Genomic DNA, 144179 nt, shown 5'->3' with positions numbered 1-144179 from the left:
GATGTGAGTAAAGTGTATGTGTGAGTTTGCATCATATTGTAAGTAAACTTCCTTTTTTCAGACTTAATCTTTGGGCTGATGTTGTGTTTTTTTTGTATGTGTGTGCCTTGGTTTGCAAGCAGCCTGGGTAGAAGAGCAATAACCTTTTGCTCTAATCCAACACCAGCAGCAGTGGTACTCTTGTACCACTGGCACTGAAGAGCTCAGGATTGGGTTCTAAGATCCTTTATGGGGTTTGCAGCTTGAATCTGGGATCTTCTAAATAAAAGGTTCAGGCTCCACCACTAACAACTAGGGAGAGTGTATGTTTGTTTGTATGTTGTACTTTTCTATTTTGTTACCCCACCAGAGTCTAAAAGTTATGGGCAGTTTTTAAAGAATTACAAACCAATTCAGCATTCCCTTTTCCTGTGTACCTTTGCTAGCATATTTGCACTCAGGGCAAATTACTTAACAAACCATAGAATGGTCCTGGCAAAGATAAATTTCACCTCCAAGATCTAGGAGCTGGCTGGAATCCAGACCCTTTGACATAATTTTCTGCTGCTGCTGCTCCCCCGCCACTTCTCATTTGATCATTTATTTTCTGTATGAGAAAAGAGACTGTGCAGTGGTGTAATCCGAGTAGGAACTAAACGGAGCAAAGAAACAAGAGATTGGACTCCTACTTTGTCAAAACAAATGTGCAAAATAAACATGACTGGGATCTGCGGCTGTTCAGTCATCAGTTGTGGAAGGGGTGTGAAGAGAAAAAGCTTCTGGCTAACTGTGATATTTGAAGAATATTTGTAAGAGAATATGGGCACAATCCTAACACATTTTATAGCACCACCATAAGGGCAGTGCAACTCTGAGGTAAAGGAACAAGCATTCCCTTACTTTGAGGAGGCCTCTGTGAGTGCCACCCAACTGCAGGATGCAGTATACGTCCCATTGGCACTGCTGTGCCAGTGCTGGAAAGTTTGTTAGGATTTGGGCCTATGTGTCATATTCCCATAGCATACATTTGATCTACTGTGGTAGCAGTGGGTGAGCAAAAGAGATGAAGGCCCAATCCTATCCAATTTTCCCGTGCTAGTGCTGCTGTGCCAATGGGGCATGCACTGCATCCTGTGGTGGTGAGGCAGTCACAGAGGCTTCCGCAAGGTATGGGAACATTTGTTCCCTTACCTTGGGGCTGCATTGAGGTTGCACCAATGCTGGAAAGTTGGATAGGATTGGGCCCTAAGCCAGTCCAAGCCCCTCCCCCTGGATCTCACTGAATGCTGAATAAGATCAACACACATTGTGGCTGGACCATCACATTGAAGGCTACTTTGAACCCAGAATTCGTGTGCTTTCGGTACTGATTTATGCCTATACATGCTATGGTGGAAAGGCCAATTGGGAGGTTTGGGAGGGGGAGGGGAAGGGGAAAATATTTTTCCTTAGCACTCCATACGGAGGTCCACAACTGACTCCATAAGCCCCTTGACCACCAGTTAGTCTCCTCAGACCTGTGCCAGCTCCTTAACTGGTGCAAGTCCAAGGAGACAAAGGGGGCATGTTGGCTCACTCCATAGGGGATAACATAGAGCACAAGTTTCCCATGCTGGGTACCACCCCCTCCAACAAACCCCAGCCCTCCCCTTACTGCCTCATAACACCCACCCCACCATCTTACCAGCGTTGGAGGGCTTTCTTCTCCCTGTTGCCATTCATGGGGCCTCTGTGGCAGTCTAAAAGCACGTGGCTACACAAGTTTCTGGAACACAGTCTGCAATGCCAAAAAGCAGACGCAACACCCCATAAGATTGGGCTGCTAGATTGCAATTCTGTGTACACTTACCTGGGAGTAAACTCCATTGAACTCAATGGGATTTACATCTGAGTAGACATGCATAGGATTGGGTTGTAAGGTTGGATAATTTGACTTAGATAATAACTGTGACCTGGATCCATGGAAGTATATGCAGAATTCTTCTCATAAAACAGGGGTTTTCCAAGTTTTCCTTCCCACTGCACCCCTTGTACCTGCTTGCACCTGAGAAGCCACTTCAGAGAATCAGGGCACATTCTGGAATGACAGGGGATGTGGCATAGAGGAGTTCAGTTGGCAGAGGGCCTCTCACACTGGGTGCAATTCCTGATTCACAAATGGAATTGTATCAGAGTTCCATTCTTTTGACAAGCTCTGTTTCTGCTGCAATGTCCTGAATTGAGCAGGAAGCACCAGGTGCTGTTTAGAATCTTATACTAGTTTTGTTGTTATTAACACCTGAGTTGGTTCTGAAGTTGGTTGGTTCTAGTTCTGGTTCTGGGTTGGTTCTGTTTCCCATGGTGTACACATTTGACTTTTGTTCCACCATCACATCTAGTCAAAAAGATTTTCCAGGATTTTAAAGGAACACAAGAACCATCAAAATGTATATATCACTGGTTCCCAACCTGTGGTCTGAGGACCACAGATGGTCCATGAGACCATGAGAAATAGTCCGCGAGATCTCAGAAAAAAAGATCACGTTTGATCATTTCAAGCAGCTTGCCAAAAAAAGCACTCCCACACAGACCACCAGAAAGGGTGGAGAACAGACTTGTCTATAGCCATCAATGAAGTGTCAGCTGCAGCTATGGGCAGTCCATTCTCACTTGGTAGATACTTCCCCGTGGACCACCAGAGAGAGCAGAGAACAGACCATCTACAGCCACAACTGGCAACAAAACCAGCAACCCAGAAATCTTCTCTATAAATAATAAATCTCTAATAAATATTATCTAATTATTACAAATTTGTGTTTTTTGTGTGCAGGGGGTAGTGTGGTCCACAATAATTCTAATTTTTGCCTCAGTAGTCCGCAAGCCCATAAAGGTTGGGAACTACTGCTTATATATAGAAATGAAAGTATGAGTGTATATACTACTACACATTGCAATCACTCTTCCAAATTTTCAGTGACTTGGAAAAAAAATACTACTCTATCAAGCCTAACAACTTGGGATTCAGAAAATTCCAATTCTGAGACTAGAATGAACTGTGCAAATTTGCACCCATTTTCCATTTGCATGTTCTGTACCAATTACAAATTTCTTTTCTTTTACAGAATGTAAGAACTGAAGAGGTAGATGGTAAAGAAATGATTAAAAGCTTGGGACAGTAAGCAGGGCAATAGTGGAAGGGGTGGAGACACAGAAGAGGCTACTAATTGTCCACAGTGAAGTGCTATCGCTTAATCACTGGAACTTCACTGAAGTTTCTCTTTGATCTCTCCTTCCTTCTAAATAGCCCTGTCTGCAACAGATCCTGTTAGGTTTCAGGAAGCAGAAGAAATAGTAAAGAAGTTGGCTATCACTGTTGAAGAATTTAATTGAAGCTGAAGAAGAAATTTGAAAAATAATTACATTGCTGGTGTTCAAATTTGGCAAACTATTATGGAACGCAATGGTCATTTCCCCATCTAAATGTTAAGATATGGGGGAGACAACATGGGGAGCAAAAGGAAGGAATGGGGACAGGTTAGGGTCATAAGGGATGAATCTAAGCAAAAACTTGCTCTATACTGCCTTGGCCCTTCTAGCCCACTACATTGGCCCCCGCTTTACAATGGTAATCTGTTCCCCTGAACACATATTGTGAATCCCATAATGCATTGTTTTTTGGTAATTCATTCCAAGAACTTGGAAGCTAATAATTCTGCCACAGAACTAGGTTATTTTTCTCTCTAAAAGGTGCCTACTGCAGTCTTTATGGTCTATGGTTATGGTCTTTATGGTCTATACAGTTTACACAATGTTGCAATGCTAAAACACAAATTACGAGGCTGTTTCCTTCCCTCCATTGACCCAGCCACAATGTTAAAAATGCTGCTGTTGGGTAAGATCCTACCAAAAGTTTGCATTTGCATTGCTGATTGGCTCATCTATCACTCACATGGTCCTTTTGGCCACAATTGTGAGTCAATTTTAAAGTGACTAACTTATCATATAGTGAACCTTGCTCTACTGCTGAGAGTCCATTGAAAAGTGCTTTGATCGTAAAGCAAACCCATTGCGAAGTGGGGGGTCCACTGCATTTATCTTTGACGACTGGTACCAACTCTCATCTTACCCAGCCCTAACTGAGAGATACCAAGGATTGAATCTGAGACTTTCTGCATGCACATTTTGTGCTTTACTGTTGAGCCCTGGCTGCTTCCCCTGTTATACTGAGATTTTCAGCCCAAATCTACCTGCCACCACTAGCACCAATGCAGCCACTCCAAAAAGGTGAGCACTGCAACTTATGGTGGTGGTGGGGCAATCAGATAGTGTGTAGGAGATAAGTGGAAACATTTTGTACTTACTTCCTGGTAGGCTGCCTGGTTGCCAGTGGATCTCCTAGGATAAACACCACATATTTTGGTGGTGCATGTCCAATGAAAGAAAAAGTGTGAGAAGGTTTTAAAAAGAGGGAATAAGATCAGCATGCACCATTGCATCTGGATCCACCCCCTCCTGCCTCCTTCCCACCTCTAATTCCTCCCCACCTCCCAGAAATACCTGTGCTCCTCCTAATCTCTCCCCCTTCGTACCCATGACCCACTTCTATCTTTGAGTTACTGGTGCTGGGGGCTCCAGAGGGGTTTGCTGCTGCATAGCTATTTCAAGCAGCAGCCTGGTTGTGCGCTATAAAGTGTCACACTTTGTGTCACCTTAAGTCAGGCTTGTGTTCCAGCAGCTCAGCCTAATGGTTGGATTTGGGCTGTTTGTTTCAGCTGGGGTTGAATATTAAGGGGCTAAATGGTCAGCTTTACCTATTCATGCAAAATGGAGTATTACTAAAGGTGCAATTCACATGCAGGCCATTGAGCTCAGTCCTCCACCTGTGCAACCGATCAAGGAAAATGCTTTAGTGATTTCCAGAATGCTTTCTATTTATCTTCCTCATGTTTCTTCCTCTCTTCTCAGACAGCACCCCCATTAAGGAATTAATTGCTTCCTACTGACTTCAAAAGAAGAATTACAGCAGCACTCCATTAGCTGCAGATATTTCAGTTCATCTGGAAATTACACTAATAACTATTTCATTATCTGTTTGTTTACTGTGCTAATATTTCAAACCCAAGTGCACCAAAGCCTGTGATGTGACTGAATTGCAAGGAATTGCAGGTGCTTTCCTAAAAGCTTATGCTTTGCAGAGCCTGGCTCAGCCTCTCCTGTGGCTGACACCCTGATCCTCAATTTTGTCTTTTCAAAGAGTGCCTTCCTTAATACTTCTTCATTTTAAAAAGCAATCCTTATTACATGGTGTAATTGCAAACAGAAGCCACACTGAATGGGGAAACAGAAGATAACATCAGGTCATTCAGCGAACAGAAGTTCACTAGGAGCAGCAGGATAAATCATAGTTCATTGACAAGTTTGTATGGCCTTGCCCTTGTCTCCCATTGGTGCCTTTTAGCAGCCACATGCTCAGAGCTTGATGTGGTATATCCAAAGCCCTATTCTCACATTACAATAAATGTGCGTGCATTCTTCATACAGCGTATGCATGACTGTTGATCTCTATGCACACAAAGTTATTCACGCTCAGCGTGCTCAGTTACACCTGAAATGCTTCATTAACCTATTCTCTCACTAGCCAGCAATGTGGAAAGGAAGTTGTCAGAGTTGTTATGCAGAAGTCTGTGACATTGCATTGTGCTCAAGGCAAGAGAAATGTGGGTAATCTTTTTTAAGTATTTAAGGCTGCAATCCTAACCACACTTTCCTGAGAGTTAGCCTCATTGAACAAAATAGGACTTCTGAGCAGACCTGGTTAGGATTGTGCCCTAAATATCTAAATTCTGGCTGAGCACCAAGGTTATCTTTGGAAGCCCTCCTCTAGGTGCTCTTGCCACCTGAGGTTGGGTGGCGGGTGACTGAGGAGAACTTCTTGGCTCTGGTGCCTGTTTTGTGGAATATTTTTCTTCAGGAAGGTCTGCCTGACATCCATGCTGTTGTCTTTCTGACACCTTTTTATTCTGCCAGGCCTTTTAAATTGCTTTAGCTACTGTTTATTATGGTGCTTTTTGGTTACATACTTTCATTTTTATTGTTATTATATTCTGTTGTTGTAGAGTTCTAGAAACTTATAGAAATGAAATAAACATGCCTGCCTGCAAGTCAGTGAGCAGAAGACTTCAGCGTGTGCTGGATTTGAGTTGGGAGGAGACCTAAGGAGGCTGAACTCTGCTGCCACCTGAGAAGTGTTTTTGATGAGAAACTTTAAACCAGTCACATTCCTGCCTCTAATTTGCAATATTAACTGTGGATCATATTGCCAAACTGGCACAAGCCACTCTTTCTCCGCTATAGCTCCCTAAACTTCAAATGGGAATGGGTTTTTGGTATTGGCGTTTGCAGGACAATTTTTTAAATGTTTAAAAACTCAAAGAAGAATGGTGCTTTTCACCCACAAAAAGAATCTGAGTTACAGCAGGAACTCCGTCTTTGCTGCTGCTTTATGGTTTTGAGGGGAGAGTGACCCACTGGGTCTGCTATCACCCTTGGGTCCCACTCCTCTGACTCTCTTGTCCCTGGCCTGTCTTACACTGGACCACAATGACACTACTTTGGCTTCTGCTCCCTGGCCACCTGCTTCTGCCTACCCACCAATACCCACCTGTATCTACTTGCCCACATCCACCTGCACTCATCCGTGCCCACTTGCTTGTCCATGCCTGCCTGCCTTGACTTGCCCTTCTGTGCCCACCCAGGTCTATCTGTCTGGACTTGCACACCCTTGTGCCTGTCCACTGCCTCTGCCCACCCATCTAAGCCTGTCCACATCCATCCATGCCCATCTGAATCTTCCTTCACTCATGCCTGCCTGCACCTCATGTCTACCTCCCTACCTATACTTTCAACTTTAATTATTCAATGTATTATTTCTCTACACTTTTGGTCATGGCACACATTTTGGTAATTCAGACTGAATCTAAAACAAGCATGCCTGTTTTCCGCTATCACATTGGAAGGATAAGTAATCTGATCACAATGACACTCGCCCTGTTCTCAGTTGCAAGGCAAACAATGATGTTACACAGAATAGCAGTACCAGCCTTCTAATGCAAAATGTTATCTACTGTGAATGCTGAGCTTTTCCAAGCACTTGGAAATCCCCAGGTGCTCAACTCTCACAAGACTGGGGGTTTCCAGAGACTTATCAAATGATGTGAAATGCAGACATGTGTACCTGCATCCCAACTAAGGGAAGCCATACATTCTATGAAGGGTAACAGGCTTGCTACCTGCCCCAGTTAATACAAGTCTGCAGGAGTTTATGGGAAAGCAGTTTAGATCCATGGACACTTTCCCCATTTAAAATACTTGCAGTCATGGTGTACAGTGGCATACATGGGGGGCAACAGGGGCAAAAGCCCTGGGCACTGCCTCTCCAGGGGTGGCACCACCAGCAAGAGAGGGTGTTGGAGATAAACAAGGAAAGACAAACTGACTGAAGCCAGGTTAAGGGCAGTGATGGAGAGGGCCTTCTTTGTGGCAGCACTGCAACTTTGAAACTCCCTCCCAACAGATTTATTAACTGCCTCCCTCCCGTCACATACACTCCACACATGCTTCTCTGCAGGCTAAGATTATATTTCTCCAAGTAGGAAAAGCATGATGTATGATGCAGCCCTGAGAAAGGGTAATGGAACAAAATGATGAAACAGGACCAGCAGGTTATTTAATTGAATTCTATTTATATCTGGGGCTGTTCTGAGCAAAAGCACCCCCTGAGTGGAGTGCAAATCATTGCAGACCTCCCATTATACTTGATGGGGCAAATGCCCCGGGCGTGAGTCTTTAGGACCCTGCAGAGGCCTCTCTGAAGCTCCGGACGGGGTCAGAAACTGTGCTTCTGGTTTTCTGGAAGCACTGTTTAAAGCAGGGGTGCTCACACTTTTTTGGCTCGAGAGCTACTTTGAAACCCAGCAAGGCCCGGAGATCTACCAGGGGGGAAGGAAGCATCTGACAGACACCCCCTTTGATGTATGGAGCCCCTGCTGGACCAGGTCAGAGAAGGCCCACCAAGTCCAGCTTCCTGTGCTCCACAGTGGCCCACCAGATGCTTCAGGAAGCACACGGGAGGCCTCTCCTCTCTCCCCACCCCACATACTGGGGCAGCCACAGGTCCCCCCAAGAGGCACATGCCTAGCCTTGCTGCACTATGGGGGGGAGGAGCTCCCCACTCTCCGCCCCCCAAACTCTTTGTGGCTGTGCCCCGAGACCAGCAGGGAGAGGGAGGCATCGCAGGTCCTCCTCGGAAGGGGTGGGGGGCTTCCCCGTTCCCATGGAGAGGGGCTGCACGTGCAGGCGGCAGGGGGGTCGTCTCACCTGTCAGCCCCGACCGAGGGACTGGAAGGGAAGGGGAGGGTCACTCGGGGCCTCCCGTGGCTACCGCCATCAGAGTGACTCCATCTTGAACTCCTGCCCCCTGAAGAGCAGCTAAAGTGTCAGTTTCAGTTTAGTGTCAGCTAAATAGTCACTAGACGAAACTGACATATTAACAGTTTGGAGAGACAGGGCTCCGCGATCTACTCATTTTGTCTCGCGATCTACCTATTGAGCAACCCTGGTTTAAAGCTTTGGGGAAGCCTCAGGAAGCTTCTCCAACACAGTCTATGGCCATGCAAGGCTCCATGAGCCTCAGGTGAGAGGAGGGGCAGAACTGCACTGGGGGGGGTGACATCCAGTGGGGAGGCACCATCATGGACCTTTCCCCTGGGGCACAGGGCTGGGTAGGTCCGCCATTGGTGCAAATTTCCTCCCCCCCCCTCAGATTTGTACATGTGTTAGTGTGTGTTCCATCAACCACACTACCTTCTCCTCCCCCACTAAGCAGCCTGGGTGGGCAAGGAGAAGGGGGAGGAGAAAAGTTCTTTTTCTTCCACCAATGCTGGTGGAAAAGGTGGACTGCTGTTTTCCTGACATTTTTCTGGCTTGCTCTCAGCAAGCGGTAAAGGACTGTAAAGCTGATTGAAGTGACTTGGTGGATAGTGGGCTGGAGGGGGGGGGATGTGACAGACAGACGCAGGGTATGGGGCAACTCATCAGTTTACTGATCCCTCCTCAGTCAGCAAAGTGAGCATTTCATTTGGCATAATCACTAGACTGTTTATGGCCGCAATCCTAACCAATTTTCCAGCACTGACATAAGGGCAATGCAACTCCAAGGTAAGGGAACAAACATTGCCCTACCTTGAGGAGGCCTTCATGATTGACCCCAACTGCAGAATGTAGCACGTGCCCCACTGGCACAGCTATGCCAGTGCTGGTTGGTTAGGATTGTGCCCTATATCTCTCTTTTCACCCACTGTGGACCTCAAGGCAGAGTACATGGAATTCTGAGGCAGTCACCCATCTTAAGACCAACCAACGCTAAACTTGCTTACCTCCAGCAAGATAGCTGCCTCATGAATCCTAAGACCATGCCCTGAAAACAGCTGGTTACAGAGAAACTCACCATAGCCCTGCATTCAGTGTTTTCCTTACCCACAAATTCAAGAATCCTATTTACGTATTGTATTCAATAGGACTTACTCCCAGGAAAGGGTGCATAATATTACATTTCTAGAAATTATAGTGTTAACTGTCAATTTCTTCTTAATTTCACTTTTTGCCTAGGAGGCGAAAAGTGTTTTCTCCTAATCAGTTAAGAAAATCATAAGGTGAGTACTGCTAACAAAATCATCTGTCATTTGAAAATATTTATGCATTGTCAGTTCCGGTCTTAATCTTTCTGAATGGAATTGACACATGCTTATGTCTGCAGGTAATCTAAATGGTCAAATTTTCTGAATGAAAGCATGAATGGTGAGTTTAACAAGATCTAAATTGCTGTGTGCACTATCATGAATGAAAATGCTGAATTTGGAACCTGGTATTTGATGCATTTGTAATATTAATTTGATAATGCAGCTCTAGGTTTAAAGTGGCTTTAAATTAAGGTAAAAATCTGCCATTTGGAATTACATCAAGAAATTAGGATTCAAAGGCAATAAGCTCATAAATTGTTGAAAAGGAGAGAGTATAAGGACTAATTTTTAAGATATTCATGTTACAGTATTTACAGTGCAATCCTCGGCACACTTAAAAGGTAAAGGTTCTCCCTGGCATTAAGCCTAGTCGTTTCTGACTCTACCTGGGAGTAAATCCCCTTAAATAGAGTGGTCCCTACTTCTGAGTAAACCAGCATAGGATTGCACTGTTAATTTGTTACTTTGCTGCCTAGTATATATAAATAGTCAATCACTCCTCAGTCAACTAGCATAATTTTAAAAAATGCAACATGAAAATGTTCATGTGAACTTCAGCAACACCAACCATCTTTATTGGCCCAGACATAATCCATTAATACTTTGCTTCACCTTATCAAAATACCTGCTAGCTAGAGCTTGTAACTCAAACTGTTCACTGGAGTAATTGACTTTTAGCAAGGAAACAATGTGAATTCAGTTGAAAAGGACCAGCGTTTCTTAGAAAATGGACTGGCTCCTTTGTCATCCCTTTTGCCACCTTCCCCATCAACAATACACCATTTTTAAATCTCTTTGTTCTATGCGAGGTTGTTTCCCCAGCAAAAGCAATCTTCTGCTCTCCCCATGCATCCGGGGTACCATTTTCATGCATCTGGGGTGCCACACTGTAATCCCCCCAGAATACTGCGAGATGACTGTGTCAGGATGGGGCTTTCAGGTATCTTGCCCAGAGATAATGTCATGGGAATAGGTTGGCAGCACAGCAAACCTGAGTCCAGTTGATTGGAGCATTAGTGACTGGGTGGGAGCTGCAAAATGGAAGGACTCATGAACAAGGGGGTGGGCAAAGCAGAGAAGGAAGGAATGAGAGCAGCGGAGATTAAGAGAAGTGAGAGAAATGGGCAATGGAAGAATGAGGAAAGGGTGTATTGGGCAAGAGAAGCAGAAGGATGGGGCAGGGCTATGAGTGAGAAGCAACAGAAACAAGAAGATGAAAGGGAGAAGGAGATAAAGGGAAGGTGCCAAAGGTAAAGGAGGAGACTTCATAGAGAGGAGGAAAAAGAGAGGAGACATGGGCATAACCCAGGAGCCTAGGGTCACCTCAACACCCCATCTCTGTACCAGCCCCTCTCCAGCCTGCAGTACCTAGGCTAGAGACAGGCTGTAGGAGGAGTATTGACCAACTCTAGATTCTCGGCCCCAGAGTGAGGCAAGGCCAGGAAGATGAACACCTTGAAACCAGACCACCAACTCTGACAGCTCATCTCAGCCCTAGCCTACCCCACTGCATCTGTGTAAAAGGCAATCCTGCAATAAACCATTCTAGCAGCATCTTCTTGTCTCCCTGTCTTCTGTATGTTGTTCCTGTCCCTTATGACAGGAAAACATACAGTCTCATGTATGATGATGACCCAGTTCCAGTCCCACAGTTCCCTCCCCTCCTCCCCCTGTGGAATGATGTGGGGGGTGAAGAGGCACTCACAATGCCTACACAACAGGAAGGGGCAATCTTCTCCATGGGCATTGTATGATCACCTGATATAGTGACAATGTATCTCCATGCAGAAAACATGCATAGCTCCCCCTTTTACCCAGGGAGCATGAAAAAATGACATAACTCATCTCTGTTTCCTGGTTCAGCACTCCCACATAATGTGTAACCCCTCCAGAATATTATTGATAGTCTTAGGGCGCAATCCTAACCCCTTATGTCCAGCACTGGCATAGCGGTGCCAATGGGACGTGTGCTGCATCCTGCAGTTGGGTGTCACTCACGGAGGCATCCTCAAAGTAAGGAAAGGTTTGTTCCCTTACCTCAGAGCTGCATTGCCCTTATGTCAGTGCTGGAAAACACTGGCATAAGGGGTTAGGATTGCGCCCTAAGATTCTCAGTGGATTTGAAGCATTCACAGGAGATAAGCAAAAGGGAAACTGCTTTTCATTTTGAAAGCAATAGTAGTTCAAAAGAATTGAACTTTGACTGGATTGTTTCTTAAGCAAGCTCCAGGAAAATGTGATGTTACCTATTGTAATGTTACAATGATCATATGTAGAGTTGAAATACAGGTCTCATGCCATATCAATAGCAGGGTGCCATATGAAGATACATTTAGGGTGTAGCTTTTTCAATACTGATTTCACATATCCATCTGCTGAAATAGATTATGGCATTCCAATTCTATGCAATCATAAGTCGTGCCCCGTATTGACCTTTCAGTGTAGGTCAAATATCTGTTACTCAATATCTGCCTGTACTTTAAACAGGCAGAAAGGCTAGGCTTTGTATTTGAAAGGTGCACCTGGGGTCATTACAATTTGATGTCACTGTTACTGCTCTAAAACTTTGCCACGAGAGAATTTACTGTCACAAAGGGTTGATTCACATCAAGCAAATTAAAAAAGATCTTCTAGTATCACTGCACAATTAGTTTCACAAACACAATTATTGTCGGTGGATTTCATGGTTGTAACATATCAAACTTGGGATAATCCAATGATAATCCAATCCTTCAGAGGCAGTCACAACTGCAAAAGCAAAGCCACGACTGGCTCTGCAGGCAAGGAGGGGGGGCACTTTATACCAGTGGCCAGGTTCCTGAACAAACTCAGCAATCGACCCCCCCCCCCTCAAGGTATGCCAGTGCATCCAATCTAGAAGCACTCCAGAATGTTCTGGGTTACATCGGCAACTCTCCAGGCTGGGCAATAGAAATTTCAGCATGCCAAAAATTTCAAGATTTTGGTGGGGTAACGTGTCTTCATGCTGGTGACATATAGAGCACCTGGAACAAAGCACCTCAGAGGATTGTAACATCACTACTCCCAATGCAGATGAGCTGGAAGGGTCCTTGGGTTCTTCAGGTGAAAGTGATATGACACACCACAGAAGGTTACTCCCCCCTCTCTCAGACTAAGGACACAGGTACTGAGATGAAGTTAGCCAAACAAGGACATTTATGGCATAGGAATTCCTGACAGAGGCTTTGAGCACTGCACACTTACAGCCCAAACCTGAGCTACCTGGCATGTGGGGCTGCAGTGGCCCTGAAAATGGCTGCAGCTGCATCCAGCGTACCCCAGGCAGCAGCTGCCACCTCCTTGGGAGAAGGGGACTTTTGTCCCCATCCCCCAGGTAAAGTGAGTAGCCCTGCAATGGGGCTACTCGATTCTATGATGACCCAAAGGTTGGCGTAGAATGAAGAGCTTCCATGTCGGGCAGACAGTCCAACACAGAGACTTAGGATCCAGTGAAGTAAAGCTCCACCAGTCCCGCCTCCCTCCTGCCCCGCTCCCTCTCCCTCTCAGAGGCAAACACACAAGCCAGATACTAGCCCTCATTTTCCAGCCCACCCTGAATCTTCCTTTCCTTAGGCATATGCCAGCTACATAGTTGGTGTGGGTCTGAGGAGATCCATACGCAGTCAGAAAGCTTACTGAGAGGTAAGTAAGCACATTTTTTACTCCTCATGGGCCTTCTGGTCACCTTCCCCACCATAGCATGTAGCATGTGCTTCGTTGGCACAGCTGCATGGCAGGGATAGAATTGGGCTGTAAGTGTCATAGTTCTGTGAGACATAGAAGGAAATATGTTAAAGTAGTGGTTCTCAAACTGGTGGGTCATGACCCACCAGCTGGACAATCATTGCCTCTTTCCCTTTAAGGGACAGGGCAGGGGAAAGGCAGTGATGTGACCTCAGGATCTCTACCAATCCTCAGGATCGGAAGTGGGAAGCACTGCAGAGGGCTCTGTGGGACTCCCTGCATGCCCCGAACCGCAGCAGCAGGTAAATTATGTTTTAAACCCCCCTCCCCCAGTGGCGCAATCCTGAGGATCACATTGCTGCCGTTCTCTCTACCCCTCAAGTAGCCTTTATCTTCTGGCTTAAACTCAAAGTGAGTTTGAGAACTGATATGTTAAAGACATATTTTTTTCTTTCTGAAACTTTGTGTACTGTTTGTTAGCATTTGGTAAAATTGATGTAATTACTACAATGGCTTCAACTACTGCTGCTAATAATTTATGTGGCACTTGTATGTAAGTGCTTGATTTTACTCAAGTCAAATTAATCTTTATTGTACAGCAACACAATGCCTTACACTATATTGTAAACAACCAAACAAAGAAACCATATGATGCATCAATTAACATTAATCTATCGTGTCCACTATGTGCATCACCTTTACAATCTATCAGTGCCCTACTCGGGACTGGTGAATAATTCTTGGCTACCCCCACTGCAAACAAGACTACTTTATGAGTCACACACTTCTTAGTATCTCTAAAGCAAACAGATAAGATGAAATGTTCCAGGCCAGCCTGCCATTTTGGCCAGGTATGTACTCCAAAGTGCTGCTCTCAGGGATCTATATAAGGGGCAATAAAGTACATAATGGATGATGTAGTCGACTTCTCCCAAATCACAAGGGCACAACCATGCCTCATTAGAACTAGTACAGCACCTAAATTTATCTGCCCAGCCCCATTGTCTAGAGGCAGAGAGCACAAAATGCACTTCAAAAGTTAAAGGCGTTAAATCTTAGAGATAGTTTGGTCAATTACGTAGCTATAAAATAGAAGAAAAAAACAACTGAGATTTTGGAGGCTTGGCTACTCAGTATATCTTCTTGCCACTCCAAGTGTGGCAAGATTGCAATATGGCCTTAGTTTTCAATTTTATATTGTAATGGTAAACTACATTAATATTTTAGTAAAGGTTCTGGTAAATATGAACAGAAATGTCTGACACTGCTTCCACCCTCCCCACAACCCACTGCACCTGACAATGTCCAACTCACTTTGAATGCTGGTTCTGTATGTTCTTCATCTTTTCCCATTTCTTATGTTTAGGTTCTGATGGTGACAGTCATACTGAGACACAGAAGAATACATTTGTATTAAATATATCATAAAAATTGAATTTAGATGGATCAGAAAGGTGGGAATGCCTGCAAAGTCAAACACAGAAATATTTTTGCCTTACTTATGGAAGAAAAAAAAAATACTTATGGCAAAGAAAACAACTGTATGATTTTTGTTACATTTGGTCAAATTGCTATAATTATTTATTTTCCACACTTTTATACTGCCCTTCCTCTAAGGAGCTCAGGGTGGTCTATATGGTTCCTTCCCCTTTTTTGCCCCCACAACAACCTTGTGAGGTAGGTTAGGCTAAGCAGCAGTTCTCAAATTGTGATTCCAGGACCCACCAGTGGGTCCTGACCTAATTTCTGGTAGCTTGCAAAACTGACAGGGCAGGTTAGGCTATGTGTATCAAGGGTTAAATAAGCTGCCACTTGGGAGAGGGAAGCACTGCTGCCCAATCACCATTATAACCACACCCCTTAGCATTTCTAAATCAAGCAGCAGCCTCTAGGCCTCTAAAATGTTTGAGAACCACTGGGTTAAAGGATAGTTAGTGGCCCAGTGTCACCCAGGAAGCTTCATGACTGAGCAGGGATTTGCACCTGGATAACACCAGAACCGCCATACTGCCCTGGCTAATTACTACTATGGCTTCAATTACTGCTGCTAACTGGGCAAAGATCTCTGCTAACTGGGCCCAGAGGCACTTTTTCAAGTGTATTCCTCTTATATTTATCAAGGATTGAGTAACTGTCCCTCTTCACTCCAACAAAGTGTCTTTCCTAGCTGCTATTTTGCTGGTGGTGTTCTGCATTTTTTCCCCATTATGATCCCTTTTAGAACAGGGAGCTGTTTAATTATTTGATTTTGTCTGTAACATCTGCTTTGTGAACTTTTGTTGAAAAGTGCAATATAAATATTCTTAATAATAATAATTTATATAGCACTTGCACATAGAAGCTTGATTCAGTCTCAAAGCTTCATCATTCACAAATTCAAAGCAGTAAGATGATAGACTGTACAGATGATGTACACAACCAAATTGATAGATTTATGATAGTGATGCATGGATCTGTTTGATTGTTTACAATGGAATATAAGGCATTGCTGTATATTGCTGTACAATTTAGAGAGATCTGCTTGTTATAATTAAACTGACAACCCAATCATAACTAGGATTAGGCTGCCCTTTATGATAGTGGGACACAGACCCACTGTTATAAATAGCCATAAGGTGGCAATTTTGAGACCATTGCCGCAAGTGGCAGCGGTACTGGAGGTCCACTGTCACTGCCAGCTACCTCTGGCGGTGCAGATAAACTGGTGGCAGGGGTAGGGAGCTACTGGGGGTTGGTGAGGCAGGACAGGGCAGGAAGGGGGAAGAACTGGGGAGTTTCTGGGCCGGGATAAGGGATGGTAGGAAGTATAACCAGGAGGGAGGCAGCAGATTCATGTGCACTGGGTCCTAACCACATTCCCTATCTCCTTCTCTCTCCCTTATTCTCCTTGGACTTGCACCAGCACAACAGTTGGCGCAAATTCAAAGTGACCCATTGGAGCAGTAGAAGCTTACTCTGGGGTGAGGGGACAAAAGTTCTCTTACCTTGAGGAAACTTCCACAACTACCCCTCACCACAGGATACGGCACATGTTCTTTTGGCATGGCTGCATCAGTGGCAGGGGATTTAGTTGGGACTGAGACCTAAATTAGCATAATTATAGCAGGATGGAATTTGGTTATTTTCCATCCCTTGTCATATTTTTTCAACAAAGAGTTGCATGATCCTAGGAATGGAGAGATGTTGGCAATGAATATGTATGTTGAAAACAATATGGAGCCAAGAATGATGTCGCACCCAATAAATATGTTACTATTCCCAGATTCTTGCATATTGGCATTTTGCCATAACCAAACAAATCATAAATCAATCAGTCAACCTTCTTTTTGACATATTTTGTAACTCTTGGGGATGTTCAAATATATGTCAAAATTGCCTCCAAGGCAGCAAGTCACCACTAAGACTTTGAATGCCTGCGCTCCTTGTAAACTTGCTGATACAGTCTTCTCTCCTTTTTGGTGCCTTCCTCGTTTTTCAATTCATTTACTCACTGAACAGCACATATAATGTGTAAAGGGAAGGCAGAATGGACTCACAAGCAGGGTTTGGTACATTCAAATCCTTGGATGGCAACTGGCTTAATAAAATATGTCCAACTCAGTACTTGATTCAGTTTAATGGATATCGAACAGTCTCAATTTAATGGATATCTAATAGAAAATCAGAACCAAATAGTAAATAATGGTGGAAGTATCACATTTTCAACACAGAACTGCCCCAAGCATGTAGAAAGTGGCTTATACTCTCTACATTTTCTCCTGAATCACTTTCTTCTCACTTGAAATCTGGTACTGAAAGTATGTCAGGGAGAAAAATGCTGAGAAGAGTTGCGGGGACGTAAGGGGAGATTCTGCATGCCTCACCTGCATGTTCATTTTGATTTCTGATCAGGCCTGAGGTCTCACCTATTTCTGTAGAACTGGAGCAGTTCTGTGTTCAAAAGAAAATTACCTTCCGTGCACTGCTTTCCTAACTGTGTGTGGATTGTCCCCCTATCTTTTCCCTCATGAGTAAAGAAGCAGCTGGAGATGTGGTTTTGAGTGGAAAAAATGAGTGGTAAGGACAAGCAGCCTCTCAGGCCCCTGTTCCTGATTTGCAACCTCCTGTGGTGGCTTTTCATTAAAAAAGGCCAACTTCAAACCAAGCCTGAGGAGAGGAAGGTAGAGTAGGCAAAATTCCTGGGACCCAAGCTTCCAGGGCACCCGGGCCATGACAAAATGAATTAAACAGTACAAAACAAATGTATTACAACATTGGGAACCTCAATCTCAGTCATTCCAGGGCTGCATTTCCACTTACAGCTTTAATCCGCTTTTCTATTCCCCAAATGCATTCCAGAGACGGTGGTTTGTTACGGTTGCTCTAATAGCGCTCAGATTCCTTAACTACAGCCCCCCCCCCCAGAATGGATTGGGGGAATAGAAGTGCATTAAAATTGGATTAAAGCTGCAGTGGAAATGCAACCCAGGTCTTCTCCAGAAGCACCAATACAATCCAAACATGGGAAAGTGACATGTACACCTTCAGACCACAACTACTAGGCCCCTGCGTTCTCTTAGTTCAGTTCACAGAATTCCTAAGCCCCAATAGTAAGTCGTCCCCCCCCCTTCTTGTAGATTAATGTGTGTCTCTGGAACACATAGTATTGGGTCAAGTCTGCATGTGTGTCGGCATTGATGGAAGGTACAATTAACAGTAGGGGGTACAAATATAAGTATACATTTATATACTGTAAGTAGTATAAATATAGTAGTGCACATCAAATATTTCAATCTTCTCACAAAAGAATTACAGGTATATCAGTATTATTCAGCTTTGTATATTGATGATTTATCTAATCTTGCAAAATTATTCATGACCTTATCATGACTGTGAGGATGACACCATAGGCAAGTTCCTTAGAGTAGAAATAACTCTCATTTACTGCCATTGTTAAAAGAATATACATAGTAGCTTGTTAAAAGTACAGGTGTGATGTCATGACTGAAAGTGACATCATCATGCAGGGAATATATAATATGTGATGCACACTACTTCTGTGATCAAAATGCAGAACACCATCTGGGCCAGCTGCTACTCTACTACTTCAGTATTATTATTATTATTATTATTAACAGTATTTATATACCGCTTTTCAACTAAAAGTTCACAAAGCGGTTTACAGAGAAAAATCAAATAACTAAATGGCTCCCTGTCCCAAAAGGGCTCACAATCTAAAAAGATGCAAAAGAATACCAGCAGACAGCCACTAGAACAGACACTGCTGGGGTGAGGTGGGCCAGTTACTCTCCCCCTGCTAAAAAAAAGAGGAGCACCCACTTGAAAAAGTGCCTCTTACCCAGTTAGCAGGGGGTCAATTAGCAGTAGGTTGTTGGATGGAAATGCCCACAGTTAATGGTAAAAGTCTTACAGCAGCAACATGCAATATGAGGCAGAAGGTGAGGCAGCAAACCCTGCTGGGGTTCCTCAAAAAGCACCGCTGCCACTGCTGAGTGAGTGCGCAAATACAACTCACAGGCTCCGAGCGGCTGGAGCATTGAGCATGTGGGTTATAAGTGTGTTTTGGTCCAATTTTCCTTTTCCTGCCAACTATGCCAATTTGTCCCATCCCGTTAGCTCTCTGACTATGCTGAGTCAGAAGCAAGCTAACCATTTTGGTTTATGGCTAGTTGCAGGCAGCTGAGGGACAATGAGTCACTCTGCACCTGTGCCTGCCACACCCTGGGTTAAACTGAGCCAACTCTGATTGGGTATTCAGAATACTTAAGCCTTGGTCTGCTGATACACAAACGCAGTAGTAGGTGTGCAAACCGAGATACTGCTGCCCGTGACTGTGTTGAACTGAGTTTATGCTGTGAGTGACCTTGGACAGATAACTGACTGTGTTGTTTGGAAACTGATTTGGATAAGGTAAACTGGACTACTGTGATCTTTCGTGTATGACTTGGACCGTGTTATGACTATTCTTCTTGCTATAATACAACTGCTGAAAGTTAAAAGGACTCTGCTGTGTATGCCGTTTTTCTTTGCATTCTGCCTTGAAACTGGGACACACCCAAAGGTCCCCTTGCAAACCTTAACATTATTCCAACTCCCTTCTAATGCCCACTTTTTGGTTAATTAACACCCTCCTTTTCCAAGAACAGTTGTGGTGTGCAAAGAAATGAACAGAACTCCTTATCAGTTGAGCAATTAACAAGAATTTATTGCTACAAACACAGACACTCCTGCAAGTCCTCTTGTCCAGAGGCTTTCCCTCCCCTAAACTCCACTTAACTCAGTGGGTAAAAGTCCAAAGCCTCCAGTCCAAGTCCACAGTCTAATCTCCAAAGCACAGTCCAGTCTTCCCAGTTCAGTCTTTTGTAGCAGAGTCCCTCCTCTCAAGCAGTGTCCTCTCCAGCAGAGTGTCTCCTCCAGCAGGGTCCTGGCAGTCCTCTCTTCTGTGTCCTCCAGCAGGGTCCTGGCAGTCCCCTTCTCCCATAGGTCTGGGTCAGGTAGCTCTGTCTGGTCAGGTTCCCTCTGGGTCAGGGTACCTTTGTCGCTTTGTGAAGCTGCCTTTTATCCTTGGATGTCTCATAATCCAAAATGCAGCTCACCTGTGAGCTACCTTGTTAGACCCTTGTTAAGTCCAAATTAGGCTCAGCTGAGCCATCTCTTTAGTCCATGTCCATTCAAACTCCCATCAAAGTCAAATGAAGCTCAGGTGTCTATTGGCCTTGATTGATTACAGCTGTGGAGCCAGCCCTGCCCTTCCCAGAGCTATCAAACAGCTGTCAAAACATGGAATCGCTGTCAACACCACATCATCCACCTGATGATCTTCTGATCTTCCATTACAAAGTGTTCGCAGTATTTCAGCTGTGGTGGCAGCACTTTTCAAAGAAGTCCAGTGGGATGGTTCTACCTCACCTTGTATCCCCGCATGCCACTGTCTTTCAGCCCAGTCCTACTTAACTTTCCAGCATCATTGCAGCCATGGCAGCTGAGTATGTGCAGCATCCTGTGATGTGGGAGACAAGTCACAGAGGCCTCCTTAAGGCAAGGGAATGTTTGTTTCCTTACCTCGGGACTGCATTGCAGCTGCATTGGTGCTGGAAAATTGGTTCAGATTGGACTATGGTTAGGCTTATTTGTGGGAATATTGGGTACACAGTGGCAATTATGACAATAGGTGTTGTTTATCTAATCTGGGATGCTCAAGACTTTCTGTGGATATCTATCAGGATTTATATCCTAAATTTTTAGCACTTGTTTTCTTAGTGAATCCAAGGTGTGTGAGAAACATACCTCTTCATATTATCTCAGGTTGCTCTCAGGGAAATGTGCATGTGGTCAATCCTGCATTCAACCTATCATTTCATGCCAGTTAGTAAGGACCACAATGCTACAATACTGTTTAACAGGACATTTATTCTAATAAATGTGAGTTTGGTCCTCTAACTATCCAGGAGATGACAATACGTCTACCCATCCCTGTTTTTGGTTCTGTGTCAGCTAGCTAAACAAGCTGGCAATGAAGGCCCAGTTCACATCATAGTTGATGTGGCAACCCCAGAAAAACAATACTCTTTATTGTAGCACTGACATATGCAAGTGCCAGACTCATGGTTCATTTAAGTTATGTGACTTGTTCCCATGACAGTGCCGAATCACCCGGGGCTAAACACACAAGCTGGCCAAAGTTTAAGACCTTTGCAAAATGGCATAGCAGCTACCATGTTGTAGTAATGTTCCAAAACACTGTGTGGACAACCCTGAGACCAATTGAGTTGGGCAATGGTGGAGCAGATTTATCTGTTTAGTTAATTAGGTGTAGCCATGAATACTCATATTCTCCAATCCCTGCCCCCCCACTTGACAATGCAATACTTCCTATGTTATATTTATGAGCAAAACTGACTCCTTTCCAAAAATGGAAAGCAATTCTGTGTCTTCAACAGCTGTGTGGCATTCATAGGTGATGTTTCCGCTATTATTTTAGCTCCATATGCCAAAAAAACTAGTAGTTAAAGGTGAAGGATGTCTGTCAAAAAAATAAATCCACATGCAGAATTTCCATGAGTTTCCGACTGGAATGTATAGGAAAAGAACAATGGCTGGAAGGTTCATGTCCTCAGCACAGTATCCAGCTGAAAGCAAGTTTGAAAGGAGGAGAGGGTATTTTCTTTAACCCTGAAAAGTTATGGAAAGGGGAAAGTTACTTTGGCTCTGTTCTCCCTCCCCCTCATTCTAGCTGCTTTGAGGTATTTTCTCTTCATTCTAGTTTTGTTTTTAGCTTTTAAATTGCACAGGAGAGAGGACCAAAGTGGCTTATGTGAAGGTGCTGATCTTATTGTTGGTCAGGGTTAAATAGAACAAGTAGGAGAGGCCAAATTTACATGAAAAAGTTGTCTTCAGATCAGGCTTTTACACTTGGAAATTAGATGTTTTCAGGTCTATTTTCTATCTATTGTCATGGAGTTGAGGTAGAATGTTGAGGAGGGTAGGTGGTTGGCTATTCAAACCCTCTGGAAAGGATTTAAGAACATAAAAACAGCCCCACTGGATCAGGCCATAGGCCCATCTAGTCCAGCTTCCTGTATCTCACAGCGGCCCACCAAATGCCCCAGGGAGCACACCAGATAACAAGAGACCTCATCCTGGTGCCCTCCCTTGCATCTGGCATTCTGACATAGCCCATTTCTAAAATCAGGAGGTTGCACATACACATCATGGCTTGTAACCCGTAATGGATTTTTCCTCCAGAAACATGTCCAATCCCCTTTTAAATGTACCATTCTGACATGGGGAAGAATATTTAGTAAGTGGAAGTATCTCTACTATTTTCAATTTAATGCACATATACACATACATGGTACTGAAGTCTTAATGGTTTGGATTTTTGTCAGAGTCAAATTACTTCATATGAGCCCTGCAACATTTTAGAACACGTTCATTTTTAGTAATTATAGATCACCTGTCCTTCAAGCAGCTCAGGGTGGCTGCATGATTCCTCCCACTCATTTTATCTCACCGCAACCTTGAGATGGTAGATTGAGCAGGGACTTGAACCCAAATCTTCCTGGCCCAAATCCACCATTCTAACCACTAAACAGATTGCCCCATTTAGGGCCTTTTCTGCTATTTCTAAGCACACTTTATATCAAGAAATCAACAGCCATTTCTCATTACTGTGGTTACTGTGAGTCCCAGTGACTTCTCACAAGACATTTTTCTTGTCAGGGCCTGAATCAAAAGAACCACAAAACTAGTTCCAGGAGATGAAGGAAGTTTTTGATTTTATTTTTCTGAAGAGCAGCATGGCAAAATGTGCTACACAGCAAACTGTTTTTGAAACTGAGGCAAGCTTCAAAAGCAATTTGTTATATGATATGAGAAGACAGTTGTTGAAAGGGGAGAAAAACCAATAATTCCATTGGGCCATCACAAGGCAACTGGAGGGGTGGTAGCAGAGTGAATTCTAGCAGAAGGTCCATGTGTTCAAGTTCCAGGTAGGGCTGGGAAAGATCATGGAGAGTACTGCCTGCCTGTTAGTATAGTACTAGGATGCTTCATATGCTAAAGTTCCTGGAATGAGTATGGGCCTCTGCACCACAGGAACACGTGTTCCAGCAGTTCAATGTGCTTTATGGAGGTCTCAAAGTGCAACCTGCCATTCTGTGCATCTGGGCCACTGCCACAAGTAGCCATCAGCTATGCGCGCGTGGCCTCAGGAGAAGGTGCAGGTATGTCAGCATAGGGGATGGCTGATAGGTGGTGAGTTGAACAGGAAGGGGAGTGAGAGAAATAGGATGGAGACTGGGGTGGGATTTGGGTGAGGGCAGGAAGTGGATGGTTATTGGTGGCAGCTCTGCTGATATCCTATCCCCCTTTCCCAATCTCAATCCACCTACCTGGGTCTATTCAGATTACCCAGCAAAGTTGCTGCTGCAGAGGCTTGTCCTGGGGCAAGGGAATAAATGTTCCCTTACTTTGAGGAGATCTCTGGGACCCAAAACCCCCCTGTGGGTTGCAGATCATGCTCCTTTGGCATGGCTGCATGGGGGGGGGGGAGCTTTGGTTGAATCAGGCTGTAAGCTGCTCTTTGGTTTCTGGATCATCCGGAAGGAGGTTCACTTTGTGAACCTTAGGATATTCTTTTCTAGTGGGAAAAAGAAACACAAGTGTCATGGAGAAACCTGTGGATGCTGTTGTATGTGAAGACCACACTAATCTCTGTGTTGTCAGATGTGCATTGACTTGGAACCCACTGCCAACAGTTTCCCAGTTACTACACACAGCAAAAGCGATACTTATGTGATCTTCATATAGCACACATTTCACATACACAGCAGTGGCACACACAGAGTTTGTGTGTGTGTTACCCAAATGTATACCTCTGTAAGAAAAAATACCATGTGAAGGTGGTTCATGAAGATCTGCTACAAAGATTTTAAAGTGAAAGCTAATAATCATTCAAAGAATTGCTTGTAATTTTCAGTAGTTTCCAAGTGAGCCAAGAGCCAACCTGTAACCTTGAGGCAGAAAGAGACTACCCCAGAGATAATGGCAGGGTGCCTGGTTGCTTTTTGTGCATTAACAGAACTGACTTCTTAATTTCAGCAATGGCTTGATACATCTTGCTTTTAAAACCCTCAAATGCCACGTTTGATCCTTGGGACCAGGTTACTACAACAAAAATAGTAATTTTCCAATTAATGCATCATAAGTATGAATGACTTTTTAAATTGAAGAAAAATTAGCCCCTCCCCATTTAATAAAATTCAAATTGCCAAACAGTGCACAGAGACATCAATTATGTTTTGAATAATTTGCATCTCTTTTTACAATAGAATTTTTAAAAATCATGCTTTGGCATGGTAAGATCTGCTCAGGAAGAATTCTTTCTAAGCTGTACTAGTTATCTCACAGTCACTTTTAAATGTGTGACTATATTACACACCTAAGATAAAACACAGCTCCACACTGGTGTTAAATTGCCTATATAAATATTGAAGTCATTTGAAAGGAAATCTGATACACACAGTGACATCTTGTGACTGTCAGAAGAAATGCAAGCTCTCAAGACTACATCTCTGTGTATGATGGAATTAGGAAGGGGGCAGCGGCAAAAAACTGGGTTCATGTAATGTTTTGGTACTTTTTTAAAATAAAAGTTTGGTGTGTACATGGTCTTGGTAAAAAAAGAGGTGGAACCCCTGCTGCTTTTTTCCCCCCTAGAACTTAACACTGGTCAGTTTGAACAAAGGCCAGTTTGAATGAAACTATCTGCTGACTGAAGGCCAGTTTGAATGAAACTATCTGCTGACCCCTCCTACAAGATGATAAATTGCACCAACATGCATGTCCTACCCCTCTTCCTGGCACATGGTTCTGCTTCGAAGCTGTATTTGAATGGTGCAGTGAGAGGCAGCTCATCCCCATGAGATTATACATAGCAGAACTACACACCAGGCAGGGCAGGATGTGTGCACTCATGCCCCACATTGCCAGGCAGTATTATCTGAAGTGACCCTATGATTCTATAAACAAACTCTTCTCATTCATTCATTAGTTATTTATTTAAAATGCAGAAAGTCCCCAATTTACGTAAGTCTCCATCTTAAATAATTTTGAACTTGCACAAACCGTTCCATAAGCCATAACAAGAACACACCGCTGCCCATCTTCTCTTTGCATAGTTCTTTCCCTGCTGCTCCCAAACCCTTCCATGAGTGCACATGCACAGAAAGAGCTCCAACGTACCTAAAGATGGCCACAACGGAACCCATATGTAAGTCGGGGAGTGCCTGAACTTATATTCTGCCCTTTCTCCCATAACCTGATTTCAATATATTTGATTTCAACCTTTCAGCCCAAAAGGCTCCCCAAAGCTTCTTCCATTAAATAATGAAATGCAATTACATTGGGGCTGTTTCTACCCCTTCCAACACATGGCATCACTTTGGAGTTAGTGTATACTTCTGCGTCATCCCCCTAAGCCCAGTATCATGAGATTATTGTGGCTGCTCCCATCCAGTTCCATTTCATTGCATTCCTCTAACTACTCGCAATTGGGTGATCGTTGCCTGGTTAGGCACCCCTTTTACCCACCCCTTACACAGTTCCCTTTAGGGTGGAAAGCAGCAGTACTCCATGCACGCTGTGGAGTGATGGCAATTGGATGTTCTGGTGCTTGGTTGGTCTGTTACTCGGCTATATGCTCCTTATTCCCTTTCATCTAGGACTGCAGGGATTTGCACAGTTCAAGGCTCTAATAATACAAAGACTGATGTGCAAGAAAGAAATGGGAGAGGTAGGAAAAAAAGTAAGACAGACACAGGGAAAAAAAATGAGAAATGGAGCCCCTACAGAAGTAGAAATGAGAGACAAAATTAAAAAGGAGGTGGAGTTTTGGAACATAATCATCTCCAAACAGGCCAACTAGATCAGTGCATGCACAAAGGCTGCCACCCTTAACACACTTACCTGGGAGTATGTTATATTGAACCAAATGGGACTTAGTTCTGAGTAAACCTGTATTGGATTGTGCCATTAGCCTTTCTACATGCAAGTAATTCAGACTGTGTCTGAGGACTACATAACCACAGACTTGTCCTACGATTCCAGTGATTGCAGCAGTTGGAAAAATGTTGGTTGCCATCTGTATAACTGTCTTGTTAGCATGTTTTATTTGTGCATGTGTGTACCTACAGAAAGGTAGGAGAGCTCACATGGAGAAACATATCAGTTGAACATGCAGTCATTTGTGTTGCAGTGCTCCATGTATTCTTTGAAGGCAGTTCTTCCATTCATGAAAGGAGCTTTTGCCTTTGGTGCCTGCACCATAGAAGATTAATGTCCATGGGTTTGGACGTGAGGTGTGACAGATGAGCCAACAATCTTTGGACTGCAGGAGAAATGTGTAAGCAGCATTTTATATAGTATGAAGAACACAACTGAAAATCATTAAAATAATGTCTGTAAGAAAGAAGAAAAACAAACGAATAAATCTCCAGATGAAACAATTCTTATCCTCCAACCCTAAGCATTTTTCATTACTTGACTGTATACACATTATACTATATCCATGGAATCGTTCGCTGGCCTTTGTAAGGTTTTTCTTTTTAATATTTTTAAATCATGGGAGACTATGGAGTGCCTCAATCCCTTCCTTTCCATGTTGAGATTGAAATTGATGGTGTTCCAGCTTTTGATAATTACAGAGTTTAGAACTGTTTTCACCAAACTTCTTTTCTTGTCTAACGTATTCATTATGACAAACCAAAGGAAAGCCTGGAAGTTTCTATACACGTGCTCCAATTGTCTTATGTGTCTTATGTTGTGGTGCTTTCCTTGAGGTTTTTTTGGTTTGTTTTCCACTGCTTTGTTAAGAATCTGACTTAACATGTTGGCATATTTCTCTCCTTCATGGTTTAAATTTCATTTAAATAATTTTAAAGAGTACTTGTTTTGTGTCACTAAGAACTCCATGGACCTTGCGATGGCAACTGTCATCACCTTCACACTCTTAACTGAACAGGATTGCTTAGATCTCACGGCATCCTATTTTCAGAATTATTTTCCTGGGAATGGTGCCCTTCAAATATCTCTTTAAGAGTAAATGCTTGTCTAATGAGGGCATTTGGAATGACACACACTCTAGGCCCTGAAGGAAAAGCAAGTTTTCAGTGATTTTTATCCCATTAAATTTGTGGCACTGACTGAAATATCTTAATCGCGAGTGATCAAAAGTTCATTGACACAGTTGCCGGTTGCTGCCAAAGTGTTATTACTTCAATAGCAAAGTGACAATCCATCTGGACTGTGATTAGTTCCAGCTCTGAGCTGTCACTTTTAGGTTGTGCCTCTCAAGTTAGTTCTTACCAATGCTAAATAAAGGGCTATTATACTTTGGCAGGACAACTTCTCCACCCCGGCACCTAGCAGGCCACATTATGGAAATGATTTCATGGAATTATATCCACTAGATTACTCAGCAAAGTTAGGTCATTATAATTTTCCCAGTTCTAGTGAAAACTGAGAATCCTACATCTTTCACGCTGACTTAAAGACCGCCTTGTCATGACTCACAGTGATGGCAAACTGCTTCAGGCTTTTTGAAGTTACCAAAGTCTTATCAGTAGTGACAAGAGAAGTTGTGATCCAATGAGTCCTAAGGCTAAACGGCAAAATCCAGAATGGTTGCTCATAACATTTCACCGATGGTGTAAGTGTAAACATATGTCTGAGTTCAGTCCTCTGCAAAAGTGGTCACTGACTAAAGCATTCTATTGTTTCATTTATGGCAGTTATTTATGGGTTGTTTTACAAGGAGATATTTGATTCTTCTCTGAGCTGATTCACATATGCACATACATCACCTGATTATTCAACATTTGGTGACCTCAGCTGAATGTATGAACTACATCTCTTTAAAAGAATGGTGTTTGTCATTGGTTCACTCAAAAATTATTTCTGTGGTGTTTAATTTATGATGGCTCATTCACGCAAGTAAGTCACCTATGACTGAAACTCTGAGACAGGACAGGGCAAACTCCAACAGGTTTAAAAGGAGGTGGTAGTGTAACACCAATCAGATGAACACTGTGGTGCCTGGTTTTACGCTTGTCCTATCTTTTGTATAGTTTTTAAGGTATCGTTTTTTTAAACTGTGCTCTGCTCCTTTCCTTTTAAAAGAAACTGGAACTGCACACATCAGAAGGCATGCTGAAAAAAAAGCTTCCCTTCTGATTTCCTACAGATCAAACAGTTGTTAAATGTACAAAAGCAAGGTAGGTCATTTTTTAAGGTCAGCTAGCAACTTAATAGCATTGCAGGGTGCAAGAGGTTTCTTTAATGGTCAACGAAAGTGCTAGGCAAACACAATGTCAGGCTGCTGTATCCACCCCTTCTGCACACCTTCAGAACTGTGAAAGGAAGCAAATTGACTATAGCACCTTTAAAAAAGAACATGGGTCCCTTAGAGACTGGTGAAGTGACTGGCTAATTATACTGTACTGGAATACAAAATGAGAATTACCAACAAAAAAGGAGCTGTGATTTATTTTCATGATTGTACTTATGCCAACCTAGTTGCAATGAAAAATCTATACAGAGGAGGGTAAAATATTAAATCCTATAGAAACCGATCACAGAAATCACATGCAGCCTGATCTTATGCAGAGTTAAGGCCTATTTCAGTGGGTGCAGGAGTGAAAATCCTATCTCTGCACAAGACTGGCCTATTATACACATAACCATTTTGTTGTTGCCCAAAGGGAATTAAATTATTAAATAATCACAATGATGAAATTTAAGCTTGCATTACTTTATTTAATTGCTTTGCTCATATAATCTGAACCATAGTAAAGTGAAGCCAAGTACTGTTGTTGTGACTTTTCTAAATACAACATTCACACCACTGATGAACAGTTTTTTTTATTGCACTAGATTTGTTTTACAAAAGTATAAGTTGTGCCGGCTCTTTCTCCATCAACCAAGAGGCAGTATTTCAAAGTGCAGATGATAAAAAATACTTTATAGACTGTATCTTTAAAAATAACTTTAAACAAAAAGTTAAAAACGTTCTAAAACTATGTTTAAGAAAAATATCATCTAAAATAAGGGAAGATAAATCATTTTCACATACTTATGTCAGATTACAGAAACAGAGCATAATATCTTGTCATTACTCAACGTAGTTACTTGAAAGACAGTTAAATTCGGAATGATGGTGGTTTAGGCATGTTGGGTGACTTTTTGATTTGGTCATTTTGGTCCACAGATGGGGGCTGCACTCTCATTGCAAAGCAAAATTCAAATCATCTCCCAGAGAATGGATTCACAATTTTCATTGAAAGGTAGTTCTATAAAAATGAGAAAGAAGGAAGTCAAAAGGTATGCTGGACATTTCAACATGCAGAATAATTTTAAAGGACAAGCGTTTTACTAAAAGTTAGATCAAGATACATAAGATCTACAGGAAAAATATGGTCAATTTCATAGTTATGATGCTCCGTGAATCACTCACAATCAAGAAACAGCAATTCATGAACTGAAACAGCTTTCTATATGTACTGAAAATGCTTCTGCTTTAGGACAGATGACAACAGCCAATGTAATCTACATATAAAAATGTTTCCTGGGAGCAGCAAGAAATGTAGCAGAATGCATGTAGGTTTCTGCTGCACTTGCAGTTTCTTGAATTGTGGGATGAAACTCCATAATACAAATTTAATAAATAAAACAAAATAAGAACCAATGCACTGAAATGTTAAAATTGAATTTCTGAAGCTTTGATATTAATTCACTCCAAATGCAAATGATACAAATGTTTTTTGAATCTGTCATCTGAGAGCTAATGTCACGTAGCAGTTAAAATACTGAGCAATGACTCAAGGCATCCTTGGTTTGAATGTTGCCTCTGTCATGAACTCCATCAATGATCTTAAGACCAAGTTATCTCCTGGCCTCAGTTATGGCCTCCCTTGATTCAGCACTTACCCTACAGAGATGCAGTAAGGATTGCAATAAGATAATGTACATGGAGCATTTTGAATGATAGATAACACTATATAAATGTTAATATATAAGTAAACAAATAGGGTTTAATCCTTTTTAAACCAATGAATCAATTAATAAAATAAGTGCTTGATTCAGCTTTACTCCTATATGTGCCTTTGCACAGGCAGCCCTCTCATAAGTACCATCTCTGCATGTGAGAAGGCTATCAGTACAGTTCCCTTTAAGCTGTGTGACTGCATAGCTGTGCAGTTGAAATCAGAGCCCCTCATGGCTTCTGTCAGGGTACTCCAGAACTTGGCGATGACAATGATGTCATCACTGAGTGCTTCAGAGCTGCCCCCACGCAGTCACCATACAGCTTTGGGTGTTTCCTATAAAAATTTTACAGGGAACATTGGCTGTCAAGATCAGAGGGTGAAGAGAAGCACATATAATAGGACATGAGGGTGTGGTAGAGGATGGGTGGATTGTCCCCTAAGAATCATAGTTATCTTCACAGACGTGGTACTCTTAACAATGACAATAGTTTCTGCCAACTAAATTAATAGATAAATCATTTATCTGATTTAATTCTGTGAAATTCACATGAATTTTTACAGTCATGCTATCAGTACCAACTACTTTTAAACAGAAAACATGTCTGAATCAGATCCTGTTTCTTATTTTAAACAAGGGACTAATTCAAGTCTTCATTCATCAATAATCAATAAAGGGTGTCATCTTTATTTTAAAATAATATCTTATATTTGCTTCTTAAAAATTATGAAATATCTTTCTGTTGCTGCCCATTACCTTAATATCTGAACATCTGAATATCTAGAGAAACGATTTAAAACAGAGTGTTTAAAAGCTGCCAGGAGTTTTGTCTGTTGGTGCAAAGGCATTCTGAATACAAGCCTAGTAGATTTCAAATCAGCAATATGTTGTGCCACAAACAAGGAACAATATTATACATTTAAAACTGCATACCGGCAATGAATATAGAAGAATTGCAACAAACAAGAGTACAATCAGCAGGATGATGATCCCTATGAAGACCCACTTAAATCTGCGCCACACAATAAATTTCATTGTCTTGCATGGATTTGTGAACCAAAGGAAGGAAGTTTCTGGTCGACTATATTTTAAAGGGAAAAAAAAAATTAGTCATTAGCAAATCAACATTTTTTTTTACTATGGGCCAAGTTATCCATGTCCCTTTTGCAAGATGATGTTGTAAGTGATTGCATATACAACATCTCACAATGACAATCTAGATCGGGGTGTCAAACTCATTTCATACAGCGGGCCGAACAGCATTCACGAAGCCTGCTGAGGGCTGGAAGTGATGTCATTCGGTAGGAAGTGATGTCATTAAACAGATCATAACCAAAAATAAGCACTTTTTCTCAGTTAGGAACTCACTGGCTGCAAATGACAGAAGAGAAAATATGCAAATCTTGATCATCTCTTAAGTTGATGGGAGAATCCAATTTTCATGTGGGCTGTCCTTTCAGCAATAACACCTCAGCCCAGCTCAGCAGCTGAGAGTTAGAGGGCTGGATAGAAAGCATCAGTGGGCCGCATCGATCCCCTGGGCCTTATGTTTGACACCCCTGATCTAGATTCTAGAGGAAGTAAACTAGGTGCTAAGAGGAGGGGAGGAAGGAAGGAATTGGATCATCTAAGAATCTGAATGCCAAATTTTATGAACTTTTATTGCATTACATCATTTTATTACTGCCTGTATTTCAAATGGTACCTTGTTAGCAGATCGGTTGGTCTGCTAACCACCTATCAGTTTGAAGGGTTTTAGATGAAAACAGATGGCACCTGTATAAAAGTTAAAATCTGTAGGAACATGGAAATCTGGTGTTTAATGTGTCAGATTTATAAAATTGATGAAATCATAGGCCATATAGAACTTTGACTGTAAGCTCTACAGGTACTGTAGGGAATGTATCACTGCAGTGTTCTGAATACTATCCAGCATATTGCCGATGCAAAATAATGTTTAATAATAGTTGATTTGTATAAATGGACGAAGTTTAACTCAATTTCCAGATTACTGTTCCTTGAAAATACATTCATTTTTCTCCCTCCCTCCCTTTTTCAAAGAGCTCTTTTTGGAGATTGAACTGCTCATGGTTAACTAAGAACCATTAGCAACTAAGTACCACTGAGTTGCAATCACATGGATATTGGGCCATTGAAATTGGATTGCAGTTGTGTTTTCAAATGTCTCAGGTGTGGCATTCCCAAGATTAATAAACGATAACTTCAATTTGTTGGGATGGAGTGGGGTGCCACACCAAGATATTAAAATTGATTAGGAAAGAAGACAATGATCTTACTTCGGTGGGTCTAACTTGGGATTCATATTAGGTTCATCTCTTCCTTTTCCAGCTGGCCGTTCTTCAATGTCCTTTTCACCAAGGACCTCAAGAGTCATCTCAACTTTACCCTTCAAATAAATCAAATTACCATAAGCAGTACGTTTAAAAAAACTTTTTGATGAATATTGAAAGTACTTAGAGAACTGATCCTCAGAAATACAAATGTTATAATCATGTACTTTTGAGCACCAGTTCTCTTGATGCTCAGTCCAGTTTTACTTTTTCCCTGCTTTAGTAAATGAAGATATATTTGTAGAAAGGTACATATTTTACTACTTGCTCCAAATCTCTTTCTCACACACACACACACCCACAAACACCCACACACATCAGTCACTTTGTCACACTGTAATGTCACCAGGGCAAAAAAAACAAAAACAAAAACAGATCTCATTGTGGAACAATGCAGTCAAAGCATGGGTTTAGAGTGAATTTGGTTCTTTAATTAAGTTTTATGAACCAAGTCTGGAAACTTGTATATGCAAGAACCTTACCTGCCACAATGCACTAATTAAAATGTCTTAGCAAGCCATATAACATGGGAGTCCCATGCATGGAAGTGTAGTTAAATATGGATGCACTAGAATTACTGGGATTCACTGGGAGACTTGTCAAGGATCTCAGTGGGCACTACCTATAAACAATGAGCCTCATTGTGCACATATGTGGGCAGATAACGAATTATGCTATTAACATATCTGGAGCATTTGGTGGGCCACTGTGAGATACAGGAATGTGGACTAGATGGGCCTATGGCCTGATCCAGTGGGGCTGTTCTTATGTTCTTAGGGCACAGTGGCATAGCTGGAGGGGGGCAGAGCACTCAGCCTGGCAGGGAGGTGGGCGAGTGGCCCCTCCCTTCAGAGCCATTCCTGGCGGGGGGGGGGCAAAACGGAGCCACATGGCTCTGTTTTGCCCCCTTCACCAGGATTGGCTCAGAAGGGAGGGTCTGCTCGCCCACCTCCCTGCCAGGCTGAGTGCTCTGCCCCCCTCCAGCTATGCCACTGTCAGGGCACAATCCTAACCAGGTCTACACAGAAGTAAGTCCTATTTTGTTCAGTGGGGCTTACTCTCAGGAAAGTATGGTTAGGATTGCAGCCTCAGATAAATATAACTTCAGGAGATGCTCAAGGAACATTCAGGAGAAAAAGGAGTAGGATGGCGAGAGGGAGATGAGAAAAGGGGTGGAGGCCAAAAGAAATTCCTTCAACAAACGAAAAGTGTATAGGTATGAAAGGTCTCATACAGCCAAAAGACGAGAGCCATCTTTTTCTACATAGCATGGCCACCATCCCCTCATGGATTTCTGTTCAAAGAGTGAAGCAATCTTAGAAGTCCTGACAGAATTAGTTGGCTTGTATTCTGGAATCATGTCTAACTTGCACTTCTCTGGAGACTTGGCTGGCATGACTGTGTTGTGTAAATCAAGTTCAACAAAACCTAAAGAAAAAGGAAAGAGGGGAAAAAAATTACATTGTCTACTCTGTCCATCTCACAATGGCATCTTGGCCCAAATGTTTCCCATTGGCAGAAATCCTCTTATGTTTAAAGGCATACCCAGATAGTCATCCAAGGAAAACTTATCGTTGTCCCATATCTGTATAAGCAGCTTGGGTGGAACTCTGAATTCAGTATTGTCAAGACTCCAGAAATGTTCCTAAGAGGAGCAACGAAATCAGTAATAAATCATAAAACATTTTATGGGGGGACCACTTGCGTTGCCTGCTGCATCCCCTCCCCAACCTCCCTCGCACATGTTGCTCTACATGTGGAATTTTCCTATCATCAGCTTGACTTCCCCACTGGCAGTCCTATGACTAGAAAGTTGTGCATGCAGGACAGCTGCGTGCACTGTACAACACATGTAAGGGGACCGACCCCTTTACATCTGAATGTCATATGCATACTGGAAGGCAAATGTGCCTGTCACAACTCTGTTACATTTGAAGTAGACATAGGTTATTTATTACTAATATTTACATATTAAGTTGCAAAAGTTCCATAAAGTCCTATGTGACAGCCTAGGAGTTGCTGTGGCCAGTGTAGAGGCCTGCACTGGCCTCAGCACACTGGCAGAAGATCCAGTGCTAAGCAGCATGGCGGGGTGGGGGAGCACAGGGAAAGGTTATAATGGGATGGGCAGATTGGGTCCTGAAAGGGGGTCAGGATCCTTGGGCAACAGCATGCACCAGATCCTATCCCCGTCCCCAGGCCTGATCTGTTGAAACAGTGCAATGCAGACTTGCACCAGCTACAGAGTTTGCACAGGCCCAAGTTGCCACATTGCCCATGCTTACCCTGCAGCAAGGAGACAAATGTCCCCTTACCATGAGGAGTCCTGCAGCATGGGCAATCTGCACATAATATGCATGCTGAGCCCACTGCGTCAGCTGGGGGGAGGAGGATAGGATTGGGCAGTGAGAACAGCAGCATTATTTACTGGATAAACACAGTGTAGAAATTCATAAGCTTTTGAGTATCTCATAACTCTGTCAGCATTGTGGAAAGCTGACAAACTATCAGGTGTCTATAGAATAAGGAAAGTAATAAAATATAAGCTTATTTTAACATGCAGACAAAAAATCTATTAGCTGGCATGGTGGGATAGATTCTTGCAGATTCTTGTAATGACCTCAAAGAGGATTTTCTGTTTGAAAGTATAATGCTGTGAATGTTGCCTACGATATTCTATATCAGGGGTGCCCAAACCCTGGCCCTGGGGCCACTTGTGGCCCTCGAGGACTCCCCAATGTGGCCCTCAGGGAGCACCCAGTCTCTAATGAGCCTCTGGCCCTCCAGAGACTTGCTGGAGCCTGCACTGGCCTGACACAACTGCTCTCAGCGTGAGGGCAACTGTTTGACCTCTTGCGTGAGCTGTGGGATGATGGCTGCCTCCAATGCTTGCTGTTTCACGTCTGTGATGCAGTAGCGGCAGCAAAGGAAAAGCCAGCCTTGCTTTGTGCAAGATCTTTGATAGGCCTTGAGCTATTGCCAGACCTTCATTCATTCATATAAGTTTATCTTTAATATATTCATTTATGTAAACTTATGTAAATTTATTCAAATTTTAAATGTAAATTAATTATTTTCTTCCCGGGCCCCCAACACAGTGTCAGATGTGGCCCTCCTGCCAAAAACTTTGGACACCCCTGTTCTTTATCCCTTGGCCATCACTGATTTGCCTAAAAACCAAATTAGACATTACAAGTTTGCACATGCACAACCATCACCTGCTTGATGAAAACCAGCAGGAGGCAACAACATTTAGCTTTAAAAAGTAGCAAGGGGGAGGAGCCACTTAATCCTTTCTCATCTTACCATTTTCCACTCAAAATTAGTTCCAAACCAAGCTCAATATCTACCTTAGAAGCTCCTTGTCCCTTTATTCTGTGGGCAAAAAAGCAGCTGGACAGGGGGCATAAAATCTGAGCAGAGAAATTGCAGGAGGGAAAAGAGCTGAAAGGCACCTTCTCCCTCCCTCCCACCCCACATGGTTCTTCCAAGGCAGACTGCAGCCTTCACAGCTACGTTTTGTGAAAAAAGACTTTTGTCATGGGGAAAAACGACATATAACTTAGTTTCACATATTGTTTGGCTGTGATTGATCAATGTGAATACTTTTACCATTAACAGAGAAAAATCACCTTTTTGGAAACCGTACAGAGCTGTTCGGCTGGAAAATATTCAAAAGGAAAAATAAATCTCCAGTTGAAGTTCCCGTCCCCATCCAGGGACCTGTAGTGCACATCTGTTTTCTGCTTATTTTCTTCAAAGCCAGGCATCCATCTGAAACCCAGAAACAAGCACATTTGGCGGTGCACAGCTAATAGGGCTGATGACTCCTTATAAAGCAATGACACTTTACAAGCATTAGAACTGAAACACAGGCTTTGGCACGACTTGAGTTCATCTTACAGCTAATTTAAAATGGGATGTCATGCGGTTTGTCTCACTGCCAGTTAAATATAGTGCCAGAAACAGCTCTGATATCTTCAGGAAACTGCCCAAAGCCTAGATCACAAAAAATTAAAAAGAAATAATGTGCTAATAGGATGTCTGAATGAAGCCAGCCTGTGGTATTTTGTGGCCTGAAAAAGAAAATCCAATTGACACTTCTTCCAATGGGACACGGGACGATTCACCATACCATATTCCTCCGCAACTCCTATTTATGTCAATGGGACTTGCATTGAAAAACTTTTCTGATGAATTCATGTATGAGCCAGTTCTGTACATCTCCCTCTCTCCTCTCCTTTGTGAGGCCCGAAACCTCATGGGATAGCCACCTCTACCTTTCAATACACAAATCATCTGGCTAATGAAGCACATCCATTTGATTGATCATAAATACTCGTAAAAAGGTATTTCTGACTTCATTTCTTGGAGAAGTCTTTTAAGGCATTTGGTCATCAGTAAAGACTACAGTACAGATGCCCCAGAGATCCCAGATACCTTATCACACTTAACCCACACCTTGCATTGCAATTCATTGCAATGTACTATGAAACAACATAATCTCAAAGTGGCTTGTGAACAAACACTATTATGCAATTCATTCCTGTACTCTTGACAAACGTTTAAAGATAATTATCTAGTGAGTATGCTCATCATTAGCAACATCTGGGACAGGCCAACTTTACCCCTTCACGTAGATGTCACTCATTTCTTCCCCCGTGATGCTTTTTTCATCCAGTATGACATCCTTTGTATTCCAAACAACCACTCGCAATTCATACCTGTAATATGGATTATGGAGAGAATGAAGGAGCTAAATTTCTGCTCTCAGCTTTGCATTCAGAAGAATATGAACAAGGCATATACAGAGACTGAAAAAAAATGTGCAATATACAATACAGTGTCAGCAAATGCATTTCACCCCATTCTGTTCCTGCTGGGGATGGGGCAGCTTTAGTTACTCATTTCCTTGTATTATTATTTTGCTTTTCATTCTGTTATAAAAATTAAAAAAAAATCCACAGAAACACTAGATTGTAACAATTTGATGAGGATACCATCTGGATTCTCTGTAAAATATGAGTGAACAAAAGATAGCAATTCCAGAGAAATGGAAGTATGTAAGGACCCTATATGGGGGCAGTGGTGGTCTGTGCCTGTGGGCCCTGTCTGTGCCCGCTACAGCTCTGCTCACCCTCTGGAAACATTCCACAGGCCAGTGAAGCCCAGTGAAGGGTGCTCTGGAGGCCTCAGAAGGCCTTCTGAGGCCTCCAGAGCACCCTTAAACAGCACTTCCAGTTTTCATTGGAAAACCAGAAATATTGTTTAACTGTGATCCAGAGATCTGAGAAGGCTTTCAGAGAGCTTGGGAATGTAGTTTGAGGCTCTGTACAGCTGGATAAATCCCTTCTGGGGCAGCGTGTTGCAGGGAGGTGAGGTATGTTGCGGTCCTGAGCTCCAGGGCGGCACAAAGTTCCGATCAGCAATTGCATGGGGGTTCCAGAAAAAGCACACCATCCACATTCATTCTGGTCTACTTACTTCTTAGCCTTGCGAGGAGTGATGTTGAAAGGAGGACCAGGTGGGCCCATGCTCTTGGGGAAAACATCAACCCACATCTGAAGCTTTCCCTATATCAGTAAAACAATCATGTAAAACTTAAGGGAAAAAAACCCTATTATTTTATTAACATTATAAACATTCATTTTGATGCAAGGGCCTGGATTTAAACACCAAACTTGTTCTGCATGTCCAAGAGGGTTTGGTTTTCTAAAATAATACAAATTTGGCCCAATGGTAGCGTCTCTTAAACTGCATAGCTGCAAGGAGGAAGGCAGATCAGGGCAGGGAAGGGAGTGTTATCGGTGGCAGCACTGCACACCAATATCCTAACCCCTTCCCGGCCTCAATCCACTGACCTGTGACCCCGAGGAGTTGTGCCAGCCAATGGGCTAACAGGGGCTTACCCAGGGCAAGGAAACAAATGTTCCCTGACCCTGAGGAGGCCTCTAGAGAACATAAGAACATAAGAACAGCCCCACTGGATCAGGCCATAGGCCCATCTAGTCCAGCTTCCTGTATCTCACAGCGGCCCACCAAATGCCCCAGGGAGCACACCAGATAACAAGAGACCTCATCCTGGTGCTCTCCCCTACATCTGGCATTCTGACTTAACCCATTCCTAAAATCAGGAGGTTGCGCATACACATCATGGCTTGTACCCCATAATGGATTTTTCCTCCAGAAACTTGTCCAATCCCCTTTTAAAGGCGTCTAGGCTAGACGCCAGCACCACATCCTGTGGCAAGGAGTTCCACAGACCGACCACACGCTGAGTAAAGAAATATTTTCTTTTGTCTGTCCTAACCCGCCCAACACTCAATTTTAGTGGGTGTCCCCTGGTTCTGGTATTATGTGAGAGTGTAAAGAGCATCTCCCTATCCACTCTGTCCATTCCCTGCATAATTTTGTATGTCTCAATCATGTCCCCCCTCAGGCGTCTCTTTTCTAGGCTGAAGAGGCCCAAACGCCGTAGCCTTTCCTCATAAGGAAGGTGCCCCAGCCCCGTAATCATCTTAGTCGCTCTCTTTTGCACCTTTTCCATTTCCACTATGTCTTTTTTGAGATGCGGCGACCAGAACTGGACACAATACTCCAGGTGTGGCCTTACCATCGATTTGTACAACGGCATTATAATACTAGCCGTTTTGTTCTCAATACCCTTCCTAATGATCCCAAGCATAGAATTGGCCTTCTTCACTGCCGCCGCACATTGGGTCGACACTTTCATCAACCTGTCCACCACCACCCCAAGATCTCTCTCCTGATCTGTCACAGACAGCTCAGAACCCATCAGCCTATATCTAAAGTTTTGATTTTTTGCCCCAATGTGCATGACTTTACACTTACTGACATTGAAGCGCATCTGCCATTTTGCTGCCCATTCTGCCAGTCTGGAGAGATCGTTCTGGAGCTCCTCACAATCACTTCTGGTCTTCACCACTCGGAAAAGTTTGGTGTCGTCTGCAAACTTAGCCACTTCACTGCTCAACCCTGTCTCCAGGTTATGAAGAGGTTGAAAAGCACCGGTCCCAGGACAGATCCTTGGGGCACACCACTTTTCACCTCTCTCCATTGTGAAAATTGCCCATTGACACCCGCTCTCTGTTTCCTGGCCTCCAACCAGTTCTCAATCCACGAGAGGACCTGTCCTCTAATTCCCTGACTGTGGAGTTTTTTCAGTAGCCTTTGGTGAGGGACCGTGTCAAACGCCTTCTGAAAGTCCAGATATATAATGTCCACGGGTTCTCCCGCATCCACATGCCTGTTGACCTTTTCAAAGAATTCTATAAGGTTGGTGAGGCAAGACTTACCCTTACAGAAGCCATGCTGACTCTCCCTCAGCAAGGCCTGTTCGTCTATGTGTTTTGAGATCCTATCTTTGATGAGGCATTCCACCATCTTACCCGGTATGGATGTTAGGCTGACCGGCCTATAGTTTCCCGGGTCCCCCCTCTTTCCCTTTTTAAAAATAGGCGTGACATTTGCTATCCTCCAATCTTCTGGCACCGTGGCCGTTTTGAGGGACAAGTTGCATACCTTAGTCAAGAGATCTGCAACTTCATTCTTCAATTCCTTAATAACCCTTGGGTGGATGCCATCAGGGCCCAGTGACTTATTGATCTTTAATTTATCAATGAGGTCTGAAACATCTTCTCTTTTAACCTCTATCTGACTTAACTCCTCGGTCAGGAGGGGCCGTTCGGGCAGCGGTATCTGCCCGAGGTCTTCTGCCGTGAAGACAGATGCAAAGAACTCATTTAATTTCTCTGCCATCTCTAAGTCTCCTTTTATCTCCCCTTTCCCTCCCTCACCATTCAGAGGGCCAACCGCTTTTCTGGCGGGTTTTCTGCTTCTAACATATTTGAAGAAGCTTTTATTATTCCCCTTAATGTTGCCGGCCATGCGTTCCTCATAGTCTCTCTTGGCCTCCCATATCACCTTCTTACATTTCTTTTGCCACAGTTTATGTTCCTTTTTATTCTCCTCATTAGGGCAAGACTTCCATTTACGGAAGGAAGCTTCCTTGCCCTTCACAGCCTCTCTAACTTGGCTGGTTAGCCATGCGGGCACCCTCCTGGATTTAGTGGAACCCTTCTTTCTTTGCGGTATACACCTCTGCTGGGCCTCTATTACTGTTGTTTTAAGCAGCCTCCATGCACTCTGGAGAGATTGGACTCTTTTTACCCTCCCTTTCAACCTCCTTCTAACCAGCCTCCTCATTTGAGGGAAGTCCGCCCGTTGGAAGTCAAGGGTTTTTGTTAAGAGATTTGCCTGGTATTCTTCCCCCAACGTGCACATCAAAACGGATCGCAGCATGATCACTGTTCCCCAATGTCTCAGTAACATTTACATCTCTAACCAGGTCCTGCGTACTGCACAATATTAAATCCAGAGTCACCTGTCCTCTGGTGGGCTCCGTGACTAGCTGATCTAAGCCACAGTCATTTAGCACGTCAAGAAATCCGGTTTCCTTATCGTGACCAGAACACAAATTGACCCAGTCAATATGAGGATAATTGAAGTCCCCCATGATTACAACCCTGTCCCTCCTTGTCACCTCCCTGATCTGTTCCCTCATTTCAAGGTCCCAATCCGATTTCTGGTCTGGAGGACGATAGCACGCCCCCAGTATTGCATCGCTGCACAAGCCTGGTAATTTAACCCACAGAGATTCTACGGTGGAGTCGGACCCACCTTCAATCTCTACTTTGCTGGATTCTATCCCTTCCTTAACATAAAGGGCCACCCACCTCCAACAGGCCCCTGCCTGTCCCTCCTGTAGAGTTTATAGCCCGGGATTGCGGTATCCCACTGATTCTCCGCATTCCACCAGGTTTCCGTTATGCCCACTATATCAATATTTTCCCTTGTCACCAGACATTCCAGTTCTCCCACCTTTGCTCGTAGACTTCGGGCATTCGCATAAAAGTATTTATACATGGAATGCCCCAGGATGGGCTGCTTATTTGCTCCTTTGTCCCCGCATCCTCTCATTGTGCCAAACCGTCTATCACATCCCATCACCCTACCTTTCCCAATTTCTTCTCCTACCCTGCCTTTGTCTTGTTGTTCTCTAACCTCCCCATCCTCATCCCATAGGGATGAGGAGTCCTGAACCGGATGCCCCTCGGCTCCTGTCGGCCTTCCCCCAGGGATCAGTTTAAAAGCTTCTCTGCCACCTTTTTAATGTTATGCGCCAGCAGTCTGGTTCCATTCTGGTTCAAGTGGAGCCCATCCCTCTTGTACAGGCCCCGCTTGTCCCAAAAAGTTCCCCAGTGCCTAACGAATCTAAACCCCTCCTCCCTACACCACCGTCTCATCCATGCATTGAGACCCCTGATCTCCGCCTGCCTAGCTGGCCCTGCGCGTGGAACAGGTAGCACTTCAGAGAACGCTACCTTTGAGGTCCTGGCTTTCAGCTTCCTGCCTAAAAGCCTAAATTTGGCCTCCAGGACCTCCCAGCTACACTTGCCCACGTCGTTGGTGCCGACATGCACCACAGCCGAATCTCCCCTGCAGGATCCAGCGGGAGCCACATTGGCACAGCTGTGCATTGCTGTGCATGAGTTAAGTAGGATTTGGCTGTTAGGTTGCAATCATATACACACTTTACTGAGAGTAAGCCCCATGAAACACAATGTAATTTACTTCTGAGTATTCATGCATAGGATTGCATTTCAGAAGCACATTAGATGTGAGAATAAAAAAACCCCAAACAGGCGCACAATTTGGCCAAATTGTGACCACAGAGGACAAGGTATGATCTTATGGTGTTACAGACTCTACACAGCAGAGAATGATGAAGGGTAAGGAATTAGACTTACGTTTTCTCCAACATTCCTCACCACGTTCTAGAAATGTGTATCCCAAAAATAGAAGGCAAAAAAGTGTATAATACCTGTGAGATGTTTGGCTGGAAGGTGCTGTACAGTGTTCTGGTCTCAACGTGCTCAGGCACTAAGCCCTGAGTTCTGAGAATATGAAGGGCAAGTCTTTCTTCACCAGTCCCCAGGTGCTCATGCAATTTTTTGTTGGCCTCTAAAGTAAAGCAAGAGAATGTAAGTAGAAATTCAAAGCAAGAACTGAAATGAGTAAATGTCCATATTTGTACATTTGTGTCAAACTCAATTTAACTCAATTTCAATCTCTGACTCAGATTTAGGAGGCTGTGAGTTTATGGGGTTTCCACTTTTAGATATGGAAAAGCCAAGTTCTACTCATACATTGGTCGCTTTCACTCTCCTATGGACTAGGAAAACTCAGATTGTGCATGGCAATCTGGTTGGCTATAACATAATCTCTGTTTACAGTTTTAAATGTCATGGAAAATTCTTTATTTCTAAATGCTCAAGTTAAACCCAATGGCCACATTAGGACAATCCTCCAAACCAGAATTGGGAGCAAGCAGAAGCAAGCCTCTGGCCTATCCCCTTCCCCATGGATATAAGGAGAGAAGATTAGAAGCTTCTGCTTAGTGGCAAATACTAGTTTGCCATTGATTCCAAATAAAGCAAACTGGGGTTTGTTGCTCATTTTTGATTCTCTGGTTTGAAGGGTTACCTGAATGTGACCAGTGAGCAACGCGACAAAATAATCACTGAAATTTAATAAGCCACCAGGAGTGAACTCACCAAATTCTTCCAAAGTGTAGTCTCTTTTTCCATAATTAATCCTCCTTCCATTTTCAGAGAGGATGGGAGGTGGGTAGCCTTTAACCCTGGCTATATTTTGCAATAGTTGGGTTGGTTTCAGCTGGTCTCTCCAGGTATTGACACCTGAACTTTTGGGCAAAACAGCATATTTCAGAATATATATATATATGTAGGCTTTCTTGAACACATGTACATATATATCATTTATTAACTGCTAGTATATTATCAGATTCCTACGTATGGCTTGGGAAGGGAAAGATAAATTATTTTTCCTTACCCTTCTGGAAACCTCCTGTTTGCCAATGGGTCTCCTTGGATTTGTGCCAGCTCTTTTGCTGGCACAAGACCAAGGCATTCAAAGCGGTATTCAGCTGCTACCAGAGAGCACAGCATCTGGTCAAGTCACCCACAACCAGTGCTACCTTCTCCTGCTTCTATCATGTCCCAGCCTGTCCCTCATTATGCTGTTACATCCTTTGCCACTCTGTTTTGCCCACCCTGCTGACATACTGATGTCAGTGGGCCTTCTTTGCCTTGTCACTATGCACAAGGTCACTCTGGACTGCTGGACTGATGTTTATCATGGCTGTAAAGCATCTACTGCTGTCGGAACACTAGTTCCAGTAGTGGTAGACCCCAGTAGGGTTGATCTGCCCATTACTTGTATTTAGTATTTATATACTAAAGTGTTTTATAAATATTCTATAATAATAATAATAATAATAATAATAATAATAATAATAATAATAATAATAATAATAATAATAATAATAGTACAGGTATTTATATACCGCCTTTCTTGGTCCTCAGATTTCTCCTTAGACTTTATTCAAGGCGGTTTACACAGGCAGGCAATTTAAATCCCAGTAGGGATTTTTACAATTTGAAAGAAGGTTTCTATCTTTCAAGAAACCACAACATTCAGGTGTTTCTTTCTTGATCTGGTCGCACATTCTGGCCTCCATCCTCCCACGCTCAGAGCAGATGGAATAACTCGGCTCAGCTTGTCAGCTGCTTGAGGGTCACATGGTGCCGGTGGCCTCGAACTGGCAACCTTCGGATATTATCTTCAGGCAAATGGAGGCTCAACCCTCTAGATAAATAAATAAGCTGAGGCAGTGCCTCCCAAACTCCTACAAGGGAGTTGGGAGCATTGTAAGTGTGAGTGGGGCACTGTAAGTGAGTGGCTATGGCAGCAACGCGATCCCCAGGATCGCACTGCTGCTAGGGATGGGAGGGGCTTTTTCACTTACCAGCCTCCAGCACCATAGTCTGGGAAGCCTCTGCAGGATTTCCTGCACCTCCCAACATGTAAAAAAAAGGGGGGAAAAGGCACTTCCGATTTTTATTGTAAAATTGGAAGTGCCTGTTCCCCCCCCCTTTTTTTATGTTTGGAGGCACAGGGAGCCATGCAGAGCGCTCCCCTTACCCCCCAGGACCCCTAGGATTCTGGCGTTGGAGGCTGGTAAGTGAAAACCCCTATCGCATCCCCAGCAGCAGCGTGATCCTGGGGATCATGCTGCTGCTTCACCCCTCCCTGCCCCTTAAACAGGCAGGAACAAGGGTTGGTGAGTTGTGACCCACCAGTTTGGGAACCACCGAGCTATGGGTTTTTAGTAATATTTTCAATGGGATAAATTTAACTGTGCATTTAACTCATCCATGATTGTTATAACTTACACACAATACTGCTGTGGTATTCCACAATGCGCTCCAAAACGGGAGAGGAATCTGTTTTCCAGATCAATTATGGTCTCACCAACTTTTTCATCTCGAGTCAGCATATCATAGTCATAGACAGAAACTTTCAGATCCTTCTCTTGGGGCAGGAAACAACTCAATTCATACATTCTAAATACAGAAATATCCAATACATTTCAGTAACAAAAAAAAATTGACTGTACCATAAAGATGAACAACTTGCACAACAAATATGATCAGCACTGTTCACAATCCTGTAAGTAGCTGCAATAGATATTTACTATTCTAATATTACTCATGTATCACATGAGTTGGTGGCACCCAAAACAGAAATCTATCATCAGTGCAAGGAATAAACACCACTTCCCCAAATTCATCATTTTAGAGTACAAATCCATGCATGTCTACTCAGATGAAAAATGGGACTCCCAGGAAAGTGTGTCCAGGATTGCCTGAATTGTATACGACTCCAGTTTATTAGTTCCAAATTGAGTAGGATCAGAAGTTATAAGCACTTTCTGCTATAATATAGTCAAGGATCTTCTCCTGACAGCAACCAACAGAAATGAAAGCAAATCATGCTGCACTGTTTCTGTTCCTCACTTCATACTTCTACCTTTTTCATTGTAAAAGCAAAGTCAGATAATAATTCTAAGGTTATGATGATATCATTATGATCATACTAAGCAGGAAACAGTAGGGAATTATTTAAGTAAAAGCCAAATAATTACCTGCCAAAAATTGGATTGAGAGTGTTGGGAATGTAATAATCTCTGTCTTCAATAACCTTTTTGCCTAATGATATTTTAATATAAGGATCGCACTGTTTGGAAACAAGAATATTGATCATTAAAGCATAAATGATGAATGCATTTTTTTGCATTTAGCTACTAAAAGGTTTGTCTGCACAGTGATGTATATGTGGAGCTCCAATCCATGCAAATGCTCCTCCATCAGATCAAAGAAGAAGCAGCAGCTCTGAGCACACAGCATTTTCTGCATGCAAACCTGTTCATTCCATTTACCTGACTGGGTGCTCAATCCTAATAGGCCCGAGCCAGCCATAAGGCACAGCTGTGACATCGCTGGGCCAACGCAATGGAGGACAGACGAACACCATCTAGAGCTCTGGGTGAGCACCGGGCAGCAGAGTGGTAAGTTGGGGTATGGGGGGAGGTGTTCTGGAGCAGGGAGAGTGCGGGAGGAAGGAAGGCGGGGGGAGGGAGGAGGGTGGCAGGGGGAGGGAGATGGCTGCAGACCCTGCCACCATATTCTAACCCCCTCCTAGCCCAGGAGACCTGACACAGGTCTCCTCAAATCTGCACCTGCTCATTGGGGCCACCTGAGTATTATAAGGAGTAAGGAAGCATAAGCTCCCGTACCCTGAGTAGACCTGGTGCTGCTTCCCAGCCCTGCTGGATGCAGCAGTTCCTATTTCAGTACCACCCCAGGCACTGGGAAGCACAGGATTGGGCTGCTTGGCAGCAATCCTATGCGTAATTATTTAGAGTGAGTCCTGCTGAACTCAGTGGGTCCTATTTCTGAATAGACATGCATAGGATTGCTCTGTTACAGCACAGGATAGCACAATCCTATGCATGTCTACTCAGAAGTAAATTATACAAGTATGTATAGGATTGCAGGCTGTGGCCCAATCCTATTGATGTGGTACAGGTGCGACAACCTCTCTGCTAGTCTGCATAAAGCCATTTAATGGAAGCTGATGGTGATAGTGACTTTTCAAGGAAAATTCAATCAGTCATGCTCTAAAATTTCAACCTAAATTCACAGGTCCACCTCTGGCATTCTGTGCATTTCAATCATAATATCATATTATTGATCATTTAATTACTATTTTATAAAACATTTCAGCATACATCACTCTTTTCATTTTCCCATTCCTTCCCACTACATTCCTGCTTTTATTTTTCATAGTAAGTGACCGGATAACCAGAATCCCAGTCCAACCACTAGAGTACAATTACTCTTTTCATAACTATCTTCTGAACTTGCTAGCTCACCAGTCCGTTGTTATCTTGAGGTTGGAGCTCCAAGGCTCTGGCAATATAAATCCGTATAATACACTCTTGAGGTCCACTATCAGGCAGTTCACGGAACTGCCGAGGAGGAGCTGGAACATTAGGGTCATCGGGTAATGGGTAGATCCTAAAGGAGGCCTGAGACATAATATAAACAGCAATACAGAAGTTGAAACCAAATTTTACCGTGTTAAGATGAACCTTTTTGACCTTAGGAATGGCATGCTATACTGAACAATTAAGTTTGATTTGAAGAAATTCACAATATGCTCCACAGATCTGGGGAAGACTTTTAACAAGCTCAAACATGTAAAAAAATTATCACCTTGAATAATGTGAATTTTAAATTTAATTCCATGAATTTATCCCATTCGCCTTACCTCTGGAATTCATTTGGACAAGAGTTCTTTATCCAGAAATCATTTCTTAGAATATATTGTTTTATATATACAACCCTTTAAAACATACTATGGTCCAGATTTACTGGTTCTTGGGATTTCTGCCCTGTCAGTAATGACACAATTTGCACTTTTAGAGCATTTTTGCTTATAGCCAATGACAGGATTAGCTAGTACAGGTTTCCCCTGCGACTCATTTTTTGACGTGCCACTCTTTCAACATATTTTCAATTATACTCGGAAGTTATTCATTCAATGCATGCTCCACTCTTTCAACCTCTCTCTGTTGGTCTAAAGGCTAAAATTGCCCTTCCCCATGTTGATTTACTCTGGTCCTATTCCCATTCCCAAAGGCATTGAAGAGAGTCCATTTGCAGATATCTATGTGTGACAGCAGGAATTTGCAAGATAAAAATGGTATTTGGAAGTTTCTAGCTAAAAAAGCATTAGAAACAACATTTGTAAATTTAAAAAAGACCAGGTTTTGCTTTTCAACTGTCTCCACTTTTCACCATGGCTCCAGTTCCTAACCTGTCAAATGAGTGGGGGACACCTGAACAGGGATTAGCTTGAAAGCATAATTGACGTTGACTTGTATCCAAAGATTCCACTCAGGAAGCAAAGGCTATTCCATTCACATGATTGTATGCTGCAGCTCTCCTTCACTAATCTGCAGCACCCCACAGACCCTGAAAAATTGTTTTAGAGGGTCCCTAGCCCCTTCTGAAGCCAGTCTTCAGAACTGGGGTGGTGGGAGGCACCTTCTGCTTGCAGACTGAACCTTTACATCCAAGTCCTTCTCTCCCAGATTCTGCAAATGGTAAACTCTGAGACTGTACAAATGCTTTTGTGGATTCTCTTCCATTAACTTAACATATATAGACCATTCTCTCACTAGGATACAAAGGCTCAGCTGACTCAACAATATAACTTGGGCAATGAGAGAACACAGTCCACTACTTTGCTTAATGTGATTAGCAGCACAATCATTTACATGCTTATTTCAAAGGAAGTCCCATTGAGTTAAATGGAACTTACTCCTATAGAAGTGTGCACAGGATTGCAGCCTTAAGGGTGTATTTTTACCTTAAGTTCTCCTACAACTGTAGGGTCATCATTTTCTTCAGCTTTGCCTCGATGCAGCTTGAAAGTATCACAGAAGTCTGTTAGACCCCTAAAGTCAGGTACATTCTCCAGTTCGCAGTTGTACACCTTCAAGCAAAATTTAAATGAAATTAGAAAAAAAATGCTAGGACAAACTACAGAGAGGCTTTGATAAATTCAGAACTTTGAAAACATTCCTAGCTTTAAATGGAAAGTCTTTTAAAAAACAATTAAGAGAGGGACATAGTTCAGTGGTAGAGCACCTGCTTTATAAGCAGAGGTTCTCAGATTCAATCCCCGGCATTTCCAGGTAGGGCACAGAAACATACAAGTGCCTGAAACCTTGGAGAGATGTTGTCAACAAGTGTTGTATACACTGTTCCAGGTGCAGGCCCAGCTGAAGCACCCCTTCTTCTACTGTCTTGATGTCATTGCCTTCTCGGTCATCCAGCTACTTAGCAAAGCAGGTGGGTAGGTAGGGAAAGGCAGACCACAGTGATTCCACCCCACACAGCCATGGTTCCTGTACTCTGGCCCTGTTTAAAATAAACAGGATGGAGCAGAGCATGCTTATGGAGTGGAGTCCCAGCATACCTCACTCTGTCCAGGTGATTATCTACAGGACTGGCATGGAGGAAGGATGGCCAAGCCACAGCTGCAGGTAAGGGGACCACAATCCACCTTTCCTACTCAGCTGCTTGCTAAGCAGTAGACGACTGAGGACACAGCAGTGGCATGACGCTGTCTGGGTTTTTCCCCCTCCTCTTCCTCCAGCAGTGCTGGAGGAAGAGGTATGTTGCCAGTGACTGGATCCTTTTCCCACTTGTTCTCAGCAAACAGGAAGATTGGAGAGCTGATTGAAGTGGCTTATTTGGTGGTGGACTGGAGGTAGGTGGTGGTGGGGGGAATATAAGAGATAGGGCACCCTGCAGTCGCAGGGCCTTTCAGTTGGCTTTGTGGGCAAGTCAGCCTGCCCTACCAATGGACAAAGTCAGAATAAGACAGCTTTCTATGTAACATTATTTTTTCTTGAAACTGTGCTTTTAGAGGAATTTTGACATTTGGTTAAAATGACAACATTCAGATGCTTAGGATAATATAGTCTAATATAGATATAGTTCCTTCATCATGTCATTTTCATAGGGACAGGTATTTATAGCCATCTTTTAAAACACGCAAGTTACAATGTCAGGGAAAATGGTTGTTATTTAAAGACAGGGTAGTTTCAGAGTTTTTCACATGGAGGGGGTCTATCTCAAATGTCCTTCTATTGAAAAATTGAGTAATAAGGGCTTCAGATGAGAACTTTACTAATTTAAGAAAATGGACAAGGATTAACTAGTGAATTGGGTCAAAAACTGAATTGAACTTCAGTTATTTTTTAAATTGTATGACATCTTACAAAATATTACAAACTAATGCTGGTAAGTGTCCATAATTCATATAATTCATTGTCACAAAAATACCTTTAGTGTATCATATCCTTTCTGAATGTATTGTCCACATTTTTCAGTATCTCCTATGGAGGCATAAAACTTGCTCCACCAATCCACAATTTCTTCTTCCTAAAGATCGACAATTTAAAAATATGTTTAAGGAAGAGCATTGGCAAACTCAAAATTATCTAGTTCTTTTAAAACTGCCCCCAATCAAATTAGGTAGAATGACTAGAAGTAGGGCCTCTGAGAGGAATTTTATCAGGGGGTACAAAGTTTCTTTTGGGAAGAAGGGGGAAGAGATGAAACAAAGCAGGGGGAAGGTGGTGACAGTCGGAAAAGTCTTTGGAGCCCAGGTCTACCAGGCTTCCCAATGTGGAGCCCAGGTCTACTTTCCCATGCAGTGTCAGCAGCTAGATGTTAAAAAATTACAACAACATTTGTTGCTACTTACAAAAGGTATGCGCGCTCGCACACACACACACACACACACACACACACACACACACACACACACACACACACACACTTTTAAAAGCTCTACCTCAGTTCTGAAATTTTGTTGAGGCCCCTGTGGATTGTGAGGCCCTAAGCTCTAGCTTCTTTAGTTTATGCCTAAATCAGGCACTGCTCCCAGCCCCCAATAATTTGATCAGATATAAACAAATAAAATCACATGGAATAGATTTAGTTACCTTTTCAGTGAGCTGCTCAGGAAGACATATCCAAAAGAAAAAGTAAAAAGAAAGCAGAAAGATAAAAATGTAGACAAATATGTCTAATTCCGTACTTTGAATTGAGATTATACAAGAGAAAATTTGTGGTTTTCCAATGGATATATTACATTTCAAAGATATACATTTTTATTTGTATCTGTAGATGTTCCCCAAGTATTTATTTGTGGAATATATTAATTTCATTCCCATCAAAACTATTAATCTAGGGATTTTATATTCTTGTTTAACTACAGTAAACATTAATTTAAAAATATTCAACAATTATCACAAGGACCCATCCCCATTTTTCTCCCACAGTAAGAGAATGAAGGCAGGTACAGTGCAAAAAGGAAACATAAATGTGCAAAAACTGAAAGTTTTTTTTTCTGCCACAGCACTGAAGAATCTTCAGAAACTAAATCTAGCTATATTTAGATAAACAAAGCATGCTACCTAGTGCAAATCCTTGAACAAAATCCTTGAACAAAACTATTATCTATAACTGGAAATACTGCTGCTGAAAGAACCCATAAGCTGTGATTGTGCCTGAAACACCAGTAATTAATTTATCATATAGTGGCATGAGGTTTTGGAGAAAATAGTCCAGAAAATAGACTATAACAGTGGTTTTCAAACTGTGGGTTGCGACACAATTTTTGGTGGATTGTGTAACTCTGCCGAGCAATACCAAGCTTCCAGGTTGCCAAGCTTTAACATTTTTTAATGTGACAACCCAGCTCCTGGAGTGTGTTTTCATCAGTGAGAACTTGATGTGACTTGGTCTGGAGCAGGCTGAAGATCGCTGAGCAGCATACTCGGCAGTCTTTGGCCCACTCCAGGCTGAGTTGCCTCATGTTCTTGTTAATGAAAACATGCTCCAGAAGCAGGTTTTTTGTGTTTGAAAAATGAGAAAGCTCATCAACCTGGAAGCTTGGTGGTGATGTAATGATGTCATCACATCATCATATTTCCGCCAAAACTTCCAGGTTGTTGAGCTCAGCATTGAAGATAGAAAAGGGCAGAAAAGTTTGAGAACCACTGATCTAGAATAAAATTTCTTTAATTATCCAATCTGGTGTTTCTTTGTTTTTTAATTTCATTACGTATACAACCAGTGGTAAGATTTTAATTCAGTATCCAAATCCAGAATGCCATATAGACCCCCAATGAAAGTATGAAGCCCCTAACAAAACAGAGTTCCCCATTGTCAATGGGAAATCCTGCTCAGCCTACGCTTCACCATGCATCAATGGCAGTTTAGTTTCTAAAGCAATATTTGGCTTTACATTGGTACTTTTTTTCCTCCAAAACCTCCTGGAAGAAGATCTAGAAGAGAAGTAAAAGCTTAGTGACAAGTACAAGTGACCAATACACCTAAGGCCCCAGGTGAGTGGTGCTCATGCATCTTCTTCATACATACATACATACATGCACTGTTGTTGGAGAAGCCATTTTGCTGAGTGCAGTTGACATGCTGCTTAAGCACTAGAAATTGGAATGTAGTTTAGGAAAGTTCTACATCTGTTACTCTAGTCTGTTAACTACACATCATTCTTTGTTTCTTTTTTCTAATAAGCCTTGATTTTATGTTTTGTTTCTGAAAAAACTGACAGCACAATCCTAATTTGTGCTGGAACAGGCAGGCTAGCAGTCCTGCGTTGTATCCAGAGCAAGGTTTGAGCTGCAAGTGACTCAGCCAGGGACAAGAGGAGTCGCTTCCCCTTACCCCAGGAAGAGCCACTGCAGTCCCAATGGGGCTACTTGGATCTGTGCCACCTCCGAAGGTGGGGCAAATCCAAGCAGCCTGGACTGTCACAGGCTGCCCAGGAATAGGATCCGGCATAACTGCTGGATCCTGGTCCCATCTCCAGCTCCCCACCTGCCCGCCCGCCCTTCCCCTGCCCCATCCCTGCTCTCTCATGCCCCCCCCCCCAGATCCCTTCATCAGCCAAGCTTTGCATAAACCTACCTGTCGCTGGGGCACATAGCAGCACAGGGAAGCCAGCACGTCTGTGCAGCGGCCTGATTCCCTTCAGAGTGTCGTGAAATTGCTTTACAGCACTTTCACGACACTCCTGGGCCAGTGCAAGGGACTTGCGCCAGCCCAACATTGGTCTGGGTTGCACCCTGAGGATATTACATTTTAAAATATTAGCCCCTGAATGAAGTCATACATTCACTGTATAATAGTAGTTGGGCATCCATCCAATTTTATTCACACTTTTCACACTTTTCTCTCAAGCTTCCATTCAGTACGTTAATGAGTGACATTTAGGAGTCTTACTAGTGGCTCATTTACACCTTTCTTTTGCTCCACTTTTGTATTTTAAAGACACTCAAAACTGATAATAAAATTCATATTCATATATTTAATTCATATTATTTAACACACTATTGCACTTTTGCTTATGGCTATGAATCTATTACAGCAGTGGTTCCCAACCTAGGGTACATGTACCCCCAGGGGTACTTGCCAGGACTTTTAGGGGTACTTGAAAAAGAACTGAATAATGGCGGAAAAAAGCAGAACTGTATTAGAATGCCTTGCGGAGCTGGCAAGGCAGGAAGGAAGGCAGCTAGCTGGCTGTGAAAGCCCCTGAAACTGCTAGTTTCTGGACATCAATTTGTGTATTATCAGATATAGATCAGTAGTTGAAAACTTATACATTTGAAATAACAACAACTATTTTAATTACAAACATTTTGCTAATATGACGAGTACAGTTTATGGAAATGTGCTGCCAAAGGGTACACAAGTGAAAAACGTTGAGAACCACTGAATTAGAGTAATCAAAATCATATCTAAAAGTGTAATAATTTATTATAGATATTCATATATTAGTTATAGTTATGAACTCTACTGCAGGATTACAAGAGGTTGAAGTCATAACAGTTCCATAAATTATCATAAAAATACACCTGAATACTATGAAGGTACTCTGGTGCAGGCCTAGACAATTTGAGACTCACTAAGTCAAACATAGTTATATATGACGGTATTCAGGGCTTTGATAACCTCCAGTGTTTGCAGCCACCCTGACACAACAAGAGCAGGGTGCACTGTGAAGCAGTGTGTGGCTTGGTGGGTCACAAATTATGCATGCCTGCTTTGGGTGATGTCATAATTATCACTACCATGATTATAATGTGAACAAATCAAAAGGTGAGTTTACACAATCATTCTCGTAGGAAAAACTATTACATTGTAACTTTCTCCTATCACTCACCACTGTGAAGCTTTTGTGTGAATTTGTGCCCATAAGATAAGATGTTTAACAATCATCTGTACAAGAATTTTTTTAAAGAATTATCTAAAATTGGATGAAGTACAAATCTCATAAAGTGGAAGTATATTCACAAGTTTTACATTACATTATCTAGAGTCAGAGAAAAGTCACTATGCAGTGATTCTTTTGCAAGAAATGATAAACTCATCTTAGGATTAATATAAGGATATTCATTCATATATTAGTTATAGTTATGAACTCTTTAGCACCAACGGTACGAGTGTACTGCTAGCAGAGGGTGTTGTAAACATGTTGCTTTATGGCACCCTCTTGGAGAGGAACCACCAGCGCCAGGAAAGTGCCAGTTGGAATTGAGCCCGGTACTGGACGAACTCCGCCTGGAGCAAGGGAAGAGCTGCAGGTGGCAGTAAGGTTTGTCAGGGCAGAGGGGGGAGCTGTTCTGGGGTGGGGAGAGGGCAGGGCAGGAGATCCTCTAGTCTGCAAAATAGCTGGCGCAGACTGGAAGAGACCCATTGCGGGGCCTGCGCCCTTATCCAGGGGAAGGGGACAAATGCCCCCTTTCCCCTTGGAGACTCCAGTATTTGCTGCAGCACCTACAGTATGCCATAAGAACATAAGAAGAGCCCCGCTGGATCAGGCCATCTAGTTCAGGTTCCTGTATCTCACAATGGCCCACCAGATGCCTCAGGGAGCACACAAGACTACAAGAGACCTTCATCCTGGTGCCCCCTTGCATCTGGCATTTGGAGGTAGCCAAATGGCATTCTGTCATTTTGGCGCAGCTGCTCTTCTGGGTGCTGGGCAGCTTAGGATTGGGCTGTTACTGAAGCAGAGATCTTTTGTATGCAAGGCACATACTCTGCTACTGAGTTATTCCCCTCTGCACTAAGTTTGCAACTTTTGCAAATAGATGACTCATGACCTAGGTAGGAGGCCCAGAGCAGAAGTTTCTCTCATCTAAAGCTAGAAAATGAAATCTGACATTTTTCTTTGAAATCTGACAAAAATTCATCTCTATTAATTGACTCTTTTTTTTTCTTTTTAAGAAGTGAAAATTATTTTCCTGTTAAAACAAGTTTGCTATCAGGTTTGCTATTCAGATGATAACCTGGGAACAATATCACCCTTCTCTTTTGGTTGTAATTACTACCATAATGCAACTTCCAGGAAAAATGTGTCATTAATAGGTAAAATATTAGACGTGCCAGCCAGGCACTTTTGAACACTACAAACTTTACAGTCTTTCCTTTCCAAATATTACTGGATGGCAGTAGTACTGAGTTCCTCTAATTACTGTTGTCAATCTGGACGACTGAATAACACAATGAGCATATGTTATTAGCTGCAAGAACATGGACCTCTGTAGTTTACTTTAGCATCGCTTGCTGTGTTTACAATAACACAACATTAACTCATCTAATTGGCTGTCTCCATACGGTACAATTAAAGGGAAGCTGCACATCAAAGACTAAATGGGATGGCAGAGGGAGGGGGGATTCTCAAAGCAAGACAAATAGGGTTTAAACAACCTGCAATTACAACGAAAAAACAGATAAATAGCTGTTTAAAAATGTTGAAGCTCCAGAGTGATACCATTTGTAGATGAACCTCAAACATTTTTATCAAGTGTTTTCACAAACAAAAAAAAATGCATTAGAATCAGTGTTTGGATTCGTATTTGCCTTTGTCAGTGAACAATTTTGCAAGTTAGTTGACTGGCAGAAGTTTTCATAACAATGTTCAGTATGAGGTCACACCCAGAGTAACTCTTAAGTGAACAGAAGCAATCCTTGCATGAGCAGAAGGAGCTCTTTTGTGCACGTGGAATACTGTATTTCCTCTGTTCTCAGAAATAACTCGCATTCAGGGAACAAGCACACTTCTGTAAACAGAAGTGTTAGTCTGGATGGGACCCACAGAACATGAAAATTTCTTTGAACTTCCTTAATCCACAGTTTTACCTCAAATTTCCCCCACATGCCTCTAACGCAAGTCACTCATTTTGTTAGGTAATTGAGAAAATACCAGAAACTCATTCACACTGCTTCTAAGAAACTGCTATTCATTTCAACAGCATCTAACATGGCAGTGATGCTTGTACGCCCTAAATTCCATCAAACAAATATTTTGAATGTTTCAGATTTTGAATCTCGAGAACTGCCAGTGAACAAAATGCAGATTGAACATGATTCATCAAATTATTCACTGAATAATTTGAAAGCAAATATGTTCTAAAGCTGAGGGCAGGCAACACACAAGCAGCACAAGCATATGCAGAGAAGAGATCATCATTAATACAATATTAATTCTAGAGGAATAAAGACATTTTTTTTCTTCCATGCAGCCATAATATGTTTTGTTAATGGCACTCTCAAAGTTTCCACCCACTTCTGTAGACATTTCATCTGGTTAGATTTTCATCTGCTAAAAAGTAAATAAAGCAGCCACCAAAAAAAGCCAAGCTTATGCCGATTATAAAGATTACCTGTGCAGTCAGTAGAGGTTGTGTGTCTTCCAGTTCAATTACCACATCTCGAGGAGGTGCAGCTGACAGAAGACTAACTGGAAATAAAACATTCCATAAAACTCAGAAACCCATGAAAACATATAGATACAACCCCTTTTTCTAAGTCATCTTCTGAACTGTGATTTTTTTTCCAGTTCATTTGTTCTTGTATTTCTCAGTTTTGTTGCATTTTCCCCAGCTCCTTCTGTCCCCGCACCCCTTTGTTTGAAAAGAAAAGCCTAGAACCCGGACTGTAACCCCAACTGCCAGGGGCCATAAGAATGTCACCACCCCCCCCCCCCCAACATATTCCTAATTATATTGTATCTTTGTGTGGATGCTAATTGTAAGTCAGCCTGAAAGCCAATCTTGGCTGAAAAGCAGAGTACTGTACTGTACTGTATAATTATAATTAATGAATTTATGTTTGTTTGTTTTCCAGCAGAGAGACAAAAAACCATGCACAGTTAACTGCATGATGCAGTGTAGTTGAATTAAAAAGTAGGGTTGAATCCCAGCAGCAGTACCCACAATAAACCTTGCCACACAGTGCAAAAAGATGATTTAGGTGAATGTACTTGTTGTTTTCTGAATACCTTTCTACTCTGAAGTCTGGCTATTTAAAATCATTAGAACTAGTCGTATGTATCAGTTGAAAAGTATGGAGCACAATCCAATGAGAATGTTGTCAACACAAGTTTAACAAATGATGGGAAATGTACAAATGTTCAGTTGTTCTCCTTTATTTCATTGGGGCTTGCACTAGGGATTGTGCAGCAAGACAAACCCACGTCTTGTAGGAAAAATGCCTTTAGTTTTGCAGAAACATTACCTTTCATTTGTGGTGCAATGTCTTCTTTGGTAGTATATGGGTTGCAGCGAAAACGGTCCAGTAAATCAATGGTACATTGTCCTACGATAGGTTTACGGCCAAATTGCCGGTGGTCTATCACTTTAAGAACTAGTGATGGAGTATACAGTTCCTCCTTAGGCAACAGCTAGCAAAAAAAAAAATAAAGTAAAGCAAAAAACATACCAATGAAAATATGCACAACATTATTCTTTGGTTTCATAAGAACTACAGAAACCATCATGGCTTTTAAATGGTGGACTCTACCAATCACATATAAAGTGGAGTGCAGGCTGCCCAATTTTACGAGCAAAATTGGCTCACTGGTGAGTTCTTTCAACATCTGCAACTTACTTCCTGGCAATCTGTCTCCTCTAACCTAGCACTTTCCTCTCAGCTGGACTCTAAAACTAAAAAATGGGATGTATTAATTTTTACCTTAACTGAAGACTCTAGTCTTAACCATAGCAATGGCATAGGGTGGAAATGGAGAGGAAGCTCCTTTTCCATCCCCTTTGGTGGATCTTATCCTGATAGGGCAAGCCCAATTCTACCCAAATCCCCACTCCACTGACGAGGTCACACCAATGGAGCGCACACTGTAGCTGCAGAAGGGGGGTGATTGAACGGTTTCCTTGGGGTAAGTGAACATTTGCTTGCTGATCCTGGGAAAGGCCTCCATCGCCACCATGGGATTCCTCAGATCTATGCCTGCTGTTTAGCAGGTGTAAATCTGAGGCATGTTTCAGCAGCAGTAAGGGAGACAGATGGGGGTTAGGATATTGGTGCACATAAGTGAGGCCAATAACTCCCCCAGACTTCCTTCCTCAGTGCTGTCCCACCCCTGCCACTGTCATACCTACTTTTGTCGGTTCAGCAGTGAGCCTCCAGTACTGTCACCCTTTGCAGCAATGCACCTAAAATGGCTGCTGCCAGAGGCCATTTTACAACAATGGAATTGTGTTCTGCTATCATAGAGCCTTCCACACACTGGCCCATTATAGGATTGGGCCTTAAGTTTCTACCACTCACACAATTGGTATTAGCTCAGTGGGGGAGAACAAAGTGATTGGATTTTTTTTTTATATCCTAGGCTGCACTCCTATCCCTATTTAGCCAGGAGTAACCCCATCGACTAACATTGTTAAAAGCATATACATTGTAGCCTGTTAAAAGCACAGATGTCCCCCAAAGCAGTCACATACCATGTTGGCATCAAGTCTAATACACTAAAAATAAAATATTGAAATGAATGGGGACCCACCTGAAATTGGCTCGTAACCTACCTAGTGGGTCCTGACCCACAGTCTGAGAAACAGTGCAATAATTGTTCTGTTCTACATCTGGTGATATAAGGCAGCAAAATACAGCCCCATGCATCTAGTTTGCTGCTGTATGCAAGCAAAGCAAGCATCCAGCGTGGCTGAGGGATCTACTGGACAGTTTGTGCATCACCGTGGGCTCTCTGCATGAGTTAACGCATGCCAAAGTGAACTGCACTGTTTGACTTTAGCACACACCATACAGAATCTACAAGCCTGTACCTTACATCTACCTCTTCATATGGATGTAAATGTGTATCCACAACTGATGTATGTGCATGCAGTTTTCTGTGAGCAAGACTGTCCTAGTGATGCACAATGCCTGCTAAAATCTACATTTGCGCATTTACAGATATGTAGAAATATTTAAATGACCCCCATGAGACCAGATTAGATTCATATGGATTGATTAGATTCATTGATTCCCCCCTTCTCTCCCCTCCCCTCCTTCACCAGTAATAACAGTCTGTTACAAACTTTACTGAAAGAGCATTCATTTCCATACCACTTTCATGAAGAGAACAGATCCAGGAAAATTTGGTGTCTTCTTCAGGTTTTTAATCACTACAGATTCCACCTTTTCACCACCACACTCTACAATAAGACTAGGGGAAGTAACTGAAGCCATTTGGTAGTTTTTCATGTTGCGTAATCCCCAGGCAAGAATCTGTATAAAAACAAACAGTACTTATCATAGATATTACTAAAGGAAAACAAGGTCTATTCTGCAAGCAACTCAAAAATTATTTTATTTTAAATTATAATAAATGATTTTACTAATGACCTTATCCTGACAGGTCTATCCATTGGTGGAACAAGCATTCACCAGCAGAGACTGCCTTATGGCAGTCACAAAACAGCCTCCAATATTACACAAAGTCATGCACTCCTGGAACAGTGGCAGGGAGCCCAGAGTGGCCTTGCATGTGGCGACGGCTCGGGACCCACCTGCCAACCTCAGTAAGTTGGTAGGAGGTGGGGCAGGGTGGAACAGAGTACTGATGGAGGTGAGGAGGAGAGCAGATTTGGTCCAGGAAAGGGGTGTGTTCAGTGGTAGCAGTGGCTACCAAAGCCACACCCTTTCCCCAACCTGTTCCTGTGGCCCAGCTCCAAGCAAACCCCTCCACATTGCAGAGGAATACCTGAGTAATGGGGTGGAGAGGGGGTAGAACGGGAAAGAGATAGAGAAGAGGGTGGGTGAATCAGGCCAGGGAGTGGGCCAGATTTGGTAGCAGCAGCACATGCTGATTCCAAACCTGCTTCCCAGGCCTGATCTGCTTTTGCATGGAGCAATGTGGACTTGCGCCAGTGATACCACTGGTGCAGGTCCGACTTGATACCTAGCAACTGCTTACTCTGAGGGTAAGGGGACAGATAGCAGAAGTAAGGAAGTTACAATGAACAACGAAAGGGGGGGCAGAAAGAGCACTACGATAAACCTACATTATGTTATTAATATGTTTAATAATAAAGTTCAGTATTTATACAGCACTTTTCCTAAGTGCTCAGAGCACTTCACAGATGTTAATAATATTCCTCCCAATAGCCTGGTAGGATAGGTCAGTATCATCTCTATATAACAGATGCAGTTCTGAGAGATTGTGGCTTATGGGAGCCAAGTTCTTCAGATCTGAATTAGGAACTTCCCAACTCACTGTTCATACTTCCACATGGTAAGATTCCTACAGCCAGATCTGTTGGATCTAAGGTACTGGGTACCCTTACAGCAGTGATTCTCAACCACTGTGCCATGGCATATTCGTGCACCACGAATTGTTCACAGGTGTGCCACAGGAGTTTGGGGGAGGGTCATATATTTGTAGGTCACTAGGGGATGTGAGCCCTCAGCTGACAGTGCAGTGTTCCTTATTAACTGTAAAAACAAACAAAAAAAAACTGATGGTGTGTCTTGACAATTTTAGTGCCTTGTTAGTGTAATATGAGATGAAAAAGGCTGAAAATCTCTGCCTTACTGGATATCCTTTCCCCCTGTGCAATCAGTTCGAAGTTGAAGTTTGCCCAAAGAAGGTAAACCCTGAGCAGGAGATTTTGTTCTGCATACATAAATTTTGGCTATTCAAAAGTGGTGGCTACGCATTCCACTACCTAACAAATGGCTCAAATTCTTCTACCAGGGCTCTTGTCCTAGACGCACAAGACTGGTAAACCCTTTAGATTGTGGCAATCTTAAAGCAATTTATTACCTCAATAGCAGTCAGCTGAACCACAGGTCTGATTCCTTGCGGTACCATGTAAAGATTTGGGCCAGACTTTTGTGATGGGAGAATTGGAAGATTGGAGCCACCCTGTTTAGAGATACAGAGAGACAGTTTCTATTAATTTATATTAAATCTAAAACATGCATTGCAATCATCACATCATGATACCATTAAGTCTAAAGTGACATGCATTGTCATTACCTTTTCACTCAATATGAGCTCAGCTGCTACAAGGACATCTCCACAAGCTTTGCTCCCATTCATAACAGGATACCAGAGAAGCTTAGGCTTGATATCAACATCTGGATTGAGTTTCACCATAGGAGAGCAAGATGTTCTTCCTAGAAATTCATCTTTGCCCTGAATAAATGAATGAGTCCAAAGTGGTTAACTTGTTTTCAATTCGCCATCATTAAAATCATGCCAGGATCTAGAAAAAGTGCCACCTACCACTTGGTCATTGTCGAAGAGCTCAACAACCACAAGAGGAGGGTTCTGCGCCACCATTTGTGGGTCTCCATAGATTTCAATTTCATCAAATATGAGGGTTTGATCCCATGTTGGGTTCAATGTTGAATGGATAATCTCGGTTGTTTTACTTCGATGGAGGAATGAAACATGAGCATATGGATCTGAAAGAGCACAGAAATATATAGATACACACATACACACACAGAGGATGGAGGATGCACCGACCCATGAATTATTTCCCATTCACTAATACAGTGTTTCTCAAACTGTGGGTTGGGACCCACAAGTGGGTTGCGAGCCAATTTCAGGTGGGCCCCCAGTCATTTCAGTTTTCATTTTCATTTCATATTATTTTTAGTATTGTACTTGATGCTGCCATGGAATGTGACTGCATTTGGGGAAATGATACAGATCTGTACTTTGAACAGGCTACTATGTATATGCTTTTAACAATGATAGTCAATGGGACTTACTCCTGGGTAAGTGTGGGTAGAATTACAGCCCAGGATTGTTAAAAATTTTCCTGCTTGATGATGTCACTTCTGGTCATGACATCACTTCGGTGGGTCCTGACAGATTCTCATTCTAAAAAGTGGGTCCTGGTGCTAAAAGTGTGAGAACCACTGCTCGAATAGAATGAGCAACCTTCTGTGTCTTTGTTTATCCATCCAACCACATGCTTTGTTTTTTAATGGATGGTAGCAGCAAAGGCAATTGGAATGAGAATTCCAGTGGAGGTGGCAATTACTAGCAGTCCATTTGGATTCCAGAGTTTTATTTTGAATTTCCTAATTGCGGTTGATATAGTTGTGAACATGAAAATTTACAAAGCCAATGAGCTTGTTCCATGTAATGTACCTTATGAATCTGATCCTACAAATCTTACTTTAAAAATGAAAACTTAAGATGTGATTTTCATGATTCTGAAGTTTGCTTTTAAAAACCCTCTGATGTTGTATCTTTATTGCTTAATACTTTTGCTGATGTACTGCACTGTAGATTCATAAATAATACAAAGGGTTACTCCATTAGCAGTTTAAACAATAAATCGCACAAACCTAACACATAGATCCAGCATCGCTCTAAACCACACTTATTTATGACCTCCTCTTCTTCCAAAGCAGAGGAGAATGATGAAAGGGTTCTAGACCTACTATTAGAAAGACCTCTAAATCATTAGGGGCTCTGAAGAAGGTATCTGATGATGGGCATTAGCATTTCCTGTACAAATTGCTATTATCCAGTGCTGTGAGCTATTCAAAAGGTTATTTAGAGTTCATCCTCACTGCCTCCCTAACAAGGAACCTAATGAGGATGTTATATGCTTTTATTTAACTTTGGAGAGCATTCACTCTCTTAGCAGAAAAGTAAAGAAGTGCTGTTAGGTGACAGTTCTAACTTTGCACATATAAAGTGTAATTTTCTCATAACAAATTGCATGATATATCTTGACGTATAGAACTTAGACACACTAATAAGTTACAGTGTTTTTCCAAAAAATATAAATTTTCAGAGATGCTTAAGGAAAACTCCTAAGAAAAGAGAAACAAAATGAGACCCAAGTAGGTATAGCTTTTAAAAATCACTGAAAATGCCAAAGATTTTCGTCAAGATCACATATATAGCATTTTAGCATAAGTAGAACATTTTGTATATTATACATTGCATATGTTACAATATTTTATATTTTAAACCAGAAAATCTACACATTTAAAAAGCAGTTGCTTTTTAAAGCAACATGAAAAACCTTTCCTAAAATAATAAGAAATATATTGCAATATTACTCTTGCCCGCAGCCAGTGGTGACCCTGGGTGACGTCATGCCCAGGGCCATGACCATAGCGTGCATGCCCCCCCGGCTGGCACCTCCCCTTCGCTTACCTGGATGTTCTGGAGCCTTGTGTGGAATCCCGGAGAACACAGAAAGCCTTCTGAACCTCCGACAGGCCCTTAAGCAGTACTTCCGGAAAACTGGAAGTACTGTTTAAAGGCCCTCTGGAGACTCAGAAGGCTTTCCAAATGCTCCGGGACACTGCGGGACACTTCACACCCAGTAGCGCGTGGCCCCCTGACTCTAATGCCAGGGTCCCCACTGACAACAGCTTAGTTTCCCATAATGTCTATCATTCTGTTATATTACTATCTAGCATGTCTCTATTTGACACTTCACACCCAGTAGCGCGTGGCCCCCTGACTCTAATGCCAGGGTCCCCACTGACAACAGCTTAGTTTCCCATAATATCTATCATTCTGTTATATTACTATCTAGCATGTCTCTATTTGACACTTCACACCCAGTAGCGCGTGGCCCCCTGACTCTAATGCCAGGGTCCCCACTGACAACAGCTTAGTTTCCCATAATGTCTATCATTCTGTTATATTACTATCTAGCATGTCTCTATTTGACACTTCACACCCAGTAGCGCGTGGCCCCCTGACTCTAATGCCAGGGTCCCCACTGACAACAGCTTAGTTTCCCATAATGTCTATCATTCTGTTATATTACTATCTAGCATGTCTCTATTTGACACTTCACACCCAGTAGCGCGTGGCCCCCTGACTCTAATGCCAGGGTCCCCACTGACAACAGCTTAGTTTCCCATAATGTCTATCATTCTGTTATATTACTATCTAGCATGCCTCTATTTGACACTTCACACCCAGTAGCGCGTGGCCCCCTGACTCTAATGCCAGGGTCCCCACTGACAACAGCTTAGTTTCCCATAATGTCTATCATTCTGTTATATTACCATGTAGCATGCCTCTATTTGACACTTCACACCCAGTAGCGCGTGGCCCCCTGACTCTAATGCCAGGGTCCCCACTGACAACAGCTTAGTTTCCCATAATGTCTATCATTCTGTTATATTACTATCTAGCATGCCTCTATTTGACACTTCACACCCAGTAGCGCGTGGCCCCCTGACTCTAATGCCAGGGTCCCCACTGACAACAGCTTAGTTTCCCATAATGTCTATCATTCTGTTATATTACTATCTAGCATGTCTCTATTTGTGCTTGATTTGTGCTGATCCTTTCTGGAATGTGACCTCTGCTGACTTACAAACACTGGCAAGGGCTGGCACTCCATTGGCACATGTCTGTGGCGGCAAGGGATTCGCACTGGCAATCCTAGCCCATGCACCATTGCTGCAGCTGCTGACAGAACACGATTCATCAGCACACATAAAGCCCAGACAGGATTGGGCTGTAAGTTACAAAAGGGGCTAGGCAGTCAGTAGGGCTTCTGGTTGCAGCTGAGTGTCACTGATCCAAGAAAGGGGTAGGGCATGCAGAATATTTTAGGAAAGGAATTATGGAAGAAGCAATGGCCTATGATAGGAAGAATGAAAGACTTTAAGGCTGCAGTCCTATACACACGTATCTGGGGTAAGTCCAATTTAACTTAATTGAGCTAACTTTTGAATCAACATGTATAGTATTTCACTGTAAGTGTTCCAGAAGAATGAGGAGAAGTGACAGAGGCCCAGGGCAAACTCTGAAAAGAAGGAAAACTGAATGGAGGAGAAGTAAATCAAGAGCTGCAGAAGTGAGGAAGACTGAAGTTCTCATATTGATTTCAAATGGCCTTTTATTTTTTTAGAGCCAAATCTTAGGCCATAGGGCCCTACTAATAAAAGATAATTCCAACCATTAATCAAGCTATTCATTCATCACAAGATTTGACACTTCCCCACCCTTGTACCTGAAAAGCTGTCTTTGTCCAAAGCCATAAGACTCCTTGCTTGGTAGATGTAGCACCGAAGATGGTAACTGTATACTCCTAAAACACAAACACGTCATCTAAATCAGATGTGTGCAAACGAAATAACAACTTCACCTTTTCTAATCCAACTTCATTTTTGCTAGTCCATGCCACCGGTTTCCTCTGTTCTTTCCACATCTGATGTGCCAGTCCATGACCACTCCCCCATTCCTCTCTTCTCTGAATGGTAAGTTGTTTAACTCAGTGTTTCTCAACATTTGTTACCAACATACCATTTTGCATGGTCCACCTATTGGAAGTATCACCAGAAGTAACTGGTGATGACACCATCAAAATTTACTTATGGGTTAGGAGACCTGATGCATCTGGCAATAGGCTCAGAGTGAATGGAAGGGCTTTTCTGAGCATGCAAAAAGCATGTGCTGGACCTCTGCCCACCAAGCCAAGCCTCCTATTGCTGTTTGTCATGTTACATTTCAGGTCTCACTGCTGGTGGCAAGGGTCTGGGGGTCCCACACAAATTACCAGACACCACCCACCTCAGTTACCTCTGATGGTATGCATAATATTGGTTGAGAAACACTGGTCTAACTACTACAGGTTGAAAACCCTCTCAGTAGGGATCACACCATTTATGTCTTCCATACAGAACTTAATGGCAGTACTTAAATATGCAGTAGTACAAACTAGAGTTTGCAACACTTACATTCAACCAGATTCACTAGTAACCAGATTTAGGTTCTGGTTAGAAGCTTATATCTTTCTCATTATTTGGTTCAGATAACTAAAGCTGATAATTTAAAAATGTGGGCCAGTAGAATTACATACATGTTCCTATACATCCAGAAACATAATGTCTCCAACTTATGGTATCTAACTAAAATAAGAAATTTCCCTTGGTAATGAACAAAAATGTCTGATTAGGTTCTTGATTTATTAAATGGTCACTAAACATTTCATAGAAAAGTTATGATTCAGCTTAATACAAATGCCCATATTTAGACAATGTTAGACATGCCCCTTAACCCAGGCATCAGAGTAGCAGTATGGCTGCTACTTTTACATCATTGCTATCAAAGCCACTCTAGTAGCACTTGAATCCAGGAGACAACATGAAGGGACCAATGATGCAGCTCTGTCACACACCAGCATCCACTCCCTACAAGGGTAGGCAATGTTGTCATGGAGAGTAGTCATGTTTTATGGTCCTCTCACATGATGCCTTGGATTCAAACATTATCAGAGTATTGTAGAAAGCGGTCAGGTAGGAACAACTGGAACACAAGATGCAGTGGAAGAATAACCTCGAAGAATAGCCATTTGTTGCAGCAAAAACAACAAAGAGTCTACACCTGAGGAGTAGCTCATGTATCATAGCACAAACTTCCATAGGCAGGAATCTACTTAATCAGATGCATGACAGGGAAGGAAATGAATGAGGATAGTTCACCCAGAGTGTGCCATACAAAACCAGAAATAAAATGATGTGAGGAAACTTTGTGGGTAAGGCAAGGCTATGTATTTATCCTTTTAGTGAAACAGAAGGGATCTGCTAATAGTAATTCACCTTGTATTTCTATAATATTACTTGTTTCATTTTCCTGAGGAAAAACACCCCTCAGAAAATGTAACATTTACATCAGAAAATGTTTCAAGTAATATTTCTTTGCCAAACCATTTACCCAGGCACTCCCCAAGAAGGACATAAGACAGAGGCTTGGGATGATTGTAATTTATTGAATTAATAAAAATAACCTGCAGCAGGGAAAAACTGAGCTAGTAAAAACCCCAAAGCTTGCTGGCCACTAATAGCTTGGGGGGAAACGGCACTAGCCGTTTACCTCCCTCAAGACCCCATGAACGTGACATGCTGACTCCAGGCATCACCCCATCAGAGACAGGGTTAACCTATTGCAGCTAACCCCAAAGGGTCGAGGCGGTTGGCCAGCACTGACCAGCACAGGCTAAGCCGTGAGCTGGCCCTTGCTTAACCAGCCAGGGGGCTCGCCAACCAGCCTCACCAATCCGGACAAGTGTTTTCAGAGAGGTCCTGGCATCCCCCTCAGCATGCACGCCACCCCCATCCCTGGCTACCCAGCCAGCACGCCACCTGCCCCACCAAGGGAAACCTTTAAATAACTACAACACCATGCCCAAACACCAGTCCAGGGTAGTCAAAAACACCAATAACCATGGCCAATCAGGTTACCAGTCAAAAATTCCTACCTGGCCCCCACATGGAGTGACCAGCTAGTCTCAGACTGGACATAGGGCGGGCGGGGCTTGCTGAAAAGGCATGGACTGAGGCTGGGGAGACCTTTCTGGCCCCAGCAACAGCCATGCCACACCCGAACTGATTCAGCAGCCAATCAGTTGGCTCATTTTCCCACCTCTGCCCCAAGCCCATCAGAGGAGGCTGGGCAAACAGCACCAGGGCTTTAAGTGCCCCAGTGCAATTCTGCAGTGGATTGTTTGCATGGTATCCCTCATTCAAGATTCATACCAAATGTAGCCTCACATGAAGAATCTGACACAGACTTACTGTCAAAGATGCATGAGACTATTGGAGTGTTTGCACCAAATACATGTGTTGCTGTATCTTTGCCCTTCTCAGAAGTCCTGTCTCCATCATCAGTACTTGTATCAGCTCCCTAAAAAGATACACATATACCAAATCCAGTTAATTGAGCCTAAGGATCCTAATTGATCCTAATTCATTGTTCCTGAAAAAAGGGTTAAAAAATGTAGTAATATTAATTCATTCATGATGAAAACTGCTTTCTCCCCCATGAAGCTGCCTGACTGTTACTATCACCCTGGGCGACTCTTCTTGGAGTTGCCCATCAGTCAAAGGTGAGGCAGGTAGTAACTGCTCAGAAAAGTTTGCCTGGTACTAAGCCTAGTGTCCTTTCAGTACCAAATGAGGAAAACTTTCTTTGGGGGGGGGGATGTCTTTTAGGACTCTGGAGTTTTAAAGCTGATGGTTTTCTTCTGTATCCTAGGTTGAGTCTATTGTGATGCTGTTTTCCTTTTCTTACTGTTATTTGTAACAGTACCGTAAATTTACTGTTACATTGTTGTTTCAATTTAACTGCTAGCTATTCTGAATGTTATTGTGACTGAGAGAACAATCCTAACCCCTTATGTCAGTGCTTTCCAGCCAATGGGACGAGTGCTGCATCCTGCAGTTGGATGTCACTCACGGAGGCCTCCTCAAAGTAAGGGAATGCTTGTTCCCTTACCTCAGAGATGCATTGCCCTTATGTCAGTATTGGAAAGCACTGACATAAGGGGTTAGGATTGTGCCCTGAATCATAAATAAATTACTGAGGTTTCAGTCCTATCAAACGTTCCAATCCCAGTGCAGCTGCAATGCAGCCTTGAGGTAAGGCAACAAATGTTTCCGTACCTTGAGGAGGTCTCTGTGACTGTCCCACCACCACAGGATGCAGCATACACCCCTTTGGAACAGCTGCACCAGCACTGGAAAATTGGATAGGGTTTGGCCCTGAGACATTAAACCAGTTGTGCCCAATGTTCTTCAAAGAATGCACATGGGTCTCCTCAGATGTGCACCACCTCTTGTGGTGGTGTATCTCTGAAGAGAGAAAAGGGGCAGAGAGGTTTGAAATAAGATCTGACATGTGCCATTGCCACTGAACCCACCCCCAAAGAGACCCAAAGTGATAGAGGTTAAAGCAGGTTAACCTAGTTTAACCTCCATAACTTTCCATTTCCTTACAACAGTGGTTCTCATACATTTAGCACAGGGACCCACTTTTTAGAATGAGAATCTGTCAGGACCAACTGGAAGTGATGTCATGACCAGAAGTGACATAATCAGACAGGAACATTTGTAACAATTCTAGGTTGCAACCCTACCCACATTTACCCAGGAGTAAGTCCCATTGACTATCATTGTTAAAAGAATATATATAGTAGCTTGTCAAAAGTACAGGTCTGTAACATTTCCCCAAATGCAGTCGCATACCACGGTAGCATCAAGTCTAATACATTAAAAATCAAATATTGAAATAAATGGGGACCCACCTGAAATTGGTTCACAACCCACATAGTAGGTCCCAAACCACAGTTTGAGAAACACTGCTCTACAAGAAATAGATTCATCTAGAACTTCAGCATTCCAATATTAGCACCAATTTTAAAAAAATTGGTTTTAATCTTTTATTGTAGATTACCTGATAAGGTGACTCAAATACTAGACTGCTACAATCTCTCACATGCTGCACTAAGTGAAAAAGGGTTCCCTACAGCCCAATCCTAAAGTGGGTTAGTGTCAGAGCAGCGATAGCCATAAATTATGTTTGCGATGACTTGTGTGTACGCAGCACTGACGGGAATCCAGCACAACAGCCACTGGAGCAATTAAGTGATATGCCAGGTGGCGGGGGGGGGGGGGCAGAACAGCATGGTGGTCATGCCTAGGAGGTGGTGAGGACAGCAGAAACAGGGTGTAATGCGCAGGGTCAGCAGAAGAGGCCTCCACCATATCCTAACCCCCTTCCTGGGCCTGAAAGCCCTACAAGGAACTACTTACACTTGCACCAGCAATTTAGCTGGCGCAGAACTGAGAAACCTTATTGGGCAGGCTAGGGCTTGACATGGCATAAGAAAACAAATGCTCCCTTTCCCCACGGAGACTTCTGGCCCGCCCAATTTCAGTGCTGGATACAGTATGGGTTATGCGGCCCCGCTGCACCAGCACTGAATAGGTTTGGGCTGCCTGTCATCTTTAAGCACCACTTGTTTATTAAAATTAATGTTGGCATCAGCAAGTCAAGCTATTTGTTCATACTTACAATAGCTCCTTCCAGCTTAAATATGGCTGCTGCACCATGTGTGTCTGAAGTACACATTTTTCTCCTCCAGCGTCTACGGCGGAAAGTATCTGAGCTGCGTTGCTTCAAATGAAATTTCCACCCAATCAAAGATGAATATTCCCATCCTTCATCATCTTCATAGGATGGAATACTCTAGAGTATTAGAGAAGAAAATTGCAAAACCATGATCCACAGTAGTCACAGATTCAAAATGTAGAGATTATTACATATTACATGGTCAATGTATCTCTTATAAACGTACACACCATTATTTTCCACCCTATTATTTTCAACAAATGCAAATCTTTGACTGTTTATGTCTCTCACCCTTGATGTTGCTGTTTGGTTTGGATCTTTTCTGCGTTTTCTAGTCAATCGTCTTCTTCTGTGGGTATGATACATTTTCTCTGCTGCAACCCATGACTTTGGCTTATTGTCAGGAGGAATGGTAATTCCATATTCCCAGCCTAAAATAAGATTGGTAAAGAATATATTGGTTACCTAGCCTGAACTCTGCCTCTCCTGACTTTTTCTGTATTTTCTACAATCCTGACTCTTGAAACTTCTATGGTTCCAGGCTCTAGTTTTTCAAAATCCTCTAAAACATCATTTCTTATCAGTGCAATTCTAGTCTGTTGGTATCTGTTTATCTCAATGTTTTGCACATTCTCAAGATCACTTGCAGTTATATACAGTATTTTATGAAATATATCATTTATACACCCTATTAAATATATATCTCTTTCTGTTAGGGTAGCCTTCAAACTGAAGAAGCAATGGCGAATGACCATGATCTCCCACAGAGAGACTTTGGGAGTATTCTAGGGCTAGAGATTTTTGACGGTTGCTTTTTTTTTGTTGTTGTTCTTTAAACAACTATTCTTAAAACAGCTCTCCCACTTCATTACCTATATTTGAAATTCCTTGCCGATTCAAATGCAAATGCAAATGAGGAAAACAGGTTCAAAACCACCTTAGGCATGCAGAAACTATTGGATGCTTGTGTTCTAAGTATTAAGAATTTGACATGAAAAAGCATCCTTCCCAACCTCAACCTCACCTTTTTCATCAACTGCTCGATTTATATCCCATATCCATGCATCATCTTCCAATATCCAGCCTGCAGGGCAGGTCATTTCACCGGGCGGGGCTGCTTTTTCTCCATTCTTTGAAACAAAAAGGGAAACACAAGCACACATGCCACGATTGACATGGTTTGGATTACTTCTGTATTTTTGATCCGCTGCTTGTATGTTTCTACTTGATCCACTGCTTGTATGTTTCATGCTACGTCTCTGGACTTAGCAGAATTTCATAGAAAGTAGAACAAAATGTCTTGGGACACCCTAAAGACCAGCAATTTTATCGTGGCATAACCTTTTGTGGCACCTGCTCAGCAGATATGAAATCTGTGCTACAGCACACAAACTCGGAATAACAACACATAACACCACTTTCACCGATTTTTATTTTGGGGGGGACTCCCCTCCCAAAAAATAAAACTGTTTTAGACTGCCTCTACTGATAGGACATGGTTTTGGGCAGAAAGAAACATGGCAGTAGACACAAGGAACTCATCACTGTCCATTCAGATGAATGGAGTGATGCAAACAGTTACACATCCCTTGATTACTGTGAATAAACTTTATCTGTGAATTTGAAAAAGAATTGACACCAAATAGATTCAGTTGGAAATCCCATACATAGCAGTACTTCACAGAAATAAATTCCATTGTATTCCATGGAACTTACTTCTGAGCAGACATGCATAGGATTTTGCTGTTAGTCTGATGACAGCTGAGTTCTCAGAGAGCTATCATTGTTCTATACTGCCATCTACTGACCACATTACATTACAAAGTTTATTTTCTTTCTGGTGAAAGAATGCTTCATAGGATGCTTCATGGGGTATGGATGCTTCAGAGGGGTAAGGCATGATTTCTGAGGGGTAAATTATTCCCAGATCACTATTGTGACTAGAAAATACAATCACAAAATAAAGAATTTTAACTCATAAGGTTCAATTCAGGAAAGTTAAGTGTGCCAAACTGCTCCTGGTATCACAATGTAGCTCTGTTGCTTTAAGTGGGATTTTTGCATGACTATCTTTCACTGACTCATATGTTTTAATTTTAATAGTGATTGTATGACTCGAGAGAGCCTGGGTATTAACTGATATGACTTAAAATAGTGGTGAATCACTCACAGCCCAATCCTATCCAGCAGCGGTGCAACCAAAATGCAGACCCGGGTAAGGGAACAAACGTTCCCATACCTTAAGAAGGCCTCTATGACCAGTGGCATCACTAGAGTTCGCGTCACCCAGTGCGGGATGCCAGCGCGTCACCCCCCATGCAGTGGGTGGGACAACACCCCAGGTGGTGGGCGTGGTGATGTACCATCACTCTGCCCCCACTGGTTTTTTGGCTGTACCTTTTGATAGAACAAAGATAGAAAACATTCCAGCACTGATGCAAATGTTCCCTTACCTTGAGGAGACCTCTGTGAATGCCCCCCTACCGCAGGATGCAGTACACAACCCGATGGCATGGCTGCATCAGCACTGGAAAGTTGGATAGGATTGTACTCATGCAGCACAATCCTATCTTGCTCTGGAACAGGCAGGCCTGCAATGTATCCAGTGCAAGATTGGGGCCAGAAGTGGCTCAGCCAGAGGCAAGGGAAAACTCTTACTCTTACCCTGGGTAAGCCACCACAGCCTCAATGAGTCTCCTTGGACCTGCACCATCTCAGGAGGTGGCACAAGTCCGAAGAGAACCAAGTGGCTTGTAGCCATTCTGTGCTGCTTGGAGAACAAAGTTGGGACCCGGCATAACAGCCTGGTCCCAGCCCCACCTCCAGCTCCCTGCCTGCCCCTGGGACCACTCTCCCCCCGCCCTGGAACACCTCCCTCTGGCCTTCTCCCCACCTTCCCCAAACCTCTGCATCGGTCAAGCTCAGCTGATGCAACCCTCCCTCCACAAGTCAGCGCAGAGGCTGGATGCAAGCTCTGCAGGTCGGCACACATCCGTGCACCAGCCCAGCCAAGGAGGCGCAAACGTTTTTTCTGGTACGTTTGCGACCAGCCTAATGGGAAGTCAGGATTGCGCCCTTAGTTAGCTATAACTATGCTAGTTATGTAGCCCTCTTTTCCCAATATGTTAGTGTCCTTTGTATGAAGCTGGAGGTTGATATTGCTACTTTGCATTCTCTGCTCGCCCTAGATCTTGTTTTGAATTCAGCGATACATTTTCTTTTTATATGGTGGTTTAGATTTTATGCGTTCCTGACAATAAAAGCTAATCAATAAATGGATTTGACTTGTATGCATTGAAGCTGTACCTAAGTGAATACAGTAAACTCATTAAAAGCAGGGCTCACCACATCTGTATAACTCTCTTCAGCTGCTTTCCATTCTCCTCCAGGATAGCGACTCTCATTTTGATACACTTCATCAGTAAACTCAGTATGACCAGCATCTGCTTCTGTCAGCAAGCTGTTAAACCAGAAAGAAATTTCCAAACTATTGTTTTGTCCCAAAAGATGTTCACTGGATGGCATTTGATGGTTAAATTTCCAACAACATGACATAATGTTATCCTTCAACATGACAGGCATGGCTGCATCGACCAGGAAGTGGGGGGGGGGGCTTGATAGGACTGGGTGTGAGTAAAGTTGTACCCAAAAGGTTCAGGTCAATTCTAATCACTCTAGGTAGGAACATTTGTTTGGGGGAAGGGTATTTCTCTGGGATGGATAGCATCAGTCCAAATCATGTCTGCAGTTTGTGGATTGTGGATATAGAAATCAGCAGCAGCATTTTCAAGCTGTTTTAGTATTTTAACATCACAGTGCTTTTCTAAAGTGTTGGAATCTACAGTTACAATCAGGAAACTATTATTCCTTTCCTGGAGACTATGCATCATCTGGTCAAGGAAATGGGGGAAGGATAGCAATTAGGCTGCCAGAGAATCATTTGCTGCAATTAATTTACTTTGCCATTGACCTGTAAATGAACTGAAGTCAGTATCATAAACTCTTACATTTGTCTTGCAACACTAATTTTTTTCCTATTATACCATGAAGTACATTATTACAAATGAATTTTTCTTTTTTTCCCTTTACTTACATAAACTTTCTACAATTAAATATTAATTCCCCATTAATAAAAGACATACAAATATGAATAGAATACTCTACTCCAAAACTCTCTGAGGTCTAGGAAAAAACATCAAAAGGCATATGAAATGTAATTTACAGCCCAATCCTATCCTGTGCTGGAACAGGAAGGCCATATCCAGCACAGGGTAGGAGGTGGCTGCTGTGCAACTCACAGTAAGGGCAGCCACCCCTATGGGACTACTCAGATTTGTGTCAGCATAATAACTGGTGCAGATCCAAGCAGCCCAATGAGCTGCCTGGGAGGGGGTTAGGATATAGCCTAGATCAGGGGTGCTCAAACTTTCAACTTTAGGGATGCTGGACCTTTAACAAGTGTATAGAAGAGATAATTTCAGCAGGTGCAACTTGTCATCCCACAGATGACAAGCTGCACCTGCTGAAATTATCTCTCCTACACAATTTTAAAGGTCCAGGATCCCTAAAGTTGAAAGTTTGAGCACCCCTGGCCTAGATCATGCAAGCCAGTCCCACCCGCTCCCAGGCCCATTCCACCCACCGGTCTGTCCCCCCTGCCCCAAAATGCCCCCATTTCACCCTTCTACCACCCTCTACCCATGCTGGCCTCCCTACCCCTGCCGGGCCTGAATCTGGCAAGGAGAAGCCATGCACGTTCTTGCGCTATCCTCCCTGACTCTGGAATAGACACTCCCAAGCTGGTGCAAGGCCAAGAGCATAGTTAGAAATGTGCTCTTAAAATGCTAATGCAATAAAATATTTCACACCAAAATAGATGGACAGCCCATGCTGAGCTGCCCAGTGCCCAGAAGAGCAGTGGTGTTGTAATGGCTGCAACGGCATCCAATGGCTGCCAGGCAGCCGCTGCTGACTCCTCGCTTCCCCTGGGTGAGGGAGAAGGCCCTGCAATGGGGCTATTCAAGTGTCCCATGTCAGGCCAAGAGGCCCAGTGCGGGGTTCTGGATCTGGCAGAGCAGTGCTCTGCCAGTCCCACACCCCTCCCCCTGCCCCGCCTTCCCCCCCACACCAGAATGCCTCTCTCCTGCCCCCACTCACCTATTCACCACCCAGAGCAAGGGACTAGCTCTAGGCAGTGTGCGACGGGCCTCCAGCCAGAGCTGGCTCAGCGCAGAAGGCACTGAGCCAGTGCCAACACTGTCTTGGCAGTGACTCATGCAGGTGTGCCTTAATTTGTGACACTCAGCGCCGATGGAAGGCTAGGGCTGAGAGGTCTGGATTGGACCCTCAGTAGCTGATAGCGAGCATTATGGAGTGAATTATGGCTGAATTACATAGTTCAGTGGTTCTCAAACTGGTGGTCGCAACCCACCAGTTCATGAACAGGCTCCACCATCCCTTTAAGGGGCGAGGGCAGTGACATGATCCCCAGGATTGCATTGCTAAGGCAGAGCGAAGGAGGGGTGCTTTCACTTAGTTAGGGATACTGGGGTCTTCAGGATGTGCGGGCAGCCCCGCATAGCCCTCCACAGGGCTTCCCGAGGCTTGGAATCTTCAGAAAAAGCAAGTGCAAAGCACTTCCTAGTCACATTTGCAAACAGAAGTGCTTTTGCACTTGCTTTATCTGAGGATTCCAAGCCTCAGGGAGCCCTGTGGAGGGCTGCACGGGACTCCCTGCACCTCCTGGAGCCTCCAGCAGGCCTAACCAAGTGAAAGTAAGTGAAAGCATCCCCCTTTGCCCACCTTAGCAACACGATCCGCTGCTTTCACCCTCCCCCGCAAAGACTTACTTAGGGAATCAGTCTCCCTAAAAGTCTGACATAGATTATTTTCTGTCCAGTGAAAAGCTGTTTGATATGTTACTTTGAGGGTTTTTTTTAAAAAATGAGATTTGATTTCCCTCTGAAGATGCAGAAGAGAGGCATTTGCAATGAAAGTGAGCATTCTGGCCACCATTTTTTATTTGTACAAGCCAACTGAAGTTAGAGCTTCCTTATTCCTTGCGAGTGAAAATGTCCGAAGGCTGCACTGTTCTTGCACACAATTACACTGCTTAATTCTCAGTGACTTCTATTAAATTCAGTGGGAATTAAGCAACTTATAAGTGTGTAGGACTTGAGCCGAATTGTTACTCTTCTGTTACTCTTGTGGCAAATATCTGTTCATGCCTTTCCTCTCCTGAAGTCAAGTATGGATAGATGCACACAGACAAGACTAGAGACATCACAGATGTTTGCATATGCAAAATTGTTTAATCTCTGGATGCCAGAGTAAGGAGATCGTCTCGGGTTCCAGCTTGGCTGCCTTCTGAGGCAGCCCCAGTATCTAATGTTACTTGTATCCTGATCTGTACCTAGTAGGGCTATAAAGGCTTCCAGGTCAGACGTGGCTGCTAGTCAACCTGGCTCTTGCAAGGCCTTGCTACACTGCTCTATTTTTTCTTATTTATTTAAGATATGTGTACCCTTCATGTCTAGCAATGTTAAAAATACAATAAATATAAATATGGGCCCTATTCCTGCACTGCTCTCTCTCTAAGGCTGCCTCAGGACCAGCATAACAACAGGCTGCTTATAAGCCTTTTATCTTGTATTTGTGCTTCATGCCATGTAGTCGTTAGAGTGCTGTACTTGGATCAAGAAGTCCTGGGAGCACATTCACGCTTGTAATTATGAAGTTTATTAGATGTCCTTGGCCCAGTCACCACTTCTCAATCTAAATTATTGCATACTATACTCTTGCACCCACAAGTATACCCAACCCACAACCCTGCAAGGTAGACTTGCCCCCTTCCTTGGGATGGTCTCATGGGAGCTGCTACACATGAGATAAAAAAGTATATAATAATACATCAGTACAAATTTTGATTGAAGCACAAATGAGAGGCTGACTGAGCAATGTTTATAAGTCATCTCCTAAAAACTATTTGTTTTATAACTATACTTTAAAAACCTAATGTATAGGTTTATATATAAACCTAATGTAAACCACACTTCCAGCATGGCAATGAACTTCTGTGTCAGGAAAAGCATGTCTTTTGATATTCATTAGCCAAGAATAAAGGCAGCTTTTCCATTGTGGATAAGGAAAAGTGCAAGGCACAGCCAAGAAGGGGGATGGCATGAAGCTTCTGACCATATCAAGTACACAAATATTTATTAAGACGTTGCATTCAAAAGATTACACATCTTGGGTTACGATGTACTGCCCCATGAATAACAAAAGCAGACTGCACAAAAAACTTTCAGTCTGGCCATATACCAGACTGTACTGAATCCAGTGTTAAACATCTTGACCATAAGCATGGAAGTTTTTAATGGAACTGATTTCTAATAATACATGGCATTTTATTGCCTTCCTCTCTCTCTCTCTGCAGAAGTTTGCAATTTCCTCAGTGGGAAATTTCAGAAGTCTCTCCCTTTGTTTTATGGCAGAAGAACCCAAACAAAAGTCTGACCTTCTTTCAGGATCAACGAACCACTCTTCTTCCCACTCCCAGCCTTTGGGAGGCAAAAAGTACTCTCTTTTCAGTTTGATTTTTCCTGTGACATCAGAAAACTTGTGGCGGCCAACAAGTCCTTTGGTTCCCCATTTTCCAAAAAGAGCTTGATTTTCATACTACCAAAGAAGGAGGAAAGAAGCAACTTGAGAATTCAGAACAACATTTATTCAGTTGATATCTAATCAACAGTGGAATCAAAGGTGAAGACCAATTTTTTTTCATATTGCACTGCACTGGCAGGACCAGGCTGCTACTGAGCCCCAGTGAAACAAAGGTCCATTGGGGGAAGAGTGCATGGGCCCTGGATCTGTGGTGACTGCCTATTACCTGATGCTGGGCAGAGGTAGCAGTGATGATGAAGAACCTGCTGTCACTGCTTGCTAGAGCAGGACTCCTTCTTCTCCTGGCTCCCTGCCTTTAAAAAGACAGTAAGGGTGAAGATGACAGGATGAGAGGATGTGAAAGCCAGCAGTGCTGACTCCTCTTCTCTCCCTGCTTTTCCTTCCTTTGAAATGGCAGGGAGCAGGAACCACAGGAGGAGGAAGAAAGTTGATGGAGATAACAAGTAGAAGCTAAGCTAACAGGGAGACGCTATGGGGGGGGGATAAGGAGGGGAGTAGTGAAAGACCAGGAGGTGGCAGGGAATGTTCCGGAGAATGGTTGATAGGTGGTTGCAGTAGTGAAGCTAGGGGGGTGCAGGGGGTAGCAAATTCACCGGGCTATAGCTCCTGAGAGGGCAACATCAGGGGCTGGGGGGCAACAATTTCTGCATGCAACTTGGACTATGGGGGGGCAAAAGTCATCCACTGCTATTGCCGCGTGCAGGAGCATGTAAATTGCGCACGTGGCAATGGGCTACACTCTTGTCCCCCCCCAGCAGCATCCAGCAGCAGCCTCTAGCAGCTAGGAGAGAGCGGGGAAGCCCCTCGGAGGGGGGTTGGGGAAGCACCGCCTTGGTTGCCCTCACTTGGGTGGGAAGGAGAGGTGAGGGGGGCGCGGGACAGGCTGCCTACCCACCCATTTGCTCTTGGCGGAGCTGGGAAGGGGGTCGAGGCAGCGGAAGAGCTGGCTCCGCTCTGCCCAAGATCTTGGCAGAGCTGGGGGAAGCCTTTGCAGGATGCCTTAGTGTTGGGAGGGACCCACAGCTCCCCTGCCTGAAGACCAACAGCTGCCCCATCGAGGCCTCCGGGTGCTGAGGCGGGGCCGCCAACCGCCTACACCTTGCTCAGAGGTGCAGCAGCGGGAGGGAAGGAGCAAAGGGGTGTGCCGCTGCTTCCCACACTAAGAGCCAATCCTAGGCATGTCTACTCAGAAGTAAGCCCCATTGTAGTCAATGGGGCTTACACTCAGGAAAGTGTGAATGGCAGCCTCAGATAGTCAGGCACAACTTCCTCCCGCCTGCTCTAAGTCCTCCTCCCTCCAGCCGCTGTGAGCGAGCAAGCTTTCCTTTCAATCACAATAAATCCTATGCACATTTATTCAGAAGTAAGCCCCATTATAGTCAATGGGGCTTACTCCCAAGAAACTGTGGAGAGGATGGCAACCTCAGAGCCCAAGCCTAGGCATGTCTACTTAGAAGTAAGCCCCATTGTGTCCAATGGGGCTTACTCCCAGGATAATGTGGAGTGGATTGCAGCCTCAGTCAGGCACGACTTCCTCCCGCCTGCCCACTCCAAGTCCTCCCCCTCCACCAGCTCAGAGGCACCACTGAGAGGCAACCCTAGGCACCTCTGCTCAGAAGTAAGTCCCATTATAGTCAATGGGGCTTACTCCCAGGTAAGTGTGGAGAGGATTGTAGCCTCAGTCAGGCACAGCTTCCTCCCTTCTGCCTGCCCTGAGGTCCCCTTCCCCCTCAGCCACTGGAAATGAGCAAGAGGGCTTCTCCACAGCCTCCTCTCTCCCCCCCACCTGGCACCTGACAGGGGGCGTGTTCTGACCTACCCTCACACGGGCGCAGGGCTGGCCTCAACATAGCCCATTGCCCCCTGTAGTCCAATGTGCCTGGCTGGTAGGGTGCACGCCAAAGGTGATGGAGAAGTGGCAGCAGCTTGGCGGTGAGTAGGAGGGAGCTGGTGCTGGGGGAAGGCAGGAGGCAGCTTGGAGGATGTGGCAGATTTTGTACTTTTCAGTTTTTTTAAAAAGTGGGCATGAAAGCAAAACCCGGGAGTGACGTCACTTCGGATGTGACGTCACTTCTGGGGCATCATCTTGACCTCTGCACTGGGCAGCAGGATCACAGCTACGCCACTGGGTGGTTGAAGGGAGATTGGAAGGGAGAAATGTTACAGGGTGCACAAAACAGGCCACAGGGGGGCAGCACTACACCATCTGGTCTCAGGAACCAAGATGACTTTGCTGGGCTGCCCAGGGACTTCCATGATAGCAACAAGGCCTGTGAATGTCAGCATCATTGACACAGGTGAAAGAATGTTGCTCAGTGGTCGAGCGTGCATAAAGTCCCAGGTTCCATTCTGGCATCTTCAAATATAGATGGGAAATACAAGTCTGAAAACCAAGAGAATGCCAGCCAGTCAGCAGAGACAATATTGAGGTAGAATGATTAATGGTCAAACTGAACCTTTTTCACTATGAGTTGAACTATAGGGTAGTTTGTAAGAGTTGAAGTAGGTCTTAATTTGAGCCACGGTTTTCAGTTACATGGAAAATGTGGAGGATGAATGACATGAATGACATGAGCATGTGGGTATGGGGGAATGGATTACTGTTGATCATCAGGTATGCTTGGGAGCCTGGACCTCTCATTTTAGAAATTAAGCACTAGGCTGATATGTGCAGGGTATTGCATGGACAAAGGATTGAATTGCATGGAACAAAGGCTTGATCACTTCCATTTATGAACTCTAGAAAAGTACTACTTATTCCTTTCAGGTGGTTGATTCTGCTATAAGAAGATAGCTATAAGAAAATTCCACTTTAAGAAGATTTCACACTGTACCACCTCAAGGAGGCACCTACAATTCTAATTATGAAAATATATTATTTGGAAATAAATGCAATTCAGATAATAAAAATCAGATCAAAGGTTCTGCTTGATGAGACCACTGGGACAAATGGTCCCATGCTTTTCCTCTGATCTGACATTTTAGGGCAAAAGGTTATGATGTCCCTTTGCCATTGAAATGAATGGGACCTGCAAAAGCAACATTGAAATGGTATATTCTTGCATCACTTCCATTTCAATGATGCTTGCACAGCAGACTTCTGTCCTTAGATTCCAGAAGGGAAAAAAGTCATAAAATTTCTTAGGACATTGTCCCAGAATTTAACTGTAAGAGGAAAATGACAATATTCAGGTTCTGAGAAAATATACAGTAATCATTAATACCATACCATTTCAGCAAAGACACTGAATGCTCCTTCTGCAAAGCTATTGAATTTCTTCTCAAGGGCACTCAAGCCAAGCCAAATGTTAACTCGTAACTGGACAGGAACTTTAGCACCACTGTTTTTGTCTTGTGGGTACTGAAACAGCAAACAAAAAGAATTGTTGTTCTGCAGTGTAACATAAGCACCCGTAAAACAAATACGACAGAAAGTGCCATGACTTGTGCCCCAGTCACAGATTATTGGCATGAACCTGCCCAGCATTTTCCTGTGCCAGAACTGACTTCAAAAGAGCAGCCACACTGAGAGGCTTCTAGAATTCAGAGCATCTGAAAATGACTTTTAAGTAGAACATTGCCAATATGTAGAAAGGAAACCCAGCCGGTTTGATAATTCGTTTCCTGTTATTTCCATTCCCAGCTTTCACCCAACAATGGGTTTGCCCCTGCCCAATTCTGAGAACTTGGAAAAATCCATCATTTTTAAATATTTCCTTGACATAAATGGCCTGAAAATCAAGGGTGACATGTAATGTTTACATTAGCATTTCCCAAACTACTGAGAACTGAAACACATTTTTCTGTTTCTTAATGAAAACTAGAAGGACATTTTGACAATCCTCTTGAGAAGGCTGATTCTAACAGCACAAAGAGAAAGAAAAATGTATTCTCAAAGAAACTCTCTCAACTCTCCATGAATTCTGAATGAGTCATTTAATTGAGCACACCTCCTTCTTGGACATGATTCAGGCAGAGATGTGGTGAGCAGCCTTTCTGAAGAGAAAGATATCTGCTTTGTCTCTGCTTCAGAAATGACTGAATAGTCCAAACCTCTCTCATGCAGAGACATAATTTAGTTAAAAGAAATCCTCATGAGTAGAGACTAGTTGGAATATGGCAGACTGAAACAGCCAATCATGGAGAGACACAGTAGGTGACTTCCTCTACAGAAGCATGCTTTCAGCTAACTGAAATCCCAACATATTTCAGTAACTTCTGTCTTGCAGGGCACACAGTTTGAGAAATGCTGATTTGTGTACATTATAGGAAATAGATACACATACAGGTGGAGCCTGATTATCCGCAGATTTTACATCTGTGGATCTGGTTCAACGCAGGTCCCCTTGGCCCCAGCCGAACACCTCTGAAGGCTTTCTGAAGCCCACAGAGGCAGTGAACATCCGCCCACTGCCTCTGTGGGCTTCAGAATGGCCCAGAGAGGTAAAAAAAATGCGACTCCCAGTTCCCCCTGAGCCTTAGAATGCCTTAAAAGGCATTAAAATGTCACTCTCAGAAACAGGAAGTTGTGTTCTTTCAGCTCTAGGAGCCAGTCTGAAGCCCATAGAGGCAGCAGGTGGATGTATGCTGCCTCTGTGGACTTCAGAAAGGCCTTGGGAGGGGACTGGAGCATAGCTCCACCTCACCTTGGAGGGCAAAAGGGGCTGAAAATAGTGGATGTGTTTACCTGTGATTTTCAGTATCCATGGGGGGTCCGAGAACAGATCCCCCATAGAGACCAAGGTCCCACCTATATACACTATAAGGCTGAACAAACGCATCTATGCACTTATTTAAATGTTGCATTCTGATCTGCAATGTGGACATGTCTGTCAGGATGGTTCCACTTTTATTTAGATTACTGTCCCTGGATGTTCTCTATCCAGCTACATGCTGTATCAGACTTGCTCATAAGATGATTTTCTGCCATGCCATAGACTTGAATGAATATTGCTGCTCTAAACTTTTGTGAAGACATGCATGTGGATAGGTTTCTGTTACCTTTAAAAAGATGGTCTGGGTCTTTCCACAATATTCTCCTGATGCTTCAGAACTTGTAGTGGAATACAAAACCTGGTGAGCAGGAATGCGGACGTAGGCAAGCCTCTTCTCTCCCCGAATCATCCAAATGATCACATCAGGCATGCTGTTTTGTGGCTTTGGTTTTCAGTAAGGGGGAGAAAACACTTTTTGTAAAATAATAGTATTGTCTATGAATATCTGCTGTTTTCACAGAATGACGTTTAAGACAAACACATTAGAGAAAATTTGCTTGTAAGGGTAATGATATCACTTTTCTCAGAAGTGACATGAAAAACCCTATACAAAGAATACCAAAATGATACAGAAATTCTAGATGCATTTTGGTACCCAAAACTAAGGGCTGTTTCACACATTATCCTGGTTTACCAAGGGAGTGTATCATGTGATACAGCCAATCCCAGATCCCTAACATGTGCAACTGTATTATACGTGCAGAATTATGTTGAGGTATAAATTTTAATATACATATAAACATATTTACATATCTACATGGATATACATACACATTTGAAAATACTTGATTGTTGCATCCATACTTTTCTGCAACCCAAAGCTAGCACATGTACGCTCTCTGAGGACTGTTGGTTTGCTAAGTCAATTGAGTGAATGAGCAAAAATTGAAAGGAGTAGTGGGAACAGGGGGGAGGGAGTAAGGGACATGAAAGAAGTGGGGATGGGAGTGGCGGAGGGAAGTTAATTGAAGACATAAGACCAGAGGAAGCTGGAATCTGTCTGTGAAAAGATAATGCCTGATATAGTGTCATAAAATAGGAGGCTAAATGCATACAGAGGACCAAAGAATAGAATGGTGTGCTGGCTCTATGAAGAGGAATAAAGGGACTAGGACAGCAAAATGTATTGTGTGTCTTTTTCTTCCCCAGGATATTTCTCTCAACACCTGTTAGCTGGGGAATTAACAAGTTGCCGCAATACAGTATGCATATTCATAGGAAGGGCATGCATAGCAGTGAAGTTTAAACCGATTAGATCCACCCTTTCAGCAATGCTTCTGCTTGGGCATCTATGTTAGCAACTGTGTCTAAAGTTGACATAGTTCTGATTTAAATTCAAGTCAACATCATATATTTAAATCAAAACTGCATGTTACTAAAGAAGGTGGAAGCTGAAACTTGGGCTGACAAAGATATCTCTGTATCTACTCATTTATACGTGATATTACCCATATAGTTTTGACAATATCCTTCAGAGATCCAGTCTTCTTATCTACAGTGCTGTTTGGTTGCTTTTCTCATTGAACCCTATGTGTCCATATGTGTACATATATGTGCTCAGTCTACATATTCAGACAGACAGACAGACAGAACTAACCTCTTCAGATAATTGTATTAACTTATCCAGCCAATCCTCAATATCAGGCAGAGTTGCCTTCACATCTGTGGCTTCATTTCTCAGTCTTGCTGCTGCCTCCTGAATCTGCCTGAGTGATCTGAGCCGCAGCTTTTGGATCTGTGTGTCCAGGACTGTGACATTGTGCTTGCCTTCTATGAGAGGGAATGGCTTGCTAAAATAAAGAGCAGATTAGTTAGGAATCAAATACTGCTTGCTGAAACTGCTATGCAGCCAGACTTCAGTATCTCAGTAATATTACAAGGATTGTTTGCTGGGGGTCTCAAGCCAGAGACATTTGCAGTCTAGGAGACAGAGAGATTACCAGTTAGCAACACATTACCCTGGAAGCACATTAAAGATGATGTGAAGTTCAAAATTCGATACTGAATTTTTAGACACTCATAGAAAAGAAGAATAACGCATAATGTACCTTAAGTCCTCCATAAGTTCATCAATTAGTTTCAGCCAAATCTCAGTAAACTGGTTATCTGATATTTTCGCCTGTATTCCTGATTTTAAAGCTTCTATATTTGTTTGCTGCAGATTTAAAGAGTTAGACATATGCATAAGCAAGTAATTTGGATTTATTTTTCAATATTATTTTCATTATCTACATTAAAACCATTGGTGGCAGATGTGGCAAGGTCTAGTGAGTGCTGCTGGAGTACACCTGGAGTATTGTGTCCAGTTCTGGTCGCCGCATCTCAAAAAAGACATAGTGGAAATGGAAAAGGTGCAAAAGAGAGCGACTAAGATGATTACGGGGCTGGGGCACCTTCCTTATGAGGAAAGGCTGCGGCGTTTGGGCCTCTTCAGCCTAGAAAAGAGGTGCCTGAGGGTGGACATGATTGAGACATACAAAATTATGCAGGGGATGGACAGAGTGGATAGGGAGATGCTCTTTACACAACACCAGAACCAGGGGACATCCACTAAAATTGAGTGTTGGGAGAGTTAGAACAGACAAAAGAAAATATTTCTTTACTCAGCGTGTGGTTGGTCTGTGGAACTCCTTGCCACAGGATGTAATGATGGCGTCTGGCCTGGACGCCTTTAAAAGGGGATTGGACAAGTTTCTGGAGGAAAAATCCATTACGGGTTACAAGCCATGCTGTGTATGTGCAACCTCCTGATTTTAGAAATGGGCTATGTCAGAAGGCCAGATGCAAGGGAGGGCACCAGAATGAGGTCTCTTGTTATCTGGTGTGCTCCCTGGGGCATTTGGTGGGCTGCTGTGAGATACAGGAAGCTGGACTAGATGGGCCTATGGCCTGATCCAGTGTGGGCTGTTCTTATGCTGCCTCCTACAGTTCCCAATATGGCTGCTGGCGGAGCACTGCATGGACTGTCAGCAGCCATTTTACGACTGTGGAAGTGTCTTCTGCTGTTGTAATGCCCTGCCCCCAACAGTCCAATCCAGAATAGGATTTGGCTGTAGGTTAGACATGACAGTTGGAGATTCAATCATGGTTTTTTTTATGGTTCATTTCCCCCCCCCCCCATTTCCTTGCAGATGCTTGGGGTCCTGATTTGAGTGCCTATATGTCTCATCCCATAGGCTAAGGCTGCAATCTCACTTACTTGAGAGTAAAACCCATTTAATATAGTGGGATTTAACTTCTGAGTACACACATATAGGATTGTGCTGTACGCCACAGAGCCAGGAAGCAGTTTGGTTTGAAAAAATGACATGAGGAGAAAAAACTACCCTTCCTCCCAAGCTCCACAGTCTGATTGGACTGGACACTTAGCCTTCGAAAAAAATGTGAAAGATCTAAATGTGGATCTCCCAACATTTTGTGCAGTTGCACTTGAATATTATTCTCTTCCCCCCCTATAGATAAATGCAATATAAATACAGTACAGCAGTGGTTCTCAAACTTTGAGGGAGCTTTACTCCCTCAGTAAGTTCTTGCGGGGGAGGGGCTAGAGCAGCCATGCAATTCCCAGGATCGTATCGCTAAGGGGGGCGAGGGGTGCTTGTGACTTACTTTGTACAATGTAGGGCTGCAGCAGGCAGCCCTACAAAGCACTTACGTTTTGCAGGAGGTGCTTTGCGCCCACTTCTATTGCAGGTTCCAAGTGTTGGGGAGCACTGAGGAGGGCTGCACAGGGCTCTCGACACTTCCTGCAGCAGCCCTACATTGTACAAAGCAAGTCCTGGGGATTACATCACTGCCTCCTTCCCCTGTCCCTTAAAGGAATGGAGGAAGTGTTAAACGAACTGGTGGGTCGCAACCCACCAGTCTGAGAACCACTGCAGTACAGTATATATGCATGTACTTCGGTTTCTGACTAAATACCTTTAGTACGGTTTCTGTACTGTATTTATCAAAAAGAGACTTCTCTTTAAGGGCAGAAAAGAGTTGCTAATTTCTGAGGGAGCATAATACAGTGGGCCCGTGTTACCCATGGGGGTTCTGTTCCCGGAACCCCCACAGATAAGAAAAACCGCGGGTATTCAGACATATGGTTTCCCCCTACCCTGCAAACCTGACCAGAGCTGAGACCACCGCCTATGCGGGCTTCAAAATGGCCATTTCAGTCAAAAAACTACTTCTGGTTTTCTGATAAAACCAGAAGTGACGTTTTAATGGATTATAAGGTATTGTGAGGCCTGGGGGAGTATGCATGGCCTCTATGGGTCTCAGAAAAGCCTCTGGTAGGGTTTGGAGGCTTGGAGGGGCCATTCAGCATCCACGGATGATGAAATCTGCAGATGCCGAACCTGCAGATAACATGGTTCCCCTGCACATTTATTTCCCATGTACATTGTGATGTTTTTTATTGAAATGTGTTATATCATTATTACATAATTATATAACACCCCCCCCCACACACACACACACATAATTTCAAAGTACATGGATGTGAAAAAGAAGCTGCTGTAAATGACTTACCAATCTGGAAACTATGGCAAGAAGAATATTTAAAGGGTCCAATCTATGACTTATATCCTCCCAATATGAAGTCAGTGTCACAACCGGCTTTGTGTCTGCCCATGGTAGATAGTAGTAGAAATTTCCTGAAGAGAGACATTAATGTGTTAACAGTTACTCTGGGTCTTAAAGGAGATGTACCACCTTGAATTTCAACATTTGCCCTAAAGAGATTCAAAAGAGCACAAAGTTTGGAAATAATGTATAGTATCATTAATCTAGCTTTTTCCTAAGGGACTTTTATCAGCAAGGATTCCAAAATATTTATTCATGTACCATAGCCCTGGTTTTGCACTAAGAGCCTTGGAAACAGATAAAGTTTTTCTTTGAACTCTTTGTAGTTACTCCACTTGTCTGGTTTTTCAAAAGTACCCAAATGGCCTCAGCTAAATCTTCACCCCAAAAGGAAGACTTTCTTTAATTTAAGGTTCTGAATATATGACAATGCCTTATCCTAAGTTCTTATTTCATTGATCTGTCTAGCTCAGCATTGGCTGGCTGGTTGGCTGGCTGGGGCTTTTGGGCTTTTAAAGGCAGCTCTACCTACAGATGCCGGGATTGAAACTGGGACCTTCTGTATGCAACACAGGTGCTCACCACTGAGCCACAGCCCCATCTCCCCGCACATTTTGAAAGCAGGCATCAAATGGGAAAGGCATCAAATGAATCTTTCCATGAACACATTAGAAAATGCACAAATATTTTAAGACAAAATTATGCACATGCCACTAGTCACAGGGGCTCCTACTTTCAAGAACAATTTTTCTCCAGAATACACCTTTACTGTTCATTTTGTGTAGCAGGCATATGAAATGGAAGATCAGAAGATCATCAGGTGGATGATGTGGTGTTGACAGCTATTCCATGTTATGACAGCTGTTTGACAGCTCTGGGAAGGGCATATCTGGCTCCACAGCTGGCTAGCTCCACAGCTGTAATCAATCAAGACATGGACTGAAGAGATGGCTCACCTGAGCCTAATTTGGATTTAATAAGGGGCTAACAAGGTAGCTCACAGGTGAGCTGCATTTTGGATTTTGGGATATACAAGGATAAAAGGTTACCCTGACCAAGACGCTACCTGACCCATGCCTACGGGAGAAGGGGATTGCCAGGACCCTGCTGGAGGACAAAGAAGAGAGGACTGCCAGGACCTTGCTGGAGGAGACTCTTTGCTGGAGAGGAGGGCCTCTGCTACAGAAGACTGTACTGGGAAGACTGGACTGTGCTTTGGAGACTGGACTTGGACTGGAGGCTTCAGACCTATACCCACTAAGTTAAGTGGAGTTTTGGGGAGGGAAAGCTTCTGGACAAGAGGACTTGCAGGGAGTTTATGTGTTTGTAGCAATAAATCTTGTTAATTGCACAAATTGATAAGGAGAAGTTCTGTTTGTTTCCTTTGTACACTGCAGCTGTTCTTGGAAAAGGAGGGTGTTAATTAGCCAAAAAGTGGGCATTAGAAGCGAGTTGGAATATTTGGACAAGACAAATTGGTGTAGTCAGCAGGATAGGGAAAATCGGATAAGACAGCATACTCACCATCAAATACAGCACGACTGTATCGTGTTGTTGATGCCAATGGCTTGCAGGTGGTATCAAACTTATTGCCGTAATTCCCGATGCTAACTTCAAATTGGATAGCCTCGCCAATATCTTGCAACATGCTGGCAGAATGAAACACAGCACAGAGGCAGTACTTTCTTCTGCGCTGATATTTCTGTTGGGTTCAGTCAGGAAAAAGGTGGTTTATTTAACAGAGGCATTCATAAAAGAAAGTCCTCCTGAAAATACAGAACTACAGGTTTACTGTTAAGAAGGCAAAAAGGTAAATGTCTAATGAAATCAAACATTTGAACTGGCAACTGGTTAACCTATTTTGGTTAACTGGCACACACCTATTTTGGTTAACACTTATTTTGAAAATACATGCATAAATAATGGTTAAAGGTGTGTATGTGTGTTACTGCTTCCTGCTCCACTTTTCAGTTCTGACACTAAACAAGCACAGCTTCATTTTTTCTAATTGGTCTCTCCACGTGTGTTCTGACCCATCTGATAGGATCATTGCACCCAGATTTCCATGGTCTCTACAATATGCCAGGAACTTATATGGGCAAAATATACGTCTGCTATAGGGATCTAAAACCTAATGGAGCTGAATCCCAAGTACAAGGAGAAATGAACTGGTATAGCATAATGGCTAACAAACATTAGATCCTTCCCAGTTTGTATCTCAGCTTTGCCATGAATTCACTAGGTAGTCTCAGGAAAGCCACTCCCTTTGGCCTCAGTTCCCCCACTGCAACATGGGGATAATAATACTTGTGTTACAGGGTTATTGTACTAACAGGGTTTTTATACTGACAATATACGTGAAATGCTTTATACAATCAGAAAGCACTATAAAAATATTAAGTACCATTATTATTGTTAGAATGACAGCAGTTAAAATTTTTAAAATTTGGAAGACATCAATGGCTCATTCATTCCACTTAATACTCTAAATAAAGTCGGTATCTAACCGTGTCTATTTGGAAGTAAGCCCCATTGATTTTAATATGATTTCCTTGCCATGCATGTGTTTGGGATCATAAAATTTACAACCAGCCTCAAAGATGCCTGTTCATCATTTCTCAAGCGTTCCATCACAGGGAGACCATAATAAACATTCAAATCAGCCATTTGGAAAATGAGAGTGATGTTTATACCAGGGTACTTTAGCTTGTAACTATTTCCAATGTGAATCAGGGTATCTGAAGCCCAAGAGCCACTGAGTTTTCCAGTGGAAGTAAATCTGAACGATTTCACACCTATGTGTTTCATAGATTGGGATGCTAAATAGCACTTACCTCAACAACTAATAAATCATCACTGGGAATTGTCTCCAGCTTCTTAGGAAGGGGCTTGCTATCAAGCAGGGTAGATAATTCAACCAAGATTCTTCCTCTGTAAGCTACTCCTTCCCCCTGTAACACAAATGGGATACTTTTTCTATACCTACCTGTTAAGTAAGCACACTTTTTCAGACTGTGAATACCATCTGCATCCTTGAACTTGCATATTTGGTTGTGAATATAAAAAAAACAAAACTCTTCTAACTAAAATTATAAACATTTCTTTACTTATCCACTTCTGCTTCTGCATGGTCTCCAATGGGTCTTCTTGAACCTGTGCCAGTAATTTAGCTAGCTCAAGTTCAAATAGAGGGAAGGAGGTGTGAAATGGAGGACAGAATATTGGTGGAGTCATTGCCACCAATACTTGCCCTCTGCAAAACCCAGCAGTGCCAGTTTTGCCCATGTTGTCAGGGAGGCAGCCAGTGATTGAGCTGGTCCTGATCTAAGTAGTTCCACTGGGCAGGCTGAGGCTGTGCATGGGGCAAGGGAACAAATGTTCCCTTACTTTGAGGAGACCTTCAACTGCCTCCCTGCCCATGCAGGATACAGCAGTGGCCATTTCAGTGCAGCTGTATTGCTGCACAGGCAGTCCTGTTAGGACTGGGCTGCCCATCACACAAATCTTAGTTTAATAATCAATCTTAGTTTAATTGCATAAATTTGCAATTGAGAAAAACAATTGTTCTGAAGAAAGGGGATTTCTTTGTTTTTAGATGAGACATGTATGTGTTTTAACAAACATGTCTTAGAACAGACATCCACTCTTCTCTCCCAAACAGGAATGAATGGCTCTCCTAAAATAGCACCTAGTGTCTTCATAGGTACAGTAAAAATTGTGTTATACAGCATGCACAGGGAACAGGGGGCACCAGTTACCCATACATATTGGTTAACAAAGCTATCATCACCTCCTGGGCGTTGCCCCACCCATGGGGCACCTCCCACCTACATGGGAAGAGGTCCATCATAGGAGTGATATGCTGGCCTCCTGCACCGGCTGATGCAAATCCTAGTAATGCCACTGGGCTAACATAGCTTCCACTGTACAGGTGGAGCCTGTTTATCCACTGGTTTTATATCTGCGGATCTGGATTTGGCCCCAATTGAACCCTCTGAAGGCAACTGGAGTTGTGAAACTTGCCCGGGCCTCCCAGTGTCTTATAAGGCATTAACAAGTCACTTCCATTTTCCGTCTGGAAACTGGAAGTCATGTTTTATTGGCCTTTTAGGCCATTCTGAAGTCTGCTGAGCCTAAGGCAGATGCCCTCAGCCTCTGCGGGCTTTAGAAAGCCTCTAGGGGTGACCAGAGCACAGCTCCAGTAGCCTTCGGAGGCTTTAAGGGTGTTGAAACCACTGATTTCAGTATCCATGGTGTACAGTATCCATGGGGGACACACACCAAGAACAGATCCCTCGCGGATATTGAGGCCCCACCTATACTTGTATTACAATGTTAAAAAACTTTAAAATGTGCTCTTTAGTTAATCAGGGCAATTTTTTAGTGAATCAAAAGCTTTTTGATTAATTCATTGAATAGATATTTTCTAATTGTTGTAGCCCTAGTATAAACCAATCAACTGTTCTGGACAATAAAACTACAATTTTCTTTACAAAGACTAGTGTTCCATATAATATTAAAATACCTCTGTTGAAATACAATGGCAAAAAATAGATATGATGATTAAGATATATTTTTAAATTCATACACAGACTAACCTTTCCAGCATTCAGTTCATCATATGGGTCTGGGAAACCAGTATATTCTCTTGGACTTCCATAAAGGTTTAAGTAACAAGGTCCAAATGTTGGTAAGAAGCCCACTTCTGTCTCCCCGGTATTTACTGACAGGGAAACATCATGATTAGAACATACTGTACTGAAGATATCAGGGGTGAGCATTAAAGTTAGTTGTAGCAAATGAGAAATGTTAAATGTTAGTAGTTAGTAGGTAAGAACGTAATGTTAAAAATGCTATACAAATGACTATTCCCAGAGCCATGGTCTGAGAGTGCATGATACAAATGGTTGGCAACCTTCAGTCTCGAAAGACTATGGTATAAGCCTACAGCACCCGGTATTCCCAGGCCGTCTCCCATCCAAGTACTAACCAGGCCTGACCTTGCTTAGCTTCCGAGATCAGTCAAGATCAGGCATGTGCAAAGCACTACAACCACCTTGTTAAACCTAAGCAGGTCTAGGTCTGTTCAGTGCCTGGATGGTGACTGCCTGGGAACCCCCTGTACAATGCCTTGAGGTCAACGATGGAAGAAAGCAGGATAGAAATGTAGTATATATTCATCTTTTCACTTTGCCCTTGAGCCAAATTGGTCTGCTCACTGACAAAACACAAAACACAAGCAGTCGAGGTGAGCAGAATCAGTGGCAAAACTGATCAGAGGTGTCCTTAAAGGAGCAGCCTTCACATCAGGTTGCCTGTGATCCCAGGCATGAGGTTTAAATTTGAGCCCATAGAATAAACTCACTCCACTATATTCCTGCCAACACAGCTGCATTTATGTGAAAGAAAAAGATTTAAAACTTATGCCCTATATTAATCTCTTTGTCCAAAGAAAGGACATGCATGCATAAACGAGAACTTCATGTGCACCTGGAATTCTGTGCTCTGTTATCAGTCAGGTAGCCTTCACTGCTGAAGACTCAAGCCACTTCTACATGTGGCGATGTAATGGTGCCAGCACAGCTTCCACTGCATCCTAGGGGATTTTCAGCTGCTGGAGGTCTCCACGGGTTAAGGGAACATTTGTCCCCTTTACCCGGGGTAAGCCGCATCAACCACTGTGGGAAAAACTTGGATCTGCGCCAGTGATATTGCTGGTGCAAGTCCACGTTGTTCCATGAAGGTGGATCAGGCCCAGGAAGGGGGTTTGAATTTGGCATGCACTGCCACTGCCAAACCCGCCCCCTCCTGGGCCCAATCCACTTCATCTCCCTACCCATCTCCTCTCTGTCCCACCCCACCCCACCCTCCTGTTCTACCCACTGCACTGGGCTTACCTGCTCTAGTGGGCCTCCCGATGTCTGACAGTGTGTGAAGGAGGGCTCCGGCCTTCCCACCAGCACACCAGCTCATAGCACTACCACAAAGCGCTTTATGGCCGCTATGTGGCAGCCTACACCAGCAGAACACGCGTTCAACTAACGTGGCCTTTAAATACATAGGATTGGATCATAAAAAGCAGTTTGTCTCTTAAGAATTTCTGTGGTAAAAAGAGTCATCCAAACTCAGGCATCCTTACAATTTTCTCATGTACATACATTTGACCATTCCCTTTCTTTGGATAAACATTAACACAGGTCCATTTTTTGTAAGTAATTGAAACAGCAGTAGAAATACTGACATTCACAAATATGCACACATTTTATCTATTTTATTGTTAAACACATTATAGGTAAAAAATTAGTATTCAGTAGCAGATGGCCTTGTCAGCTGTGTTAAACCTTTGACTATGTTAGCTGTTAGCAGAGGTCTATTAGAAGCAGTTGTCGATCTTGAAACAAATGCATTCCCTCCTAAAATCAAATGACTGAGTGAAATTGACAAATCTTCATATATTTCAAGAAAGGTCAGAAGGGCAAGCCACTCAAATTTCTGTGACTTCCACTTCTTTGTAAGGTGAAACATTATCCAACCCTATTCCCAAATGTAATGGGCTGAAGATTAGGGAAAGAGAAAGTTGTTCAGAAAAACAGATTTACACAAAATTTATTTATTTCTCTCACACACATGACATAGCTGTCAGGTTAAGTTCAATCACACAGTTTCATAGGAAATGTAACTGTGAAATCAGCAGTTACATTTTAAATTCAGTTGAGCAAAGTTTGAAATTATTTTGGCTACACCATTTCTGCTTTTCACATTAAGCCATACTTGGTGATTTGCACTACATATTTTTATATATTGGGTGAGAAACTGAAGCAGTTATAAGGACAAATGGGATACAGTTTCTCTATATTGCAATAATTTATGTTAAATCTAATTTTAACGTGTTCATTTGAAAAATCAGGCACAGAACCTAATGTAAAGGTTCATCTATCCAAAACTAGATGGTGCCAATGTTCATAAATAAGACCAATTCATGTGCCCCCATTAAACACAGAGTGCCATTAAGAACTCAAATCACCAAGCACCATTTCTATAGAAGCCCCACTCATTTGGCTGGTGCAGTTTGTGTCCCAAGTATTTAAAGTTGTTCCAAATTCAAGAAGTGTATCTGGGTATTGCACATGTATGCATTTACAGGGACAGGTTTAGATTGAGGCAATGCAGGTTGACTGCCTGAGGCTTTGGGTTGGGGACATAAGGCACTTGCCCAAAATTGAAAAGCTTCTATAAAATTAAAAGAAAAAAAGTTTTCATTCACTTGTATGTGGCATGAATAAATGCAGTTTTATAAATGCATGCATGCAAATTTATTGTCTTAAATGATCAAGATATACCATGCAAACCATACTTATCACAATAGATATTAAGCAATTGCATGTATAACTTTGAAATGCAGCCATGCAAAATGTCAGACTATTGTCTGTAATTACATTCCAATCAGTTCAAAATTATTGTCATATTTTTCAAAGTATATTATAAATGTCATCAAAAATATACGTATATTTTTGAATGGAAATGTTAGTTTCAGCACAGGACAGAGAATCACATTACAATGCAAGATATGATTATGAACCTTCATATGATGAAGCCCCAGCTACCGACGATGAAAGCTCTATATTACAAAAAAGACAACAGATTATTTGACAAGTTACAGAGCACATAGATCACACATAGAAAACATTCTGCTGCAATTGAAAATCAAAGTAAATCTTGAATGAGTCTGGAGTTTGTAGGAAATGTAGAGCCCGATCCTGGGCTCGGCACAGCAGCTTCCCACTGGTGCACACTGTGGCAAACATGCCATAAGGTTTACCACCGGGCTACCGCCCGTGCTAGCCCAGCGCCCAGCAGACACCAGGCCGCCACTTGGCGGTCTCATGGACCGCCGAGCCGTGGCACAGTAAGCGGGGGCAGGGAGGGAGGTGGGGAGGAGGCATTCCAGGGAGGCGGGCAAAGGGCGGGGAGAGGGAGGAGAAAAGGCGTGATGCAGAGGTGGAGGCGGGGGCAGGGAGAGGGTGAGCCGGAGGCATTCCGGGGGGGAGGGAGCTGGGAGGCAGAGAGATGTGTCTTGTCTGTTTGTGTGGGGCTCGGCGCCCTACACGGATGCCTTTATCCATTGCAGGGTTACTTCCCTTACCTGGGAGAAGGGGATGAAAGTCCGCTTCTCCCAAGGCACCACCCGTGGCAGCCCAAGGCATGCAAGATGTGGCGGCGGCCATTTTCGGCGCCGCCAAAGCAGTGCGCCCTGAGCAACTCAGGATTGGGTTGCCCATGATCTCTTTGGCACATTCTTTCAGCTCTGCTACTATTCTTATATACTAATAAATTGCTACTATATAGAATAGATTCTTATATCTTACATAATGATAACACAACATGGTATAGTACCCATGGCAGGAAACTGGCCACACTGACAGCGTGGAAAACACAAGTCACTTGTTCCTGAATTTGTCAGTATGGAGAGTGAAAAACTAGTCTAGGCCGAAACCCTATCACATATTGACACTGGAAATCATATAGCATTAATTGATACACAATTAATGAACAAACATATCAGAAGAAATTAAGGCTTTACATAACCCTTCCAGTCATTTTAAACTTGGGTTCCAAGTTTAAAATAATGGAAGAAACCAAGAAATATAGTGATTGGCTGCAGGCAGGATAAATTGAATAAAAGCTTTGCTATTACATAGTGAATTGGGCAAGTCCACCAAGATGTTCTCCTGAGCTAGCCATATTGAAATGAATGATACTTGCACAGGAGGGAACTCTCTAAATAACCTGTTCATTTGACCCATGACACCAAAGAATATCTCTTTCTAGGAAAGCAATGAAACATGCAAGAAGAAATTTAGGTTTGACAATTTCTTGAATCTACAGAGGATTCTGTTAGAAAAGAATGAAATCAACAAAACAATGAAATAACTTAGAGGTTATTTCTGAAATAACCATGTCATCTAAAACATGAAGACCATTTTAAGCAGAAATAAAACAGGCATAATTAAAACATATAAATACAGGAGTTTTAAAAAGCACAACTGATTTTCCAAAATCAGCATTTTCCATTTTCCAAATCCACTTCCTTATCTAATTTTTTCCTAACTTTACACGACAAGTGGAATCTTTGGTGTATATCTGGTGTACATACATTGCTTTAACCTGAGGAACTGTGATGCACTATTGGAGTACCTCAGGCTGTCCCATCATCGCTCCTTGATAGTGGTAGCTCCAACTGTGCTGTGGTCACTGAGGGTAGGACATTTGACTCACTGCATTAGAGGAGAAAAGGAAGGCAAGAACGAGGGGATGGAGGCTGGCTGACTTTCCTCCACAATTTTTCCCTGCAGAGTTCTTTGAGGTGAAAAGAGGTTCAGAGCATGTTGGTTACTCAGCACTGCTAAGGAACAACACTGTATTGTCTAACACTAAATGTTGGTGTGCAGTTCCTGGGTTAGGTTTACTCATCGAAACCTAACTGAAGGAGCTGCATGAGACATCCTTGGGAATTGGACAACAGCAAGGAGATAGAGAGCATTTAACTATAATGACAGCTGAAGCGTTAAATTGCCACATCTTAGATTTGATTTTCAGTGGGAAAAACAACACGGAGGTAAAGATTTATAACACTTTCTACCTCTAGGTTGAAGTCCCATTCCAAATTGTGGCTGCAGCTCCTACCCAGGAGAAAATCTAAGCCTGTAACTACACAATGAAGCCTTTAGGGTCACATGTAGTTTGACTGTAACTGACCCACGCACTGTAGATGAATGTGGTCACACAAAGCAATCACAGCAGCAGTGTCTACACTATATCAGGACAGTGTCAGCAGGTTGGGTGCTGTCTGATTTTGGATGAAGAAGTGCTGTCTTTCTCACTACTCCTTCTCTGCTTTTGAACTTGCTGGGGCTTCTCTGGAAAAAACATGACCTAAAGAGAAATTAGTTTACCTTCAACGTCACCACCAGAAGCAGCAATTTTGGAGAGACTTAAATAGGTTGTGCCCACGATATCATTTTTTGTAAGACGATCCCTGTAAGAAAAGTAAGGATATAGTTAAATGCATCAGTGCTATTTCTAAATATACGCAAGGTAATCATCTGAAATATTTTTCGCTAGGTGGATGTAGTCTGTAACCATGCACTGAATTCATGATATTATACACAGTATATCATACTTTGATGATACTGGTGCCCATTGCTAGGTAGTGCCATGGTTACCCCATCAAAGGATTGCTGAGAGCAGTATACTGCTTAAAACTTTTTTGCACATTCTAACATTTGTGGAAATTTCTTATTCCCCAGATTATTCTTGTTCAAAGTAAGCCTAATGGGTGCATTGAACCCCAAATCAATTCTAATAATCCCTACAACGATTCAATAGTTGAACCACTAACCAATAAGAACTCAAAGGAATTTTACATACCCAGACATCTCTGCATGGTATGCAATTCACTTAAAGGTTGAATGTGCAACACAAACAATAAAGGTACATTGGCACTCAGGACCGCCCTGTCAAAGAGTTTGATTGATGAAGGGGACATTGGCCTCAGTTCACATCCACTGCTCTTTCTCTTGTGCTCTCTGAATACAAAAAGGAAGACTAAGACCGAGGAAAGAGGGTGGAAAAGAAGAGTGGCAGGCTAAAGCATCTCCAGGACTCTAGCTCACCACTCATCTCTCCTCTGAATCTCCTTTTCCATTTTGTTTCCCCTTTTCTTTCCAAATCTAGGGAATGGGAGAAGCAGTGGCAGAGGTGGTGGCTGGTCTCCCACCAGGTAACAGAGCTCTTGGTACAGAGCTATTGGGTCCAGCCCTGTGGGCACTCTTCACATTAGAATTGTTGCTTTGTATAGGCAGCCCAATCCTGAGCTTCCTGGTACCCGCTGGAGCAGCAGCACCAAAGTGGCTACTACTGTATCCAGCGGACACCAGGAAGCAGCTGGAGGTCTCCTCAGGGGAAGGGGACGAAAGTCCTGCAATGGGGCTTCTCAAGTCTGCACTGGCTAACACTGTGTTGGGTGTTTTGGCCCGACATGTAGTACAGGATACAGCAAAGCACAGCTCTGCCAATCCTGCCCCCATCTCACCCTGGTTCCTTACCCCACCCCACCCTCCACCCGCTCCCAAGGGCAGCACTGCCACCTGGTGGCCTCACTTACCCCCAGCAGCAGAACATCCTCTTCTTGCTGGCATTCAGCCCAGCACCTGACTGGTGCTGGTCTAGCACCAGTATTCCTTACTTGACAGGTGCAGTGAAGTTGCTTTACAGCACGTTTACAGCATCCAGCACTGGTACTAGGACTCAGCACCAGCACAGGGCAACTTTAGGATTGAGCCCTGTATCCCTCACAAGGGAAAACTCACCAGTCATAGACCATCAGTCTTATCTTCTCACACATTGAAGGGAACTAGAAAAAAACAAACCCAAAATATTAGAACAACAAATGCCTTAAAACAGAAAAGAAATCATAGACTCTCATGATAAAAAAGGCAACAAACCTTGATCTGAAGATTAATAAGCTGATTCCATTCTGGATTAGCATTTTTTTCAATTATATTTGTGCAAACCTGTAAGAAATCCCCATAAAACAAAGCATTACAGAAGTTCAATTTTAAAAAAAATCAGTCCTACAAGTAAGCCTAAGTGCAGTCCTATGCATGTTTCTTCAAGATAAATATTGCAGACATTACATGTTCACCATAACAGCTTGCACTATGAACTCCTGAAAGCATGTTAATCCTAATAATATTAGTACAAAACTGGATTCTTTTAAAATACATACATGAGATGCTTATCACCAAACCATAAGAATATAATACAAGCCATAGATTCCCATTACTAAAATAAAACATGTCTGTTCATTCAAAAGGAAAATCAGAAACTTCAAACCAGGACAGTTAATTAGTGTTCTGTTATTAGCACAGAATACCTTTTTCCCAGCAAAACAAACTTCCACAAATGGATCCACAAGATTTTTCTTGTCAGCCTCTGCTCCAAATATTTCCTTTACAGTCTGCGCAAAAGCATCATCCACTGAACATGAAGCAAAAAGAATAATGACAATTATTTTTGAGAAAAAAATATAATTCTGCACCAAAATCAACTGTAAAATTATTAAATATGCTGAGACAGCATTTCACAACATGTAATGCAAAGCTGATTAGAATGGAATACACCAGATACTGAAATAAACACATTATGAATCAGTTCTAGACTAAATCTGACCTCTTTGGGAGTGATGTCAGATTCCGCTATTACCAGCCCAAAGTATGCATGCTGGCAGCATGAAGACTTGTCCTAAAGTTTTAACCCATTATTATCCACTTTCTTTACTAAATGGCCCTTTGGCAAAACTAAATGCTAATCAGTGATTTAGGACTTCATGAGTCGATAAACTTTTGTCAGGGCTGAACCACTTCAGACTGCAGATGGGAGCTCACATGACTGAATGTATGAAATATGATTGAATGTATGAAATGCTGTATGAAATAATTATTACACACAGAAAATTACCATGTCATGGAGAATGGTTGTAGAAGGGATTTCTGGAAGAACATCCAATTATGTGAGCCCCTGCCTACAGTTTGAAAGGCAACAATCTAGAAACAGGTTACCACCTGAATAACAACTAAAGGCCCAATTCTATCCAATTTTCCAGTGCCAGTGCTGCTGTGCCAATGGGATATGCACTGCTTCCTGTGTTGGGGGGGGGGGCAGTCACAGAGGCCTCCTCCAAATATGGGAACATAACATTTGTTCCCTTACTTCAGGGCTGCATTGGTGCTGGAAAGTTGGATAGGATTGGGCCCTAAACTGGCTTAAACAATCTATAAACTTCTCTTTCAAATAATCTAGTACAGTGGTTCCCAAACTTTTAAGCACCAGACCCACTTTTTAAAGCACACTCTATCAGGACTCACCTAGGTTTACCAGACATTTTTATAAAAAGGAGATCTAGAAAGAAATGTTTTGTTGATTCATTTACAAGTAATAATAACCAGAAAAAAGACCCTCAAAATTTATTTCCCTATATTTACACATGCTTGCAAACTGCAGAAGATCAGCTCCTTGCAGGGCAGTTAGCAGGTATCTGATTTCTGAATATCTTCAGGGCTTGAGGCAATTAGTTATCTGATTTTTCCATCACCCTTACACAACCCACCAAAAATCAGGTCGACACTCACCAGTGCGTCCTGACTCACAGTTTGGGAACTACTGATCTAGCAGCTAATATCTGTTATAATGCTGCAATTTGTTTTAAAGGTGAAGTTATGCAAATGTCCAGTTTTAGTAGCATGCTATTCATAAATAAAAATGTATATACTCTGAGGAATATCTTCAGCTCTGTAGATCTTAAGAATGAAAGTGACCCATCGGAGCACTATTCCAGCTGGTAGTAAAAGATTAGCTTCTACGTCATCATTGTCATTTTCCCGGTCTCTATTTTCTACCTGTTGGAGATACACTTGTGTACATTAACATTCTACATGCAGGAACAATATCAAACAATTCTTGTAAAATAGTGACGACCGGCAAAAATTGTAGTTTTGTTTTTCTTGATTTGAGTTACATGAATACAGGACCATAGCCTATTCCATGTCTCCCCCCCCCCATTTACTCCTGCAACTTTAATTCTAAGTAATACACAGTGCTCCTGCCCAGCTATTGTCTAAGGCCGAGCTATGGCTTTTCAAAGATGTAGAATGCTGTACTGGAATCACACTCACACATATGCACGCGCACACACACGAGACTTAGGCCAGACCTACATGTCATCAACCAGCTCACATTTTCAAAAATCCAGACTCTCCATCTCTCCTGCAAAGTGGTGCTTGAAGGGGACAATTTAGAGGGGAGCAATGGCATGCTAGAGAGAGGAAATAGGAAGGCTCCTCCTTCCCCTGCCTAGTGCTTTCTCACTTTAACTTCTTCATTCTCCAGTTGTTTCAATCACAAAGGTGGGCCTGGAACTCTAGTTGCAAGAAAGGCAGCTGGGAAGGGAAATGCAGAAGGGGAACCAGCAGGCAAGAGAAGGACTCAGCGCGCTTCCCACCACATTTTTCTTGAAAATTGCTTCCTCAGAAAATAATCCAGACCTGTTGCCTTCAAGAAGGCATGAACTTTGTATGGCCATCTAGATCATTTAAGGAAAGATGCCAGGATAGTAACAGTTCAATCCACCGTAACTTCCTGCACCGTAACTTCCTGCACTATGCAGCACCAACATAGGGGAGTTTTGGCCTCCAGAGATGTTCTTGGGGTAAGGGAACATTTGTTCCTGGGCATAGCCCTTGGTGGTGGAGGCTTTCCCCGGGATAAGTGAGCAAATGTTCGTTTACCCCTAGGAGACTTTTTCCAATTGCCTCTCTCCCCTGGATACAGTACATGCTCTGTTGTCATGGCTGCATTGGTGGGGAGAATTTGGGTAGGACTGGGATGCCCACTGGAATGTTTGCAGTTGCCAGTTTATGGTATTGTAAATCAACTTTAACGTAAGAATATAACAAAAAAGCAAAAAATTTTCAGAAGGCTTTTGCAGTGATATACATTGTGGCTTTATGGAGTTTCACATTTACCACATGATCACAGGGTGAGTCATGCACTTTACACTGGATAAAGTGGGACACATTCTGAGGTAAAAAAAATCAGGATATTCTCTCAAAAGGATGCACATGCTTCTTCGCCACTTAAAGAAACATCTGGGAATTGCAGTATAAAGCAGTACTGTTTGCACCAGAAGAAGCAAAGTCCAAAAGATGAGAAACAGAGAAAAGTTAAGGGAAGATGTACCTTTGAAAGGCAGCGATGTAGGAGACCATGGAAGAGAGGTACTGTGGCGATAGGATGGAAAGTAGCGGAGCAAGCAGAACTGGGGAAAAGAAACATATAGTAAGCAGGTGTCCTCTTTCCAGATCCTTCTGCTATGACAATGACATCAGGATTAACTTCCCAGTAGGAAGCCTATTAGTAGGAGAAAAATACTGAACTTCCCATTCAAAACTTACTGGTGGCTCATCTCCTGTTCCAAGAACAAACATGCTGACTTTCAAATACCCTTTGGCACCTGAATTTGCATCTTCAGGATCATTCAGAAGCAGCCATTTTCTCATGACTGTGTGGCCTGAAAAGAAAAGTAAAATTTAAAGAGACAAAAATCCAATTCTAGTTAATAAGTGTTGTTTTGCCTTATTTTTTTTTTTAATGAAGCTACATATAAAGCTGGAAACATAATTTCTAATACTTTTGCATGAGTTTTATTCATAGCAACCTCTTCATGCCAGAGAGTTCCAAAAATAAGGTCCTAGAAAAATCTGTAAACTACAAGCTTGAGTCCTGGCCCTGTAACTTAGCACACTAACAATAAGTGCTCAGATAGCGCTCAAATACCATGGAATCAGTATTTATTTATTTATGTAAGAGACTTAAACCCCACCTTTCCATCCTGCTTAAAGGGCCTTAAAGCAGCCCTCAAGGCGACAGTATGATGTCAGGATGCCCTGACCTGTGGTCTTGTACCATTTTCACAAGCTGATGTCATGCTGTGAATCACCATGTCATCTGCCACAAGATGTAGAAGCAAACAAAAAGTGCATCCTGCACTCACGAAATACTGGGTGTTGACTAGCTCAGATAGGGTTCCATGACAAGTCAGCCTTGCCCAGGGAATGCCTCCAAGTACACTGTAACACAGTGGGGCTAGTAAGTGTGGGTGAAAGCCCTCCAGTGTTTTACCAGCAGCATTCCACCCCAGGCCTCAAGGTCTTCTGCTTCCATTGGGAGAAGTAGTGCAATAGCTATGCAGAGGACAAGCCAGTGGCCAGGGAAAGGAGCAACATCATGATGCTGCTCATAAGATGCAGGAGAAATTCAACTACTATGGCGTGGTCTCACGAGCACAGCTGGTGCACAGCTCGGTTGGGAAAGAAAAACTTTTTATGAAGCCTTGTGGCAGGGTGTAGGATTGCTGTATGCAGAACAGAACAAGTTATGTTGGGGGTAAGTGTGGGAGCGGAACTGGGATGGGCATTGAGGCAACTTACCTACATAATAAATAAAAGGTGTGCATTGTAATCCACTACTCAACAAACTATCTCTCTCTCTCTCTCTCTCTCTCTCTCTCTCTCTCTCTCACTCACTCACTCACTCACTCACTCACAGGAGACTTTTGGTGTTAAGCAGTCCTGTTGCTGCCCCTTTTTGTGCCCACCCACTTGCTTGCCTACCCTCTCCCTCTGGGTCCAAGATCTTGTAAGGGGAAGCAGAGACAAAGATGGGAATTCTGGGGAAGAGGAGGAGGAGAATGTAGGTCAGAAATAGGTGGGCTTCCTGGGTACTCTGGTGCCCACAAAAGCTTTAAACCAAGTCTGACTGAGCAGAGCAGAACAAGTCTACTCCAAAGTCTGTTCCCACAGTACACTGGCAACTTCCACTTGTTGTATCATCTCACCAAATTGGAATGGCTGTTATTGCCAAAAGTAAACTGCAGGCTGGAACACCTTTGTGAATTTACTGCGTTCCTAATGGCCATCATGTCAAGACACATCCCCATATCTGTGGGTGGAAAATATGAGTGCTCGTGCTTTGGAACACATTACTTACCAGGTTCATCATAGACATAACCAACATCAATCTGAAATGAGAGTTTAGAATATTGTATTTCCAGAGATAGAAAATTACAAGCAAGGAAATATGATATGCATTTGGCTTTATGGGCTTCCTGTTTTCAGTGCTGAGCTGAGCATTTACATACCCAGTTACCTTGCCAAAAAAAATGGTGGATTGTGGCTTCACAAAGTTAGCCAAATGACAAAATAGACGTGTGAATTCAACTTGTGGCAAGACAGCTTGTCTTCTATCGAATCCAGGATTTTAAAAAGTTCTGATAGAGAGTTCTAACCAATAAATCATGTCTATCAGGGATGACTATCAGGAATGATTGATGACTGTCAGGGTAATTTGCTCAGAATTGGCAACTCTGGCAACTCAGCCAAATCTGATTCAATTTTCCAGCAATGATGTAGCTGTGCCAATGGGGCATGTGCTGCATCCTGCAATGAAGAGGCATTCACGGAGGCCTCCTCAGGGTAACAAAACATTTGTCTGTTAACCTTAGGGCTGCATTGCAGCTGCATCAGCCTTGGGACATTGGATAGGATTGTGCCCTCAGTTTCTGGATCCAGGTGAAAATAATGGTTTGTTTGAGATGGGGCAGCCCCATCCCATATTTTGGAGTGGTATCTTTCCACCAAACAATGCTTTGGAGGGGCAAAGTCTGTCTGTCATTACTGTCCATGCTGAGAGGACACCAAAGAACACCAGAACGAACATATGTGAACAGAAGATCAAGAAAACTTACCTTAAATTCGCCCATGAGACTGTCAGCACGTAAAGAATAAGAGTCATATAGCTAAGGAAAGAAAGAAAGAGAGCAATGTATAAGCTTTACAATCAAACACAAGGCTGCTGAGTGAACACTGGAAAGCCCAATCCTGAACTGCCAGGCATGCGGAGCTGCAGTGGCACTGAAAATGGCTGCATCCTACACACTTTGCAGGCACTGCCAGCGGCTCCTCTGGAGAAGGGGACTTTCATCCCCTTCCCTCAGGTAGAAGCCAAGTAGAATTTTGAGCCTCTGTGTCAAGCTGGCCACCCAAAATGGAGGCTCAGGATCTGGTGGAACAAAGCTCCCTGATCCCGCCTCCCTGTTCCCCTGCCCCCTCCCCCTGGCATACCTCCTCCCGACCTCTCTCCACCCTTCCTTCACCTTCCCCCGCCCTGGAACGCCTCCTCCCCGCCTCCCCCACGCCCCCACCCACCTCACCACTGCTCAGTGGTTCGCGTGACTACAAAGCAGCAGAGCTCCGATGCTTGCCAAGTGCTTGCCCAGTGCCAGCCAGCTAGGATACCACTGGCAGAGCACCGGTGCTAGGGCGCGCAAACATGCCTTACGGCACGTTTGTGATAGTGCACACCAGCAGTGAGCCGGCATGCCGAGCTCAGGATTGGGCTCTAAGTCATTCTTACCCGAATGCTTATTGTTTCATCGAAGAGCTCTGATGGGGTCATGTGGACATTGTAGAAAAACATCTGTTAAGAAAGGGGGAGAAATGACTTAGACATTGTCTGAAAAAGGAAAAGGGGTCATCGTAGAGAAAGCTAATTTCATTTCATCAAAGTCCTGTCAAAACAAACAAACAAAAATTTAAGCATGCAAGTTCTTAAATCCCAATGACTCAAAGCAAGTCTTGTTTATTTAGCTTGTTTGTATCCTACTTTTTGTCTAGGAGCTCAGAGTGGCACACATGAAATGATTCATTTGATTTAATTTCATATAGCCATCGTTCTACTCCACGTTTCTACTTAAATAGCCAATGAGATGGCTTGCAACAATGGTAAAATTTCATTAAAAACAAAATATTGTATCAGCCATTAAGGGCCCAATCCTATCCAACTTTTCAGCACTGGTGCAGCCGCAATGCAGGCCCACAGTAAAGGAACAAATATTCCCATACCTTGAGGAGGGCTGTGTGACTGCCTCCCCACCACAGGTTGCAGTGCAAGTCCCATTGGCACAGCTGCACTGGCACTGGAAAATTGGATAGGATTTGGCCCTAAGGTGACAATCTTACATGCAACAACTGGGAAGCAAGCCCCACAAAGCTTGAGGGGACTTCCTTTTTTAGTAAACAATGTAGAGGATTACACTGCATGGAGAGGAACTGATTCTACTCCCCACAAGCCTGGTGGACTAGAAAAGCTTCAACTTCCTCCCTTAAGATTGACAAAGAACTAAGTCTGCCAATTTTATAACGAAGAACATTCCAAAAGTACGTAAGAAGCCAAAAGTAAGAGGGAAGACCCCAGCTTTAAGAAGATTATAATGAAGACATTCAGAGTTAGGCACATCTTACATATCACAGCAAAGGCCATAACATCTTCAGGTGCAGGGTAGCTCATATAGGAGAAAGCATGTTGCAAGGTACTCTGATCAAAATAATAATAATAATACTGTACTTCTTTCAATAACAATGTAAAGCATTAACTTAAACATTTGTGTTGATATTACTGCCTGGCTTATGACATTAAAGTTGTACCATGGAAATATGAACCTCCATCAGAACGTCAGCCCACCTAGCTCAGTCATGTCTATACAAACTCCTCAGGGTTTTTAGTAGGGGTCATTCCCAGGAAATGCCAAGTATTGAACTTAGAAACTTTCACATGCTAAGCATGTGGTCTACTACTGAGTTGCAGCCCTTCCCCAGCACAACCTGGCTTGCTAGTGCTGAAAGTCCTAGGATTGTGAATAAGAAGTCTACTTTCAATTATTCACAGTCCAATCCTATTTTGGGGCCACCTATGGACATCCTATTTTGGTGGTGTATGTTAGAGGAAGGAAAAGGGGCAGGGATATTTACAAAACAGGAGATAAGATTGGGCATGTGCCATTTCCACCAGATCCACTCCCTCCAGCCTCCTCAATCCCAGTTCTTCCCCCCTCTCCTCCCAGAAATGCCCTGTTTCTCCTACCACCTGCCCCCAGCACCAACTCACCAGTGCTGGTGGATGGTGTTCTCTCCACCAGTCTGCACTCACAGCAGCCAGCCATTGAGTAGGCGGCTTTGTTGCGCTCGCCAGCAGAACACCAGTTTCACCAGCGCCATCACACTTACACCAGCAGAACGTGTGTTCCACCAGCAGTTCCAGCAAATAGGATTTGGTCATGAGACAGTTGTTCATAAGCACTTGATTCATTATTCTCTTCTGAATCCTCCATCCCAAGCCTAACCATTTCAGCTGGAAGCAAATTCAACTGATTTCACTGGCTTTTCTTCCAACTGAGTTTTCTCAAGAATGCAGGTCAGTATTTTGTCCATCTTTCAGAAAATATGACACCAAGAATTATGCCTTGCATTGGTGTGTCAATACTTAATGTTTTTCAGGGTAAAAAGACAGCTTTGTACCAGAAGGTTGGCAAAATGCACATTACACTTACTTCATCAAAATAGGGATTGTTCCCTCTTTTGATTCTTGTCCTGTGTGTCTGGCCACAAACATGTACTTTTACAACTGGCTTCACATTATTCCCACACAGCTGACGACCTTCAATAACTCTAACACGAATCTGACAGACAGAAATATAGAAATATTAGATCAGGGGTCTCCAAACTGAGGGCCATATCTGGCCCACCACAGGATTTTATCCAGACCTCAGCAACTTGTCTTTTTTGTCAGAGCATTTGATAATGTTTGACATTTTTACTCATTATATACCATTTCTCAGTTTAAGCATGGCATTATTTCTTTGTAATTGTCACATTTCTCTTTTGTTCTGAATCATATCATGCTGATTACAAAAAAGATCCAAATAAAACATCCATTCATTTAAAATGCAATCATTCATTTATAAAACTGATTTTTTTCCGCCTGCAGAAATGTACAACATATACAATATGGATAGAAACTTAAAAAAAAATCCAATGAAAAAGCAAAGAATGCTAGACATTGAGGCACAAAACCTCTTTGAACTTGCTTCTAGAATTTGCTCCCCTCTTAATTTCTCTATCCCGCTAAAGTTTGGGCAAATGGCTCCTTATCTGAGTATTCTGATCAACCCCTCTGGACGTTGTGCAATCTCTTTGGCAAGATTCAATGTGTTTCCATCCAAGGTCACAGAAGGCAGATATAGGCAAATACCATATAAAGAATGCCTCTGCCCTTGTAATTTGGGAAATGTTGAATCAATCATACACATTCTTTTTTATTGTCCCCGGCACACTAGATCCCGCCACACTTACATGACTCCACTTCTTGGCAAAATGAATGGGCTTTCGGATGAGGCAAAACTGAAGTGTCTCCTAAATGACTGCTCACCAGATGTGCTAGAGGGAACTTCTAAATTTTGACTTTTGGTGATTTCCAAGCCTTCTTAATGTAATTTGTCAAAAATGTTGATATTTTATGTTGAACTGTAAATGTTTTATTAGTAATTTAGTATCTTAACTCCGTTTTTGATAAACGGGATTAGGACTAATTATGTTTGCTTTTATGATTTCTCTATCTATGCCTAATAAAGGTTTATTCATTCATTCATTCATACAATATGGCTATGATGTGGTCCTTGTACTGAAAAGTTTGGAGTCCCCTGTATTAGATCAATGATGTTTTGCACTGGATGTTGGATTAGTTTTTTTATTTTATAGCCATAATGGGGAATCCTACTGTGGCACCTGTGGAGCATTCGGAGCATAGAAGAGAGCAACAGCAGCTGCGGACCTTGTGGTCCTCAAAGGTCTAACTACAATACAACTACAAAACAACTACAATAAACTAAGGCTGTCAGGCCTGAGCCAGAAAGACTTGGAGTCACTGAGGCCATCAAGACCAAAGAGCAAGTCCCTTGTTGTAGATCCCATCGTGACAGTTAACCATGAGAGGTTGGTTTGGAAAAGCCTCCTCTATCACTCAGAACCCAATCCTAAGATTGTGCTGGTCCGACGCAAGGATGTGCAGAGGCTGCATCCAGCCTCCACAACAACAGTCCATGCCAGTCAAGCTTGGCCAGCACAGGGGTCTGGAGGGCGCATGGGGAGGAGCAGGGAGGAGGTGTTCCAGGATGGGGGGAGGGCAGGAGGTGGGCAGGCCCATGGGCAGGCAGCAGGAGAGTGGGCGGGTAAGGCCAGGACCCGGCACTTCTGGCGCACCTTTTTAGGTGGTACAGATCCGGGTAGGCCCATTGGGGCTGTGGCGGCTCTCCCTGTGGTAAGTGGAAGCAATTCCCTTTGCCCCAAGCTGAGCCCCTTTCAGTGCAAGTTAGGATTGCTCTGCCTGAAGCCTTGGGGTTTGCTAATTATCTGTGCCATTTGTGACCTATTTAGTGGGAAAGGATGCAAGGCCATATATAACTAACCAATAGCAGAATCCATACCACACAATAGCAGACAACAAGGGCTTCATCCTGGGGTAAATTTAGAAATCAGATTCAAAAAAAGTCCACTGATGACCAGCTAGTCCTTTTATACTGGAAGTTGGGCGCGTGGGCTGGATGCAGCTGCTCTGTGAATTGTGACCTGGGTGGGGTGTGGCTATCTTATATGGACGCCAACATTGGAGCCTGCCTGTGATTGACCAGGTTTTAGAGGGTTTTTACAGCTGGTCCCTCTTCCTCTTGTTCTGACTACACAGGATAAAGGTGGCATTGTCAGGAAATCCTATGTATGTTTCTCAGAAGTAAGTTCCACTGTGTTCAAAAGGATTTATTTCCAGATAAGTGTGCATGAAATTGCAGTTTTAGATTATTCTGAACATTGGTATAACATTAAACCTGTTACAGAGTGGCATGGATATAACAAAAAAATTCTGAAGAAACTCTACAACCTGAAAGTCTTGAGGTTTGTTGGAAAGCACTCTCCGATTTTTCTTTCCTTTTGTAATGCGCCGAGCAAGCTGAGCTTCACGTGTGCCACTTGGGCCACTTTGGGGAAGACCACCAGTTTCATCGTTAGGTGTATCTTCTTCATCTTCATTTTCTTCTCCCTCTAGCAGAGACATATAACAGTATAGTACGTTTAGTGCCCAGCTTCGGCTGCAGGACCCACTGGGCTTGTTTCTGTCTCAGTCAGATCTGGCTTTGGGACCCATATTCTAGTCATCTCTTATTTGAATTGTTGCAACACACTTTAGATGGGCACTCTTAAAGACTCATTCAAAAGCTTAAACTGGTACAGAAGGTAGCCACTAAAGTTTTAACAGGGGCAAGATACTATGTTCATGTCTGCCTCTGTGGTCCAGGCATACTAGCTGCCACTTTACTTCTGAACACAACTCAATGTGCTGATTCTGACCTTTAAATCTTAAATAGATTAGGACCAAGTTACCTAATGGACCACCTTCCTCTGCATGCATCTATCCATGCTCTGAGACCTTGGGGGGGGGCCTTTGGGCATAAGAGAATTTGGCACAACTTCCAGTGCAATCCTATTACTCAGAAGCAAGTTCTGCTCAGCTCAGTGGGATTAATTCTAAGTGTGAACAGTAGTTGTTCTCACACTGTCAGTTGTGACCCAGTGGGTTCAGATGGAATGTTTGGTTGGAAACTGACCAGCTGGTAGCTGACAAGGAAAATGCATTGAGCCCTATGGAAAATGAAACTGAGCTGCCCCTTCATGTTTGCTCGCAGGTGGCTGACCTTGCTTCCACTCATATTGAAGGAAAGGCAAAGGGTAATGCAAGACCACCAAAATGGTCCTGATCTAATGAAGGTGAAGCTCAACACACACAACAGAAGGGGTGCCCCCCATAGTAAAAAGGATAAAAAGAGAGGCTTGAGTGACTGGTAAACTTTTTAAATAGTCTGTTAAAGCTAGGTGAGTTCCAGTAGGGTGTCATTTTAAAAAGTGGGTCCTGGTACTAAGAATTTTGGGAACCACAAGTATATAGGATTATACCTTTATATTCAGACATGGGACAAATGATATGAAATATCTTTTGTTTAGGCTGAGCACCTACTGTGCAGCATATTCTATTCCAGGTAAACAAAAAAGCCCAGCTGCTTCACTTTTTACAATACAATGTAAAGTTTAAAGGTGATGTTCCTTGACAAAAACTGGAAGAACAAGTTTTTGTAGCTTGGGGAAAGGTTACACCCTGGCCTCCAAGTATATTTCTTGCTAACAAGGTCCTTCTTTCTCACCTGGAAGTTAAGTCCTTATAATTGCTAACTATATGACAGGCTTTCCGTAAACTAACAAATTGGTTTTCATGACATGAAAAAACTAACATTTGGGAGAGGCAGTTTAAATCATAACAGAGCTATAACTACTAGAACGGACAGCTTCAGGCATGAGCTTGATTCATAGAGGCATGAGGTAAAACCTGAAACCTTAACAAAGTGAAGCATAATCCATAGCTCATGGACATAAGATTCAGTTGTTCAGACAGGACATAATGTTTGGGATTTACAGTTATTAACTTCAAAACTTAATTTGATTTAATTTGACTATGGGCGAGTTTCTGAAATTCTTCTTGCCACAGCAGCGGTGTTGCCAGGGGCCTCAGTGCCCAATGTGGTGTTGCTGTGACATCATGAAGCATCATCACTTCTAATTTCTCCTGGAGAAAGAAGAGGCCTATTTCTCTTTGTGTTTAGTGAATATGAAGCATATGAAGATGAGGAGGCTGCCAAAAATCGTCCCAGCCACTGTATGAGTGTGCGTGCACTCTAACCACTGGAGTGTGTATACACTCACACTTCAGGGCACTCTCTTCTGATTCAGCATCCAGGGGAGACCACCCCCACCCCCCACTTGATAGGTCACTGACCCACAGAAACATCTCATTAAAGTCCAGAATTGAACTACAATTATGGTAGAGTGAAGAAAAATATATTGTATATTTGAACTCCTCTTAATGCCCATAAAGGGTAAAATGTGCAGATAAAAACTGGGCTTGTAAGTGTAAGATATCTTTCTCTATCCACTCACTAGTGTACAAGAAAAACCATGAAAAAGCCCAATGTTATGAGCCACCTTCACAGTTTATCTCCAAACTGCCCCACAAAGTATTTTCTTCTCAAATGAGCGAGATGTGAATTCAACTTAGGGGAAAAACAGAGGGGAGCATGTATGTGAGGATGTAAACTTTGAGAGAATGAGGATGCAGCTGCCTTTGCCTGCAAGTCTCTTTTACCACTAGTATTGGAATTCCATCCTACTTCTTTATGCAGGACTGGACTGGGCTCAGGTTTAAACAAAGTCTCTTGACAGCTATCATGTCTAGTATGATCCTGAAGCAGTTTAATAGGCTGCTGTCTTGTTTGCTTCCCATTCACTTTAGTGAACAATTCTTATCATTCTTTGTCTTACCTTAAAAACAAAAAGATTTTGAAAGAAACATTTGAAAAACATTTGAAATGTTTGAAAAATGCTAACTTACCTTCAGTGCCTTGTGTGTTGGTTCCTCCAGAGTTGCTTGGATTTGGAGGTCCAGCTGGTGGCTCATACCCTACCACCAAATCAATTGTTGCCTATATCAACAGCAAAGACAAATCACAAATACTGGCCAGGATCTAAACAACCATTGAAAGCTAATGGAAGTTTTTTTTTTCCTTTTAATATAAAAACAGTGTATTATCGGGTTCAAAACTACAGCAGTGATAAAGTACTAAAGCTCCCCCCCCCCACTACTGCCATGGTTCTTATGTTTCACAGTCTGCTTTTTGCTATCTATTAAAAAATCTCACCACCACCACCACCCCCCAAAATCCGGCTATGTAGCACAAAAGCACACATCTAATTTGACCTCTGATTTGCTTCAGGGTTGTCAGCACCAGCTTCTCGGACTTTTTGATGGTTAAGGGAATCACCCACATCATAGCTCAGAAGCACTTTCAAAGCTTCCTGGAGTTACAGGACCTGTTCACCAACTTGCACAGGAGCCTGCTGTTCAAGAAAAATAATTCTAAATCTCACTAGACTTCATAATTCTTTCTTCATGAGCTCTGGGTGGTACACGGCCTCCAGTTGGTGCTGGCCCAGCACAGTCAGGCACTGGGCTGGCTCCAGTGCTGGGCCAGTTATAAGTGTCACAGACTTGCTTTACAGCATGTTTGCAATGCTTGGGCCCTCTGGCCATTTTCCGCCACTTGGCCATAATTCTACTAAAATACAGTTGTAATTCTACTCATATTCAAATCATTGCTAATGTGCATATAAAACCTATAATATATAATGTATATAGACACTATATGTAATTTAATATACAGAGTTCCTCCAACAAGAGAAAAGAACCTATTTGAGGCACAAACTTATGCATGCCTACTCAGAAGTAAGCCTCTGCAAGTTCAATGGGCCTTATTTCTGGGTAACTATACAGGATTGCAGGATTAATGGAATGTATATGAAAAATGTAAACAAAGAGAAAGAACACATTGGACTAGATGCAAAGAGCTGGGCATGATTCCAAACTTGCATAAGAAGCATTTCAGGTTATTCCTTCCAATGGCAACCCTCTATAACCCCTCCCCCCCAATCCTCTGGAGATCAGGGGCTGCCAGAAGAAGTACTTCAACGGGTGTGAGAGGTTGCTTCCAGAAAATTCTCTCTCTCTCTCTCTCTCTCACACACACACACACACACACACATACTTTGTGTACAGAAGTGTACAGGCCTCTTAGGATCTGAGCCAGTTACATTACTAAAGAGTAATGGCAATTTTAGACTGGTTGAATCAAAAGAAAAAAATCAGCACAAACTGTTAGCTTAGCGAACAGTTAAACGGGCATGTACCGTACACCTAGTACATGATCTCTGAATTCTTTGCTATTGTTTTTTAACTGTGCTGTTTGTTCTTTATGTTTTTTTATAACAATTATTACACTTCATAATTCCTTCCTATTTTGTCATTTTACTGTTTTCTCTCTATGCAGTGAGCAGCACCTTGAGCACTCTGTCTTTTTTGGAGGGAAACACAGTCTTCTGAGCCCAGCAGAGGCAACACGTATCTGCCCACTGAGACCATGGGCAGACGTACGCTGCCTCTGCCAGGCTCAGAAGACCCACCAGAGAGTGGGGAGTGTGTTGACTTGTATCCACGGTTTCACTTAACTGCGGGGGTTTCCGGAATGGAACCCAAATGGATACGGCATGCCTGCACTGCTTGCCTGTAGTTCGTGTATTGGTGAAGCTGCACTGTACTCATAGACAGCCAGGGTACTGACTGTTTGATGAGTGTCATCTAGTAGTTACTTTGTTCAATAAGGTAATTACATAAATAGTTGAGTGGGAATTGTACTTGTTTCATAATTAGGTATCTTTTTTGGAATTTATCTGAGTCAATTTTTGATGGGGGGGGGTAAATATTTGGGCTCAGGAAAAAATTGGAAATAACATGGGATCCTCCAGGAAACACATATTCACAAAATGAATTTTCACCTTCCGAGCAGTTTTCCGAGCGAGTATTTTATTTAGTAAAACGGACAACAATCAAAGTAAAGAAGTCACTCACTCCAGTATCCAGTCCATTTTCATTTAGCAAGGGAACAAGCTTGAATGGAAGCGATCTGCTTTGCGTGCCTACCAATTCCTTGAGCGCTACTGATGCTATGCCAATTAGCCTGAAAGACAAGAGGGAAGAGTATTATCAAAGAATTTAAATAAAGCCCTAAATAGAAAAATAGTACTCTTCTTTGATCCGTTGCCAGTTTGTTCCTGACTCCCTTAGAAAAAAACCGACGTAAATTCCAAAAAGCAATGTAAAAAACTTCATACAGCACAATTTATTGTATCATAAATGCCCATTTATTTTATGCATTGTTTTTGCACTCAACTGCATGAGACATTAATGAAAATTTGGAAGATTGAGGCCCCAGAATAGGAGCTTGCAGTAATAGGCTGTTATTGTGATGAAGCCCTTCTACTGCTGAGGCCCTTCCACATTAAAAAGCTTGTCATCACTGTTCATTTGCTTGTTGGAGAGAAGGGAGAACAGTTTGTCTCTAGGATTAATCTCCCATCCCCCTCCAGGGCTATCAGCTTCATCAAAACTGACAACAATGGACCTTGTGTTCAAAGAAGGTGCAGGAACACAGCACAGTACGCAAAATGCACAACATGCATATCCTACATGCTGGTATACTTCTGGCACATATCATAGCAGAGCAGACTGTTAACATTATTTCTTCTAACAGTGCAAAAGACATGTTCTGAAACCTTAAACTGTAAAGTCCCTGCACAGTGCAGCCTACCAACAGCTACCTCTCAATTAATATAATTGTCTAACAAAAGCAATTGTTTCAGATGTTGGAAGGAGAGGGACCTAGTGCAGCACCTGCAATGCAAAAGACCTTGTCATAAGGTTGCAGTGCCAATCACAATTACTAAGAAGTCAGATTCATTGTCATTAGTAGGTTCTTAAAGTTCGTGTGTTTAGATCTGAAATTTAAGGGTGCTTTCAGATAGAGGGTTGTCTGAGCAAGTCACACGGTTACATTGCTATAGTGATCCTCGTGCTAATCATTGCAGTATACTGTAGAAGCATGAGAGTATGGGTGGTAGCATAGTGGAAATTAGAAACGATTGCACACACCCCCGCCCACGCACTACACGCACTTCCCTAGCAGGAGTGCCTCCCCCCCACTTCTGGCTTAGTGCCACAGTCACTGGAACATCTCTACCTAACTGGCCAAGTTATATATTCAGCAATAATTACAAAACAAAATTCTTTCTAGACATACAGGACAAGGAATCATATTTCTTAATGTTTGTCCGTGAGACTCTATTACTCCCATTCTTTGTATGTTTTAGGAAGAAAGTTTCTAGCAGTTGTCTTCCTTCCTGAAGTACTACTGCTCTACAAAAGGAGAGTTTTCTTTTAAAAAAAAACCTTGAGAGTGCAAACGTTTACAACAATTAGGATCCAACATTCCTAGGCTCCTGCATGATTTCTTGATCCTGCGTAATTTCTGCATAATTTTTTGGAATATGTTGCTTAATAATAAGTCTTCAGACCTCACCAGAGATAAATGCAATTGCCTTAAGGTCAAACTAAATGTGACAGCAGGATGAGGTCTCTGGATAAATTCTGTTACTTAAATACAGCATGGGTGTTCACTTTCTTTCTGGACTTTGTGTTTTGGCCATTTCTCTCCTCATAAGGAAAACTGGAAGTAATCCTTGTCAGGAAATAATAATAATATAACACCATATAAAAAATATGGTCTGTGGTGTGAAGGTGTAGGTAGCAGGAAAGCTCCATTGACCTACCCATGATCACTTGGTTCCATGAACAGCCCATAAGCATACAGACCTATCTATGTTATCAGAGGTCCAGTTTTGCACAGGAGCCTAACCACATGTACAGAGCCTATGTGCATACAGCCTGTACAAGTGTAGGATTTGTTCCTTCAGTCAACTGGACATGCATATGTCAGGGGTAGGCTGATTGCTGCAATTCTACTTCCCCCTTGGAAGTAGACATGTTTTCACTGTAAACTAGTGTTTGTGTGAACACCACTATGAAATCATTTGCAAGCATTATTAAATTTGGGCTTCTAGATATTAAAGGCCCTATCCTATCCAAACTTCCAGTGCCGATGAAACCGCGATGCAGCCCCAAAGTTAGAGAACAAACCCTTATCTTGAGGAGGCCTCCATGACTTCCCCTCCACTGCAAGATACAGCGCATACCCTGTTGGCATGGCTGCATCAGTGCTGGAAACTTGGATTGGATTAGACCCTCAGTGTCACTGAAAATGTAGGCAGCATTCAGTTGAATTAATAAGTGCAATTTAATTAGACAAACCTTCACAGTATGAGGAAATGGAACACACAAGGTGGAAAAGTTTCAAAATCATCCTGATTGTAAATCTATTCTTACACTGCTGTCATAAGGTACATGGGTGTGGTTGCTGAAACTGTCATCCAAGTGAAATGACTTCATTTCTATTACCTTGGCTTTGTACATTCCCTTTCAGAAATTGTACTGTACTCGCATTCACAAACAGTACAGATGTGATCTCGGTTGAGTTTTTTTTAATTCTGTTGTTTAAAGATCACTTCATGCTGCTTTAAATTTGGCTTGTACTGTCCTTCTATACTAGAAGAAAAAGAGGATGCTACCTACCTGCCAAACATTCACAAGTGGAAGGTGGGGAAACAACCAGCCTAAGGGACTTCAAACTGGTCAGTTCTCTCAACATTGCTTGTGTAAGGGCCATGGATAGTTCAGGTTTGTCAGCTTCTCAGTTCTGCTCTTTCAATTGCTGCCTCCTTTCTGCATTGCACAAGGCACCTCATATGGAAAGGGCATATAATATAAATACAGAAGGAAAAAGCACATTCTCTTCCATGACATTTTAGGAAGACCCCTCCTATGTATCTGAGCATTTATGGCTGTGACTCTTCCCCATAGAGTCTCCTATAATGCCCAATCATGTCTTTTGATGCCAAACACTTCTTTTTTCTCCCACTCCTTTTTAATGTTAAATGAATTGATTCTATTCTCTTGGTTTGGAGTTGGCTCTGTTCCCATGCTTATCAGTTTTATTTTTCCTGCTGTTTTAGTTGTTGCTGTTGCTCTTATGTCATTGTGTTCATTGTTTTAATAGGAGATCTCTAAACTTTTTGGCCAAAGGGCCACATCAAATATCTGGCATAGTGTCAAGGTCCGGAAAAAAAAAATTGTAAATATATAATTTAAATAAATACATTAGAGATGGAACTTAGATGAATGAATGAATGAATGAATGAATGAATGAATGAATGAATGAATGAATGGGCTCAAATTTCTAGGATTTCTCCAAGCACCAACACAAACCACAGAAATAAAGCACGCACTTAAATGAACCCCCATTCCCCCACCTCACTAGCACAGCTCCGGTTATGTTTGGTCAACTGTGCCAGAGGCTCTCAGGGGACCAGAAGCTGGCCACAGGCTAGACAGAGGCTTGCCCCTGGGCCAGGATTTGGAGACCATTGCTTTAATTAATGGTGGTAAATGTGGGGGCCAATTATTAGCATGTCAGGGTATCAGTGAGGGGGACAACTTCAGCGGGATGGTTGTCTTTTGACAAACCTAATGGAAAAAGGGCAAGAACTTGCCTGTTTTCTCTTCTGTAATTTGAAGCTAATGAGTTCCTAGGTGAGAACATGTGCTTAATGATGTCACCTTCTGCTTAATGACATCACTTCCAGCCATCAGCAGGCTCCATAAGTGCTATTTGGTCCACAGAATGGAACAGGTTTGACATCCCTGTGCCAGATTTATGTGGATGATCTCACAAGACTAGATTGCCTGCTGGATTTTTATTTATTTTTAATTTGTTGTAATAGTCCAAAAATTACTGTGCAACAACTATTATACTAAAACAAAGGAAAAAAATTCATTACTTGCACAAAAATTTCAAATAAAACAGGAAGAATAGAGCATTCTGGGAGCTCTTAGCATTCTCTGCTCATCCTGTTTATTTGAAACAGGCATGGAGAAAGGAGACCATGCCAGAGCTCCAGAGAAAGGGCTTGAACTATATAAGTCACTCACATAAACTGTAACAACATTTATCTCTGCTCACCCTACCACTGTCCAGGATCACCACGCCTCCCTCTACTTGCCCACATCCAACTGTTTTACTAAGCAGCCAGGTTTAGATGAGTAGTAAGCAGCAGCATCTTCCCCCCTCCTTCTTCCACAGAGGGAGTTGCTGCTGGCCAGTCCTCTTCCTGCTCACTCTCAGCAAGTGAGAAGAGGATCAGAGTCTGCTGAAGTAGCTCAGTGAGCAGTAGACTGGAGGATGGTGGAGGGCTGATGCAGGGTGTAGGCACCCCTCATAAGTTTATTGCTCTCCTCCACCACCAACACTGGACATAAGCCCTTCGGTAAGCAGGCCAGCCCTGTTGGGCAACTTTTCCATCCATCTGCTGCCATCAAAAGCAGGTAGATCCCAACAAAGCAGGTAGATCCCAACAAAGTCACTCACATAAACTGTGACAACATTGATCTCTGCTCAACCTACCACTGTCCAGGAACAAAAAAATCAAAGCATTGTGTTAAAACTGGCCCTCACTCCTTATTGGAGTGAAAAGGATCCCAGAATTACTATTCTGATCAATGCCAGGTGAACTATGTGGTCCTGTGAACTATGCTAAGAGGGGAAGAGACTCCTACACTGAGCACAAAGCCTCCTTCTCTCCCACATGATATGTCAGAACAGCAACAAAAATGTTTGCATAAAGGATGAATTACAAGTTATTTGAATAGTTCTGCTTACAAATCTAAAGCCACAATCCTATGTAACTTGCCCAAGAGTAAGGCTGATTAATACAGCTGTACGTACTTTTGAGTAAACACGCACAGGATAAGGCTGCCTGAGTGTTTCAGAAGTTAGCCACAAATTTACATTCCTCACAGGGGGAGTAATGGCTGTTTCCTTAAGCAAGGGACCAGCCTACCACTTTTCTCCTTTGTTGCTAGGTTACTAACCACTCAATGTCTGGAAAAAATGTGTATGACTGTTAGCTTCTCCTCCCACACATGGAATAAAATCACTTTGCTCAAACTTCAGTGTGATTTGCTGCTGTGCATGGAAATGTATTCTGTGCTCTGAGGTAGAAAACATAGTTCTATAGTCAGTATACTGCACTTCTGTATGAAAAAACCTGTTTTTTAAAAAAATAGTATTGCTGAAATTAAATACTTCTAAGAATGAGCTTGCGTAACAGAAAGCAGATGTCTTTTTTTCCTCTGCTATCCCTCTTCTATCCTTCTCCTTATATGGGAAAAACTAGTCATGTGTAGGTCGCATGGATTGTGTCCTGTCCCTAGCATGCTGTGAGTTAACATTTTGCAGCTGTGGGCTTTTTAGTTACTTTCCAAATGAGTTAAAACCTGCATTACAACATACATTATGCCTGGACTGATCTTAAGGTCTGATAAGGTGCCTGCAAGTCAAAGCTAGTTATGATGCCACGAGAAGTGCGAAGAAGAAAAAAAAAACAGTGTTCGTGTTGGCTTAAAATCCAGGGACATGCCACAGCAATGAGTAGCCTGCTGGCAAAGAACAGCTGCAAGGAATCATCTACCAAGCTGCTGCTCCTAAGCATACAGTTCAGTTAAGACTATAAGGAAAACTTGCAGGCATAAGAATGGAATCTTCACTGGGAATGGTTGGAATCCCCTCTGTTTGTGTAACTTTGATCACAGTTACTGTTGGGTATTTTCCAGGGAGTCAAACCAAACTCAAAAATGGATTAAGAGAGATGTTTTCTCAGTGAATCAGAAAGGAACTAGAACTCCAAAGCTCCTGTTTGTTTTTAACCTATTTTTGCCCTGCCACAGGTGTATGCATTTGGTCCCTGTCGCAGGGACCAAATATATGCATTGTTGGAGTATATGCAACATTGGACCAGGAGTATATGCAGTGTTGGTCAGAAATGGCTTAAGGCCCAATCCTGTTGCAAATCTGCTGTAAGGACAATGGGACAGCACCAGTTGGAGGCCAGTGGACCGCCGTCCGGAGCTCCATGAGAAGCACTAGGCGGCCCCATGAGTGGTGGTGTAGGGCAGGGTTCTGGGGTAGGGAGAGGCAGGGGGAAGGTGGAGAGAAGTCGTGCCAGGGAAGGAAACAGGGCGGAAAGGGGTGGGATTAGAGGAGCAGAGCTCTGCTGGATTCAGAGCCCCATGTCGGGCCTCGCAGCCCAACACAAGGTGTCTTTACTCTGCACTAGCTAAATAGCCAGAATAGAGTTGACTAGCCCCATTGTGGAGCTATTTTCCTTAACCAGGGGAAGGGGACAAATGAGATTGAGCTGCCCACCAGGACTGAACTCCTAGAAAGAAATTATAAGTTGCTAATTAAGACAATTCTTATTTTTATATGATGAAAGATGCCACTTTCTGATTTATAAGCATCACCACATATGATTTATAATTTATCATTATAATTTTGATTTATAATTTATCACCACTTTCTGATTTATAAGCATCACCACACCACATGCTGTGGTGATTTTTAAGTAGTTAAAATCACCACAGCAGGCTGTTGTTTCTGGTCAGCTCACAACCCTAGTTATAACTTTTACCAAAAATACTTGAGTTTGAGAGGCCTCAGTTGTAGTGACAAGTCATAGTTCCCAAGAGGTTTTCTTTGTTCACTCATTATTTGTATTTAGCATAGATAACTGGAAGCCAACTCCTTACTCATAAATAAAAGAATCAATATTTGTCATGATCAGCACTGGATCATCATGTGAAACACAAATAAAACACAGCTGATGCCTGCACACACAACCATTTGCCTAGACATGGATACATCTGGTTTACAAGAAAACAAGAAACACCTGAAATCCTAGCCCAAATGCTAGACTGAGCCTGTCTGAATATTCAGATAAGAAGTTGCACATTTTCTGTGATCTCATGAGCATTCTTTGACTCCAGGTAGGCATGTGCCTGAGTTTCTCTCACCAAACACCATGTGCCCAAGGTTGTCCTTGAGATCTGAGACAGAATAATACAGGTCTTATTGCAGGTGATCCTGGTAAATTAAAAGCTGCCAAGTTTTAATGTCCAGCCTGGTTTTTAAAGTGCCCAGGAATTCAGTATTACAACAAGATATAAGAATTATGGTACTAATTTTATCTCACTCAACTGATTTGAGACTCAGAATCCACCTACATGTTACATTAATCCATGACCCTTGTTTGCTGGGTTTTTATTATCTAAATAGAAACTGTGAGAATGTGTGTGGGAAGCAATGGCAGTTTTCTCCTTGGTTCATATAGCAACCATGGGGGGGGGGGGGAATTTGGATTAGGACCACAAAGGAGGCAAAGGATTAAGAGCCCAGTCCTATGCCTGCTTCCTGTGGTGTGGAGGTAGTCATGGAGTTCTCCTCAAGGTAACGGAATGTTTGTTCCATTATCTCAGGGTTGCATTGTAGTTGTACCAGTGCTGGAAAGTTGGATAGGATGGGCCCTAAATCCCTTCTCCTGCCACTAAATTCTGGCTGAGTTTCCTGTATGACTAAGGACACAATTCTAACCAATTTTCCAGAACTGTCCTAGCCGCAATAGAGCCCCAAGGTAAGGTAACAAACATGTCCTTATCTTGAGGCCCCCTTGACTGCCTCCCCATTGCAGGTTGCAGTGAACGCCACACTGGCACAGCTATGTCAGTGCTGGAAAGTTGGTTAGAATTGCACCCTAAATGTCATTTCAACAAGAATTCATGCAATTTTGCATTGCATTTTAAAAGGGAGTAAAAGTAAGAAAACCAGATAACTGTTTGCTGGAAATGCCTTTCCAAATAAGTTTTGTTCAGTGCACTTTTCATAAATTCCTAGAATCAAAATTCTCGTGTATTAATCAGAAAGCAAACAGCACACAATAAAATGCATTCAAGCAGCCACCATCACCTTTGCATCAAAAATGGATCTGCCATTATTTGCATGCATATCTCAACCAGCAAGGGGGAAAACATGAAGAAACGCATATGACAGCTGTGTTATAGTCATTCATACAATAAGGCTGCAATCCTATATACCGGGGTTCCCAAACTGTAGGTTAGAGCCTTTTTTTGGTGGGCCACCAAAGGGCGATGGAAAGATCAGATAACTAATTGCCTCAAGCCCTGAAGCTATTGAAAAATTAGATACTTTAGGGGCTAATTACCCTGCAAAGAGCTCGGCTCCTGCAGTTTGCAAGTTAGCTGCTGACTGCCCTGCAAGGAGCTGAGCTCCTTCTGTATACAATCATGTGTAAATACAGAGAGATAAAGTTTGAGGGCTGTTTTCCTGGTTATTATTACTTAAATAAATATTTCTTTCTAGATCTCCTTTTTTAAAAGTCTGGAAAATCTAGGATGGTCTGAATAGAGTGTTTTAAAAAGTTGTCCTGGTGCTAAAAAGCTTGGAAACCACTGCTATATACTCCTACTATATTCAATGGGAGCAAATTCCATTGAATTTAGCATGAGCTTACTTTTGAGTCGACATGCATAGAATTGTGCTGTTAGCCTGATAAAATTTGACTGAAGATATATGATTAAATCTCATATCTTATAGATACATGACATAGGTTAATCTGTGTGGACACATATCTGACAAATTTAATATGAAACAGTCTGAAAGAAAATACCATGCTGGCTAGCTGTGCAAAACTTATATCTGATATGTGTATAGTTCAAAACCTAGTAAAGAAGGTTCCTTAATAGCTCAGTCCTAATGGGGTCAGGCAGCCGCAGAACATATGAAAAGCAGAACGGCCATAAAGCAGTCCGCGCCAGCCATAAAAAGCGCTCTGAACTAACATGCTGCTGGAGTACCAGTGGTAAGGCCAAAGCTTTCCTACTCATTCCTGAACAGCCAGAAGAAGCCACCAACAGAGGTAACACGGCGAGGGTGGCAGGACAGGGCAGGGAAGGGTGGAACAGGCTGAGGGTGGGCAGGCTGAGTCTGGGAAGAGGGTGGATTTGGTGGCAGTGGTGGCTGCTGAATCCTCATCTTCTTCCTGGACCTGATCTTGTGGTGCAGGTTCACAAAGACCTGCACCAACCATTTCACTAGCATAAGTCTATAAGTAGACTTCCCCTCCCCCATGCTCATCCCCTGGTAAGAGAATGAATCGGTCTTGGGGGGGGGGGATTGGACTGCTAAGTCTCTTCTCATTACTCTTCTAATCCTTTTGATGTACATTTCCTTGTGTAGTTTACTTTCTCCGAAATCCACTTCTTCAAAACCTTTATGGAACAATTAAAGCCTCACTTTTTCTGTGCTTCTCATTTATAACTGAACTCTCCTCTCCTGATCCACCCTTGAGACACCTTTTGAGGATCTTCTCCCTGTATCGAGTTCATCATATTCATTTATACTATGTTTTAAGTATTCTGAGCGTAAGTTACATCACTGTTGTGTCCGATACATTATTGGGATGATAAGTAAGGAAGATCAGAAAAGAAAAACATCATATTTACAGAGATTATCTCCCCAAAGAACTGACAATTCGTAAATACTAATGAACAAAGCAGAATTCCTGACAGCAAAGGAATCCATAATGTATCTGAAGTCTTAAAAATTTAGCAAATCCAATCAAATTTACTTGATTTAATTTTAAAGGAACTTTTTGCTTAAAGGAAGTTGCATAAAGGAAATTGCACTGAAAAATGAACAAAACCAGAGGGTTTTTTTAAAAGTTTAACGTACTTGTTCTGTCCTATTGTTTCAAAATCTTTCACAATAATCTGCAGAGATGATGAAATATCCAGAGGTATTCCTCTCAAATCAAACTCAAGGATCTGTGCAAAAAGAATGAGAACATCCATTGAAACAGACTGCATAACAATCACTGTAAAACATTTTATGAATAAGCATTTTACCAACATTTTAAAATCAGGAGCATTATTAGATTTAGGCTGCAATCCTAACCACACTTTCCTGAGAGTAAGCCCCATTGAACAAAATAGGACTTACTTCTAAGTAGACCTGGTTAGGATTGTACCTTCAGGCACACTATAACTGCAGCCAGCTCTCTAGGCTGAAAGTGTCTTTGAACATATCTTACAGCCAGTTCACACAATCTCCAATATGTAAATGCTGCATGCACATGAAGATGAGGCAGCAGATCCCTCTATCACATGTTTAACATATTATGGGTGCAACCAGGTACAAATGTACATTCATGCATACAATGGGCACAATCCACTGAGGGTTATTCATGAGTGAGTCCCACTAAAAACAATAAAAAGGGATTTATACTACTGGCCAATACACACTTCTTGTATTCCTCACTTCTTGAGGAAGCCCCAATGAATACAATGGGATCCTGCAGTAGGGAGGCAGTCAAGGAGGCATCCTCAAAGTAAGGGCATGTTTGTCACCTTACCTTGGGGTTGCATTGTGGCTAGGTCAGTGCTGGAAAGTTGGTTAGGATTGCACCCTAAGTAAATGTGTACAACTGGGCTGTACATCACGACTAACCAATTCCAAGGAATGTAAGAGGAGTTAGATGTATCTAATTTTTGCTGGATTATGCTCAAATATGTTGGATTTTTGCAATCCTTCCGTTTTTCAGGGTAGAAGTTATCACAGGAATCAACATATGTATATATGTGTCAGCATCAAACATAGTACAGTATATGTGCCTTCACTAGATATTTATATTTACCATACAAACTACCACACTGCATTGTATTGCAAACATTGCAAACAAGCAATCTTTATATGTTTGAGACTTAAGTATATTCCTTAAGTATATTCCTAGTAGGGGGGGCATAGAGAGTATTAACATTATAGAGCTGGGACAGACTATCCAAACATATTGTTGTTGTTGGCAACCTTCAGTCTCGAAAGACTATGGTATCGCGCTCTGGATGGTGGTTCTGGAACAGCGTCTAGTGTGGCTGAAAAGGCCAATTCGGGAGTGACAATCCCTTCCACACCGGGAGCAAGTGCAGTCTGTCCCTGGTCTGTCTCCCTGGCTATGGGCCTTCCTTCTTTGCCTCTTAGCCTCAGACTGTTGGCCAAGTGTCTCTTCAAACTGGGAAAGGCCATGCTGCACAGCCTGCCTCCAAGCAGGCCACTCAGAGGCCAGGGTTTCCCACTTGTTGAGGTCCACTCCTAAGGACTTCAGATCCCTCATGCAGATGTCCTTGTCTTGCAGCTGTGGTCTACCTGTAGGGCGCTTTCCTTGCACGAGTTCTCCATAGAGGAGATCCTTTGGGATCCGCCCATCATCCATTCTCACAACATGACCGAGCCAACGCAGGCGCCTCTGTTTCAGCAGTGCATACATGCTACGGATTCCAGCACGTTCCAGGACTGTGTTGTTTGGAACTTTGTCCTGCCAGGTGATGCCGACTGTTGTCTTCACTGTTGTCTTCGATGGCTCCACATCAGACCCCTTTGACATCCAAAGCGGCGTGAAGCAGGGCTGTGTTCTTGCACCAACCTTGTTTGGGATCTTCTTCGCTGTCCTGCTGAAGCAGGCCTTTGGAACTGCAACAGAAGGCATCTATCTCCGGACCAGATCAGACGGAAAGCTCTTCAACCTCTCCAGACTGAGAGCAAAGTCCAAAGTCCAGCTGAAATGTCTGCGTGACTTCCTCTTTGCTGACCAAACATATATCCCTGCGGTTTTCAAACTCTCCGGGAGTTTGAAACCCGCAGTAAGTCTTTGCGGGGGCGGGGGGGCAGGCAGCAGGGACAGGGGAAAGGCAGCGATGCAATCCCCAGGATCGCGTCGCTCAGGGGGCTGCAGGGACTGGGATGCACTCACCAGTCCCTGCAGCAGCCATCCTTGTGTGCGAGGCGCCTGCAGGGCACCTCAGGTCAGGAAAAGGGAGAGTAGAGCGATCTGCTCTGCCTCCGCCAAAGCGGAGCGCAATCGCCCCACTCTCCCTTTCCCTGACCTGGGGAGCCCTGCAGGCGCTCGTGCAGGGCTCCCCGCACACAGGGACGGCTGCTGCAGGGACTGGAGGGTGCACCCCAGTCCCTGCAGCCCCGTCAGAAGGGAAAGCAGAGCAATCGTACTCTGCTTCTGGTTTTGCGGAGCAGGGCGCAATCGCTCCGCTTTCACTTTTCCTGACCTGGGGAGCCCTGCCGAAGGTTGCACAGGGCTCCCCGCACCACTGGGAGGCCTCAGGAGGCTTGGGCAAGTGCACCCAAGCCCCTGCAGCCCCCATGAGTGGCTGGCAGCCCCCGCCCCTTAAGGGGGCAGAGGCCAGGACCCATAGGCTGGGGCATCGCGACGCCCCAGTTTGAATACCACTGATATATCCTATAGATTATTGTGTTCCACAAGCAAAGATCTAAAAGGGCCAAGGTACATAAAACCCATCAGAATGTCTCACTCAGAGAAACATGGGAATCGTGTTCATATAAATGGTTGATCCTTTCAATTTAACAAATATTCTTTAGGGAAGTAATCTTATGCACAGTTACTCAGGAGAAAGCCCCACTGAATTCAATGAGCCAGGCTTCTGAATAAAAATGCACAAACTTGAGTTGCATTTAACACAGTGCCTTTAACAAAGGAACAGAAACAAAGATCCTCTTTAAATCTTCAGAAAGCAGAAATAAAAACCACTGAGAGGCACTAAAATAGATTTTAGGGCCTCAACTATGGTGTGGCAATGCCTCTGAATATCAGTTGCAGGGGAGCAATGGCGGTAGAGAAATATGCTTTTCTATCTTTCTTGTGGGTTTCCTAGAGGAAGCTGATGGGTCACTGTGGAAAACAGGACACTGGCCAAGATGGGCCTTTGACTCAGCAAGGCTTTTCTTATGATCTTACTATACTAGGTACTGTAGTACAGTACGTGTTTCTGCAGCTAAGCAGCTGTGGTTTGCAATCTGAATAAGAGACCACTGTAAGAGCAGGCTATAACGCATTTATAAAAATTGTTTTTTTAATTAATTTTACAAACTTCATTGAAACACTGCAATAGTTATAAACTTCAGTTATAAACTGAAACTACAATAGTTATAAAGTTCTGGTGATAAGCATAACTCAACAGTGCAGTGGTTCTCACACATTTAGCACCGGGACCCACTTTATAGAAGGAGAATCTTGTCAGGACCCACGGGAAGTAATGACCAGAAGTGACATCATCAAGCAGGAAAAATTTTTAACAATCCTAGGCTGAATCCTACCCACACTTACCCAGGAGTAAGTCCCATTTACTATCATTGTTAAAAGAATATACATAGTAGCTTGTTAAAAGTACAGGTCTCTAACATTTCCCCAAATGCAGTCACATACCATGGTAGCATCAAGTCTAACATATTAAAAATAAAATATTGAAATGAATGGGAACCCACCTGAAATTGGCTCACGACCCACCTTGTGGGTCCTGACTCAAGTTTGAGAAACACTGCAATAGTGTATATTCACATACATTTAGCTGCAGATACAGGTGTTTGGGGGGTGTATGATAATTTTAATTAAATTTTTTAAGCAACTTTAACATTTTATTTTTCTTCACGTGTCCTAGTTGCATTGCCTTTGGGGTCCTGAGGCACAGATCGAAGCCTTCCCTGAAATGAACACGCTTCAGGTGACACATATCTGTTGAAATAGTCACACACCACACACAGTTCACTTCATTTCATGTTTATTTACAAAACTGATAACTGCATTTAACATTCTCAGTTGTGGGGGAAACACAGAGAACGCAGAGAACAGGAAGCATGATGTGACACTTGCATTTCTTGTTGTCCTTCATGTTCCTAATGCCGAGAGTCTATCAACAGGGCACAAGGTTAAATTCTGCTACACATACAATTATGTCTTATCAATGCTGTAGAAGCAAAAATGAGCCCACCTCACCTCATTCCAAACAGGGTTGAGTTCACTATCAATTTTCTTTGTTTTCTTCTTTTCATCTGCAAATAAAAAGATAGGATTACGCTGCAGAAAAAATATATAAATATCAATGATCATGCATTAAAATCTTCTTTGTACAAACAGGCAACCATGGTGGTGGTACCCAACCCAATAGTGTTGAATGGATTTATATAATTTTTGACTAAAGTGATTTTTGCAGCATGTTATTTAATAAAATACACTACAAATGTACATTCCCATTAAGATGCACATATCCCAGGGACAACTTACGTGGTCCTTAATATATGCAGCCCCTTGCATTCCCCCCCCCCAATCTAACTAGACATTTTCTGTCAGGTAGGTTCAGGTGTCATTCTGTGGTGAAGATAGTGTCTGAGAGCCCAATCCTATCCAGCTCTAGTGTAGCCACAATGCAGCCCAATGGTAAGGGAACACATGTTCCCATACCTTGAGAAGGCCCTAGTGACTGCCCCTCCACTACAGGATGCAGCACACACCCCACTGGCACAATGGCACCAGCACTGTAAAATTGGATAGGATTAGGCCCTGAGTGTTCTCACACCCTGATTTAGCTCTGTCACCACAAACAATCCCACAGTGGTTTGTGTCTGCAGCTGAGCGCTCATAAAACTGATTTGCAACAATCCTGCCTGAATCCAGAGTGATGAAAAACATCAGTCCAGATAAAAAGTAAAGCCACTTCTCATGCACCAAAGAGTCATGCAAACTGGCTCACAGTGTCTATCTTTCCATGTGACTTTCGTAATGCAAACGTCAACTTAAGTAACCATAATGACAAGTTAGATCATTCTTAACTCTGAGGATTCTCACTTTTTGCCTGAATTGCTACTGCTGTTTGAAATACTGTATAATAGCTATAAAGGCCTTGTCATTTTGATTGCAGGCACTGTATATGATTAACTTGAAATCTGCCTTTTGTGCATGGAGATTCAAAGCAAAATACAGTGGGCCCTCCTCATCTTCGGGTTCGGAACCCACAGATTTGACTTGTCATGGAAGTGCCTTCCAGTCGTGTCCAGGAGGTGGTCTGAGGCTTCTGAGATGCAAAAAACTGGAAGTGTGTCTCAGAAGCTTCTGGGACATGTACTGAGGTGCACAGAGGCCATATGCATGCTCTCTGCACCTCAGGACACTTTCAGATGTGACCAGAAGCGATGGGCACATCCAGAGATCATCTAAGGGACCCCCCCACACACACACACACAATCTCAGTATCCGTGGGTTCAGTATCCATGGGGGGGGGGGGGTCTGGAGTCCATGAATACCAAGATCCCACCTGTATATCATTTCTTTAATTCAACAAACACACAGTGCATACAGTTTTCAGCAGAAATATGAAAGACCAAGATAAGGATATTCAAAATATGTTAGTTTGTTATGTTAGCAAAATATGTTAGCACTGCTCTGAACTGCTCAGAAACTCTTAACAGTGGATTATGATGGATTTATTAGCAGATGGACACAAGTGAACAGGCTTCTTGCTCTGTCATTCCTTCTCTTTTTAACCCACGTGTGAGTCAGTCTGCCCACAGCTCACAAGGACTTGGGAAATTTTTTTCTGCTGCTTGCACATATGGGTGCTGGCTGATAATTTAGCCCTTGTACAGGGAGGAGGAGGGAACTGACTCACATAGATTCCTGTAAGCAGAATTAACTTTAAAAAAAATACTCTGTGCAGGATAATGACTCAGACCAGACCACAAAAGACTGCCAAAGGAAAATATCTACTGTAATGCTACCACCTTAAATGTACAGTATGGTCTTAATTCTTTTTGCTTTTACCAGCATATAATACACTGGTAGAAACTCATTGTTTCCAGCTGAAGAAAGGAATGGAACAAGCAGCACCCTTCCACCGTCCTTTGGCAAGGAGAGGGGCATAATGTCCTATTGTACAAATGGAGAAGAACAAATGTATTTTTGGTTACTTCTTTATATGTGTATCTTGTACTTCGTCAGCCTTACTCGTACTCTGCCTTATCCCCATCTAATAAACCTACACTACATTACTTCTGTTTGGTTGAGGTAAGGATAAACCCACTACCACTGAAGTAGTCAACTGAAATTACTGGATCTTACTTCTGAGTAAACCTGGTTAGAATATGGCTGTTGTGGAGCCCCTTTTGTAGCTGCCACAATCAAGAGACTGTTCAGGGTGATCTCTTAACTTTCATGAGCATGACTAGGCCAGGCAAGTTTCACTCTGGGGACTAACGCTGGTAGCTCTCACCATCTCACCTGAGCAGACCAGAACTGCTAGGTGCCTGTAGCAAGAGAAATTTGACATGAATATATGCAAATACCTATATTCAACCCATTACCTATTACTCTCCCTAATTACAGAAGTCATATTGTGTTCTTGGCATTTAGGCAAGGCTGTATAGGTGGCAGAAGCACTGAGCAATCCAAAGCTAAAGGGCTGTTAAACAACAACAACAAAAGATGTACACTTGCTCCCCACTTTACAGCCACCCAAGCACATAGGTTAGGAGTAGTTTTAAGGAGTATTGTATACAGGGCAAGCCCACCCATAAGACCAACTGAGGCAGGGATGTCCACCTCCATTGGCCACTTACCTCCAGTGTCTCTCCTCCCCCTCCCTGGACTTGAAAAAGGAGAGGGGCAGGAAAAGAGGGAGTCTTCCATTTTAGCCTCCTCTTTCTTTTACAGTCCAGGTAGTGGGAGAACTAGAGGCTGGCGCACCACCAGAAAAGGGGGGGCACATTCAGCATGTAAGGAGCAGAGAGGTCTGAAACTAGCTCTGGTAGTATACTGTTGATGGATAGGAGGCTGAGAAAACAGTTAGCTTGCCTAAAGCCAGCTAATGAATGCATGACTGAAGTGAGATTTAAACCGAGAACTTCACACAGATAACATTAACCGCTAAGCAACCTATACTAATTGTTCTGTGGGGTGACGCAAAAATACTAATAACTGAGACACCATTGTACACTTCCATTTAATCTAGAGCAGCAATTTTCAACCTGTGTGCTGCAGCACATTGGTGTGTCGTGAATGATTTACAGGTATACAGTGGGAATTTGGGGGAGGGTCTTTTATTAGTAGAGCCATTGACGATGAGAGCCCCCCACTGGCAGTGTGGTGTGTCTTGTCCATTGTCAAACAACGGATGGAGCATGCCTTGACAATTTTAGAGCCTTTTCAGATTTCTGTGAGATGAAAAATGTTGAAAATTGCTGATCTAGAGAATCAGATTTATAGCAACATCTAAGTGCTCAGAACTGAGCCTGCAAACTGGGAAAACACTTGGCTTTACTGAAGCAAGGGTGTGGCCTTTCCTTTGTACTTCTTTCATTAGTATATTTAGGTTGCAATCCTTACACTTTCCTGTGAATAAACCCCACTGCACTGTTAATCAAACATACTCGGTTGACAGATATACAACTGAAAACAAAGCAAGCAAATTCTGCTTTATCTGAGCTATTTTCAGTTTACAAAAAATGATAACGCAGTACTCTGAAACCACAATTTAGCTTTCTGCTTGAGTGCAAACAATAACTAATTTCAACTTAAGTTCTTGACTTTTTTTAATGTTTGCAACTGTGCAAGCAAACTACAGGCATAATGCCAATTTACATGTGGATTTAAGATCCAAAAGGACGTAAAATACACTGGGTTTTATCCAGATTTATATGTGTAGTAGAAACTCTACCAACAGCATAGTCCCACAAATGTAACACAAAAGTCAGCAGAAGGAAATATTTGCAGGACACTATTTGCGCCGCTTTCCCCACCTAGTGCAATCCTCCACAATATTATATTGTGCTTCTTGTGGATTGGGGTTAATAGAAGTGTTCAGAATTTCTTGATTTTTTTTCTTGTCACAAGAATCTTGCACTAACTATAAAATTATTCTTCCAAAAATGCAAGTTTTCCACACATAAAAGGGCACATGGATACAAACCAATACACAGAATCTAGCCAAAGTTACACGCTTTTAAGTTCCACTGATTTTAATAAATTAAATACATGCTGGAATCTGATGCACACTTATGGTAAATCCAGCTAAACACCGTGGGACTTGCTTCTAACAGGCTTAGGGCACAATCCTATGCACGTCTACTCAGAAGTAAGACCTATTGAGTTCAATGGGACTTACTCCCAGGAAAGTGTGGTTAGGATTGCGACCTTAGAACATCTGATGAAGTGGAGTGTAGTCCACCAAAGCATATGCTACAATAACCTACCAATTGTATTCTTTATGCACCATAGCATTCAGCTGCACCAAAACAGTCTGTGTTGCCTGCTATGATGGGGGAAGGGCTGATTGAGAGGCTTTGGAGAGGTAAGGGAAAATATTTTCCCTTGCCCCTCAATAAGTCCCTCAATAGCCAATGGGTCTCCTCAGACCTTTGACAGCTCTTTAGCTGGCACAAGTCTGAGGAGACAAAGGAGGCATGTTGACAAGCTCTGAAGGGAACAGCATCTTGTGCAAGTCACTCATACCACCAGGTGCCACTCCCTCCCACCACTGACATGCCCCATCCCTCTTTCTGATCCCCGCCCCTTTACACCCACCCTGCCAACTTAACAAGGTTGGTGAGATCTCTCCTCATTGCTGCCTTGCATGGGACCCTAAAGGTAAACATTTCATATCCCTGACAATGGCTTTCAGATACTTCTTGTGGGATGAACACGAAGGATAGAATGGGGACTTCTTCACCCAACTACCAACAACAATCACTTTCTCCACCAGTGGCCAGCCAGATGCCCCAGGGAAGCTCACAAGCATGGCAAGAATGTGACAATAACCAACCTCCCCTGTTCCACTGAAACAGGATCAGCAGGAAGGATGGAGGCTGTGCAGAGATAGCAGCTTGAGAAAAAACAAGGGAAGGGGGCACAGCAGCACCTCTACCCCATTTCTTATCTACCTAAGGTGTGCACTTGCACTCGCAGGGGGGTTTGAGTGGTAGGGAGGCACAGGCCACCCCTGAAGATAATACATGCAATGTACTGTGAAACTGCCATATAAATGCCAAGTATTATTATTAGTATTAGTTGTTGTTGTCATCATCATCATCATCATAGTAGTAGTAGTATATAACACCCACTAAACTGAAGCATATCTATCAGATAAGCATTGGAGGTGTGGATTACTGGGTGCAGATCTGAAACAGATTTTCTGGTGTCCGCTTATAACAAAATATTTGAAAGAGAAAAAAAGTCAGTACAAGAAATAGAGGTTGTGAACTTATCTATCACTGAGGTATGTAAGGGGTTTGGTACTAATGAAGGCCTAGAGTTGACTGCTGATTTACTGACAGCCGAAGGGATTACAATAGCAGTCCATTGTGCATTCTACTGTGACGTCTCATCCACTCTTAGTGCTTACAGGACATTCTCTGGCATCTAAACTTCTACCTTAAGCCATGCTTTGCTTGTACTGGACTTGCTTCTACTCACACTTTTGGCTCTGATCCTGTAAATACCACCCACATCCCAGTCCCTTGGAGACACTTGAGTTGCTGCATCTTTGGATCGCTTTGATTTTTCCACTGCTTGGAAGCTTTTGGTACTGCAGTCATTCAGTTAAAAATTTTCACAAAATAATGGAACCTGCAACAGATTCATGTGACAAACTTTTGACCTGTTTTGCAAACTTTTGCCCAGTAGTAGCCAATTGATATTTGCACAGGGGAAAAATCAGTTCTCTGACTGGTTCATTGTGAGCCCAAATATCTGCAAGTCTATAATTGTGTGACGTTTCATCCAACTTTATTTCAACGTGGTGCCCACAAAACACTGAAAACCCCTTAAACATAGCTTGCTAACCCCTAAACACTAATGCTCTTCTTTAAATTACATACAGCAGTGGTTTTCAGACTGGGGCATCACGACGCCCCAGCCTGAGAGACCTGGGTAGTTCCCCTTAAGGGGAGGGGCGGGGCGGGGGGAAGGCAGAGATGCAATGCCAGAAGACAATCACGACAACTTCCTGTTTCACAAAAGATGCCCTGGTCCCTATGGGTCTCCTCAGACCTGCACCACCTCTGGAGGTGGCGCAAGTCCAAGGAGTGGCTTCAAGCTGCTCCAATCTCCCTGGGAACGGGGGTTGGGATCCAGCATAACTACTGGGTCCCAGCCCCGTCTACCACTCCCTGACCTTCTGCCCACCCCTGGGGCCGCCCACTGCCTACCCTCCCCCTACACAGGTGTGGCTTGCTCCCCCCTCCTTCCTGCCTCCCACCCACTCACCCCAGAGCTTTGAGTTGGCCCAGCTGGGCTGATGCAAGGTTCGATTCCTCCGTCAGCGCAGAGGCTTGTATCAGCCTCCATAGGTCAGCGCACCTCTGCGTGCTGGCCTTGCTGACTCCCAAGGAGGCACAAACGTGCCTTATGGCACATTTACGACCCTCCTGGGCAGGCACAAGGAACTTGCGCTGGCCTAAGGGCGCCTCTGGATTGCACCCAAAGAGACAGAAACCCAGAAACAGACAATCAAGAATGAAGATCTCCCGCATCTTTTCCCAATGCCATTTAAATATTCCAGCAATCATTTTTTCCAAGTATCAAGGGACTGGCCAACTTTCCCATTGCACTGTAGCAACTACTGAAGAGCCAAGTCTGTGTTGTTATTTGTGGCCAGTAAATCTCTTATGACATTTTCCAGCTCAGCAAATGCATTCAAATAATGTTATTTTAAAAACTAATAGCTCCAGCCACAGCCCAGTTCAGTCTATATGGTGAGCCATAAGGAAGTTAGAAGATCAGACTGTACTAGAACTGTGGAAAAAGGAAGCAATAAAAACTGAAATTCATTGCAAACCAAACACCAAAAATGAAAGGAATCTCATTTAGACTTATTGATAAAGTCAAACATCTCTCCTCCTCAAAGCGTTGGTTATTAACTTTCTAAACATAAAACTGTGACTTCAACCCTATACACATTTACCTAGAAGTAGGTCCCATTGAACTCAGTGAGTAGGTATGCATAGGATTGTGCTGTTTGGGTCTGAAAAGCAAAGATGCCTCAATGTGCTTCGTAAGGTAGATACTCAGTGTCTGAAATGTTTTTAAAAACTAAGCTAAACTTTTAAGACAACAATTAAGGATACAAGCCTAACCAGGTCTACTCAGAAGTAAATCCTATTGTGTTCAGTGGGACTTACTCCCAGGAAAGTGAGGTTAGGATCGCAGCCAAAAAAGAATCCCTGTCCACAAAAAGGCTTACAGACAAATGCCAACTGAACAACTGCAATCAAAATCACCATTTGTGTTGCAGTGAAGTCATTTATCAGCAAAGGTGCAACTGACCTGCACATTCATCAGAACTAAAGGCAAAGTCTCAGTGTGCCTTGGTACAGATGAACAAGTCTACATAGGAGTTGAGAAACAGAGTTGTGAAATAGAAACCCCTGGAAATGTCATCCCAGCACTTTCCACCCTTTTTACAAGCTATGTTCCCATGACGGTCAGCATTTATTTAATTGTAAGGATTTGTATCCTTCTTTTCCTCTCCAGAATGGAGATACCCAAAATAACTAACAGAAAAATAACAGCCGTCAATACTAAACAGCAATCAAATCAACAACCAAGAAACACAAGTGGAAAAAAGAGCAATAAAACAGTAACACTGATACCCAGAAGGAGCCAAATAAAACTTCAACATCAGAAAGACAGAAGGCTAACGGGAAGCAATGTTTCCAAGAGGGACCAAACTCCCAGAAAACAGGAGGGGAAAAACACTTTTTCAGAAATAGATCTTTTGTAACTGCCATTATATCATAACTATCATACTTTTTTGGATCATGCTAGAAAGAGAGAGAAAAAAATATATTTCTAATAATGTATCCTGTTTCATAAGTTAGCATTCCTTACCTTTGAAAATAATTGACACAATGGGATCTGGTTTCCCAAACTTATGTTTAGGGATATTTGCAGCCGATTCAACAATTACCCGGAGCATGTTTTTCAGCAATTATGAAATTGCCACTTAAGAAAAAGAAAGCTAAAGACATGTGTACTTCAGACTCTCTGCAGCCTCCCGGCAGAATTGCCAAAGGAGGCAGCAGCAACAGGGAATGTTCTTTTACAGCGAAACACACGACTGATGGGTGGATCTATGACGAGTTAGTTACTAAACTAAAGGCTACAGCAAGAAAGGGATTTGTCAACTCGCACCCACCATTCCTGTGGGATTAGACAGAACTGGTATGAACTTGTGAATTCTGGCAATGCAGGCTGAAGAATATGCAAAGCACCATGGTTTCACTGAGGCTGTTGGGGGGGGGAACCCTCTGCATATTATTACAGGACAGAAATGTGAATATGAATTAAATATTAATTAGAGAATTGCACATAACACCTCTTTCTTTCTTTAGTATGCATGTTGAAAAATGCAATGAAATATGGAAAAATTTTCCAGTAATTTATTGCAATATTCTTGTTTTCTTTCAATTCGTTCTACGAATCAGTAGGTTTGTCTTGCTCTCCTTTTCTCCATTTGTTCAAGAACACATACAATCAAATCAGTCTTACATTGCCCCCTTCTGCTGAGATCAAATATAACTTTCTAAATAAATCTGTCACACTGTACATATACAGTATTTTCTGCAGTCAGCACCTATATTCTGCAAGGAAAAAATGCTACATTTGACCAGTTAATCATACCATAATAGGCGCGGCATGGACCACGTGCCATAAGGCACGTTTGCGGGGCTTGCCACCGGGTTCCTGCCAGAGCTGGCTCAGCACCCACTGGTGCTTAGCCAGTGCACGGTGGGTGCCCGTGTTCCGTGGCTCGGCGGTATTTAAGACCACCGGGCTGCAGAACGGAAAATGGGGACATGTCCGGGGAGCGGGGGAGGTGTGTTGGGGGTGGGGGGAGGCGGATCTGCACAGCTGAGCTCCGCAGGATCCAGGGTGATCGGGCTGGGCAGTGTGCCTTACACAAGTGCCTTCACTTTAGTAGCAACCAAACAGTCGCTGCTAAAGTGAGTAGTCCCATTGCGGGACTGCTTCCCTTACTTGGGGGAAGGGGACGAATGTCCCCTTCTCCTGAAGAGCCTCCCACGGTAGCGCAGAAGGCACTGGATCTGGCGGGAGCCCTTTGTGGAGCCGCCGGTTCCCGCAGCTCCGGGCAGCTCAGGATTGGGCTGCCCACTAGTTAAGAACCATACCAAATCAAGTCATTTGAATTGCTGGACTGACATTTAAATCAAGGGCCCAACCCTATCCAACTTCCCAGGGCTAATGCAGCCATGCCAACAGGGCATGGGCTGTATCTTGCAATGATTGGGCAGCCATGGAGGCCTCATCAAGGTAAGGGAATGTTTGTTCTCTTACCTTGGGGCTGCATGTGGTTGCAGCAGCGCTGGAAAGTTGGATTGAATTGGACTCCAATTCTGCCTCTCAGCATCCTGTTTGAGGTAAGTGGGAAAATCCCACTCCTCCACACTGCATACCATGGTGTCAGATATACATACAACTAAAAACAAAAATTATCATTTTTTTTCTCTTCAGCTGTTTTTCTTGTTTGGTGCTGTTGATACCTTAAATGTTTTAGGCCCAATCCTATCTGACTTTCCAGCACTGATGCAGCCATGCCAATGCAGTGTGCGCTGCATCCTATGGTGGGGGACCCGTCATGCACGCCTCCTCAAGGTAAGGGAACATCCTATTGAAGTGAATAGAGAAGCTCCTGATAGCAGGGAGGTTCCACCTGCACATTGACGATTCCATGTTCACAAGGGGTCCCTAGATTGGACATCACCCTTAAATATCCCATCTCTGGTTAGTAGCACTACCACGGTTTCAAGGACCAATGCTTGCCTTGTACCTCCAAGACTCGGAAAGCTTAAAACAAATTTAATACTTTACTGAAAATAAATTTGTGCAGAGGATTTCCATTCAAGTCTTCAACTCTACAATAACAGTTACATGCATAGCAAGGGAATTTGCATGTATGCATGTACCCAAAACAGGACCAAATTTTACCTCCTGGGTAACTCTTCTCACAGGAAAATCTTAAGGGAAGTTAAGATGAAGGCAGTTATCGTTTCATCCAGAACAGTCTCTTTGCCATAGAGAGAAAGGTACAATTCTGTTCTAGTTATGAACCTTATCTGGGCCAGCAAAACCCATGAGGCAGGTTGAAGCAGCTGCTTCAGGCAGAAGGCTGGAGGGTGTGAACCCGGCAAATCACACCATCGGCCATTGCCTTGTTCTCCCAGCCCTGCTGGTGCAGTGACTGCTATCAAACCACTCTGATGATCTTGCCCTTGGCCAGGCAGCCCACCCAAGAGAAAGGGTTAGCAAGCAGCCTAGCAGCAGCTGACACCCCCCCCCCTTTACTGGGCACTTGCCTAGCCATCTTTCTCAGCTAGGCCCAGCCTGGCCAAGAGCAAGCAACTTAGCAATCCCAGCTGCTGTCACTCCAGACTGAGCCAGGACTTGCCCTCTGACTTGGCCAGAACTGATCTACCCCAAAGAGAGTGAGCAAGCAGCCACCACTGCTCCTGCTTCTTCCTGACTTCTCTTTCTGCATCTTCAGGTAGTATACAGAGAGGAGGCAAGGCTGTGGTCTACAAAAGAATATTCAAGGAGACAGTCTAGGCCACCATCTGTCTTCCCCCCATGCAAGTCCCTTTTGCTAGCTTTCCAGGCTGTTGCACTGGGAAGCAGGTAGGAAAGTGAAAGGCGTGTGGCAGTGGCAAGACGTGAAGGAAGAAAGGTAGGGGGGGAAAGAAAGTGGTGAGAGAGGAGGAAGGAGTGGGGCAGTAGCAAAGAGGGTGTGCTGCTTCAGGCATAACTCCAGTTGGTGCTGCTGTTACTCTCAGTTCAAAGTGATGACTTTGATACATTGAAACATAGTAAAAGAGGAAAAATGTAAAGGCGTAGTTTACTTTCACCCCCTTCCCCCAAGGAGGACTCTGGCAGTCCCAGCGGCCCCATTTTGGCACCACTGAACCCGCTGGCACTGCCACCATTAGTATGTGGCTGCCAGTCAAAAAGCTCAATTGACAAAACCAATATAAATAGTTCAGTTGAAATTTAGCAGTCAATGGCTACCTTTTATTGATAAGTGGAAATCAAATTATAATATTGATATAAATGTACACAGATGTTTTCCTTTGAGCCTTGCTGGGTAGCCTTGGGTCAGTTATTATTTCTCAGCCTCACTTACCTCACAGGGTTGTTGTGAAGACAAAAAGAGGGGAGGAGCTATGTACACCACTTTGAGTTCTTTGGTGGAAAGGCAATATAAAAATGTGAAAAATAAGTTAGGGCACAATCCTAACCCCTTATGTCAGTGCTTTCCAGAACTGACATAAGGGCAATGCAGCTCTGAGGTAAGGGAACAAACACTCCCTTACTTTGAGGAGGCCTCTGTGAGTGACACCCAACTGCAGGATGCAGCACACGTCCCATTGGCACAGCTATGCCAGTGCTGGAAAGCACTGACATAAGAGGTTAGGATTGCACCCTTAGGGCGCAATCCTAACTGGCACATAGGCTGGCATAAGTCCCCCAGGAGGGATGCAAACATGCCAAAAAGCATGTTTGCGCCTCCATGGGAGGAAGCTGCGTCGGCGCATGTAGATGCGCCGATGCGCAGAGGCTGGCAGAAGCCTCTGCGGTGGCTTCCTCACCGCCACTTGTGTCAGTGTACCTGTGCCAACACAAGCAGCAACGGTAGGTGTGGGGGGGCCGGGAAGAGGCGGGAGGGGGTTTTCTAGGCGTGGGAGGGCGGGTGATGGGAGGCCCCAGGGGCGGGCACGTGGGGAGTTGGGGATGGGGCTGGGACCTGGCAGTTATGCCGGATCCCAACCCCTATTTCCGCATAGCACGGAGCGGCTTTAAGCCACTCCGCTCTCCTTGGAGTTGCGCCACCTCCAGAGGTGGTGCAGGTCCGAGGAGACCCATTGGGGCAAGTAGCCCTTACCTAGGGGTAAGGGGAAGAGCTTCCCCTTGCCTCTGGCTGAGCCACTGCAGTCAACAAACCTGCGTTGGATGCAGTGCAAGCAGCGCAGGTTTGGATTGTGCCCTTAGTTAGTTAATAAGTAACAGCCCAATTCTATCCAACTTTCACTGGTACAACTGCAATGCAGCCCCAGGGTAAGGGAAAAAATGTTCCCAAACCTTAAGGAGACCTCTGTGACTGCACCCCCAACATAGGAAGCAGTGCATACCCCATAGGCACAGCAGCACTGGAAAATTGGATAGGAATGGGCTGTAAGTAAGTAAGTAAGTAAATAAATAAATAAATGTTATGTCCTTAATGTGTGCATCACTTTTATTTTTATGTACAGTTTGCATAATTACAACAAAAGCAGCCATTGCCAGCAGTAAGTCAACAGATTTTTTTTAAACTATTTAAATGCAAATTTGACAAGTTATAACTGCTGATTTTCAAGCACTTTAAATTCCTGTTGATGATAACAGGTTTAAAGCTGCAAGTATATGTGTGCATAAGCTTCAGAGCCATACTGAACTTACTGAGTAAAATGCTTTTGCTTGTGCTGCACGGCTCTCTCGCAGATATCAATGGGACCTTAAAAGTCTTCATTTTTGCTCAGTTGTGCTCCCGTTTTTCTAGTCAATATTTCCAGATACTACACATTATATAAAGAAATCAAAGCTGCTCCAGTATGTCGGGAAATCCAATCAAAATAACTGGCCACTTTTGTATAAACTCCAGGAAATCTTTCACCACAGTTTTCACCCCATTTCACACCCCAAACATACCGTACATTATCAGAGTCATAACAAACTATGGGTCCTCCAGGGTCACCTACACACGAATCTACAGAGCCATCATGTGTACCTGGTAGGAGAAAAGGAAAGAAGAGATGCATTTTCTTTTCCTGGTAATGAACACAACATTTTTCTCTGCAAATTAACTCTGGGTCCACTGCAGTTTCATCCTCTGTCATACTGTTGCGACACTCTTGATATAGGCCTCTATCAAGTCAATCCAGAAAATGGGTTATAATGCAAAACCCCAAATGCACGTGCAGATGTCTTCTGCAGGGAGACTATACTATTACTCAAGAAAATGATGGTTTCATGGGTGTTGTCTCTAACATTGGTGATTTTATTTTGCACAATTGTGCAGAAGGCTGTGGTGTTATATATAAAATCTATATATGCTATGTCTAAAAAATAAAAACATGCTAATTCAAAGAACTGACACTGCCTCTTCTGGGACAATACCATCTATACTGTTGATTTCTTAGGTTGCAATTCTATGAAAATGTTGGACGAAAATGTTCTATGAAAATGTTAGAATTCTATGAAAACATTCTATGGAATGTTGGAAAATGTTTACTTGAAATGTTTCAAGTAAACATACATAGGATTGCATGTTAGTTAAGCAATTGTTGGCTCTCTAGATTGAACTGTTGCCCTGTCCTGTTATTTACTTTGCAACATTGGGACCTGTATGTTTCTTTCCAAGCAGGCTGAGAGAGATTAATTTGCTCATTTTGCCAAACAATAATCACTCTGGATTGTTACATTGTTAACCCTTTTACCACCACAGGTGGCAGGAGCCTCCATTTGGAATTTTTTTGTCTCTGGCATCAAAACTGTGTTGGGTCATCTGTGCTTACGCTCAAGTGTTTGTGTCAGAATAGGTATCAGAGTCATCCAGTTCATACTCACCTGCACATCCCATTCCTTTAAAATTACAGTCCCTGTAGAAGTCAGAGCAGTTTCCCTTTATATAAATGTAGTCCCATTTAAGCATATATCGTCTTGCTAAATCAAAAATGTTGAAAATTGAAAGAAAACCAACAAGTCAATACAAAATGCCCATGCAGTTGTGATACCAGTATTTGATTTCAGACTGCCCCCCCCCCCCGCAATACTTTACCCCAGGCATGTCCAACTTCAAACAGGTCGTGATCTACTTTTTCCAGCCAAAAGTGCCGGTGATCTACCACCATGAAAATTAAGTTTCAAATTAGTTTCAAATTAAATTTTGACCCAATAAAGTTGGAGGATTCCCTCCCCCCATTTTTAATGAACCTTCTGTCATTTACTTGGATGTGACCAGCTGTTAAGCAAATTAAGCAAAAACAAAACAGAGAGATGAAGATCCAGTAAGAACTGCAAGGGGAAATGGAAAGTACATTTTTTCTTAAAGTTTTATTGAGTAATAACTTACTTTAACTGTCTTAATAACTTTCTTTAACTGTTTTTGAGTAATTTGTGTTAAATTTAGGTCGAGTATTGATCCAGGCTGATCTTGCACAATCTTTAATATTTCGCTCTTGCTCATTAGTGAGACGTCTGCCTGCATTTCATCCACCAGCTTTTTGAAGTTGGGTGAATATTGCGTGAGGGCCAGTCTCAGGGAATCCTGGAGATGTTCATCTGTCATGTTGGAACATGTACTCTTTGTCATTTTCAGTTGGGAAAACGCAGATTCACACAAATAAGTTGAACCGAAACAGGAGTGTACAGCTTCACTGCATCTTCTCAAGTTGGGAAATTTGTCTCTAGGCACTAGCTTCCAAAACAATTCTTGCTCAGCACGGGTCTTGAAAAAAATGTCATTTTTAAGGGTTAATATTTCGTTTTCAAGAGATGGCTTGTTCTATGAGTAATTTTTACTGATAGCAGCTACAGTTTCTTTAATGTCCACATCTACTTTGAATGGGTATGACAAGTACTCCACAACTGTTCCAATTTTTTGGAAGTCACAGAAACTATTTTCAAACTCCTGGATAACAGAATAGATTTCTGTCACATACTTCTCATTCTGAAAAACAAAATTTGGATATTGTCCCAGATGGTCCTGCGTATCAGGAAAATGATCAAAAGTGTTGTTTGCAAGGTCAGTCATCAAATTTGCTCTTGTAGGATGAAACTGTACTCATTATCTCGCCAATGCATTTGTTTTTACCTTGTAGTTCAAGGTTCATATCACTTAGTTTGCCTGTAAAGTCAGCGAGAAAGGCCAGATCACATAACCACTCCTCATCTTCCAACTCTGCTTGGTCATCTCCCCTCCATCCTCCAAAAAACTTCTTATTTCATTCAGCAAATCACGAAATCTTTGCAGAAATTTGTGCCTACTTAGCCACCTTACATCTGTGTGCAAAATGATTTCTGCTGCCCCTTCATCAAGAGTAAGATTGAAAAGCCATATTTGAAGTGATCTTCCACAAACTGAATTTACAGTTTTGAAAGACATGTCCATGACAGTCTTTGTAGTGAGTCTCTTGCTTGCCAAAACTTGCTGGTGAATGATGCAGTGGTATGAAAGGAAATCTGGGAAGTCATCATGCTATCTACAGAGGGCTATGAAACCGTTAACCTCACCTTTCATTGCTCTTACTCCATCAGTAGTGATGGAAACAAGTCTATGCAATGGAAGATTACACTTTGTCACAAAAGAATGGAAAGAACTGAATATTTCCTGACGGGTAGTTCTCCCTTTTAGAGAAAGCAACACAATTTGAAACATCCTCCAACAATTGTTCAGTTGTGTCTCCACACATCTTTTCTATTTGCCACACAACGGTGTTTCTTGACAATTGTACAAATTGAATAGCAGCTATGATCTCTTCCTTATTTTTAAATCCTTCAAAAAGATTGTCAGCTGCTTCAAGAAAACAATCTTTTACAAATTCCCCTTCAGTGAAAGGTTTGCATTTCTTTACGATCAGGTTGCTGATCTTGAAGGATGCTATGGTTGCATTGACCAAATGTGACCTTGGCTTCGCCATCAACTGTTGCTGAGTAGCCAATTTCGATTTAAGTTCTTTGAACTTCAGTTTACGAATTTCACTTTTGGGTAGAAAATCAGCATCAAACTTATTGCTATGCAGCACCTTATAATGACGTCCCAGATTACCCTTTTTGGACAAGGATACTGGGGCGTTACAAATTAGACAACAACACTTGTCTTTCACCATGATGAAGTAGTTCATTTCCCATTCATCATGAAAGTGGTAGGTATTGCTCTTCTTTGGAACACTCATCTTCATTATACTGGGGTGGCTGGATGTAAGAAGGTCAAATCTGCTAAGTTAGTATAAACACTGGCTGAATCTGGTCCAAAACCGTGGAGGCTGGGCGCAGTCTCCATGGGCCTCAGAAAGGCCCCCAAAAGCAGTGGACTTTGTAATGTTATTGCAAATCACTTTCTCTCATCCTCAAGCCACCGCCTTCCCATAACTCAGCATTCTGCCCAATTCACAACATGGGCACATGTGGAAACCTCCCCACATGTGCACTACAAGGGGATAACCGTTTGTTCCTCTTCCTGTCTAGCTTAGGATGAGTTTGTGAAACAACTTCAAAAAAATTGTTTAAAATGCAGGGCTGGCCCAAGACCTACTGGCATGTGAGGTGGCATATCAGATGCTGGCCCCCTTAACCTGGTGACATGCCCTCCTCTGCTTCTCTGACACTCTGACACTCAAGCCCACCTCTACTCCTCCACACTTCTGGTTTGTTACCCTCTTCCAATTCAGGGAGGACATTTCATGGAAGCATGTGGTGGGTGAATGGAAGTGGGAGAGCCCTGCTTGAGGCAACTGCTTAAGAGCCTAATCCTAGGCATGTCTACTCAGAAGTAAGTCACATTAGAGTCAAATGCGGCTTACTCCCAGGTAAGTGTGGATAGGATTGCAGCCTCACAGCCCAACCCCTATACATGTCTACTCAGAAGTAAGTCCCATTAGAGTCAAT

General features: G+C 43.0%; 1 protein-coding gene across 2 annotated transcripts; it reads right to left on the bottom strand.

Annotated features, from left to right (window-relative positions):
- Positions 1-28793: 28793 nt before the first annotated feature.
- MYOF (myoferlin) lies at positions 28794-135441 on the bottom strand. 2 transcript variants are annotated; one of them, XM_066622085.1, is made up of 55 exons: positions 135354-135441; positions 127473-127528; positions 123350-123441; positions 113665-113773; positions 111595-111685; positions 109548-109550; positions 109039-109199; positions 106658-106786; positions 104686-104748; positions 104018-104068; positions 103261-103291; positions 101667-101782; positions 99986-100112; positions 98591-98694; positions 98160-98228; positions 98025-98068; positions 96609-96691; positions 94235-94273; positions 91254-91378; positions 89490-89606; positions 88180-88357; positions 86602-86726; positions 84127-84238; positions 83681-83868; positions 82310-82465; positions 80538-80669; positions 77142-77302; positions 72971-73085; positions 70650-70755; positions 69917-70056; positions 69569-69742; positions 67291-67399; positions 64728-64805; positions 61001-61182; positions 60752-60910; positions 60536-60637; positions 58837-58998; positions 56992-57157; positions 56139-56215; positions 50385-50396; positions 49720-49818; positions 48236-48361; positions 46734-46889; positions 45444-45535; positions 44692-44862; positions 42991-43139; positions 42258-42397; positions 37838-37926; positions 36982-37077; positions 35986-36127; positions 33899-33998; positions 33588-33781; positions 32300-32409; positions 30936-31083; positions 28794-29308 (listed from the first exon to the last, which is right to left on the bottom strand). In XM_066622085.1, the coding sequence occupies exons 1-55, from the start codon at positions 135439-135441 to the stop codon at positions 29264-29266; spliced, it is 6189 nt and encodes a 2062-aa protein (XP_066478182.1). In that variant the 3' UTR covers positions 28794-29263. The 2 variants fall into 2 exon arrangements, with proteins under 2 accessions (XP_066478182.1, XP_066478183.1); XM_066622086.1 differs by lacking the exon at positions 94235-94273.
- Between the last annotated feature and the right edge of the window lie 8738 nt (positions 135442-144179).

The sequence above is a fragment of the Tiliqua scincoides genome, chromosome 3 (genome assembly GCF_035046505.1).
Source record: "Tiliqua scincoides isolate rTilSci1 chromosome 3, rTilSci1.hap2, whole genome shotgun sequence".
Lineage (NCBI taxonomy): Eukaryota > Metazoa > Chordata > Lepidosauria > Squamata > Scincidae > Tiliqua > Tiliqua scincoides.
The sequence above is the reverse complement of the archived record's forward strand: the minus strand, read 5'-3'. Positions and strand labels throughout refer to the sequence as shown.

Excerpts from the sequence above, each read along its gene's own strand:
- MYOF (XM_066622085.1), bottom strand. The coding sequence starts at position 135,441 with ATGCTCCGGGTAATTGTTGAATCGGCTGCAAATATCCCTAAACATAAG. Across the intron at positions 123,442-127,472 it reads TCAACCCTGTTTGGAATGAG|ATCCTTGAGTTTGATTTGAG; the intron begins GTGAGGTGGGCT and ends CTTTTTGCACAG. Across the intron at positions 88,358-89,489 it reads ATGATTTATTAGTTGTTGAG|AAATATCAGCGCAGAAGAAA; the intron begins GTAAGTGCTATT and ends TGAACCCAACAG.